Here is a 144,179-nt window from a genome sequence, read left to right as displayed (position 1 = left end):
TGCTCTGCTTATGTCTGTCTAACTGCCTATAACAGTAGTAGTAGGGTGGAGTAATTTTACACACACATTCTGAAGTCAGTGTTCCTGGGTTCCCTTCCCAGCACCCTAATCTGCTAGTTGTGCATCCTGGACAAGTTACTTAATTTTTCTCTCAGTTTTCTCATTGGCCAGAAAAAATGGGGAAAGTAAGTATAATCTAGTCCCACAAAGTTGTTGAGATAATTAAATGAGTTAATCATGTAAAGTGATTAGAACAAGCCAGCATAGAGTAAGCATTCAAAAAGTAATTATTTTCTGGTCTTAATTTAATTGGCTTTAACAACATTTATTAAGCTTCTTGAACTTCAGATTTTGTGGTAAAGTAAGGCAATTACACTCAGTTTTATTTCTAAGGTACCTTCCAACTAACATTCTTTTCTCCTGTATGATTGTATGTTTCTATTTATTATAATGTCAGTATTTTATGCTCTGATGCCATTATGCTTTAGTTATTGCTGCTTTATTTATTACCTATTTATTTATTATGTTTTTATTGATCTTAGAGAAAGAGAGAAATATTGATGTGAAAAAGAAACAATTGATTCACTGCCTCCTGCAAGCCCCCTATTTGGGATTGAGCTCCAAAACCTGGGCATGTGCCCTGACAGGGAATCAAACCAGCTACCTTTTGGAACATGGACGATGCTCCACCAATTAAGCTACACTAGCCAGGGCTGCTGCTTTATTTAAATTCATTCTCTGGTGAAAAATGGTACTGACCCACCTCACTGTTTCTCCTTATTAGAAGTCTTTCATTTGCCTTTACAATCTTTAAAAAAAAAAAAATGTAAAAGCAACATGTCTGTTTCTATTACTGTACTAGAGGCCCGGTGCATGAATTTGTGCACCGGTGGGGTCCAGCCGGCCCGTCCTGATGGGGTCTATCAGGCCAGGCCAGCTGGGGGGAGGGGCCGTGGGAGGTTGGCCAGCTGGCCCCGCCCTTGATCAAGCCGGACTCAGAGAGTGAAGGAGCTGGATGCACAGGTGGCCAGGCCAAGCCCCCCAGCCTGCTTCTCAGTCTCACTCGTGTGGATTGGGCCAAAGCCTGCTGCCCGAGACGGGGGAGGGTTGCGGCAGGGTGGGGGTTCCCTGACCTGCCAGCCTTGGTGACAATCATCTCTGTGCCCAACTGATTGAATTCGTCCCACAGAGCCTTCATCTCAAGCTGCACACTCACGCTGGTCACCTTCACGTTCTTCTTTACCGGTGCCTTGGCAGCAGCTGTGCAACTGGCCCCGGGGCCCTCGGGCTCGGCAGCAGTGCTGGTGGCGACCCCTGCAGCCAATGCATCATAGCAACGAGTTGTTCTGGTCATTCTGCCATAATGGTCACTGGGCTTTTATTATATAGACTAGAGGCCCGGTGCACAAAAATTTGTGCACTCGGGGGGAGGGTGGTCCGTCATGCCCGGCCTGTGCCCTCTCACAGTCTGGGACCCCTCGGGAGATAACGACCTGCTGGCTTAGGCCTGCTCCCGGGTGGCAGAGGGCAGGCCCAATCCCTAGGTGTAGCCCCTGGTAGGGCTCAGAGCAGGGCTGATTGGGGAGTTGGGGCGCCGCCCCCTGTCATGCACAGAGCAGGGCGAATCGGGAGGTTGTGATGCCACCCTCAGTCATGCTCAGGGTAGGGCCGATTGGAGGGTTGGGGCACCACCCCCTGTCACACTCAAGGCAGGGTCGATGGGGAGATTGTGGCACCACCCCCTGTCACGCACAGAGCAGGGCCCATCAGGGGGTTGGGGCACCGCTACTCTCACACTCAGGGCAGGGCTGATGGGGAGGTTATGGCTCTACCCTGTCACACACAGAGCAGGGCCCGTGGCAGGGAGGTTGGGGCGCCGCACCCTGTCACACACAGAGCCGCAGGGCGATCAGGGGGTTGGGGAGCTCCCCCCTATCAGGCACAGGGCAGGGCTGATCAGGGGGTTGGGGCACCTTTCCCTGTCACGAGCAGAGCAGGCTGGATAAGGAGGTTGTGGCCCCACCTCCTCTCACACACAGAGCCGCAGGGCGATCAGGAGGTTTGGGTGCTGCCCCCTGTCATGCTGATCCCGGTGCCAGGAGGCCTCGCGGCTCCGCTGATCCCGGTTCTGGGAGGCACATTACCCTTTTACTATATAGGATAGAGGCCTGGTGCACGGGTGGGGGCCGGCTGGTTTGCCTGAAGGGTGTCCTGGATCAGGGTGGGGGTCTCCACTGGGGTGCCTGGCCAGCCTGGATGAGGGGATGATGGCTGTTTGCAGCTGGTCAAACACCCTTCAGGGTGGGGGTCCCCACTGGGGTGCCTGGCCAGCCTGGATGAGGGGATGATGGCTGTTTGCAGCTGGTCAAACACCCTTCAGGGTGGGGGTCCCCACTGGGGTGCCTGGCCAGCCTGGATGAGGGGATGATGGCTGTTTGCAGCTGGTCAAACACCCTTCAGGGTGGGTGTCCCCACTGGGGTGCCTGGCCAGTCTGGGTGGGGGGTTGAGGGCTGTTATCAGGCTGGCGGGTGGCTGAAGCTCCCAACTGCTCCTTTTTTTCTTTTTTTTAAAAATCTGGGCCAGCTTTAGCTCTGAGGCTTGGCTCCAGCTCTGAGGCCTCTGCTGCTGAAAGCAGGTATCTGGTTTGTTTGGGTTCTATAATCGAAACACTGTATCAACTCCAGCTCTGAGATCCTGGCTGGCTGAAAGCACGTTTCTGGGTTTAGCTTCTATATTTGTAACAATGCTTCAAACTGCAAGCTCAGAGGCCGGTAAGGCAGGCGGGGAAGGTTGGAGTCCTCCGTCACTGAAGCAAGCAAGCCTCATGTTAGCTTCAAGCTGCCTGGCTGCCGGCTGCCATCTTGGCTGGCAGTTAATTTGCATATCGCCCTGATTAGCCAATGGGAAGGGTAGTGGAGGTACAGCTAATTACCATGTTTCTCTTTTATTAGATAGGACTAGAGGCCCAGTGCATGAAATTCATGCACTGGTGGAGGGGGTCGGTCCCTCAGGAAGGCCTGTGCCCTCTTGCAGTCTGGGACCCCTCGCTCCTTACTGCCCGCCTGCTTGCTGCTCCTTAGCGCTGCCCTGGAGGCAGGAGAGGCTCCTACCACCGCCGCTGCTCTTCCCAGTCATGAGCCCAGCTTCTGGCTGACTGGCCCTCCCCCTGTAGGAGCACACTGACCACCAGGGGGCAGCTCCTTCATTGAGCGTCTGCCCCCTGGTGGTCAGTGCGTGTCATAGTGACCTGTCGTTCCACCAGTCAGTCAATTTGTATATTAGGCTTTTATTATATAGGACTAGAGGTCACTGGGGGGGAGGGGCAGTGTCCGTCAACCCAGCCTGCACCCTCTCCTTGGCTAATTTTCTTTAAAGTATTAATGACATTGTGGTTATGTAGGAGTAGGTAAGAATAATGTCCTTGGGACATCTCTCTCACAATTCAGGACTGCTGGCTCCTAACTGCTCACCTGCCTGTCTGCCTGATTTCCCCTAACCACTTCTGCCTGCCAGTCTGATCACCCCCTAACTACTCCCCTGCTGGCCTGATTGACACCTAACTGCTCCCCTGCCAGTCCAATCACCCCCAACTGCCTTCCCCTGATGGCAGCCATCTTGTGATGATGTTGGGGTGGCCATCTTGTGACGACAAGGGGGTGATCATCTTGTGATGATGCAAGGGCGAGACACCACCTAGGCTTTTATTAATATAGATAGTTTAAAAAATTAGACCTCCAGATTACTTGGTAACTGCAACAGAAGAGACGTGGCTGTCATCACCTTGGTATTTCTAATAGAGGGACAATCTGGCATTAGGTGTTTCCATTACCTGATCTAGGCAGCTCTAACTTCCAGTTCACAAGAAATTCAGGAGATATAGGAGCAAGATAAACAGCACAAGGAAACAATCAGAAAAATCTAGAATGGGAAACATTCTATAGGACAACTGGCTTAGGATCTTTGAAATATCAGTGTTATATAAAAAAAAAAAGTAATAGAGTAAATGAAAGAGAGACCAAATGCATGAGTAAAAAGCTCAATTGGATTCTGGTTCAGCTGGTAAAAATGATAAAAGATATTTGTGGGACATTTGGACAAATTTGAATATGGACTTGTGGTAGACTACATTATAAAATGTTGGCTAATTTTCTTTAAAGTATTAATGAAATTGTGGTTATGTAAGAGTAGGTAAGAATAATGTCCTTATTCTTTTAAAAAATTATTTATTATTTACTTTTAAATATATTTTTTATTGATTTCAGAGAGGAAGGGAGAGAGAGAGAAACATCAATGATGAGAGAGAATCATTGATCAGCTGCCTTTTGCACACTCCACACTGAAGATCACATGCCCCACACTGGAGATCAAGCCGGCAACCCAGGCAGGTGCCCTGACCGGGAATCGAACTGTGACCTTCTGGTTCATAGGTCGATGCTCAACCACTGAGCCATGCAGGCTGGGTGATGTCCATAGTTTTTATTGAATCTCCATTACCTAGGCATGACTGCCTATGTGGCTGATCTCAGTATCCAGCCCCTCCAGACAGCTACTGTTACTGCATGACCGATAGCCCCCATGCTAAATCACATTGCCGGTCTTTCTGGATAGCCACCACCCTAAGACTATTTGATGTGGCCAGCTGCTAACTTAAATCATATTTTTGAGACTATCTGGCCCTGGCCGGTGTGGCTCAGTTGGTTGGATGTCATGCCATGCACAGAAAGGTTGCCAGTTTCATTCCAGGTCAGGGCACATGCCCGAGTTGTTGGGCTTGATCACATAGATGTTTCTTTCTCCCTCTCCTTTTCCCTCTCTCTAAAAAATCAATTTAAAAGTCACTAAAAAAAAAGGGGAAAAAAGACTATCTGCTGACTCGAGGCTCCAAGGCAAAGACCCTCGTATTAGGCATGACATTTCAAGAGCTTAGAGATTACTTCCCAGAAGCTGAGGACAAAGGCCAGATCACTGTTTGGGCAAGGTTAAATTCTTGACTACAGAAACTTTGAAAACATTGAGCTAAGTGAAAGGAGCCAGTCACAAAAGGCCAGCTCAACAGCTACACAATGGAATGTTATGCTGCTGTAAAAAAGAAAGAATTCTTACCATTCGCAACAGCATGGATGGACCTAGAGAGCATTATGCTAAGTGAAATAAGCTAGTCAGAGGAAGATAAATATTACAGGATCTCACTCATTTGTGGAATATAATGAACAACATAAACTGATGAACAAAAATAGATCCAGAGACAGACCGTTAAACCTCAGAGGGAAGGCAGGGGAGGATGGAAGGGGTGGTAAGAGATTAACCAAAGCACTTGTATGCATGCATATAAGCATAACCAATGGACACAGACAGTTGAGGGTGAGGGCATGTGCTGGGGGGTGTGAGCAGCCGGAGAGAGGTCGATGGGGGAAAAAGGAGACATATGTATTATCTTAATAAATAATTAAATTTAAAAAGGCCAGCTATTGCATAATTCCATTTATATAAAATTTACAGAATAGACAAATCCATGGAGACAAGAAGTAGATTAATAGTTACCTGAGGGCGGAGAAACTAAGATGGCGGCATAGATAAACACCGGGAAATTGCTGCTTCCCGCAACAATTGATAAATGCATCAAAAACACAAGTTGGACATCATCCAGAACTACAGGGGGGCTGGCTGAGTGTAAATTCTACAACTAGAAGGAAAGAAAAGCACACTGAGAGCCAGAGGAGCTGCGGAGGTGGAGTGCAGAGGTACAGGGGCTCGCGCGCGCGGAAAGGGTCTGGCACCTGAGGGCGCGACTGTCTTTTTGAATCCGGAGGGAGACACAAGCTCCCGACGGCTCTGAAATCCGGTTCCGGGAAGTCTCTGGGAACCCAGGACTCATACGGGGAGAAACTGGACTGTCTGGCAGCGGGCGAGCTTGAGAGAGGCTTTCCCTCAGAGGTGCTTGCAACCATTGCAGGGACACTGGGACTCGCGACTCCTTAGGGCGGGGCTGAGGCTCTGCCATAGCTGCTCTCTCCGCCCTTTGATTCCTTGAGACCCCGCCCCGCCCAGGCTGCCGCAGAGGCTTTTGCATATGAATGCCCTGGCCATTTGCAACCTGTAATTACCTAATAAACTGCAGCTGGGCAAGACAGACCTAGAACTTCCAAGAGAAGGCCCAAGGCCCCACAGCGGCTTGCATTGCTTCACAGCTGAGCCTCATCAGGGCACCTCCAAACTCCAAAAAAGGAAGGGGAATCTGCAGTTCTCTTCATAGCTCCTGCTGTGTAACCTCAGGCAGAGGCTAAATTAGCACCTCCTTAGATCCAAGAGCCACTGTGCCCAGTGGTCAGAGGGGGGCCATCCAGATCACAACTCCTCAGATCCATAAGGGACACACTCAGGGTGCAGTCTCAGTGAGCACCAAAGCCCCACTGAAGCAAGTCTTGCCCCAGAAGGGTGTCTCCAGCACAGAAGTTCTCCCACTGCAGACACAGCTGATTCTCACTGCCAATTGGCCTGGAGGTCAATTCCTCCCAGTGATCATGCAACAACCAAGGCATAGCTACAACAAGACTGTGCACAAAGCCCACAAGGGGGTGCACCAAGAGTGTCCACCTCAGGTAACTGGGGAGGCTGAGCCACTGGGCCCTACAGGACACCTAGCACACAAAGCCACTCTATCAACACAGGGAAGCAGCCAAAATGCGGAGACAAAGAAACAGGTCACAAATGGCAGAAATGGAGGAAAGCAAACGACTGGATATAGAGTTCAAGGCCACGTTTATAAGGTTTTTCAAGAATTTTATGGAAACCGCTGATAAATTTAATGAGTCCCTCAATAAGTATAGTGAGACCATGGAGGACATGAAAAAGGACCAACTAGAAATTAAGCATACACTGACTGAAATAAAGAATAATCTACAGAGATCCAACAGCAGACAAGAGGATCCCAAGAATCAAGTCAAAGATTTGAAATACAAAGAAACAAAAAATACCCAACTGAAAAAGAAAAAAGAAAAGAGATTCCAAAAATATGAAGATAGTGTAAGGAGCCTCTGGGACAACTTCAAGCGTACCAACATCAGAATTATAGGGGTACCAGAAGGAGAGGGAGGGCAAGATATTGAAAACCTATTTGAAGAAATAATGACAGAAAACTTCCCCTACCTGGTGAAAGAAATAGACTTATAAGTCCAGGAAGCGCAGAGAACGCCAAACAAAAGGAATCCAAAGAGGACCACACCAAGACACATCATAATTAAAATGCCAAGAGCAAAAGACAAAGAGAGAATCTTAAAAGCAGCAAGAGAAAGACAGTCAGTTACCTACAAGGGAGTACCCATACGACTGTCAGCTGATTTCTCAACAGAAACCATGCAGGCCAGAAGAGAGTGGCAAGAAATATTCAAAGTGATGAATAGCAAGAACCTACAACCAAGATTACTTTATCCAGCAAAGCTATCATTCAGAATAGAAGGTCAGATAAAGAGCTTCACAGATAAGGAAAAGCTAAAGGAGTTCATCTCCACCAAACCAGCATTATATGAAATGCTGAAAGGTATTCTTTAAGAAGAGGAAGAAGAAAGGAACTCTTACCATTTGCCACAGCATGGATGGAACTGGAGAGCGGATAAATACCACATGATCTCACTCATTTGTGGAATATAATGAACAACATAAACTGATGAACAAGGACTGATCCAGAGACGGAGAGGCATTGATTGGACTGTCGGGCTTTGGAGGGAGGGTAGGGGAGGGTGGGGGTAAGGGGGAAAGATCAACCAAAGGACTTACATGCAGGCATATAGGCCTAACCAATGGGCACGGACAACGGGGCGGGGGGGGGGGGTTGAGGGCATGAGCGGGGGGGTGGGGTGGGTAGAGGGTAACGTGGGGACAAGGACACATATATAATATCTTAATCAATAAAAATATATTAAAAAAAAATAGTTACCTGAGACTAGGTTGGGTGGGGGAGGGGGATGGGAAAGATAAATGACTGCTAGGTGGGTACCGGGTTTCTTTTAAGAGAGTTGGAAAATAATATAGTGCTGATCATGGCACAACTCTGAGAATATACTAAAAACGACGTTGAAAAGGTGAATTTTATGGAATGTCAAATATATCTTAATAAAGCTACAAAAGGTAAAGTCAAGTAAAATGCAAAATTTATTAAATGGATAAGTGAATAAAAAGTATGATCTAGTATCCCTTCATTAATTTTTTTCTAAATGAGCTTTAGAATTATTTTGAGTTATTTTTAAAAAGTCTGTAAAAATATTGTCATTTGCTTGATCATAAACTAACTTAGAAAGCTGGTATCTTTACAATTTTATGTCTCAGGAGCACTATTTAGGTTTGACTTATTAAAATCTTTCATATTGCACTAGCCAGTTTGGCTCTAACCTTAAGGGGATTTGAAACACAAGGCTCCAGCAGGGATTAGGTTTTAGAACTAAGATAACAATCCCTTTTCCTATGAAGCAGCCTGGCAGGGGAACAATTTGCCCCTTGCCCTGAGCACTGTTGTTTGTTTTGATCATTTTCATTCTTATCAAATGTCCTGCAGGCTCTGAAGGCAGCCATCTGATACCTGAAGTGGCTCCCTTGTCTTTTCTCTAGTAACAAGATATTCCACCAAAATATACCTGTTTGTGGAGCAAGGAGCTACAGTGGGTGTAGATGGCTACGATTTAATAATCCTAAGGGGGAAAATACTGGGATAATAAGAATAAGAATATTTACTGTTTGTTGATGAGGTCCTCTGTGCCTATTTATCTCATTTCACCCTTACAGCAGCCTTATTAACCCCATTTTACAGATTGACATGTGGAGGTTTAGAGATATATTATTTCCCAAGATGACAAATACAAAATGACTAATCTGGAACTTAAATCCAAAGAATATGATCTTAATCACTATTTCCTACTGGCTCCCAAGTGGGAGATTCTATCTTTCTATGAAATCTGAAGTGAGACCTGAGTGTGAAGTCAGACAGACCTACTTCCCTGGCTTCTTAGCTCTGTAATCTTCAGCAAGTCTACCTACCTCATAAAGCTGTGAAGATGACATGAGATAATAAATGTAAAGTGTTTGATTCACAATGAGTACCAAATAAATATCAGCTGTTATTCTTCAAAAATGTATCAAAATTTTATCAAGTGCTTTTTCTATATTAGACCCTGTGCTAATTTAGGGGGACTCAAGAATTAAGTGCTGCTCTAACTGGTTTGGCTCAATGGGTAGAGCGTCGGCCTGTGCACTGAAGAGTCCCTGGTTCGATTCCAGTCAAGGGCACATGCCCTGGTTGTGGGCTCGATCCCCAGTGGGGGATGTGCAGGAGGCGGCCGATCAGTGATTCTCTCTCATCATTGATGTTTCTATCTCTCTCTCCCTCTTCCTTCCTCCCTGAAATCAATAAAAAAAGAAAAGAAAAGAATTAAGTGCTGTACATCCTGAGTCCTAAAGACCAGGGGGTTGGTAGAGCTGGGGTTTGTGGATTGAACCTGGCCTTCAGAAGTGTTCTGTTTCTCTCAGACTGACAAATCTTGGAGTAGGGAGTGGTGAGAAAAGATAAACCAAAGAACGTAAATACTTATATGCATAACCCATGGAGACAGACAATAGTGTGGTGAAGGCCTGGGGTGGGGTAGGGGCTGGGTGAAAGTGATAAAGGGGGGTGGGATGGGGGACATCTGTAATACTGTCAATTGTTAAAAAGAAATAGCCCAGCGCGGCCGGCATGGTTCAGTGGTTGAGCATTGACCTATGAACCAGGAGGTCACAGTTTGAATCCCAGTCAGGTCACATGCCCGGGTTGTGGGCTCCATCCCCAGTGTGGGGCGTGCAGGAGGCAGCCGATCAATGATTCTCTCTTAGTATTGATGTTTCTATATCTCTCTCCCTCTCCCTACCTCTCTGAAATCAATAAATATATATTAAAAAAGAAAAGAACAAAAGAAATAGCCCAGCTGGTGTGGCTCAGTGGTTGAGTGTAGGCCTATGATCCAGGAGGTCACGGTTTGATTCCCAGTCAGGTCACATGCTGGGAATTTCAAGCTGGATCCCCAGTGGTGGCGGTGGTGGTGGTGGGGCGCGTGCAGTAGACAACCGATAAATAATTCTCATCATTGATGTTGCTATCTTTCTCCCTCTCTCTCCCTTCCTCTCTCTGAAACTGAAAGATCAGACAGAGGATGAAAACCAGGACTACAGGCTTAATTAGAGGAGAAGGACCTGCCTGGCTGTCTTGCAAGGGGAGAACAGCAGCACACGCAGGGGTGGGCACCCCTTTTGAGGGGCAGAATGGGAAGGGGTGGGGGGCTTAGTGTACTCAGCACACACTGATTGGTGACTTACTGCATTGTCCATATAGGACAAGGGCTTAGGCAGGGGTGGGCAAACTTTTTGACTCGAGGGCCACAATGGGTTCTTAAACTGGACTGGAGGGCCGGAACAAAAGCATGGATGGAGTGTTTGTGTGAACTAATATAAATTCAAAGTAAACATCATTACATAAAAGGGTACGGTCTTTTATTTCAATAGTTTTGTTCATTTCAAACGGGCCGGATATGGCCCGCGAGCCGTAGTTTGCCCACAGCTGGCTTAGGGTAATTGGCAGGTGTGGATTGGTGGTCCAATGTATAGTCCATATAAGGTACATGGTTAGTCACTCAGGTATTTCCGGGCTGCAGGTTACGTCATACTCTGCCCACCAGTTGGGGGAAGGGAGGATCTATCAGAAACTAATACAAAAAAATATTCAAACAAATATATATAGTCTGGCCAGCATGGCTCAGTGGTGGAGCATTGACCTATGAACCGGGAGGTCTCGGTTCGATTCCCGGTCAGGGCACTTGGCCGGTTGTGGGCTTGATCCCCAGTGGGGCCTGTGGAGGAAGCAGCTGATTGATGATTCTCATCATTGATGTTTTTTTTTTATTTATTAAATCTTGATTGTTCAGATTATTACATTTGTTCCTCTTTTTTTCCCCCCATAACTCCCCTGCACCCAGTTCCCACCCCACCCTCCGCCCTCATTCCCCACCCACTGTCCTCATCCATAGGTGTACGATTTTTGTCCAGTCTCTTCCCGCATCCCCCACACCCCTTTCCCCCCCAAGAATAGTCAAACCATGCCCTTTCTATGCCCCTGATTCTATTATAATCACGAGTTCATTCTGTTCATCAGATTATTTATTCACTTGATTTTTAGATTCACTTTTTGATAGATGCATATTTGTTGTTCATAATTTGTATCTTTACCTTTTTCATCTTCTTCCTCTTCTTAAAGGACACCTTTCAGCATTTCATATAATACTGGTTTGGTGGTGATGAACTTCTTTAGCTTTTTCTTATCTGTGAAGCTGTTTATCTGACCTTCAATTCTGAATGATAGCTTTACTGGATAAAGTAATCTTGGTTGTAGGTTCTTGGCATTCATCACTTTGAATACTTCTTGCCCTTCCTTCTGGCCTGCAAAGTTTCTGTTGAGAAATCAGCTGACAGTCGTATGGGTACTCCCTTGTAGGTAATTGACTGTCTTTCTCTTGCTGCTTTTAAGATTCTCTCTTTGTCTTTTGCTCTTGGCATTTTAATTATGATGTGTCTTGGTGTGGTCTTCTTTGGATTCCTTTTGTTTGGGGTTCTCTGTGCTTCCTGGACTTGTAAGTCTATTTCTTTCACCAGGTAAGGGAAGTTTTCTGTCATTATTTCTTCAAATAGGTTTTCAATATCTTGCTCTCTCTCTTCTTCTGGCACCCCTATAATTCGGATGTTGGTGCGCTTGAAGCTGTCCCAGAGGCTCCTTACACTATCTTCATATTTTTGGAATCTCTTTTCTTTTTGCTTTTCCGGTTGGGTGTTTTTTGCTTCTTCGTATTTCAAATCTTTGACTTGATTCTTGCGATCCTCTAGTCTGCTATTGGAACTCTGCATAATATCCTTTATTTCAGTCAGTGTATGCTTAATTTCTAGTTGGTCCTTTTTCATTACCTCAAGGGTCTCATTAGATTTCTTGAGGGTCTCACTACATTTATCAGTGGTTTCTAGAAAGTTCTTGAAAAACCTTAAAAGTATGGTTTGGAACTCTATATCCAGTAGTTTGCTTTCCTCCATTTCTGTCATTTGTGTCCTGTTTCTTTGTCTCCACCTTTTTTATGCTTCCCTGTGTTGGTAGAGTAGCTTTGTGTGCTAGGTGTCCTATAGGGCCCAGTGGCTCAGCCTCCCCAATTACCTGAGGTGGACACTCTTGGTGCACCCCTTTGTGAGCTTTGTGCACAGTCTTGTTGTAGTTAAGCCTTGATTGTTGTAGGTATCACTGAGAGGAATTGACCTAAAGGCCAGTTGGCTGTGAGAATCAGCTGTGTCTACGCTGGGAGAACTTCTGTGCTGAAGACACCCTTATGGGGCAAAACTTGCTTTAGTGGGGCTTTGGTGCTCACTGAGTCTGCCCCTGAGTGTGTCCCTTATGGATCTGAAGAGTTGTAATCTCGATGGTCCCACTCTGACCACTGGTACACTGGCTCTTGGATGTAAGGAGGTGCTAATTTAGCCTCTTCTTGAGGCTACCCAGCAGGAGCTATGAAGAGATCTGCAGATTCCCCTTCCTTGTTTGGGGTTTGGAGGTGCTCAAATGAGGCCCAGCTGTGAAGCAATGCAAGCTGCTGTGGGGCCTTGGGCCTTCTCTTGGAAGTTCTAGGTCTGTCTGGCCCAGCTGCAGTTTGTTAGGTAATTTTCAGGTTGCAAAGGGCCAGGGCATTCATATGCAAAAGCCTCTGCCTCAGCTTGGGTGGGGCGGGGTCTCAGGGGATCAACAGGGCGGAGCAAGCAGCTATGGCTGATCCTCAGTCCTGCCCTAAGGGGCCCCGAGTCTCAGTGTCCCGGTAATTGCTGCAAGCACCTCTGAGGGAAAGCCGCCCTCAAGTTCCGAGTTCTGCCCGCTGCAGTTTCTCCCCATATGAGTCTAGGTCCCCAGAGACTCACCCGGAACTGGAGTTCAGAGCAGTCGGGGGCTTGTGGCTCCCTCCTGATTCAAAAAGACAGCTGCGTCCTCAGTTGCCAGCCCTTGCCACGTGTGCCTCCAGACCTCTGCACTTTACTTCTGCACCTCCTCTGAGTCTCAGTGTGCTTTTCTCTTTCCTTCTAGTTGTAGAATTTACACTCAACCAGCCTTCCTGTAGTTCTGGATAATGTGCGTTTTGTCTTTTAGTTGTATTTTTGAATTTGTTGTGGGAGGCAGCAATTTCCGGTGTTTACCTATGCTGCCATCTTGGTTTTCCCCCTATATATTAAAATTTATATTTAGCATATAGTAAGTGCTCTATAAGTATTAGATATTATTATTTACTTATTTTTTTTGCAGAGGGTGATGGCTAATTTGTCCAAGACTTGATCTGTTCTGCTGTTGATGAACATTTAAACTTTCCAATTTGGGATTATTCTATTAAATAATACGGTTTTGAATATTTTTGCACTTTCTCTATACATTAGGGGTGGACTACAGGTATGTGGATCTTTCTATAGATAAAAGGCTAATATGCTAAGTGGCCCTCTTGCTGTCTGACTGGTCGCTATGATGTGCACTGACTATCAGGGGGCAGACACTTAGTGCAGGAGCTGCCAAGCTGCAGTGATTTGGCAGTGGTGGTTCTCGGGTGATGTACCCCAAATCCATAGAGGAGGAAGCCTGATTCCTCACAGGGCTGTATGATTCCACCTTCGGCCGTGGGTTATGTTGTTGCTGGGGCACTGTCGGCCCCGAATCTGCTTTACTGCACACTTGTGTTGCGTTCCACACACTGTATGATAGCAACTTTGCACAGTGCCCTGTTGCACATCCGGGCTCTTTGGGGGATGTTGGAGAGCCGGTTTCGGCCCGATCCCCGCAGGCCAGGCCAAGAGACCCCACCTGCCAGAGGGACCCTGCTCACTCCACAGATGAAGGGGAAGGACCACGGGAGGTTGGCTCCAGGGTGTGTCCGGCCTGTCTCACCCAGTCCCACCCTGCCAGCCACCTTCTAATTAATTTCCTTTCAGTGTTCCCGAATCCATGCACCAGGACACTAGTTTCCAGATAAAGCCAAACCATTTTCCAGAGCAGTTGATTCAGTTCATACTCCCACTCCCACACTTGATATGCTCATCTTGTAACATTTAACATCTGGTATGTAATGGTGGCATCAATTTTAATTTGTTTTTCCCTGATTACTAATGAGGGGAGCACTTTTGATTTCATCTTTAAATATACATTATTGATTTCAGAGAGGAAGGCAGGAGAGAGAGATAGGAACATCAATGATGAGAGAGAATCACTGATTGGCTTCCCCACACTGGGGATGGAGCCCGAAACCTGGGCTTGTGCCCTGACTGGGAATTGAACCAGTGACCTCTCAGTTCCTGTGTTGACACTCAACCTCTGAGCCACGCCAGCTGGGCTGATTTTTTATTTTTTGTGAAGTTCCTGTTCAAGTATCTTGTTCATTTCTTTCTCGGTTAGATGTCTTTATGTTGTTTATTTGTGAGAATTCGTGTGGTTTGGAAACCAGTCCTTGATCTACAGCAAGTATCTTTTGATGAACAGAACATTTTAATTCCTAAGTAAGCAGACTTATGAATCATATCTATTATGATTAGTGCTTTTTGTTTCTTGATTAAGAAATTCTTTCTTGTTCCAAGGTTTTGACTATGCTTTCCTGTTAGTATCTGGTAAACATTTTATAGTTTTTCCTTTTATACTTAGGTCAATTTCACCTGGAATTGACTATTGTGTATGATGTGAGATAGGTGTGCAATTTTAATTTTCCAACATAGATGTTTATTTTATCAGTACCATTCATGAACAAGTTTGTTCTCTTCTTACTGATTTGCAGGCCACCTCTGTTGTGTAGCAAGTGTCCATACATGTAGGTCTGTTTGGGGCCTCTTCATTCTGTTCCTCTTACAGCAACTCCTACCTTAACTTTATTCAATAATGTGTTTTGTCTTGGCCCTTTACTTTGAAAATCAGCTTATTAAGTCCTCCCCTCCCCCCAAAAATATAAGTAAATAAATAAATAAAACAGTTTTCAGAATCAGTATACATCTCAGGATCTAATTGAAGGATCTTTCTTTTTCACCTGGAAGTGAAGGAAGAAGAATGTAGATTCAGTTGCTGTTGAAAGTTGCCCTATTCTGGGGACATCATTGTGACTTTGAAAACAAAAGTCAGAGAAGGACAGAGCCCAGGGAATCACTGAGAACAGAGTCAGACCATGTCTTTTGAGTTCCTTTTATCCCTGAGTGCTGCAGCTCTGTCTATTTGACTTGGAGTTTCTGTTTCTTGCAACCAAAAGCATCCTTACGCCATCTTAAATACAGACTCAAATGCAGAAGCAAGTAAAAAGGCCTCTTCAGGAAAAGGAAAACAGCTGTGCCCAAAACTATACATTTCATTTTATAGGAAGGCAATATGTAATAATAATGATGATGGTTATAGCTAACATTTACTAAGCCATGTACTGTGCTATGCAATGTACAGATAATATATCATTATATTTATTATCTTATTCAATGGTTGTGACCTCCCAATATTGTTTTTTTTCCCAGACCCAGAGATGTTAAGTAACTCTTACAATGTCACACAGCTAACAGGATTCAGATATACTAGTAGGTCTGTCTGATTCCACCACACTTATCAATTGTTTATTTTTTTTTACTTAACATTCTTTATTAAATAGAGAAAATTAAATGCTTCCAAAAGAGTAAGAGTAAGGTTTTGGGAAAAGGGGAATTCTACCTCACTACTAGTAGGAACATAAATGAATATAACCTTTCTAGAGAGCAGTTTGACAGTATGTAATAAAATGTTTATATTCTGAAAATATATTATTTTAACGACTAACTCTACTTTTTAAAAATGAATAGTTCCCCAAAATAAAGATTTTCAAGGACATTTATAGCAGCAAAAATTTTAGTAGCAAAAATAGAGTTTTGATGAAATAAATGTTAGGAACTAAAATACTAATGCAACTATAGAATAATATTTTAGAATTTTTAATGACAAGGAAAAATGTACTATTTAAGTGAAAAAAGCAGATACAAAACAATATTCACAGCAGGACTTCTATTACATATTTAAAAGGCTAGACAGACATAGTGTAAAATGATAGTGATTATCTCTGCAGGGTGGGTTTATGGATAATTTACATTTTCTTCTTTTACTTTTCTGAAATCTTCAAGTTTTAACCATAAATTTGCAGAACACTTTATTTAGGAAAATTTCAAACATATTCTAAAGTAGAAAGAATAGAAAAATGAACCTGAATGAATTCATCACCAGCTTTAACAATTTTCAACACTGAGCCAGTCTTGTTCATCTTACCCTCTCCTACTCTCTCCCTCGGATTATTTTGAAACAAATCTCAAACATCATATTTTATATTGCATGTGTCTCTAAAAGATAAAAACTCCTTTTAAAAAACCACAGTACCATTATCACACCTAAATTAAAAAATAATTCCTTAATATCATAATATCATCACATATCCAATCAGTGTTGGCATTTCCATCTCTCAACATCTTTATGTTTTATGTGTTCTTGGTTTTGCTTATTGCGTAAATATAGTTGGCTTATTTGAATTGAGGTCCAAATAAGTTTTATCTATTGTGATTGCTTGATACGTCTCTTATATATCTTTGCTTATAGCTTCCCATTCATCTCTATTTTTTTATGCAATAATTTATTGAAGAAACTAGATCATTTGCCTTGTAGAGTTTTTCATAGCCTTGATTTTATCTTTGTGATGTTGTTCCTTCTCTTTCATTTCTTATAAATTTCTCCATTAGATCTAGAGGCTTGATCAGATTCAGAGTTTTGTTTTGCTCTGTTTTTGAGGTGGGGTATGGGAGGGATAAAGGAACTTCAGAGATGGTGGTATTTCTATGAAAGATTCAAAGTCTGGTGGTCTTTCTTATGAGGTTAGCAGCCATTTATGATCATTGCTACACTCATAGTTATTAGGAATTACAAATTGGTGATATCCTATCATTCCTTTTCCATTTATTAGCTGGAATATTTCTGTAAAAGAGAATTTTCCCTTCATCAACTATTTGATTACTATTTAGGACAGACAACAAAGAGTGAATGAATGCCTGATTTTTTCTCTTTAATGATTATAGTTTTAAAAATAATTAGGTCATTTCCTAGCATTCTTCAGAAGTGACTTAATTTTTTCCCCAGAGTATAATTATAAACTGATGGATTTAAACATACTTGATGTGCTTTAATTCATTGATGTTTTTAGCTGATGGATGAACAAATTGTCCCACTTGCTAAAAGGCTCTGCATGTTGACTTCTGAGTCCTTTTGACCCAACCCCAATAGTCTCTGATAACTTCTATGCCTTCCTTTATAACAAGATATTCTAGGATCATCATATTCATTTCTATCTTCAGATCTGGAATGATTCATTTATCTAAATAGCCCCATTTTCTTTTAGTGGGACAACCTGTGTATTAAGAGGTAGTAAATAAATGATGTTTTATAAAAAGGAATAACAGTAGCGGTTGTTGAGTGGCAGGGGGCGGGGGAGGGGGTGCTCTCTGAGCCCCGTGGAGGGGTGGTGCGGGGGAGAGAGGAGTGCAGAGTGAGAGAGTGTAGGATGCTCCAAGAGGCAGGGGGGCAGGGGGAGCAGCGGGGAAAAAAAGATTAAAATAAAATAAAATAAGGAATAGCAGACACTGCATGATGAATAAAAGTAAAAGATAAACTATAAAAGTGTCATAGCCCAGGATCCTTCTAGAGGACATAGTTCCATATAACTCAATAGGAATGCCCACTCCATATCATGGCTATGACCTCCAGTCACCAAGAAAACACACTGTTCAGCAAACTTACTTGACAAAGGTGTGTAAAAATTTAAAAAAAGGTATATATGTAGATAAGCCCTAGTTACCTAGAAAATTAATGTAAATAGAATGCTCCATTCACCTTAACAGTGGTTCTCAAGCTTTTGGTACAGAAAAGAATCATTTAGGGAACTTGTCAAAATACATATTTCTGCCCCCACCCCCTGCCCTGACTGTCTGAGTCTGGGAGCAGAATTTGTATTTTAATAAGACTTCCAAGTGATTTTGAAGAAGGTGATCTTATAAACTACCCTTTGAGGTACACTGCCAGATATACAGAGAGACAAAGCATGGGGAGGAAGGGATATGCCTCAGAAGAGTGGAACTTGGAGCATAGTTCTGAGAATTACACCACATTAAGATAAGAAAATTTGGTGAGTCTCTTTTTCTGGTTTCAAAAGGATTTTATTCTCTGCAGAAAATTTTTTAAAAATAGAAAAGCAAACAGAAGAAAATAAAACCACTAGCAATCCTATTACCCAGAGACAATGCCCATTATGTTGATGTACATCCTTCCAGACTTCTAAAGGGCATTTCAATTGCTCTCTCTCTCTCTCTTTTTGCCAGCAGACACCATCAGTGACTTGCCTGGGGTCTCTCAGCTAGTGAGTGGGAGAGACCACACTGGAACCCAGCTGCTGGAACCTGAACTTCATTATGGAAATTCCCTACCTCTCCCACCCCCAGTATTACTGTACACACATATCTATACTAGAGGCTTGGTGCACAAAAATTCATGTACTCGGTGGGGTGGGGAGGTCCCTCAGCCCGGCCTGTGCCCTTCACAGTCTGGGACCCCTTGGGGGATGTCCACCTGCCAGCTTAGGCCCGCTCCCTGGGGGATCAGGCCTAAGCTGGCAGTCACACATCCCTCTGGCAGCCCAGGACCCCTTGGGGGATGTCCAACGTAGGCCCACGGGGAGCAGGCCTAAGCAGCAATCAGACATCCTTAGTGCTGCTGAGGAGGCGGGAGAGGCTCCTGCCATGCCACTGAGTTCGCCAGCCATGAACCTGGCTTCTGGCTGAGCAGAGCTCCCACTGTGGGAGAGCACTGACCACCAGGGGGGCAGTTCCTGCATTGAGTGTCTGCTTCTAGTGGTTAGTGTGCGTCATAGCAACCGGTCGTTTCACCATTAGGGTCAATTTGCATATTACCTTTTTATTATATGGGAATAGCACTTTAAAATTAATTGTAAAACTTTTAAAAAATTATCTGTGTCTACCACCAGACTACCACCTGCTGATTTCTCAGCAGGGCAGGAGTATCGTCTTATTTATACTACTATCCTCAAAACAAGGCCTGGTGCTCAATAGTGGCTCAGTACTTGGAACATAGTAGACATGCAATAACTATTCCTTCCGGTCAGGGAGACAACTAGGTCTCCATGGCCTCTCATGGAACTGAATTGCAGGTGTTCTCAATTTTCCAAGACTGACCTGGTTTTCTCCCAAAGAAACAGTTTGTAGCATCCATGTGTTCAAGAAACAGAATATATTCCTGAAAGCATAATGTGGGAATGGGGAGAGTGTAACTGTCCAGACATTTTTTAAAAAATATATTTTATTGATTTTTTACAGAAAGAAAGGGAAAGGATAGAGTTAGAAATATCGATGAGAGAGAAACATTGATCAGCTGCCTCCTGTACACCCTCTACTGGGGATGTGCCCGCAACCAAGATACATGCCCTTGACTGGAATCGAACCTGGGACCCTTGAGTCCGCAGGCCGACGCTCTATCCACTGAGCCAAACCTGTCAGGGCCAGACATTTCTTGATGAGACAGTGAATTTTCTGGAGAATGGGGCAGCTGTGAGCTGTCAGCAGCCACCACTCACAGCAGTTGAGTGGTGGGGTACTGGCCTGCTAAAGGGGACTGGGGCAGGACACTAACTGTGTGTACCTCACCACCTAAAAGCATCCAGTGTACCACCAGGGGCACTTGTACCAAACTCACCATATAGAGAAAGGCATTGTGGATGTGGCGTTTTAGGTGGCTCTTTGTGGGATGTATTTGAGGGGGTGGGTTCTGGAGGAAGGGGGACTGGATGGAAGTCTGTGGAAAAGCCTAGGCATAAATGTATGGGGAGCTTGATAGTGTTTGTGGTGATAGGAATGGGGAGAAAGGGAAAGATGGGAAGGGTATATAGACAGAAGTGTAATAGGCTGAGTTAATTAGCAATGAGGGACTGAGAAGAATGAAAAGGATGGCCCAAAATTGGAACCTGGGGCCCTGGAAGAATAGTGCCTGGGCAGACACAGAGATTCAGGGCCAGGAAGCTAGCTTGGTCCTTCTGGGAAGACCAAGAGAGCAATTCTCTAGCACTAATGTTTGTGGGAATCGTCTCTCCTTTGCTTTTGTCTAGAATATCCATTGTTAAAGATAAGGATTTGCTCCTCAGATTTTAGCAAAAGAGGTATGATAGGTGGATGACAAAACCCATGTGCCTCCACTTGCTAAGGAAATGTCTCCCCTCCCCTACACCTGTCCTATAAGCAGAGTAGGACCCGGGTGTCTGTCAGTAGCTCTCAGGGGAAACCATAAGCCCCTTTCCTCTTTCAGGATCAAATTAGCTGCTAACATGAGTCACACTTCCAATTGCTTTTCTTTTCTGATGAGAGGGTGCTCAGTGCCTCCTCTGCCCTCCTTTCCTGGCAATAGGAGGGTGGTGTGAGATTTAATTTCTCAAGAAAACTAAAAAGACACAAAGATCCCCTCTCTCCATCTCACATGAGCCAAGACCTTTGGGTGTAGAGGGTCAGTGCAGACAAAGGCACTCTGATCACATGCGATGGTTTCTCACTCTAATTATAGAAAGTATTTAGCTATTGTTCCCTAATTGCTTTCTGCAGTTGGGTTTGAGCATTGTTTTTTTGACAAAAAAACCCACACACACAAAAAAACTCCAGTGAGTTGTTCTTTTTTCCTTTTCTCTGCTTTGGTCCATTGCCATTCCAGCCCTCGGCTATCTCATTGGAGAACTGAAGGAGGTGGTATGGTATTTCTGGAGAAAATTTAACTTACCTAATGGTTTTCATGGCTTCCCCTGTCCTCCTCCTAGTTGTCTAATAGAGAGGGAGGGGATGAACACTTACTGAGCATCTACTTAGTATGTGCCAGGCTAGTATGTACTAGCCCTCACTTAGGGTGTCTTATTCAATCCTTGCAGCAAGCCTGAGAAGCACATACTATTATCTTCATTTTACAGATGAGGAATCTAAGCACAAGAAGGTCTCACAGCCAGTGAGTAGCTGACCTAGGATTTAAACCCAGTGAATTGGAGCCAGGATCGAAACCCAGGTCTCTCTGACTCCATGTAGTCTCTCTCAAGAGAGCCTGATAGCTTTTATAGACTTTGATTAATAGAACATGGGTGTTGATGCTCCCACCACTATGGGAGATTTGGGGAATCCTGCTCCCTCACCCAGAAAGTACCTATTTCTAGGTTCTCTGCTGGAGGTCTGGGATTTCCGTGTTGTTTCATGACAGGTGGAGAGATTTTCAATATCATTATAGCAATTACAAGAAGGAATGCCACCTCACCATTAGGGGCTATGGCAGTCAGGGTCCTACAGGAAATAGATAGGGTTGCAATGCAGTGTTGAGTGAATCGAGTGTGTGGAAGAGGTTTGGGCATTTAAGGGAACAACAGGGGGTGGGGGAGCAGGTGGGCACTATCAGGAAGCCATCACCACCCCTAGGTCTAAAGGGGCACCATGTGTGTTCCTGAGCCCAGCAAGAACTGGGGCTAGGGCAGAGGTGCCCTGACAGGAGCTGTGGCAGGAGAGGAACCCAGCTACTGTTGCAATGCAGATAGGAAGGGCAGATTATGCAGGAGTGAGTGTGCATGTGTGTGTGTGTGTGAACAAACATTTAGACTTTTCTCTCCTCCGCCTTCCCTGCCTCCTGGTCATAGACAGAAGGTAGACGAGCCTCAAGCAGTGCCAGTCAGCATCCTGGGGTGTAGGGCAGAGCACTCAGGGAGGATAGAGAGGAGACTCAGCAGAGGGGATTACTCCATGTTAGTCCATCGGAGGTAGACTGCTTACAGACTCAAAGAATCATGGAATATGAGAGTTGGAAGGGCCCTTTGAGTTCTGTCCACAAAGGCCCTTTACTTTGCAAAAGAGGATTGTGAGGTCTAGGGAGGGAAAATGACTGATAGGTCAAGGGTCCAAGCCTGGCAGCTCATTAGTAGCATAGGCAGGATTGGAACCCAGCTCGCCTAACTCCCAGTCCATTCCACTTCTTAATTTGAGAGGTGGGGCCAATAAATGGTTGATAATAAAAGATTACTGCTGAGCCAGCTTGCCTATTTCCTGTTGAAATTGCTCAAAGACCTCAGGGCATAGTTTACTTTGGTCCCAGATACTTGCCTCAAATGATTCCCTCTCTAAATACATCTATGATCAGAGTGGGCTGCCCAGTCCAGAATCTGGGCTGACCAATCCAGAATGCCTAGGTCAGAATCATGGGGTAGAGGCCCCGCTCTGCCCTTTTGGAGCGATCTTGGACAAGTTACTTAACTCTCTGTGCCTCAGTTTGCTCAATTATAAAATGGGGATAATAAAGGTATCTATGTCATACCTCATGAGGATTATATGAGAAAATATATTTAAGCATTTAAATAATAAGTACTTGATAAATGATAGCATGTATATGTATTTATTTGCATATAAATGTATGTAGAAAAGATATATTGATTTAGAATTCTGGTTATGGATTCATATGCTTTTTATTCCTTATTGAGATATATCAGCTGCTATTTCACAAGGATTTTTTCCCCTCTCCCTTATGGCAGTTAAGAGAACTTAAGGGTATGTCAATAATAGCTCAATAAAGCTGAAAATGACCCTTTGGGATAGCAGAACCCTGACCTTCAGGCCTGAAGTCTGGGGTTGATTGCCTTTATCCTGCTGGGACATTCTCTGACCTGAGCAGGCACTAACACAAGCTTCCTGGTCTCCAGTTCATACTTCCTTCTGCTGCTGCTTCTATGGATGCAAACTTTGCAGGGTTTTTCTCACCTTTGAGACCCTCCTGGAACCAAATTTGGCTTTTCTGCTTCCTTTACCACAGGCCTCAGGCTTCTCTCCCACATAGAATACAGTTCCTTTACTATTTCCTCTGCAGGAGCTTTCCCTCCTTGCCTTAAGGAAGAACCCTGCACTGTGGTTTCTGCTTTTCCTCTGGTTGGCCACTATGCGATGCTTTCTCCCAGATGGGCCCCTTTGGGTACAAAATATACAGCATCCTGCATGAAAGCCTCAGTTTACCAACTGCCGGGAGCCGTTTCAAAGGACCTGGCATATATGGCATACTGTTCTTAAAATGTTTGCTCACCTTCTTGGCACTATGTGTTTTAACCAAGGTCTCCTCTCTGAGAAAGGTTGTTTCCTCAGGTAGGAATTTTCCCCTGAAGTTAGGGAGGGAATAAAACCCCTCAATTAAGTGCCAGGCGGGTAATTAATCACTTTAACTATGAACAATCATGCTTAAGCTACATAATCTTTACTCCCTGGAATGGAGATAAGAAACGCCCTAACCTTTGTAATAGAGATTGATAGGATTGAATCAACTGGTATAAATACAGATGTAACAAGACAGCAAGACACAGAACTTAGGACACAGAAGAGAGAGAGGGAGAGAGAGAGAGAGAGAGAGAGAGAGAGAGAGAGAGAGAGAGACAGAAATTGGCACAGAACCTACACAGAATGTTCTCTAGAGACAGAAGAACTTTGCTGGAGAGAACATGGCAAAAGATCCTGGACAGAAACTGGCCTCAGAACCTAGAGACAGAACCTAGCGAGAGAACATGGCAAAAGATCCTGGACTGAACCTGACTACAGAAATTGGCAAGAGAACCTGACTAGAACCTGGTGACTGAACCTGGCTGGAGAACCTGGACAGAACCTGGCTGGAGAACCTAGCGAGGGAACATGGCTACAGAACCTGGCTGGAGAACCTGTAGAACCTAGCAAGAGAACATGGACACAGAACCTGGCTGGAGATCCTAAGCAGAACCTCTCTGGAGAGAGACCAGAACTTTGCTGGAGATCCTGGCTAGGCTACTGATCAGCTGAACACTGCCTCCGTGTCCTTCCTTCTTCGCCGACTCTGTCTACACCTTTGGGAAACCCTGGACCCGCTGGGGTTGGACCCCGGCAACCAACCCCAGGCCTTGCTGCCCCAGGAACACAACTGGGACTCTGGCAGGTTCTGAAGTAAGTTAGTGCTTCTCTTTATGGATTTGGTTGCTCAGTACATTTTTAAAAAATATATCTTTATTGATTTCAGTGAGGAAGGGAGAGGGAAAGAGAGATAGAAACATCAATGATGAGAGATAATCATTGATTGGCTGCCTCCTGCATGTCCCCTATTGGGGATCAAGCCCGCAACCCAGGCATGTGCCCTTGACCGGGATTCTTCAGTCTGCAGGCTGATGCTGTATCCACTGAGCCAAACCAGCTAGGGCCTCAGTACATTTTCTATTTAGCTTCTCTGGTCATATCCCATCTCAATTTAAAACATGTTTCTCAAACATGCCAAGCTCTTTCCTACCTCTGGGCCTTTGCACTTGCTGTTTCATTTGCTTGGAACATGCTTCCTCATCTTCTCCATGGCTGACTTCCTCATTTATCAGGTTAAGAAGCCTCAAAGAGGCCTTGCCTGACTACTCTTATTTTTAAAAAAATACATTTTTATTGATTTTAGAGAGGAAGGGAGGGAGAGAGAGATAGAAACATCAATGATGAAAGAGACTCATTGATTGGCTGCCTCCTGCATGCCCCCTATTGGGGATTGAGCCACAACCTGGGCATGTGCCCTTGACCGGAATTGAACCTGGGACCCTTCAGTCCACAGACTGATGCTCTAGCTACTGACCCAAATTGGCCAGGGCAGGCTGACTACTCTTTTTTTTTTTTTAATATATTTTTACTAGAGGCCCAGTGCATGAAATTTGTGCATGGGTAGGGTCCCTAGCAGTTGTCAGTTGCAGGCTGGGGCCTCCCTTTCTTGGCTGCCAGCTGTCAGCTGGGGCCTTCCTTTGTTCCGCACTACCTCCTGGTGGTCAGTGCACGTCATAGAGAGCTATCGAACTGCCAGTCGGTTGAACGCCTGAGGGGACACTTTGCATATTAGGCTTTTATATATATAGGTTTATTGCAGAGAGGGAGAGAGAGAGAGAGAGAGAGAGAGAGAGAGAGAGAGAGAGAGAGAGAGAAGCATCAATGATGAGAGGGAATCATTGATCGGCTGCCTCCTGCACACCCTATACTGGGGATTGAGCCAACAACCCAGGCATGTGCCCTGACTGGGAATTGAACCGTGACCTTCTGGTTCATAGGTCGATGCTCAACCACTGAGCCAAGCCAGCCAGGCTGCCTGACTACTCTTTACCACACTCCCCAGCTTCTTTTCTTCACAGGGTTTATGGCAGTTAAGAAAACTTACATCATACAACTATCCTATCATTTCTTTGCTTCTCTATTGTTTCTCTCCTCCTACCCAACCCCAACCAAATGACACTGCCAGGGCCAGGACTTTGATATATATCCTGAATTTAATGCAGTCCAAATTTATTAAAGTTTTTTATAGCGTTTGGTCTTACGTTATCTAATAAAGACTACCCTGAGATTATAGGATGTTTTCCTTAATTCCCCCCCCCCCCCAAATTCTGATCTTGCTTTTTCCTTTTAAAATCTTTAATCTATCTGGAATTAGGTTTTGTGCGTGGATGAGTTAGGGACCTCACAGATACTTAGTTGTTCTAGTTCAGAAACTGAATAGGTTATCTTCTTCCATTGCTCTATAATGCTAGCTCTTTCATATCAAGATTCCATACATGGGTGGACCTGTTTCCAGACTCTTCTAGGCTGTTTCATTCCCCCACTCTGTCTATTCCTATTCTAATACCACCTGTGTTATTTTTATAGTTTTATAATAAACTAGAGGTCCAATGCACAAAATTCACTCAAGAGTAGGTCTTTCTTCCCTAGCTGCCAGCACTACCTTCCCTCTGGCACCTGGGACCCGGGCTTCCCTTCCAGCTGCCAGCAGGCACCGGGACCAGAGCTTCCCTCGCAGCCCCGGCTTCATCTGAAAGGTCGTCTGGAAGGATGTCTGGTCTAATCAGCCTATTATGCTTTTATTATTATAGATGGCTATAGATGGAAGGGCAAGTCCTTGAAACATGTTACTTTTCCTCAAAAGTATTTTCCTATGCTTTGCCCTTTGATTTTGCATATTAGCTTGTAAAGGTCCAGAAAAAGTCTTACTGGAAATTTAATTGGAATTGCATTGAATCGATAGGTGAATCCCACTCCCATCTCTTCCCACAGGAAGTAGCTCAAGAGATGTTTGTAGAACAGAGAAAAAACATCTGTGCGAGAGACACATCAATTGCCCTGGACGGGAATCAGACCTGTGACCCTTCAGTCCACAGGCTGTCGCTCTATCCATTGAGCCAAACCAGCTAGGGCAGGAAAATCATCCTTAAAAGACCTAAGCCTAAAGTCTCTTTTAAAAACTAAAAACCATTTAAACTTTTTTCTCCATGAAACATGAAGGCACTTTTTATTGGTAGCTGATTTAGGGTGCAACTAAAAACACCCATCCGAGAACCAAGATGGCGGCATAGGTTAATGCCGGAGTTTGCTGCCTTAAACAACTACTTCAAAAGTGAAACCAAAAAACGGAAGGGACATCACCCAGAACCACAGGAACGCTGGCTGAGTGGAAGTCCTACAACTAGGAGGAAAGAGAAACGCATACGGACACTCAGAGGAGGCGCAGTGCTGAAGTCAAATTCTGAGGTGCGGAGTGCGCAGAGCGGGCTGGCGGCGGAGGGCGCGGTTGGCGTTTTCAATCGGGAGGGAGTCGCAGACTCTGAGCTCCAGATCCGGGCGAGTCTTTAGGGACCCAGACTCAAAAGGGAGAAGCGGGACTGTCTGGCTTCGGTCAGAGCGAGTGCAGCTTTCTCTCCGAGGTTTGCAGCCATTGCTGGGACTCAGAGAGGCAGAGCCCCTGGGGACAGGACTGAGAGCCGCCATCACTGCTCTCTCCGGCCCACCCTATTGATACTGTGCGACCCGCCCCGCCCAAGCCCTGCACACAGGCATTTGCCGGATAGCCTCAGGCAAAGGCTAGATTAGCACCTCCCTAGAGGACAGAAGTTCTCTCACTGCAGACACAGCTGATTCTCATAGCCACTTGGCCTGGAGGTCAAACCCTCCCTGGAATTAGCTACAACAATCAAGGTTTATAAGACTGCGCACAAAGACCACTAGGGGGTGCACCAAGGAAGCATAACAAAATGCGGAGACAAAGAAACAGGACAAAATTGTCAATGGAAGATATAGAGTTCAGAACCACACTTTTAAGGTCTCTCAAGAACTGTTTAGAAGCTGCCGATAAACTTAATGAGATCTACAAGAAAACTAATGAGACCCTCGATCGTATATTGGGGAACCACCTAGAAATTAAGCATACACGGACTGAAATAACGAATATTATACAGACTCCCGACAGCAGACCAGAGGAGCGCAAGAATCAAGTCAATGATTTGAAATGCGAGGAAGCAAAAAACACCCAACCGGAAAAGCAAAATGAAAAAAGAATCCAAAAATGCGAGGATAGTGTAAGGAGCCTCTGGGACAGCTTCAAGCGTACCAACATCAGAATTATAGGGGTGCCAGAAGATGAGAGAGAGCAAGATATTGAAAACCTATTTGAAGAAATAATGACAGAAAACTTCCCCCACCTGGTGAAAGAAATGGACTTACAGGTCCAAGAAGCGCGGAGAACCCCAAACAAAAGGAATCCAAAGAGGACCACACCAAGACACATCATAATTAAAATGCCAAGAGCAAAAGACAAAGAGAGAATCTTAAAAACAGCAAGAGAAAGAAACTCAGTTACCTACAAGGGAATACCCATACGACTGTCAGCTGATTTCTCAACAGAAACTTTGCAGGCCAGAAGGGAGTGGCAAGAAATATTCAAAGTGATGAATACCAAGAACCTACAACCAAGATTACTTTATCCAGCAAAGCTATCATTCAGAATTGAAGGTCAGATAAAGTGCTTCACAGATAAGGAAAAGCTAAAGAAGTTCATCACCACCAAACCAGGATTATATGAAATGCTGAAAGGTATCCTTTAAGAAGAGTAAGAGGAAGAAAAAGGTAAAGATACAAATTATGAACAACAAATATGCATCTATCAACAAGTGAATCTAAGAATCAAGTGAATAAATAATCTGATGAACAGAATGAACTGTTGATTATAATAGAATCAGGGACATAGAAAGGGAATGGACTGACTATTCTTGGGGGGGAAAGGGGTGTGGGAGATGCGGGAAGAGACTGGACAAAAATCGTGCACCTATGGATGAGGACAGTGGGTGGGGAGTGAGGGCGGAGGGTGGGGTGGGAACTGGGAGGAGGGGAGTTATGGGGGGGGGGGAAAAAGAGGAACAAATGTAATAATCTGAACAATAAAGATTTAATTAAAAGAAAAAAAAATAAAAAAATAAAAACACCCATCCGAAGGGAGGATCCCATATTAAGACAGCAGTTGGGCTTCCATATTGTATGTAGCTCACCATTCTCTCCTCCCCATCCCCCTTTTTTGCCCTATGTTTCTGCCCCAGATTCTAAGATCTCCAGAATAAGATAAAGGATAAGAGATTTAAACTCTGTGAACTTGTTGAAAGTAGGGTCTTCGTACCTGTTACCTAATAGAAGTTAGAAACTTCTTAAATTTTTGCTGAGTGAAGAAGGTAAGAGGCTCTACGACTGTAGGTTTTCATTGAGCATGCAAAATTCCGTATTTAAAACAATGTCAAGTGTGTGAAAATAAAATGTATATCGCCTTATAAAAAAAAAAAAAAGAGATGTTTGTAGAATGCATGAAAGTCTGATGTCTCCAAAATACATCTTATCGCCCTAGCTGGTTTGGCTCAGTGGATAGAGTGTCAGCCTATGGACTGAGGGGTCCCAGCTTCGATTCTGTTAAGGGCATATGCCTGGCTGTGGGCTCAGTGCCTAATAGGAGGCGTGCAGGAGGCAGCCAATCAATTCTCTCTCATCATTGATGTTTTTTTTATATGCGTCTGTTGCTTTTTTTTGTTTTTATATTTTTTTTATTGATTTCAGAGAGGAAGGAAGAGGGAGGGAGAGCTAGAAACATCAATGATGAGAGAGAATCATTGATCGGCAGCCTCCTGCAGGCCACTACTAAGGATTGAGCCTGCAACCCAGGCATATGCCCTTGACTGGAATAGGACCCGGGACCCTTTAGTCCACAGGCCAAGGCTCTATCCACTGAGCCAAACTGGCTAGGGCATCGTTGATGTTTCTCTCCCTCTCTCCCTCTCCATTCCTCTTTGAAATCAATAAAAATATATTTACAAAACACACACAAAAAACCAAAATACATCTTATGAACAAACATTCAATAGCTGTCAGAACGAACAAATGGGGGCCAAAGATAATTAAGATTAATGAGCATATCCGTAATACTTAACAACTGCCAGTACATTTCTTCCTTAACTACTGGTTCTAATTCCTCATTAAAAACACACAGCCCACAACTCCATCCTCCACTGAACACTTTCCTATTTGGAAAGCCTCTTGGAAAACAAGTTTTCAGGGAGATTCCATGTCCGCAGCCCAGGCAAAGAAACAATGCCATCTGACAGGTACAGTGTCGGTGACCCCTTTGCCTCCTCTAGTTCAGCGGTCCAGCGGGACCTCGGCGGTTCTGTGTCCGGGGTCCCTGCGGCTTAGGGAACCCAGAACTACAATTCCCGGCAGGCCGCGCGGCGCCCGGCTCAACCAAACGCAGCCAGGGGGTGGAGGAGAGCGACGTTTCCTGACACCTCGGGTTCCCGGCTGCGGCGGGAGGCCGGGCGCCGCGGCTCTGCTTCCTTCTGGGTGAGTAGGGCGGTCCCTCTGAAGCGGGCGCAGAGCCGGGGCCGCCAGGGTCTCAAGGCGCGTGGAGCGCGGGGAAGCCAGCGTGGACACGCCGGGCGCTCTCCCCTGCTCGGGCCACTGCAGCCACCTGGGGAGCCTGGAGGAAACCCCAGCCGTGACCTTGTCACGCCTGGCGCGGGCACGTGGCTCAGGTGGCTGGCAGTGCCCCGCCCCCTCGGCGGTGACTCTCCTGCCTGGCTTACTTCTATATTTATCAATATATTGAAGCGTGGCCTGGCTTCTTCGGTGGCGCAGTCTTGCCTGTAGGTAGAGCTGGAGCTGGAGGGCAGCAGGGTGCTCACCCAGACGTCCTCAGCCCCCGGTGACCTGTGAGCTGCAAGGCGCAGGCAGCTGGGACTGCGGCGTGTGCTGAACCAAAGCAGGGGCCACGCAGAAGCCGGCCCTCGCGCCTGGCGGTGCGTGCGGCGGGCCCAGAGCGCACCTCGTTTCCAGCACCTTGCCGGGCCTTGCATTTTCGGGTCGCACAATAAATGAGTGCCCGTGACAGCCCCGTGTGTGGAGAGCAGCCTTTAGAAGACACCCGGTGCAGCTCTCTCCCCAGTTTAAGTGGCATTTACTTTTGACTGACTAGGAAGTCATTCAATTCAACAAGTATTGATTGATTACCTCCACGATGCCTGGCACTTCGTGGGTGCTCAAGCTATATTTGCCCAGTTGAAAGTGAATTAGAGTTTATCTGTGCCTTCCCACAATTTCTTGAAGCAAGTTCCTATTGCAGTGATTTTCAAACGGCAGCTGGAATCAGAGCACCTGGAGGGCTGTTACAACACCATGCTGGACCCCACCCCCCAAAGTTTCTGATTCAGTAGGTCTGAGTGGGGAGCAAGAATTTGCATGCGCTTAGGGCATGGGGATGTTGCTGTCTGGAGACTTATTTTTGAGTTCTACTGTTATATAAGGGGAAAAAAAATCCTACGTGCGCTTACCCTCTACACCTCGTTATAGGCCTTTCCGTTCTTGTTTGCTGGTTTAATTTTGTAGTTATTACATCATATTCTATCTTATGTCATTACTGGCTTGGCTATTTTTCAACAGCCTTCATGGATGCCAGATTTGATCTCTGCTGGGAGAGTTTGCATTTCATTTCTTTCTGATATACACTTTTTCTTGTCAGACAAGGGACCTGTAAAATAAGAATAGTGCTTGATTCAGACATCCATTCCTTCCCCTTCCCCTCTGCCCCAACTCACTGACGGACTCCAGTGACCCACCTCAGGGCCCAGCCAACCACTTGTTGGTCTATACCCTGTGCTCTTCTGGTTGGAAAGACACACCTGCATTCAAGTTCAGGCTCCATCACTTATTAGCTTCCCTGCCGAGTTTCTTACCTTTTCTAAAACTCAACTTCCTTATCTGTAGAATGAGGCCCTAGTAGTGTGCACCTCAGAATACATTGTGCAAGTTACATGAGATGTTTAAGCACTTGGCATTCTACCTCTTGCTTAGCCTGCTGCTGGCTCTTGACACTTGGTTTTCCACTGTTCTCCCTGAGGCCCTCATTCCCAGGAGAATGAAGAACCTCTATTCCTTGCTTGGATGAGATTTATTTTCCCTGTCTACTCTGGGACCTTGGCATCAGTCAGGGATTCCTTTATTTAATCAATATTGATTCAGCCACCTTCTGGGCATCAAACACTAGGAAGGGGAGTGTGGTTACGCTGGGACTGCATCACTCTCTATAGGGCAGAACAGATTACAAACCGGCCCAGGCCAAAACCTGGGCATAGACTCAACATCTTTCCAGACACAAGACATGATGGAACCATCTGCCTTGTTTGCTTTTTATCCATGCCAGTAACCAGGAAAAATAAGGCTCATTTGTCTAATAGTCTGTCTAGGAAATGGGAAGAGGCTGTGATCATTTTACAGGCGTAATGGAAGTTGGGCCCTATTTGCTTTTCCTCTGTGACCATTCTCACCTGGGCACCAAGCAGGGCGAGATGATTCCAGGCTTATTGTCACAGAATGTAACGTGGGGAGGGATGGTAACTGAAAAGGTCCAGCCACTTATAGGCCCGTGAACAGTAAGTGTGAGGTTCCCCATTTAGTTCTGTCCAGGGAATGGATATTTCATTTGCCCATCAACTTCCAGACTTCCCTGTTGCCTCATTTCATCACCCACCGCGGTGTTCCCCGGGGTCCAATGAAATGGGCTCTAATCATAGTTTTGGCAATAACACAGCTCTCCTAAATGTCTCATAGGCTAGAATCGGTTGTTTCTAGTGAGGTCTTTGGTTGCTTTTGTGACATGTTGATTTCCAGGGCTCCAAGCAGCATCTTCCATATGCCTGGCATTGCTTGGGTGTGGTAGAGGGTCAGAAATCATAGTCCCTGCCCAGAGTGGCTGATTTAGTTAACGTGTGAACAGTGGTAAGAATGTTGGTGAGGAGAGGTCTGGGAGGGCCTTTCAAAGGGGTCACCTGTCATAAAGAGTAGGGCCCAAGCTCTTACTCCACCATTTACTACCTGAGCCACCTGGGCCAAATCACTCGCCCTCTGTGCTCATTGGTTTCCTCACTTATACCTGGGGCTGGTAGTAATATTTCTCACCTCACTGGGCTGTGTGGAATATCAAATGCGATAATGAGTGCAAAGGGCTTTGTAAAGGTTAGTAATTGCTAATGTTATTTATCTAATGGTTAGGTGTAGGGTCTTGGTGACCTCCACCACCCCTCCCCCTTCAAATGTATGTTGTTATGAGAGGTAACTCAGGTGAAAGTAAAAAGGCAAGTAAACAGAAGAGAGTAGGTGATCCATTAGCAAAGGGTTTAATAATGAGAGGTGTTTTTCATGGACTGACATATTTCACGGCTGACAGGGTCTTTTAAAATACCCTGAGGGAAGCAACTCATTTGCATGTTAAAGACTCCCTGACACCTTCTGGAAAACTCCAGCTTCAGTCTATTTAGACACAGTTTGGCTCCTATATCATCTATTTTATGTTTTTCAATTTCCACCTCTTTTATTTCTGCGGACATTTGTATGAAAACCAGGTCTTGGGAGTTATGTCTATTTCGCAGCTGCTTCCCCACCCAGAGATTGTCTCAAGGCTAAGGGTGGCCTCATCGCCTACAAGGACAGATGTGGAGGATGGTGCACTAGGAGATGGGGTTCAGAGGAGGCGAGGGCTGGGAGCTGGTGCTGGGGGTGCCCAGAGGGGGATGGCTATCCAACTGGCAGCCCTGGGTATGTGATTCTCACCTGGGGACGTATGTTGTTACTGGCTCTGTGCAGGCTCATGGGGTATAGTTTATCCATTCATTGATTGATTCACTTAGTAAATACTTTTGGAATACCTACTATGAGCTAAGCCAAGGTTTGGCCAACGATAGCTTGAGAACCAAATCTGGTCACATCCATTACTTTACGTGTCATCTAGGCTGCTTTTTGCCTTGAGCTACAATGCAGGGTTGAATAGTTCTGATATTGTAGCCTGTAAATAAAAAAACATTTACTGTTTGGACCTTTAGAGAAATAGTTTGTTGACTCCTGTTCCAGGTAGGACAACAGCATGTGCAAAGGCCCTGAGGCCAGAATGTGCCTGGCATGTTTGAGCAACAGCCAGTGCCCTTGGAGTGAGGTGGCAAGGGGGAAGGTGGGAAGGGCTGAGACCCTGGACGGAATTGGGCAGTCAGGTCAAGTAGGATCTTGTAAGTCATGCCAGGGCCTTCACTCTTCATCCGAGTGAGGTGAGACCCCACGGGAGAGTGGTTTGCTGGTGCATCTCTCCTGGGTTCACCTCTCCCTTGGGAGCTGCAGCTGTGGCTGAAGACTAGTCTGATTAGAATTCCCAGGAGAAGCAGCCCACTGAGTGCAGTAGCCCCAAAGAGTGACTGTGTAGCCATGGTGGACTGGGCAGGTACAAGTAGGGTGGGAGAAGGTATCATGGGGTCAGAAGCCTACTTGGTCCCACTGACTGTGAGTGTGGGTTTGGTTAAACCTATCAGGTCAGCAGGTGGACATTGAAACCCTGACCGTAAAGCGCCCTACAGCTCTGTGAGTGTCAGTTATGGTGTTTGCACTGAAAGAGCTCACAGTCTAGACAAGGGGCAGTCTGTTCTAACGAAAATCAGCCAAATGTGGAAGGCTTACCTGGCTGCTTCTGACCTGGGCATAGAAGCCTAATGACGCCTGTGTGTGCATGGTGGTTTAATAATAGTTACAAGTAACGACTGTTGACATGCTCTGCCACTTTTCCTATAGAAAAAGGCACGTCTCGTCACATATTCATCATCTTTCCTCTTGCCCTCTTTTTCTTCTCAGCACTTCATACCAGCTGGCATTCTAATATATTATGTCTGTGTGCTTATGACCTGTCATCCCACTTAGCGTGTAAGCACCACATGGGCAAGGGCTGTGTTGAGAGTTGGCTTGTGTGCTGGGTACTGTGCTGAGTTTATTATATACATGATCTTATTTTATCCCAACAGCTTTTGAGTTCGGTATGATACTGTCTTACAAACAAAACTGAGGCGCAATGAGATTAAGAAAATGACCCAAGATCATACAATCTATTAAGAGCCTAGATTTGAATCCTGGTCTGTTTATGAAACTCAACTGTTCCTCTTTCTCTACTTGCCTTCTGCAGTTTGGGAACATGGCCAGAAGGGCTCTCAAGCTCGCTTCCTGGACCAGCATGGCTTTTGCTGCCTCTGGCTTCTACCTCTACAGTAACAAGTACTTGGACCCTAATGACTTTGGTGCTGTCAGGGTGGGCAGAGCAGTTGCTACGGTAGGTGTTTTTTTTTCCAATTGGGGGCGGAAAGGAACTGTCATATTACGTGCAGGTGTTCATAGATGTAGCAGATGGACATGCTGGTCACACATTTGTGGAGCTACACATGTACCTATCCTTACATGTGCAAAGCTCCCTCTACACTGTTGCGCAGGCATGGATATATACTTTCTCATTCCGACATCCCTGTATACACAACCTCTGCCGTCCTGAAGTTAAGGAGAGTAGGATTGTACAGGATCTTTGTGTGAAAGCCTACGTTTTAAGTTCCATATCTGATTTTAGTGACAGACTCAGAGGACAGCGCTCCTCGGTGAATACCTGAAAAGAAGGGTTTGCCATTTTGATTAAATTGTATCAGAAAACTTGGTCTCTCTCTCCCTCCTTCTCCCTCCCTCTCTCCCTCTCCCTCCCTCTCCCTCCCTTTCTCTCTCTCTCTCTTTTTCTCTCCTCCCCTCTCTCTCCAATAAGCTAGTGTGAATGGTTCTTGATGCAGGGCTCATAGTCAGCATCTAGGCCTCAGAGAACTTTGGGGATTCCCTCCAGTCCCCTAACTGACTGAGAATCTGAGTTGACGATGTGACCATTGATGGTTTTGCCCACTGGCTCAGGAGCATCATTCTGTTGTGTGTCCTCTGTGGAAGGTAGCCTATATCATTGTCCCATTTGCTTGTGGGTAGATTCCTACATGCTTCATGCTTTCTTTCCTCCTCTGTGTCCTGCAGGATGAGCTCATCCTTTCTCCCCCTGGGATAGCTGTATTCTGATGCACAGTCTGTTTGGGTTGTTGTCCAACCATTTCTTTAATACTTGGTGTTATCAAGTCTTCTCCCTGGCCTAGCTCAGAGGGGAGGCTGCTGTAGTGCCTACCTTCTAGGGAAAGCCAAGTCAGAGAATCACGACAGACAATAGATAAGCAGAGCATGGACTATGTAACGATTTCTGTGTTTTTTGAGTGCCTTTTTGGGGTCTAGCATTGTCTCATATGCTTTGAGGAGTAGAAGCAAACTGTCCCACTTAGACAAAGCTTTGAAGGAGCTTCTGGCTGAGAAGTGCTCATGTGAATGGGTCAGAAAACAATCTACAGCCATGCACTGGCTCAACATGAGTGACTCGGATGACCACTGCTGTGGGGCCTCAGACACAGGAGTGAGCCCTTGGGCTGGGAGTCAGGATGAGTGCCATAGGGGAAGCAGGGTTTGATAGAGCTTTAGGGATTTGAACAGTTGGACAGAAGGGAGGAAGGTCTTTACCAGTGCTTTATAAATCAGCCACTAGGTCAGGGGTGGGCAAACTTTTTGACTCGAGGGCCACAATGGGTTCTTAAACTGGACTGGAGGGCCGGAATAAAAGCATGGATGGAGTGTTTGTGTGAACTAATATAAATTCAAAGTAAACATCATTACATAAAAGGGTACAGTCTTTTTTTATTTTAGTTTTATTCATTTCAAACGGGCCGTAGTTTGCCTACGGCTGCACTAGGCTGTGCATTCTTTAAAGCAGTGATTCTTTTGAGCTCGGCGTGTCAGCATTTTGAAAAACCCTAACTTAACTGGTGCCGTGTCACATATAGAAATTTTTTGATATTTGCAACCATAGTAAAACAAAGATTTATATTTTTGATATTTATTTTATATATTTAAATGCCATTTAACAAAGAAAAATCAACCAAAAAAATGAGTTGGCGTGTCACCTCTGACGCGCGTGTCATAGGTTCGCCATCACTGCTTTAAAGGAGAGGGCTCTGGTCTTGACTGTTCTTCTGCGCTGCTTAGTGACCAGGTCTGGGTTGTGGTTGCCATTCAACAAGTATATGTCAGATGGAATAAAGTTTTGGGGTGTAGATGAAGGAACAAACTCCTCTCAGTATCAGCTTTGTAAGCCCCTTTGTTGTGGCAGAATGCACGAGAGAATGATCAGCTAGCACTCTGAGGGAGGAAAGTTTAACCTTTATTTCGCAGATCTGCTAAGTAAAGGGGAATTCCAGATCCAAACCTTGAACTGAACTCGTGGGGAGGCTCTGACCTATATATCTCCTGTGGCAGGTGGGCCCCTGAGGGTCCCTGCAGCTCTGCCCGTCAGTCTTGGCGGGGCCTTGGGGGCATGCTCCACAACTCTGCCCAAATCAGCTGTGGCGGGGCCCTGGGGTTAGGCTCTGCAGCGCCACCCAAGTCTGTCAGAGTGGGGAAGTAAGACTACAGTTTTAACCAGATACTGAACTATGTTGCAAGCCCTTCCCCTGCCCCCCCTTATTTTCCTTTTCACCTTAACCTCTAGGGCAGTGATGGCGAACCTATGACACACGTGTCAGAGGTGACACGCCAACTCATTTTTTTGGTTGATTTTTCTTTGTTCAATGGCATTTAAATGTATAAAATAAATATCAAAAATATAAATCTTTGTGTTACTATGGTTGCTAATATCAAAAAATTTCTATATGTGACACGGCACCAGAGTTAAGTTAGGGTTTTTCAAAATGCTGACACGCCGAGCTCAAAAGGTTCATCATCACTGCTCTAGGGTGTGAGTATGTCCTCACTTTAACCTCAGTTGCTCAATTCTAAAAGGGCATATTTGGGCGAGGCAATCTCCACAGTTCCTCCATGCCTGAGATATCTGGGAGACTGTAGTCTTCTGATTCACCCGGGGTTAAGGGGTCTTCTCTTGGAGTTTTGGCCAAGGGACCAAGAATCAAAACTTATGCTGCTAGAGCCAACATAAATATAAAATTATGTTTATTAGTGATACAGACAGTGGGATAAGCTTACCCAACAGCCCTCATTCAATTAGTATTTACTGAGCATTTACCTATATGCCTGACACGGTAAGGACAAGCCCCTGCGCCCATAGAGCTGAAATTCTAGCACAGGGGAGACAGTCCATATACAAGGAAACAAGTGAGCAAGGTAATTTTGGATGGTGGTTTGTTATGACAGACAATTGAGAGTTCCTGGTGGGTGAGGCAACTTTAGATTGGAACTCTGCAGAAGTGGCCTTTGTGCAGAGCTCTGATTAGCAGGAAAAAGCCAGCCAGGTTAAGACCTGGGGGCAGAATCAGGGAAAAAGGAGACGTATGTAATACTTTAAACAATAAAAAAAAAAATCTGGGGGCATAGTGTCTGAGGGGTGGGACTACCGGTTCCCCAATGTTAGGGGCCTGCAGCTTCAGTTCTTTGGCAGAGGGGTCCTATTTGATGCCGGGGCACTAAGCTTTCCCCTTCCTTGCTTCACAGACAGCTGTCATCAGTTACGACTATCTCACTTCCTTGAGGAGTGTCCCCTATGGCTCAGAGGAGTATGCACAGCTTCGCTCTGAGGTAAGGACTCATGGGACCCGTCTGAGCCAGACCAGGACTGAGTAAGTCCCGAAGTGGCTGCAAAGGCAGCACACTTCCTGTGTGCAGGGGCCAGTGTGGGGATCGAGGATGGGGTCTGGGGAGGAAGGAGGGAAGGACCACCTCCTCATTGGAGGTGCTGTGGCATCCAGAAGGGGCTGGGCTGCCAGGCTGACATCAAGCTGGATCCTGTAGTGCCAAGACCATGGATCTACAAGGCACTGTCAGGGAGGCTGGGGTGTGTTTCTGGGATGACTCAGGAGGAAGGAAGGCTCTGTCTCTGAGATAACTCAGCTGGCTTCCAAACTGCTTTGTCAGGCAAAACCAAGTTGAAAGAGGTTAATTGTTTTTCTGTCCTCTGAGGGCGACACTGGGGCCTCTTGTAGGCCTCTGGGTGGAGCTGTCGACTCCACACAACTCTGTTCTCACTTGGAATAGGGTGGTTGATTTTGATGCTGTGACTAGATATGCCAGAGAGTTGGGGCATCAAATAAGAGGGCATCTTTGTTGAATGTAAGTTGAGTTTGGGGTCAAATGTAGATACTTATGGTTCCTCCAGAAAGATATGTCTTTGCTCAGCTCTTTGCCCCTTAGAAAATTCCAAGTCATCCTTCCAGACTCAGCTCAAACACCTCCCCTTATCAATCATCTTTGGTGGATGGAATAATTAATTTTTAAAAATTTATTTAACATTTTCATTATGGAAATTTCAGCCATCCATAGGGGTAGAGAGAATAGTGTTATGAAGTCCTGTGGGACTGTCATTCAGCTTCATCAATGATCAATATTTTGTTAATCTTGTCTTATTATTTCCCCCTTTATTCCTTTGTTTATTTTTTATGCATTTATTTATTATTATTATTATTTGTTGAAGTACTTAAAAGCAAGTCTCAGGCTTCGTATTATTTCATGTGTAAGTACTTCAGTATGTATTTCTAATAGATAAGGACCTTTAAAGAAACCATGATCATACCTAACAAAAATAATTCCTTAATAACTTCTAATGGTCCACATTTAAATCTTCCTTGTTGTCCCCCAAAAATATTTTTAAAGTTGGTTTGTTCAAATCTGGATCCAAATAAGGTACAAATGTTGCATTTGGTTGATGTTTCCTGAATCCTTTCAAATCTATATTTCCCCTGCCTCTTTTCTTTCATTATTTTTTTTTGAGCTTTTTTGCTTATTGAAGAACCAGATCATTTATCCCCTAGAATTTTCCACATTCAGGATTTGGCTGATTGCATCCTCAAAGTGTCATTTAATAGGAAATAGTTTTGCATGGCACACAATTCAAAATATATAATATTTGAACATACAAAATGATTCTCAGATCTCTGTTCCTCAGGTTCCCAATTTTCCTGCCTGAAGGAGGTCATTATTTCCTGTGTATTATTTTAGAGATAGATTCCTCTTTGAATTTAATCACCCTACCTTTATTCCTGCCACAAATGATAGTTGGTCTTTTTCTCTCTTAAGACTATAGATTCTGTTCAATCAGGGATTGGGTCTTTTTTATAACTTCTACCTCTAGTGATGATGCCCGGGATTGAGTTGATTGAATGCCTGTGTCAATGCCAAGCTGCACCTGCTAGCTACTTGCCTTGCGAGAGGCCCCAGAAAGAGAGTAAGGTTTGGAATCAGAAGACCTGAGTTTGTGCCTCAGCTTTGGCGAAGTCCTTTTGGGAGCTGCCATTTTCCTTGTCTGTAGGCTGGAGATGGTTATACCCATCATTAAGGAATATTTTGTGAAATGTAAATGTAAATGTAAATTAGTCAGATGGCTTCTAGAAGGTGCGCTCCATGGGCACAGGGACTTGTCTGTGTTGTGTTTCTCTGCGTCTGAAGCACCTACAACAGGATCCCGGGCACAGTAGGTTCAGAATAAAGGTTTGTTGAATGAATGCATGAGTGAAAGTTTGTATTGGAAGGTCTCAAAGTCTGTAGCACTTAATGCCCCCCCCCGCCCTCCCCCCCTTTTCTCTGCCCTCCTTTGTCCATCTAACTAATGCTATGGGCCTTGGAACTCACCAGAGTAACATTCTGCAGAGAGGGCCAAGGGCAGAGCAGGCAGGGGCAGGGGTGCCATGGAGACAGTCGCCTTCCATGTGTAAGTTATCTGAAAGGCCGGGGTGCCGCAGGGCCTGGGGAAATTGAATAAGAAAGTGCAGCCTGGCATTTGACAAGAGGGCAGCACATGGTAGTTGGCACCATATAACGGGCATGGGCTGGCCCTAGAGTTGTGCCTTGGAAGGAGGAGCTGGCTGGCACTAAAGAGAACAGGTAAATACTGCAGGAGTGTGTTCTTCCATCAGAACACTTATCTGTTCTCAACCGAGTGACTGATAAAGGAGTGAGCGAAGGGTAAAACATAATTATCTCACCTGTCAAGGCAGCGTCCCCAGGTCCTGGAGTACGCCAGAGCCAGGGGATGAGCTTGGCAGGCACTTTCAAGGTTGGTGCTCAGCTGATTTGGATCTCAGTGACTCAGCCCTGAATCAGGAGGGGGTGGGACCCGATGTAGAGTGTTTCCTAGGGGCCCAGTGGCACTTTGCTAAGCAGCTGAGGGTGTGGGGTGGGGCCCAGGGGCTTTGAGAATGAGATCCCTGGTGCTCAGGATGCTTGACTTTCAGACAATGGGCTGGAGGATGTAGGACAGTTTATTCTGACCGAGGGGTTGGGGTAAAGTGGACATATCTTAATTCTACAGCTCAGGAACCATTCTTATCAAGAACCATTCTAAAAAAAAAACAAACCATTCTCATCTAAACTTTCCTTTGGGGAATTAGTCATGTCTCAGGTACTCACCATCAGGTTTGAATGGGGCTCATTCTATCCTCAGCTACAAGAGTGGGCATGTGACTTAGGCCCATTCCTCTGGCCCTAGAGATTGATTCAGGGAGGGCACCTGTGCCAGGCTGGGCAGTGAGCGTAAGCTCCAGGACTTTTGGGGGTGTCTCCCATAGGACAGTGTCTTTTCTGCTGGATGAGCAGAGAGTATAGGATGTTGGCTTAGGGCTACTGGTAGCCGTCTTGCCCCCTTGACTGGAAAGCCCATTTGTGAATGCAGCCAGTATTGTGGAGAGATGTGTCATTTGAGTCCCTGGATCTAACGGAGACTAAAGCCAGACTACCGCTAGACTTTTTAGTTATGTGTGCCAGGAAATTATCTTTTTGCTTAGCATGGTTTGAGTTCAGTTTTCTATTACTTGCAAATAAATGAGTCCTGATACACTGGGAAATCTCAGAGGAGCAAGCTGGATCTTAAAGCACAATCAGGGTTTTGATAGGTCACAGCAGGACTTATCTCTCAGGAAGAAATGAAATTCAGAAATTCCAAAATAGTATGAGGAGAGGTTTGGATGGTGTGGGTAGAATTTGAGCCATTTTGGCTTCTGGCTCACCACAAAGCACCTCTATCTGTAAAGCAGTAGCAGTGGCTTTGCCCCAACTGAGTTTGTAAGAACAGAGATGAGAGGCTTTACTTAATTAAACATGGGGATTATTTAATCCAGCCAGAGCGGCGACTCAGAAGCACAGAGTTTGCCTTGTTGGCTCCTTATCATTTTAACGAACAAGTTAATGATTCCTGTTGTTCTTATTTCTACGTTTATTAATTGGAATTCTTCTATAAGGAAGAAGTGTCCCTTCTCCTTCAGTTCTTTACTGAAATTTTTTTTTATCACTATGAACTCATGGACACTTGTTTTTTTTTTTTTTTTACAAATATTTATTTTAAGTATTTTATTGATTTTTTTAAAACATATTTTATTGATTTTTTACAGAGAGGAAGGGAGAGGGATAGAGAGTTAGAAACATCAATGAGAGAGAAACATCGATCAGCTGCCTCCTGCACACTCCCCACTGGGGATGTGCCCGCAACCAAGGTATATGCCCTTGACTGGGATTGAACCTGGGACCCTTGAGTCTGCAGGCCGATGCTCTATCCACTGAGCCAAACCTGTTAGAGCATGGACACTTGTTTTATTCTATGAGTTATAATCCAAAAACAATTATTATTAATTTTATTACCCAAATTGTTCAAACGGTGGCCATTGGGAACTCATCAGATTTCTCCTGTCTTTTTATTTTTTTAAATATGTTTTTATTGATTTTTTAGAGAGAGAGAGGAAGGGAAAGGGAGAGATAGAAATGTTGATCGGCTGTCTCCTGCATACCCCCTACTGGGGGTTGAGCCTCAAACCTGGACATGTGCCCTGACTGGGAATCTAGCCAGTGACCTCTTGGTGCATGGGACGATGCTCAATCCACTAAGTCACCCTGGCCGGGCTCCTGTGTCTTTTTGATACGCTTTATCATTTTTGGACACCATCTCAGTTTTTGGTACCACAAGATGCCCCAGGCTCTCCTTATATTTTCCTTGCTCTAGCCTTGTAATCAATCACTTCTCCTTTTACTGGAGAATGATATTTAGAAACCAAGGTGTGGATGCATATGCTTTTGGGGTGTTATTGTTTCTAGACTCTCCAAAGAGACAGAGCCAGGAAATATATGTACGTTTACTTATTCATGAATACACTCATCTATCTTTATATCTATCTGTTCACCCATCCACTCACCCATCCATTAAAAATCATGAGTTCATACTGTTATCTTCAATTTTAGTCTAACATCACAGAGTTCAGTTAGCCTTCTCCCTTTCCTTACATTTACTTTATTTTTCTGACAGTGAGAAACCTGCCTCTAATTATCTACAATATATTAACTGATTTGTTCACCCCCAGTGTAGTTAAAACTCCCAAGGAATACAGAAGTAGGGACAGTGGCCTCAGATGGGTGAGACTGAATTAATTAGGGGGTATTTGAGCTGGGTTTGGAAAGGTGGTTAAGACTGAAACCCATGGCACTGAGGACAAGATGATTTTGGTTGATGGGTAAAATTTTAGAGATCGTCTGTAGGAAACAGACATTAGTTCTGTGTCTGGAGACTAGGGTAAGGGTGAGAGAATGGACACACTGGCAAATACAATTAGAGGTAGGTCATAGAGAGACCAGATGCCAAGTTTTATGCCATGGAAACTTCTAGAGCGAAGTTTTACTAAACCTTAAATGAATGCGAATGCTTAAAGTTACCAGTTTCTGAATATTTTTTGAGCTTTTACTCTGTCAGATGTCAGACAGTGAGTAGAAGAGTGAGCGTGTGTGTGTGTGTGTGTGTGTGAAAGAAAGAGAGAGAGAGAGAGAGAGAGAGAGAGAGAGAGAGAGAGGTTGCATGTGCCTTTTCCTTTCTTAATCAGAGTCCTACTAATGAGAGGGGACCTTGATTGCTGCTGTGACTGGGAAGTTTGCTAATTTATTTATTTATTTTTTGTTAATCCTCACCTGAGGTTATTTTTTTTCTGTTGATTTTGAGAGAGAGTTGAAGGGAAGGGGGGGTGGGGGAGAGAAACATTGATGGGAGAGAGACACATCGATTAGTTGTCTCCTTACCTGCCCTGACCAAGGGTGAGAATGGAACCTGCAATCCAGGAATGTGCCCTTGACTTGTGAATTGAACCTGGGACCCTTTGATGCTGGGGCCAATGCTCTAACCATTTAGAAACACTGGCCAGGGCATGACTAGGAAGCTTTTTAGCAGAATTCAATTTTGTGTCACTAACTGGGTCACTGGGCTCCCATGGTATCAGATGCTTTAGGACAGCAGTGGGTGTCCTATTAGTTACTATAATACTTAATATTTGGGCATGGGGAGGGAATGATTAGTGCTCTTTTCCTCCTTGCCCAAGAAGCAGAACCCAGGAGTTGTAGGACTCTGGCAGGTAGGGAGCAAACTGTCAGCCTGTTACTGATAAATGCTGGGCTGGAGCATGTGTCCTGGGTCTGTGAGTGAGTGGGCTTTGTTGGACTTCTCCCCTGAACTTGTTAGACTTATCTACCAGGCAGACTTGGCAGGGCAAGCCTCTCAGGGGCCTGCGTCCTAGGTCAGGGAGGCGCTGAGTAACAGTGCTCTGCAGGTATGAAGGTCCCAAAGGGGAGGAGAGAGGAAGGGGTGAGCCCACCATGCTGTGCTTCTCCCAACTCACCAGCTGCAGTTCCTCCTGCCACAAGGCGTGAGGGAGAGGGAGAGGAGAAGTCAGAAGCATTACACCCCTGATGGCGCTCCCTCCACGTGCTTGTGTGAAACAGAGATAGGAGGTTCACCTGCAAGATTTACCCTCAGAATGGGAGATAGTTTTAAATGTGCTGCAAGGACCTTTTGTGCCTACTAAATTCAGCTAGCCTTTACACCTGACCTTGTTGAAGGACACAGGTGCTTGAGTAGGGTATAGCAATTTTGGCATTACTGAAATCCGAATTAAGAGGGAGGGTCATATGCTGGCACTCTTAAGAACCATGGCATATGGTAGGGTGTTTGCAGGGGAAAGGGACTCAGTATGACCAGTGGATATTGGCCAGAGGAGTAGAGTAAGGGGCTACGGTGGGGTGATGCCTCTGTTTATAATTATTCCATTGAACTTGAGGAAGCCATCTTTGGCATCAGCTAGCTCAAGCCTTTGATATTCAGAGGTGGAACCGGAGGTCAGGAGGCGTGATGTCACTTCTTCAGGCCTCCGCAAGTTTGTGGCAGATCATGGGCTTGGGCTTGGATATCCAGGTCTTGTCCAATCTCTTATTTTTTGCATTTGATACTTGATTGTCTCCATTTATCAATTTTCAACTTGGGGGAAAGCCAAGTTGGGTAGAAAGTGGAACCAAAGAAGCTTGGGCAGCTGTTTTTTTTGTTTTTTTTTTTGTTTTTTTTTCATTATGGGGACCGGGACCACACGCCCGGACCCTGCCAAGAAGAGGAGGGTTGGGCAGTTGTTCTTGCCAACTAGCTGCAGTGGCTGCAGTTGCTTTTCCTTGGGGTCCGTCCCCCCTGGTGCGGGCCCTGAGGCTGATGTGCTGCTTGGGGTCAGTTTGGGAAACACAGGGCAAGAGGAAGAAGGGCAATAGAGCCTCCTCCCTCGTATTCCTTTACCCATTCACTCAATCAACCAAACAGTAATTCAACGAATAATTGGAATTTGCACTCCTCGGTAGAGGGGAGTGTAGATCCTAAGCAGTGGTCAGCACACTGCGGCTCACGAGCCACATGCGGCTCTTTGGCCCCTTGAGTGTGGCTCTTCCACAAAATACCGCCTTCTGCGCACGGGCCACGAAGTTTCCATCGCACTGTACGTGCGCGCCCGCACGTGGTATTTTGTGGAAGAGCCACACTCAAGGGGCCACAGAGCCGCATGTGGCTCGTGAACCTCAGTTTGCCGACCACTGCCCTAAAGGAATTGGTAGATGCTAGCTCTGTGCTTTGGGAAAACGCTTCAACTCTTAAGCTATGGAAAAGCTGCCAGTTTGCAGGATAACCATCCTACCAGCTTAGTGAAGGCAATGCAGTTGGCAGTTTAAAGAGCTTGTTGTTCTGCAAGGGGAACTGTAGCAGTGTCTGGCTCTTCAGGAATATTCTCTGAAAGCTGGGACCATCCTGGCCAAGTCAGGACATGTCTCCACCACTTTCCATCTATTTTTTAAACATATTTTTATTGATTTCAGAGAAGAAGGGAGAGGGAGAGAGAGAAACATCAATGATGAGAATCACTGATCGGCTGCCTCCTGCACGCCCCCTACTGGGGATCGCACTCCAGCCCAGGCATGTGCCCTAACCAGGAATCGAACCATGACCTCCTGGTTCATAGGCCAACACTCAACCACTGAGCAACACTAGCTGGGCCAATTCTTCCATCCATTTTAACCCATATTAATGGAGCTTGCTGTGTGCCAGATTCTGTGTGAGGCCCAGGCTCAGAAGATGTAAAGGAAAATAAGATGTGTCCTCTGCCTTCCAGTTGCTCACAGTCTAGTGAGGAGGTGGGTGTGAAATCACAGTTGCAGGAGGATTGATTTGCCTTCATTCCAGCTCCGGTTCCTGATGGCAACTAGCTCCTGGGCCATGAAGAGCGGGGATAGGAGCCCTACAGGAGAGGGTCTCCTCACCCAGCCGGGCGTGGGGTGCATGCCCAGGAAGGCCTCCTCCGGAGCAGTGGTGTCTAATTGTGCCACAGCTCTTTTGCATGCACGGTGTCTGTCAACCTGGGGTGGAAGCTTTTCAGTGAGCTTCCGTGCCCTCTGTGCCTCTTTTGCTGGTCATCAGGGAACATTTGCCTGAGAGTGTTCTGCCTAGAGGAGGAGAAAAATTGAATCCTTGCTCTCTTGGTGACCGGCTTTTTCAGTTTGTGATAATTTCTGCAGGAACATGAGCTGCATTTAATTTGCTCTAGTTGGGTCATCTCAGGACCAGGCCTCTGGAATAGGATGAGAGTCTGTGATGGAATCTAGCACGTCCTTTTTTAGTTTTCTGTGTACCCAAAGCTCTCTGAGTACTGCATTGCAAAGCTGCACAACTTTCTGCAGTGGCCCTGACCCCACAGCCTTCTGAACTTGGGGAACATTCCATAGGAGTGGGCTCTTGGGCCTTGGTGTGGTCTGGGGAGAGATCTGAGGGGGTTCACTCCCACCAGTGGGGATGCTGGAGGAAAATCTGGCATGACCCCAGCTTCCCTTGGAGGGGCTCACAGCACAGTGGCTTCTCTGTAGTTCCTAGCAGACCACTCAAAGCCCTTGATTGCTGTAGACCACAGCCAATAACAATGTCCCATCTTGCCAGGTTTGCGTATTTCTTGTCTTTTTAAAAATGTGAAATATATAAGACCTAAGAAAAGCCTGCTGTGTGCCAGGCTAATGTATAAAAATAATGTAGTGATTACCCCTGTATTCACTATTTTAGAAATAACACCTTACCCTTACAATTGCAGCCCCCAGGTACTTCTTCCCTGACTTCAGCCTTCCTCCTAGTTAACCAGGCATGAGCTCAATCATGATTTGGTTGTTTATCACTGCCATGGACTTCCTTACGACCAGCCATTTTTTGTTTGTATGATATTTTTCATTCTGTTGACTCTTTTTCAATTACTTGGTTTTGTTCTAGGGAAAAATGTCTGTGAAATTGCAGATTTGATAGGCTAGCTCTCTCTTTTTAGGGGGTCTAATGCATATGCAAATAAGCATTCTGGGTACCACCCCCATTTGCCTCTTTACCACATTTTTGCACACTGTCACTGGTGCCGGTCACACTTTGAGAAGCACAGGCTGCACTGTCTATAGTAGACGCTGGCCCAAACTCTGGCTTGCACCCACCATTGCCTTGGTCTTTCTCCTGCTGGGTTTGGCCCCTCTCTTTCCAGCTCTTCTCTTCTCCGAGCTCACCCTTTTATCTCCTGGTGCTGCTCCAGGCTGGAAGCTGTCTGTTGTGGTGGTGTTTGCTGCTGCTGTTCAGAGGCAGTGATCACTTTCCAAAGGCCACAGCTGAAATGAAACAAAATAAGCCTCTGGGTTTCAGGTGATGGGAGGCTGTTGTTGTATGCAGCGTTTCTCCATCCTGATCAGCACGAGTATCACATTAGCTGATTCCTCGTTTGCATGTGTCTGCAGTCCCCTTGCCAACACCGTCTGCCTGGACACACAGGGTTGCTTCCTCCTGCCGCAGAGCAGCAGCTTTCCAACTGCCGGGCCACCTGGTTCTTGTACGGTGGGTGGAGGAGGGCAGAGCGCCCTGCTCCCCAGAGACAGTGCTGTGTTGAGGTACTGCATTGACCTGCACCTAATGGGGCAAGAGCTGGAGAAACCACAGCTGCTGCCTATTCTTACCTGTCTCACACCCTGTCCCAGACTAACCACAGCTGGGCTTCCCTTTGCTGATTACATTTCCCGCTGGAAAGCTCCCAAGTGGCCTCTACCTCTGCCGTGGGTAGTGCAGGGCAATGGGTTGAAGCTATGTGATGAAGGATTCAGGGTGGGCATAAGCTGGGACTTCCTTACCACCAAGGTAGGTAGTGGCTTACCAAGGGTGACATCTGTATCTGGAAGGGCAGCTTTCCCAAACCGGGAGAGATACTGTCTGCCTGTCTGTCATGGAGGGGAGTGTGACAGCTCGCTGTTGGTAATTAGAGTCACCACCTGGACTGGCTGGGTGGGCCCTAACTCCCACCCAATTAGAGTCACCAGGGAAGCCTTACAAAGTGCAGACTTCTAGACCATACACTCTAAAGATTTATTTTCCATGATCCTGGGTTGAGGCCTGGAAAACTATATTTTTAATGGCTTCCGTTGCTAAGAACAAGTGTTTACATGGACTGAACATGAAGGGACAGGTGCTATGCTAGGAGCTCTCTATTATCTTCTTGAACTTCATTGCAACCCTGTGAGGTAGATATGATTGTCATCAGCCCTGTTTTACAGATGAAGAAACTGAGGCAGATTGATTAACTTGTCTGAGGGCCCACAGCTAGTAATTAGGTTTCAGTTTCCTGTGATTGCCATAACAAATGACCACGAATCGGTGGCCACTGACAACAGAAATGTATTCTCTCATAGTTTTGGAGCCTGGAAGTCCAAAATCAAGGTGCCAGCAGGGCCACACTCCTTCCGGAAGCTCACAGGAAGGATCCTTCATTGCCGTGTCTGGCTTCCGGTGGCTCCCGGCACTCCTTGTGGCTGCACCACTCCACTCTCTGCCTCCATCTTCTCTTCTCTTTCTTAAAAGGACACTTGTCCTTGGAGTTAGGGCCCACCCAGCCAGTCCAGGGTGATCTCTTCAAGATTCTAAACAAGGCCCTGCCAGTGTGTCTCAGTGGTTGAGCATCGACCTATGAACCAGGAGGTTCACGGTTCAATTCCCGGTCAGGGCACATGTCTGGTTTGTAGGCTCGATCCCCAGTAAGGGGTGTACAGGAGGCAACCGATCAATGATTCTCTTTCATCATTGATGTTTTTATCTCTCTCTTCCTATCCCTTCCTTTCTGAAATCAATCAATTCTAAATAATGTCACAATCACAGGTTAGGATATGGTGCCAGCATTCAACCCAACCGGGTCTTGGATTTATCCGCAATAGTGTGGCTCCTGAGCAGGTGCCTGTGACCACTTGACTTACTGGCTGTCTCTTCTGGACTGGCTGACCCCTAGATTCCTCCAGGCGAGCTGAGGTGTGGATTTCTTTGCTGTATCAGGGAGTTTGAACCCTTTGTCAAGCTTTGAGAAACCAGTGTTTTCTGCTACCTCTCTCCCATCCCCTCAGCCCTCTGCCATTTCTCCCTCGAAGCCCTTTGGTCTCCCAAATTCTCACAGCTTCCTGTGCTCAGGAGGGTGGGCCACAGGGGCCATGAGGCCATACTCATCCTGGCCTGGCCAAGCTGCATTTCTCTTGCCTCACCAGCCATGCCTCCAGGATAGGAATTGCTGGAGTAGCAGGTATAGTGAGAAGGCCATGGTATACCTAATAAAGTTGATGGAAGGCACTCTGCAGCCATAAGGGTGAGCGAGGCGCTTGTTAATAGCAGTAATAATCAAATAGCCTGTTCTTGATTTCCTGCTTCTTTACTGTCTTGGCCCCAAGCAGCTATTTTCTAACAAATTAAAATCTACTCAGCTTCCTTTCTGTCCCTGAGTAAAACTTCCCTCAAAGCTCTTGCTGGCGACAGCAAGCCTTTTTAATAGACTTTTCCTTGTAGAACCATGAGACATATGTCCAATTAGCAGAATAACTTCCCTTAAATATACAAATAAACTGTTGACTGATAATGGCGGGACATATGTGAGGCTAATTTAAGGCAGAGTGGTTCAGGATCTGGGGTACCGCCCCCTTCCCCAGTCTGTTTCCAGGCCTCTCCTTCCCTGCAGTTTTTTGCTAATGGAACAGAGCTTCACGCCCCACATGCTAGAGGAGGAAGAGGGACATCTCTGTGCTATACACGGTCACAGCGCCAAGTACCTAAGCCACTCATTCATGTAGTGAAATTGTGCAGTTAATATTTAGTGAGCACCCACCACACCACGTGCCAGGCACTGTGCGAGGTGCAGGATATGCAATGGCCTATTCTTGAGGGGACCAGAGATAACTATCAGTTGATGGAACTCAGAGTGTCCACTCTAGGAGGCCAAGGATTCGATCTGATCGCTTGCTGCTTTATCCACAGCACTTGGAATAGCACTGGGCACGTGCCAGGCTCACTAAGTACTTTGTAGAGGATTCGGGAGGTTAGTAAACAAGATAATGTCAGCTCTTGCTGAGTGCCCTAAAATAGATAAAATGTGCTCATGGGATAAAAAGTGACTGAAGATGGGCTAGGGAAGGGCTCTCTGATGGGGACTTTTCAGTTGAAATTAGAAAGTGATGAAAGAACCAGTAAGAAAAGAGCTGAGGGAAGACTGTTAGACGAAGAGGCAGGGTGGGCTACATAATTTTTGGGGCCCACTGCAAAAGCAAACTGGGGGCCACTGGGCGTGGGTAAGTCAGTATCGCCTTCCTGTGGCCCTGCATCCTAACCTACAGAGACAACAGGTTAGGATGCAGGGCCACAGGAAGGCGATACTGACTTACCCACCCCCAGTGGTCCCCAGTTATCTCTGGTCCTCCTGTCTTTCAGGAGGTGGCAACCTCTGTGCTGGGACATGCTCAGAACCAGGATTGGGAGCGGGTGAGAGGTCCCTGCCAAGATGCCTGTTGAACTTGCGGTGGTGATGCGAGTCTGGGATATGGGGGGGGATTGAATAATGTGTATGACTCCGACCCTTCCTATTGTTAATGTAAAAAAAACCGATTGAAACCTGTACAGAATTTTTGTGAGTTTATTTGAGCCAAACTGTCGGCGTAGCCGGGAAGCAGAACCTCAACGAATTGAGATAATGCTTCAGAGAATGGCGGATTACATTTGTATTTATATATTGCAATCAAAGGAAAGGGATGTAGGTGGGTTACCTGAAAGCCATTGGTGATAGACTAGAGAGGCGGGAGAAGGCAAAGGGGGCGGGAAGGCCCTATGATTGGATAAAAAATAAAATGATGGACACATATTTAGGTGGGTGCAGGAACTTTTCATGATAATGAAGGAATTTGTGGTAGCTCCCTGGTGCCCAGCACATTAAGTTGTGCCCCAAGGGGTCCAGAAAAAGGGAAGTTACAAGTTACCTAGACATTTCAAAGGGTATGTTATCATAGATGCAAAAAGACAGATAGGCTCAGTTAAGGTAAAGGCTGACTTGTTAGTGAGGATATTGGCCTAGGATATAACTACCCACCATAACTGCTTTTAGTTAAAGTTTAATTTCAGACCATTCTTTGTGGTTACTTTCGGTCTTTGAGTTTGCAAGACTGCCATGCAGGCCTTCCCTGAGCCTGTCAGGTTAGCATGTGGTCCCTTTGTCCACACTATGTCTGCACCCTGGCACCCAGTGGAGATGAAGGGCAATGGCAGAGTGTAGGCCTCCCTCACCTGGGCAACCTGGTTGCCACCCTGGGTGGAAAGCAGCTGTGACTGTGGGGTGGAGGCGGGGGGCCCAGGAGCCAGGGTCCTGGGGGTGAGGAGTGGGCAGCCCGCTAGGGATTGGGACTTTGTGTGAGCTGAATCCCTCAGTGTGTGCTCCATTGTCCCATCAGGCTTCACTTGTAAAACACGAATTCGAAGTTAAAATTAAAAATTTCAAGACAGCTATTAGTTTCCCATTGCTGCTGTAATAAACTATCACAAACTTAGTGACTTAAAACAATGCAGATTTAAAAACACAACAACAAAAAAATACAGATTTATTCTCTTTCAGTTATGGAGATCAGAAGTCTGAAATGATTCTCACTGGGCTAAATTGAACACGTCAGAAGAGCTGTGTTCCTCCCGGGGGCTGCCGGTCTTTTGTAGCTTCTGAAGGCCACCTGCATTCCTTGGCTGGTGGCACCTTTTCCCCATCTTTAAAGCCAGCAATGTCTGGGCAAGTCCTCACTCTGACACCTCTCTGGTTCTCTTCTTGTGCGCCCCCTGTTCCACTTAACAGGACCATCGTGACCACACTGGGTGCGGGAAGCCACCGCTTGCAGATACATACTGTCACGAGTGTGCACCAAGAAACACGGAAGGCTGAAGGACCTTGGGTGTTAGCAGGGCTGAGGCTAAGCACGATTGTTCATGTTGAGATAGTGGTGGCTCAAGGCAATTCCCTAGCCTGATAATCCTTTTACTGTTTACCAAACATCACCTTTGATATGTCTGTATGCATTGTTAAAGGGCAAATGTGTATTCAAGTAAATAAAAGGCGGACCAGGCCAGAGGTTGGTGTGTCTCTTCAAGAAAGAGGCTCCATCTGGCCCCTCATGCCTTCTAAATTCATATTTCTTGTATAGCATTTTCATTTGTGCATCGGTCCCTCCTTTAGATCCTGAACCCCACCGTGAAGGTAGCGTTAACTGGGCCCACCTGTGTAATCTGAGATAACCTCTCTGTCTCAAGGTCAGCTGATTAGCAACCTTAATTACACCTGTAACCTTAATTCCCTTTTGCCATGTAAGGAACACACTCACAGGTTCTGTGTCATGGCCATCTTTGTTGGAGGGGGGAGTTGGCATTATTTGGCCTTCCATATTAAATCACAACTTAATCCTGTTACGATGAGCTGCCCCAATCACGAGTTTATCAAGAGAAATAAAGGTGAAAGCACTTGTGAAAAAAAAAAAATCACAAGTGTAGGGCTCAGTGTGGCCTCACTGGTCACATGCCCATGAAGCTGGCCCTGGGAAGAGGAAATTGCAAGCCTAAAATCCCTGAGATGGGAATCCGTGGCTCGGTTACAGAGCTGAAAGGAGGCCAGCGTGACGGAGTAGAGTGAATGACAGGCCATGTGGTACAAAATGAGACGGGAGAGGCTGGCTCAGGTTGAGAACACAGGAACAATGAAGAGTTAGGGACAACAGGTTGGGAGCTGCCTTTGAGTTTTCAAAACAAAATATATGAAAAGTTTCAGATTAAAAAGTAGAGAGAATAATATGAAGAACCATATACCGGGCACCTAGATCTAAAAGATGTTGCTGTAATCAATGCTGAAGAATTTTAAATGATAGAAATCATGGCTTTTCTCCTGTCATTTCCATGTGCATCTCTAACACGACTAAGTATTAATATACGCCTTACATTGGACACACATTATTTATGTGTTTTCCTAAGTATTCATGTCATTATCACCATGAACAAGAAAGTGGAGCTGACCACATGTCACATAATGAAATTAACAGGAGTTTTTTTTTGTTTTTTTTTTGTCATCTAATTCCTATGCATGTTCAGTTGCTCCCCAAATGCCCTGCCTGTTGATCTTCACATTGCACCTGAGCTTTGTACCTATTCCCTCTTAGCATCAGGCCTCTTTCTCTGAATCTTGCTGAGTTTTGTTTTGTGTTCCTTCCCACCAGCCCCCAACATCGCCAGGCTGTGAGGAAGTGAAAGAGACTCCTGTTCCACACCCAGGCCCATGGCCTGGACAGAGGTGATGGAGAAGGGAAGGGAAGGGAAGGGACACGAAAGGAAGGGAAGAGGGCTGACTGCATATGTTATTCTGCTTGTGGACTGACATTGGTTTTTCCTGCCTGTAATTGTCATTCTAGAAGTGCCATCACTCTTCCAGCGGCAAAGTAACTGTTGAGAACAAATTAATTATGTATCTTCTCAGTGTGTATGATTAAGGGACACATGGAGGGAAGGGTTCTCTTTAGTTTTTCTGGCAGCTAGGCTCCCAAATGGATGCTTTCCAGACTGAAGAGTGCGTGTCCTGGGCTCCTGTAGACATCTGGGTTTGTCTGTGTGGTGGCAGGCTTGCCCACTGGCAGGCAGAGTCACAAGTTGCCAGTAATATTATTAATCTTTTACATTTGCAGCATGTGCACTGTTTGCTGAGGGCTTGCACACTCACATCAGCTTATTCGTTGGGATTTCAGGGATGCTGGAACAACTTTCTTTCCTTAATACCTCCCTAAATCATTGCTGATGCTTGTAATTCCACCATTAGAGATTAATTTCTTTGGCTAAAACGTGTTCCCTATTAAAATACAAATATTCTTGGCAGCTGTGTAGCATGTTTTATTCATTAAGCTTTCTCAGCCATTAGCAGCTGCCCTCCCCAGTTGCCCCCTCCTGCAACTTTCTTTTTGGATGGCCTTCTCTGAAACAGAACCTATATTTTTGGAAACTATCCCATTCCATAGAATTCTCCTCTCAGTTGGGGAAGCTGGAAAACAGGCAGGTTAAAGAAACTCCTGCCAAAGTGACAACAACAGAAAACAATTTCCTGCATTACTACCTCTAGGGAGTATTTGCATTTGAACTGAAATTTTCTGGAGACACAGTGCTTAATGCACAGGAACCTGTACCCCTTCATTCTGTCCTGTCAGTGGCCTTACCCTTAGATCTCTCCTTTATTGGGCTCCCTGATTGAGGCAGAGGTGAGGGAGGGTCCTGGCTGGACCACCTTGATAGTAGATCCAGTTTTTGTAACTCAAATTGGGCATTGGCTTGGAGTGGTGTTCATTGTGGGTAGCAAAGAAAGTGGAGCGGACCACATGTAACATAATGCCCATTCTGCAGAAGGAAGATTGAGGTGTCAGGACAACTACAGTTGGAGTGGGGCTGGAATGAAATGTTGTCTTTAGAAGCTCAGTAAACACAGTTGTAGATTGTTAGGGTCAGAAGACACCTTAGAACAGCGGTTCTCAACCTGTCGGTCGCGACCCCTTTGGGGGTCAAATGACCCTTTCACAGGGGTTGCCTAAGACCATCGGAAAACACATATATAATTACATATTGTTTTTGTGATTAATCACTATGCTTTAATTATGTTCAGTTTGTAACAATGAAAATACATCCTGCATATCAGATATTTACATTACCATTCATAACAGTAGCAACATTACAGTTATGAAGTAGCAACGAAAATAATTTTATGGTTGGGGGTCACCACAAAATGAGGAACTGTATTAAAGGGTCGCGGCATTAGGAAGGTTGAGAACCACTGCCTTAGAAACAATCTAACTCTGGGAAAGCAAACATATTTCATTTGCTAACTCCGATTGATAAGTAGTTGTTGTCTTAGAGCAGAGTGGAGAATAAGTGAGTCTCCACCTGGGCTCAGTAACTGCTTGTTGTGGTGGATTAATGATGTCTGATGTGTGGTCACAGAGGAGAGACACGATGTTACCCACTTGCTATTCCTGATTCTGCTCCATCTCTCATTCACAAATGAGCCCGCTAAGGTTCAGAGAGATGGGATGATTTGATCAGGATTACATAAGTAGGGGCAGAATTGGCCCACAATCCAGATCTCTTGTGTCCTGGTTCAAAACCCTTTTTTGTCCTGAAGTATCAAGGTATTCTAAGAAATATTTCACTGTGGTTAAAGAGCACTGTGGTCTGGGAGTCAGTTTCTGGGTTCAGGTCCCAGCTTTGGCACTAGTTAGCTGGGTGCCTTTACCAAGTAATTAAACCTTTCTGAACCATAGCTTCTTCATCTGTAAAATAGGGGATAATAATTGTGTCTATCTTTTTGGGTGGTTGTGGAATTAAATGAGATAATACACATATTATCTCATTTAACACATAGTAAGTACTTAATAAGTGTTAGTAACTTAGTTAAAGTGTTTTTTTTTTTAATCCTTACTGAGGACATGCTTTCATTGATTTTAAAGAGGGAGAATAGGAGGTGGAGAGGGAGGGAGGGAGGGAGGGAGGGAGAGAGAGATTGATGTGAGGTTGAAACATCGCTTGGTTGCCCCCTAGGGGATCAAACCCACAACCTAGGTATATGCCCTGACTGGAATCTAACCTGTGAACTTTCGTTGTATAGCACCACACTCAACCAAACTGAGCCACACCGGTCAGGCTAAAATGTTACATTTTTATTGCATTGTCCTTCTAGATTCTTGCTGGATATGGACACATAACCTTCCCATGGTCATCCCTCTCAGTGTCCTTCAGAGTTACCACTCAACACCCCCTTCTCTGCGTTCCCTATGGAATGCTATGGGACTCCTGGGTTTGAAGTGCTCCTGGAATTGTAGTTTGGTCATGATGACGACTCTCACAGTATAATAGCCAAGTGTGAGATGGTGCTGGGGCAGTAAATGCCTGCACTTCTGGGGCAGCTTTTGTTGATACACTTCATGCTCCACAGAAATTTGTCTTGGTTTGGAGCGTGCGATGCAGCCCTGGAGGCCTGCTGTGACTCCCCAAGGACCAGCTGCCGAAAGGGGCCTTGGGGGCCATTTTGCCTGGTCTCCCCTCTGACGGGAACATCATTGTAGCATCTTCCCTGATACTGTCGCTGAACTGCTAAGCCATTGTGTACTTCCCACCGCTGACCTAGGTTGGAGACTGGGTACCAATGTCCAGCTGGTGCCAGCCCCATCCTCTTATGCCCGCCTCTCCTGTGGACCAGGGGGAAAGGGACTTTGAGCTGACTCCTGCAGGATGAGTGGCCATCCCTTGCATTGTTTGACTTGCTCACACTTTGGGTCACAGTTCGGTTGCACCATGGCCATGTCTGGGATTGCTTCCCTGCTTTCCATTGGCTGAGCCAGAGCAGAGCAGATGAACATAGCCCCAGAGCTGTGGCATGGGCCGGAGCCCCGTTATTTCCAAGGGAGGCTCAGATAAAGGGAGGATTGAGAGCTACACAGGGTGGAACTCCTGGCTCTGCTGTTAGTTCTGGGATGGGGGGAGGCAGTAGCATCGCCTGTGAGAGGGAGATGGTGGCGGGGGGTGGGGGGTGGGGGCGGGAGGAGAGGAGAGTGGGCCATCTGGGGCTAGGAAGAGGGGAGGGCTGGGAGGGAGGCCTGGGTCCTGGATGAAGAGGGTTTTGACAGGTGAGAAGGGAAGAGAGTGGTAAGATTGTGGATCTTCCCGTGCAAAGTAGTTGGGGGGCAGAGGATGGCACAGGAGGTGACTGATCACTAGGGGGGTTGGGGAGGGGCGGGTGGATAGTGAGTGAGTGGGGAGGTAATATACGAGGTGGGAGGGTGCCTGGGTTGCATCAGGGGGGGCCTGGTAGGAGTTGAATGTCATACCGAAGGCAGTGGGGACTTTTGGGGGGTTGTCACTGAAAGCTGTTTTCTGTTTTCCACCGTGACCAGTGCTCTGTCCCTTCCTGACCCGCCTCCTTGGGCCTCATGGTCTGTGGTCTTGTCCAGTGTTTGCAGTGGGAGGCCTTATGCCTCCTGGGCCTCCCTCACTTCCAGTGGTTCTCTGATCTTTGTTTGTGCAAGTGGTGCTTTCCAGGCCTCTGTATGTTCATGAATTTGTTCCTAATCTCCATGCTGTTAGCTGGTTTATTGGAACAGCTCCTGGGAGGCCAGACATGGCCCGGCGCCATGGCGGCCGTGTGGCCCAGCTATTGGATATAGCTGAGGCTCAGCTGGGGCAGGAGTGGGGGGAGGGCAACACGGTGGGCCCATAGCAAGCACTGGCTGCCTGGATTTTTTTTCTTTGAGTTCATGAGGAATGCTTAACAGTGTGTTTGGAGGGGCAGCAGATTTTAGTAGAAAGGGACAGGTTTTGGAAACAGAAGATAATGACTCAAACCCTGTATCTACTACTTATTGGCGGAATAACCCTGGCAAGGCCCCTAACTTTTTGGAGCCTCAATTCCTGCATCTGTGCAGTGGGGAGAATGATAGTACCCACTTCAAGGCTCTTGCCTGGATCAGTGAGATAATGTGTGTCCAAAGTTTCATGCGCTGTAAGTGACTGTGAATTCACTACTGAGGACCATTATCACAGTGTCTGATGAGCAAGATTTGTTCCCAGCAGCTTATATCATATGCTGGTACAGTGAGCCAACAATTCAAATAGAAACTAGTGATTATGGAGAAGAGTATGTGAAAATTACAAATCAGGGGCCTATTTATACTTGTATTATGCTGACAAGTCATTTGGCAACTTAAGTTTGATTCTCATTTTAATATGAAATTATTAACTGAACTTGGGTGTTAGTAAAATGTAAGATGATAGGAAACATACGTACATGGGCATTCACAGCCTTTATCATCTATTAATGAACACATAGAAATTGGATGAAGACAGGAATCTTTTGTTTAAAAGACTCAAGATGGATATTTATATAAAATGTGTCTAAAATACTATAATTGATTTAAAATTAGCAGTTTATATATTCTTGTAAATATTTCTCTATTTTCCGAGTCCAGCACGGCTAGAGAGTGGTCCGGTTCCTAAGTAGGGGCTAGGGGGGATTGAGAAAATGAAAAGAGACACAAATACAGTAGGGAAAGCTGGGACTGGGTGGGAACACTGTCCTCTGATGGAGAGACAGGGTCCCAGAGCCAATACAGCATGTTTATTTTATACAGCAAAAACCAGGAAGTTTTACTAAAGGTCAAGACAAAGGAGATTATGTGCCTTCTTGGGTGGGCCTGAGTCGTATTCATTCCTGGTGCTTGGCTGGATTTAGATAACGAAACCTACCCCCTGGCACGTGGGCTGAAGGTCAAGCTGACAACATTCCTACCTCTGGCAAGGTGTGTTTCCAGGATGTGGCTCTGCCAAGGCCACTGGATTCAGCTGGCAATAATTAGAGAAATGCTCATGTGCCTTCCCAGGCGCTCTCTACGTATTCTGGAATTAGATGGTGGTGTAGTTGCACAACTTAGTGAGTATAGTAACCACTATTGAATTGTACACTTAAAAATGGTAAGTTTTATGGTATGTGAATTATATCTCAATTTTAAAAATAAAAATAACTAAAGCAATAACTTTATTATAAAAAAATTAGAGTCAAGAAAAATTACCTAGCCCTAACCGGTGTGGCTCAGTGGGTACAGCATCAGCCTGTGGACTGAAGGGTCCCAGGTTCGATTCCGGTCAAGGGCATGTACCTTGGTTGCGGGCACATCCCCAGTGGGAGATGTGCAGGAGGCAGCTGATTGGTGTTTCTCTCTCATCAATGTTTCTAACTCTCTATCCCTCTCCCTTCCTCTCTGTAAAAAATCAATAAAATATGTTTAAAAAAAAAAGAAAAAAATTACCTAGCCTTTTACCAGTTTAAACAGTATGATTTCAATATACTCTCTTCTAACCCTTTTCTATTATATCCATAATGTTTTATTAATATCATGAACTGTTTTTCTCATTTAACGTGTTATTAGCATTTTTACATGTTGCTACATAGTGTTCATTTAAAATGGCTACCTAATATGCCATTGTGTAACTGTTACACAATTTACTTAACTATTCTCTTTTTCATGTCTTGGACTATTTTCTTAGGAGAAATTTCCAAATGATAGATTTTATTTATATATATATATATATGAAGAAAGACAAACTGCAGACTGGGAGAAAATATTTTCAAATCATATATTAAATAAAGTACTCGTATATGGAAATTTAAAGAATTCCTACAACTTAATAATAAGAAACCAAACAAGCCATTAAAAAATGGACAAAAAAAAATGGACAAAAGATTTGGATGGACATTTCACCAAAGAAAATATACAGATGGCAAATAAGCACATGAAAATATGCTTAACATCATTACTCTTAGGGAAACATAAATTTAAACCAAAATGAAGTAACATTACACATGTGTTAGAATGACTAAAATGAAAAAGACTTACTCTATAAGCATTGGGAGGATGTGGAGGAACTCTCATACTCTGTTGATGGGAATTTAAAATGGTACAGCCACTTCACAACATTGTTTAATTTCTTAAAAAGTTAAACATATTCCCATCAAACAGTTTGATCATTACATTCCTAAATACTTACTCATGAGAAATGAAAGCATATGTTTATGTACCTGAATGTTTATAACAGCTTTATTTATACCTAACAGATAAATGAATACATGAATTGTGATATAGTTATACAACGGAATACTACTCAGTAAGGAAAAATGATCCCATTTCATCTCTTTGTTTTGGCTTATGAGCTATAATTCTTTTTGTTATTTTAGTGATTGTATTAGTTTATAGCACACAGTTTTTACTTGTCACTGTCTACATTCAAATGATATTATACTACTTCACAGAATATAAGAATCTTACAATAGTATACTTTCTTTCTTCCCAGCCTTTATGATGCAATACATTTTGCTTTTACATGTATTATAAACTCTACATTACATTGTTTTATTTTTGTTTAAGTGATTACCTTTGAAGAGACAGAATATTAAAAAAAAACTCTTGTATAGTTACCCATGTGTGATGTTAGTGGGTAGATGGTATTTACAACCGTTATCCTGAATGAGATCCCTGAGGGAGTATACCTAGAATATTGTATTTATCATGTTGTTTCCCCCCCTGTATTTTTTTGGTCCTTTGACATCGGGGTTTTGTTGACACTGGAGGAACTAATTCATAGAGAGAGCAAGCTCCTCACCAGAAAGCATGCCTTTCATAGGCACACCAACCAGTTCAGAGCCCATGCCACCAACCATCTCCTTTACTGAGTAGTTATTCTCTGGCATACAGTCCACTTGCCCCACCTACACCAGGGCCAGGTACCAAACAATTAGGGACATGCCCTGTGCTCCCAAGCCTACAGCAGTTATTCAATCTAGTCAATCCTAAGCTTGCTTACTCTCCCTCACCGATTCTTTTCCACGGAATCTACAGTGAAAGCTCTTGCCCACATTTTCTCCTCCTTCCCCGTACTCTTGGCCAACTGTGGACTGAAGGGTCCCAGGTTTGATTCCGGTCAAGGGCATGTACCTTGGTTGTGGGCACATCCCCAGTGGGAGGTGTGCAGGAGGCAGCTGATCGGTGTTTCTCTCTCATCAATGTTTCTAACTCTCTATCCCTCTCCCTTCCTCTCTGTAAAAAATCAATAAAATATGTTTAAAAAAAAAAGAAAAGAAAAATTACCTAGCCTTTTACCAGTTTAAACAGTATGATTAGTGCTTCCTCATGTGGCCCTGCATGGCCTGCCAAGCCTCCTGCTGCTGGGAACTGTGAGTGAAACTTCTTCCTTTGTGAGAGCCGTTTCTGTGCCTGTCTTGCCGTATCTCATTAAAACAAGTCCTCAGTACCCTTACAACAGCACAGCAATGCTGGCTCTGGCTGCCTAGAGTACCTCACTTAACCTTCCCAGGAACCCTATGGATATAGCTGAGAAGACGCTCAGAGGACGCTCCATGGAGTGGGATTAAATTTGTCCTCGGTCTCCTTCAAAACATTTAGAAACTGCAACCTATTCCTCCCCTCCCCGTAAGACATGATGAATTTTACTTTGTTGCCTAAATGACAATTTAAAGCAAAGGGTGACATCAGAAAAGAGACCTTCCAGGCAGTCCTGGACTGATTTCTTGGGATGAGGGGGGAGTTATAATTTCACGTTCATGATGAAAACACACATGTGGATCATAGTGTCCTATAAAATTAGGGAGGAGGTGCTGGAGTCCTCCCTCTGCACCAAAGTCTGCGTGGCAGAATTTTGTACATTTAAAGCTGAAAAAAAAAAAGAATTAGCTGGACTTTTCTGTTTCCAGAAGATGTTGAAGAAGGGATGATTAAAAAAAAAATGTCTCCCCCATTATTGATATAATATACATTAAAGAAATTTGGAAAATACTGAAAAACCTATAAAGAAGGAAAAATAAATACTCATGTAATCTCACAGCCCAGAGATGCCACTGTTAATATTTCAGTGTATTTCCTTTGGGACTTGAGTTTTTGACTAGAAGAATTAATCAAAGGTCCTTCTCTGTTTTGGGATCTGTCTGTCACCTTCTCCTTTACTCACTCTTCCTGTGTGTGTGGGGTATGTATATATGTGTGTCTGACTGTCTCTTTCCTCTCTGTTCATACTCACCCCTAAATCCCATTGGGGATATTGCCCCATTCTTATGGGGAGCCCCGTTGATTCAGTCTGACTTTGGTAACTTTCTGCCAAGGTTGGGGGCCGAGACCCTTGCTCTTGGGATTTAGACACAAGTCAAGAATTGCCCTCCTTAGGCCTTTGCTCCATCCCTCTCAATCAATAACTAATCAACAGTAAGTTGATCTTATTAGCTATTCACTGCCCCCTCCCAAACCCCAAACCAAGTTGACTAATGAGAGTGTTTTTAATTAATGTAACGCAGATTAAAACTCATTACAGCAAGGTTATTGGTAATGAGATAATCATAAGGCAAGTTATTGAGCTGGGAGTAAAAATGAAGTTGGAGGAGGGGCAGGGAGACCATGCCAGCTGTTTCTGCTATTTTTTGGGCAGGGATGGATGGGGGAGTAGAGGCTTGCCATGAGGGTACGCTGCAGTGACACACCCAAACCAGTCAGGGAAGCCAGGTGCTGGGTAAGGGCAGGACTCAGGTCTAAGGGGGAAATGGGTGATCAGTATTGGGGTAGTAGCAGAAGTAGGGAGATCTTTGGGGAAGAGAACCTGAAATTGGTGTATTTAGAATAGGCCTCTATAGCTCTTCTTATGCAGGGATGCTTTGCAATTTAAATGACACAGCTTGAAATTATTATTTCTGTCTATTAGGTCGTGGTCCAGACTTGTTCGACTGAACGAAGTACAGGGAGTAGATGGGCCTCAAGTTCTTATTTTTTTTTTTTTTTTAATTTCAGCTTTCAAGAAAGATTGATTCCCTCACACCTCTGTCTCTATTCATTCATTGAGCACCGATTATACATATGCTGGGGCCTGTGCTAAGCTTTTTTATGCATTGCTTCATTTGGTCAACACAGTTATCACTTTTCTCTTCCTTTTACTGATGAGGAAACTGAGGCTCCAAGGTTTAGCAACTTGGCCCTGGTTATATGGCAAGTCAGTAGGAAATCAGGATTTGAACCCAGGTCTTTTTGATTCCATAGCCAGAGCTATTAGTCATTATGTTTTATGATCCCCTCTTATTGTATTCAAGACCAACACCAGCTTGCATTGGACTTTTATACCGGCTGCACTTGACTCAAGTTCCATGGCCACCCTGGTGCCCTCCCCAGCACCTGGCAGGCCTGGGAGAGCTCAGCAGTACCTTTCCTGCCTGCCATTGGTGATTCTAGTTCCATGGCTGCATGTGCACCTCTCGGTCTACATGGTAAGCCCTTGGCCCGTGAGGGTCCTGGTTATACTTCCTTGCCTCCCCACAATGCTTGTACACAGAGAAATTCAGCTGATGCCTCTTCCTGGCGCCTGGGTGAGCACACCAATAATTCACCAAATACTGGCTCTGGGCCCTTGGGAATACCACTGAACCTCTCTGGGGTTATTTCTTCATCCTTAAAGATACATATTAAGGTCATTTTACAGAGATATTGTACAGATTTAAAAATGATAACAACCACTGCAACCTACATTTGAATGTTTACTGTAAGCCAGAAATAGTACTTAGAATGGGGCACTAAATAAATGATGATCCAAGTGTTGGTGAGGATGTGGAGAAAAGAGACATCTTGTTCACTGTTGGTATAAAGGTAAATTGGTGCAACTACTATGGAAAACAGCATGGAGTTCCTAAAAAAATTTAAAATAGAACTACCTATGACCCAGCAATTTTATTTCTTGGTATTTATCTGAAGAAAATTAAAACACTAATTTGAAAAGATGTATGAATATCCCCATGTTCATTGCAGAATTATTTATAATAGCCAAGATATGGAAACAACCTAAGTGTCCATGAATGGATAAATGGTTAAAGAAAATGTGGTACATAAACACAGTGGAATATTACTCAGCCATAAAAAAGAATGAACTCTTGCCATTTGCACTAACATGGATGGTGAGGGCATTATGCTAAGTGAAATAAGTCAGACACAGAGAGACAAATACGGTATGATCTCTTTTATGTGTAGAATCAAATCAAATCAAAACAAAACAAAACCAAGCTTACAGATACAGAGAACAATGTGGAGGTTGCAAGGTGGGAGAAATGGGTAACTTTTTAAAAATTTAAATGAATAATAATTTAAAAAATGACTATTTATTTATGATAGTTGTTATTAATTTATAAACCTGAGCTGTCCAATATGGTAGCCACTAGCCACATGTGTCAATTTTAATGTAAATGATTTAAATTTGAATAAAATGAAAAATTCAGTTCCTCAGTCGTACTAGCCACATTTTAAGTGCTCAGTGGCCACTGTGGCCATGTAGGTAGTGGCTGCATATTGGACAGTGCAGGTACCAAACACCTGCATCATTGCAGAAAGTTCTGTTGAATGGAACTGTTATAAACTGACTTTCATTTACCTGCATGTCCCTCCTGGTATGTATGCCTGTGTAAGTGCTCAGAGAGATGCATAGTATGAAGGCCCAGATTCAAGGGGATGCAGAGATTGGGAGATCCTGGAAGCTCAGTGCCTCTCACTGAGCACACTCGCATGGGCAGGGACTGGGTCCTGGGTAGGAGAGAATGCCTGTATGTTTCCTGCTCCCAGCAGGCTTAGCCCTTTAAAGTATCAAATTAAATGATGCGGAAAAGGGGAGGGGGTTGCACTGAATCAGTAGTTTCTTAAAATTCCGAGTGTTACCTGCCTTCTGATCCCAAAGGACAGTGAAGCTGCAGGAGCCGGAGCTGGAAAGGACCCTGGAGAGCAGAGGGCCTGCTCTGGTACTCAGAATGGTATCTTTTGGCCTTAAAAGAGATTTTAATTTTTTGGTGAGTGGCAGTGTCCCTCACCCTCATGTAACTGTGTGTGTTTATTTAGAAGCTGGCTGAAGGTGATTTTGGAACCTCTTTAGTTGAAATATGAGCAGCAAGTAGAGCTGACTCATTTCCATGGATGATGGCTTTGTGAGTGTAAGACCTGTAGTCACCATCAACCTACACTATGACACATGACTTGCCCTGAGGTACACAGAGCGAACAGGGGACACACATGATTTACCCTAATGGCGGATGTGCTAAGTATCTGGTGAGTCAGTAGACTGGGCTTGTCAGGAAGCTGGGCTTGTGTCACCAGAGGTGGCCCACGCAGAGCATTACCTAGACACGGTCCTGAAGGTGACCATCACTTTGTGCCAAGAGACACCCTACCTGAGACTGTCTTATGCCATAGATGAGGGGCAGCAGAACGCTGGCTCTGTTCCCTGGTGGGAAGGCTTGGCAGGGTGACACTGATGTTTTCTGAGGGCTGCCAAAGGCAGACAAATGCAGTTGTGCATCGTCAAAAGAACATGGTAGAAGTATTTAATACACACGCGCACACGTACACAAACACACATACATGCATGCACAATGCACACAAACACATGCACACACATACGCATGCATGCACTCACATCCTTACATACAAACCCACACACATACACACAAACGCACACACCATACACATGAATACACACACACAGACGCACTTGGTGGATATTCTCTCATTCTGAAATGCCCTCCTTTTTTACCCTAATCTATTCAAATTCAGTTTCAGGGGCTAACCTTTTATATAAGCCAGAGTCTATTCATGCCAATAATTTGAATGGGGAAAATTTAATAAAAAGGATCATTAACTAGTAAAAGGTGATTTACTCCTAAAAGGAGTAAAAGAAGATTCTAAGGGTACAGAAGTAGCCAACGCACAGAGCAGCTGCTCCCTCTAGGGCCGAGGGGTAGTGAACCAGGACAAAACTGAAGACTCAGCCAGGGCTTCCCACCTGCAAAGCTGAGCTGCCTGGGTGGTGAGGAGATGTGGTGGAAGGCGTGGCCCATGGGGGCAGCCTGCCTGGTGGCGGAGAAATTGGCTGGAGCTGATGTGCCGGAGAGGCCTGCTGGGTAGTCAGAACACTCGCTGGAGGGTGTGGGTCTGAGCTGCTCCATGGGAGGGGCCCACGAGGTGGAGGAGAAATTTATTGGGGATGGCTGGTCTGTGAGGGCCACTGAAGTGGGCACTCCCAAGCCACTGGCCTGCTGGCTGTTGTGCTGAAGGCAGCGCATTGGGACCAGCAAGGGAGAATCCTTGCTCTGTTGTGGCCTCCACTGTCCCTCCAGAGCCCTGTTGACAAAGCCCAAAAGCCACCATCTGACAGGAGAAATGACACAGGGTCCTGCTCCAATGTCACAGTTCAAGGCAAAGAGTGTGGGCTTGGAGCTGAGAGGCATCTGTTCATGAGTGGCACATACTCCACTTCTCCTGCTGGTAGCCAAGCCTTTCCTCAGATTCCAGCCTTTTTGGGCCTTCCATCCATGAGCTCCCACGGTGGATCCCACTGCCACATGTCTGTCTGGTCTCCCCTGTGGTAGAGGGCACAGCACTCAGCCTGCTGAAGTCCCAGTGAGTGCACAATGGTTGATGTCTTTACTGCAAGGGGAGGCAACAAGGGTGTGTATCCTTACCCTATTTTCCAATCCTCTGTTCCATTTGGTATTGACCCTGGAACAGCTTTGAGTAGGGGCTGAGTGGGTCTCCTTAGGGTGGGGGGTGGCTGCTGGGTGCCAGGGCAGCCTCACCAGCATCTGGCTGGACCTGGGCTCTGGTCACACCTTCCTTTAGAATTAATGGGTTGTGGATGCCTTTCTGGCCACCTCATATTCTGCTGTTGAATAATGTGACCTCTCCTCCGCTGGCTTGGAATTGGGGGACAATTACTTGAGCTGCAAAAAATCATCCTATATAATAAAAGCCTAATATGCGAAGTGTCCGGTCAACCAGTCAGCTGTTCAATCAAAGCATAACATGCTAATGATGTGCTAAGGCCGCTCAACCGCTCACTATGACGTGCACTGACCACCAGGGGGCAGACAGTCAACCAGTCGACCAGTCACTATGACGTGTACTGACCACCAGGGGGCAGATACTCCAACTGGTAAGTTAGCTTGCTGTTGGGGTCTGGCCTATTGGGACTGAGTGAGATGGGCTGGACACGCCTTGGAGTCCTCCCGCGGTCCCTCCCCAGCTGGCCAACCTCCTGCATCCCTTCCCGGCCCCAGTTGTGCACTGGTGGGGTCCCTCACCTGGCCTGCGCTCTCTCACAATCCGGGACCCCTTGGGGGATGTTGGAGAGCTGTTTTCAGCCCAATCCCGCAGGCCTCTGGTTTGTTTATAACAGCCTGGACCCTTGTATTGTGAGGATGTGCCCAGTTCCATGTTTGACTGTATTAACTTTCTTTGTTGCTTCCTTAGAACAAGGGTTTGAGTGTGGCCTTGGCCAGCCATCGCACTACTGACCTTATGTTCCAAATTCTTTTAATATGTTTTTATTGATTCCAGAGTGAGAAAGGGAGAGGGAGAGGGAGATTGAAACATCAGTGATGAGGGAATCATCCATTGGTTGCCTCCTGTATGCCCTCTACTGGGGATCAACCGCAACCCGGTCAGGGAAGATGCTCAAATTCTTAAAAAAGAGCCCTGGCCAGTGTGGCTCAGTTGGTTGGGCATTGTCCCATGCACCAAAAGGTTGCCGTTTTGGTTCCTGGTCAGGGCACATGCCCGGTTTGCCAGCTCGATCCCCAGGTGGGGGTGTGCAGGAGGCAGTCTATCGATGTTTTACTCTCACATCCATCCTTCTTTCTCTCTCCTCTCTCTTCCTCTGTGTCTAAGAAGTCAATAATATATATATATATATATATATATATATATATATATATATATATATAAATAAAAGAGAGAATCTATCCCATCCCTCACAGTCCTTTAATTCATGTAGAGTGTGCTGTCAATCCTTAATTCTCTTTTCCCTATAATCTCCTATCTGGGAAAGAAGCTCCTCCATGGCCCAGCTTGGATTAGTATCCACATCAAGGCTGGAGGATTCTGCCCAGGGGAATGGAGTCATGTGCACAGGCTTCCCTGGGGGTACCTTGGGCTGGGAGGCAGAGGTGTCCAGCAGAACCAGCAGTGGGGGTCCCTCAGGGCTTAAGGACGTCCTCCCTCTGCCTGGAGTCTGTGGCATCTGCTCTGCTGTAGTGGGAGAGGGCAGATAGGCTTCATGGCTGCTGGGATGAGGATGTTCAGGGCTACACTATGCTCTTCTTAATTTCTAAAGTAATAGTTTTCTGTGTGGTTCACTTGGCAACTAATTATATGGGAGTTTTCAACATTTCTTCCATGTTTGTTGCCCACTGTTATTTAACTCTTCATGTGGTTCATTGCCTCCAATATGTACTTAATTATGTCAGCATCTTTCATAGTACTTGAGAGAGGGTGAGTCCATCATAGATGGTCACCCTCTCTTCGTTGACTTCATGGGCAGAAGAGGTACAGGATTCCCACAGGGCACTGGACTCCCTTGCCTTCTCTGTGTGCTCATGGGCCCACCCTACCTCAGAAGCTGTAGCTCCAGGAAGGCAGGGCCCTCAGAGCTCCCAGACCCTCAGCTGAGCTGGGTGATGACTGGGGATGCACACCCTGGGGGCTGATACCCGCCTCCCAGCACTGGAAGGACAGGTGGGCATCAGGCCGCAAGTTAAGGCTGTCTTGTCCTATTTTAGTATATGTGCTGCCGAAGCGAGCACATGGCTGTCTTGTCCTAGACAGCCTGCCCGGTGGCCTGCTCCATGTGCCAGGAAACTTTTTGCTCCAGTTAATTCGAGATCACTGCAAAAGTTTGCTGAGTTGAAAGAGCTCTAGGTTTGGAGTATTTTCTAGACTTAAAAAAAAATTATTAGCTACTTCTTGATAAGCAAACCATCTGAGTTTTTTATCTTTAAAGATACCAATACCTGCCTCCCTGAGCTGCTATAGGAATGAAGAGAAATAATGTATATGACCATGTTTTAGAAATCGTAGGTCTCCATACAGATAGTATTATTAATATGTCTGAGGGTTGGGTGGCAAATGCATTAACTTGATGTTCCCTTGAATGAATCATTAGTAGATGAGATTTGGTTAGAAGCCTTGAATGAACACCCATTTCTGAGGGAGTGGGGTCCAGACCAGGTAAGTTTGATGGAAAGGAGATTGGAAGCATCTGGCCATATGAGAAGGCCAGCCTTGGTATGAGGTTGCAATTGACTGCTCTGGGTACCATGATTGAAGGAGAACACTGAGAGAAGAGGTGAATGAAGGTGTGTGTGTGTGTGTGTGTGTGTGTGTGTGTGTGTGTGTGTGTTCTGAGGGTAAATCAGGTTTTCCAAGCAGAGGGGCAGAGGGTCGATGCCCACTGGACAGGGTGCACTCACACCTCTCTGGTCTTGGCCTGTCTCCCTGCAGGTGCACCTCCGTTCTGCCCGGCGTCTCTGTGAGCTCTGCTGTGCCAACCGGGGCACCTTCATCAAGGTGGGCCAGCACCTGGCAGCCTTGGACTACCTGCTGCCTCAGGAGTACACCAGCACACTGAAGGTGCTGCACAGCCAGGCCCCGAAGAGCAGCATGCAAGAGGTCAGCCAGGTCATCCGCGAGGACCTGGGCAAGGAGGTACCTGCCTCTGCCAGGAGGGCTGGGCCCTGGGACGGTATGCTTTTGAAAAGGCCCTGGCAGATTCTCACTGCCAGGTGCTGAGGACCCACTACTAGTGCAGAACCACACTTCACACAGCTTTCAGTGCTCAGATCAAAAAGGTTAGAAGGAACCAGTGTTTCTCAGTAAAAAATATTAGTTGGACCATATGAAAGGAGTGATATTCTACTGCAACCTAATATGATTGGTTCAACCTAGTAATATCTATCAAGTATTGAGGGTTTCTCATGTGCCAACACCTGTGTTGTGTTCATTCCATGTACTATCTCACTTAATTCTCACCCAATGGCAGGTACTGCCACTAACCTCATTTTGCAGAAGAGGGATGGAAGCTTAGGTGCTAAGGTAAAATGTCCAAGGACACTTTAATATGTGATTCCAGCATACTGCTCTCTAATCCTGTCAGCGGGCTGTCCAAATCATTCGGTGCATTGGCTTTCCCGGAACATCTGTGGCAGGCAGCCATCAGCCTCTGCTTGATTACCTCTAGTGATGGGAAGCTCATTCTCTCATCTGCTGCCCTCAGTGGTCTCTTCTTTTGTTAGTCATCTCTAATTATAAAATTCTTCCTCCTAAGGCCTAAAACCTGCCTCCTCAAACCTCACTTTTATTCTGACACTTAGAGCAACAGAGAAAGGGGCACAGGGTCCCTCTGTCCACAGCCCAGATCACATTCCTTTGGACTTATGCTAGTGATCTTCAGGATGTGTGGACCCTGAACTGGGCACAGTGACATGGGCCCTCGCTGGCCTGTTCTGGTTGTCTTGCTTCTGGGGACAGGGAGGGGCTTGAGTAGCTGTCTGCAGGTTGCTGAGCTGTGGGTCAGGCCCAGCCCTACAAATTGTGTGCTGTAATCTGAGGATACCTCAGCTCTCTCTACTAAAAAAACTTCCTCTCCGCTCTCACCTATTACTCTATTTGCAATTCTCCTCTTTGATAGAGAATCCTTTGGGTCTTCTAGAATTTTTTTCTGAGCAAAATAATCTTAAAGTCAAGCCCTGAGCAGCTAATACCTTTCCTGAGATGAGTTGATAGCCTTTGATGCCCCCCATTTGCCAGGTCCACCCCATCCACTTTCAACTTGCCCATCCGTTTCATGACTAAGTCTGGGTTAGGCACAGTGGCTTTAGAGTTTGGGCTCTAGAGCCAGGAGTGTGGACCATGCACAAATTATTATTATTATTATTATTATTTTTTAAATATATTTTATTGATTTTTCAGAGAGAGGAAGAGAGAGGGATAGAGAGCTAGAAACATCGATGAGAGAGAAACATCCATCAGCTGCCTCCTGCACACTCCCCACTGGGAATGTGCCCGCAACCAAGGTACATGCCCTTGGCCGGAATCAAACCCAGGACCCTTCAGTCCGCAGGCTGACGCTCTATCCACTGAGCCAAACCAGTCAGGGCCATGCACAAATTATTTATGTGGCTCCTCACTTTCCTCATCTGCAGGATGGGAGAGTGTGTTCTCCTCATAGGGTTGTTGTGAGGATTAGACGTGATAATGACTATAAAGTGCGTTTGTGCCATCCCTGACCTGGAGCAAGTGCTCGACAAATGCTAGTTACTCCTCAGACCCACCGTGTACCCTTAGCCCTCAGTGCCTATGCATGGTCTTCTGTCTGCCTGCAATGTCTTACCCCATCCTCTCCCTGTCAAGGGAGTCCTTGTGTTTCTAGACCATTCATCCATCTATGCACCCATCTGCCAAATGCCAGGCACAGTGCTGAGTATCCTGACCAAAGCCCAGCTCTCCTGTGAAATTGTCTGTGATCTCTGCACAACTTCGCTTCCTCTACTCGTGCACCTTGTGGCTTGGTTATATCTAGGAGGTTCCACTGCAGGCACTAAAGTCTTTGGGAAGAAGATTCTTATGGTCCTTTTACTCTGTATCTACAGAACAGTATCTGGTGTACAGTGGGTGCCAGTGTTTGTTGAATGAACCATTGGACGAACGAGGGACAGCTTCCTCAGGTTACTCAGGATGGAGAGTCGGGGCAGAGGCTTCATAAAGACCAACTGTTCCATTTCTTTGGTCTGCATGGAGCTGGCCTGGCTATTTGTCCCTGAATGTAGAGCTGGTATCGGATGCCCAGCATCCAGCCAAAGAGGTCCCACTGGCCTAGAGGGGGCCTGGATCACACAGGAGGGGGAGCATAGAAACCTTTTGGATTTCTTTCCCACTGAGGAACGTGGGGGAGATTGAGCGAAGGTGAACCCCAATTTAGGGCTGGGGCCAGGAGCACACTGCAGGCTGGGAGGAGCAGGGTTAGGATGGAGGGACCCCTGGCAGAGGGGACAGGATTGGCACCGTGGAGGCTCATGCATGGCTTTGCTTCTTGCCAAGACACTTGGCTTCCTGCTTCCTGTAGCATGAGATTCACCCCCAAATTAAAACTAAATAAATCACTGTAATAACAGTGTGAAGAGCATCATTGCTGGCATGTGGCAGCTCAGTGCGGGTGGCTGCGAGGGAGGAGAGCTAGCAGATTAACCCTTGGAGGTCGACTTGTCTGTGGATAAAGACCCTGATGGTCCTTTTACCCTGTACCTACAGCCCCAGAACAGTATCTGATGTATAGTAGGTGCTAGCGTTTGTTTAATAAACCAGTGGACGAATGAGGGACAGGAGGGAGGCTAGAGCAGGTCAGTGGCTCTCTCTAAGCCATGATGAAGCGAGATGAGAAGTTTGGGGTGTCAGCAGTCATGGTGGACCCACCCAGCCAGCCAAAGGATGTTTGGGGTTGGAAGATTTCACCTGCATCTTCAGGGCCTCTTCTCCAGGCCACCTGGCCAAGTAGTCCTGAGTGTGGTGGCCTGTGGCTCTGCCCCATGGGTTGTCTTGAGCCCTCTGAGAGAGGGCAGCTGATGACAAGGTCACGGTTCTGTGGGGGCGTCCCTCACAGCTGGGAAGCTCAGAAACCTCTGGTTTCTTACCCCGGCCCCCACAGGCACACAATCAAAGCCTTCCCTCCCTTTCCTCCTCCTCCTCCCACCCGGGAAGATGGCATTTGTTCCCTGTGACACACTTTCTCAGTCTGTGGGTGGAGGGAGGGGAAAGGGGCTGTGCAGGGAGCAGGGTAGGTGGGTGTAGGGGTGGAGGGCGGGGAAAGTCACTCACTTTGCCCTTCCCTCCTCCTCAGTCCCTCCTGTGACACTTCTCAGGGAGCAGCTCTCCCCCCAGGAAGATGTTTGAGCAGCCCCTCTGACCCTGGGCTCCATGACTGCCCTGGGACCCTCAGTGGGAAGGTCCATTTCCTCCCTGGTTTCAGGAGTGTTTAACGGAAGCTGATCTGGAGTCCTTGGATGAGCTCTGAGGTTACCTGGAACTCAAAGACAGCGTAGCATCTCTAGATCTCAGACTGGAAAGAGGGACGGGCGGCTCTAGGCTGGTATATTCCAGCCTCGGCTGGTTGGTCACAGCTATGCCTCTCGGGACCCTCCCGTTAGCAGCGACCTTAAAGGGTCACTAGTGCTCTCAGACCAATCCCTGTCCCAGGTGGATAGGGCTGGCCCTGAGAGGTGTCCACACATGGGAGTCGGGGTGAGAGTGAGGTTGCATGATTTACAGTTGGTTCTGGATCAGTCCAAGTCCCTGGGCTTCAGCCAGTGTGAGCAGTGTAGAGGTGAGGGCAAGTGAGGGGATACCATCCTGGCACAAGGATTGGCGTGGGCAGGAAGTGTGCGGCTGGGGGGCAGGAACCACAGAGCTAAGGGAGGGGCCTGTGAGCCATAGCAAGACCTCAGATCTTCTGATACCCAGGCCAATGCTTTTTCTTCTGTGTAACAAAACTGTCTGGCAGAAATCCTTTTGGAAATCAGTTTTCTATGTGTTTGTGTGTGTGTGTCTTAGAAGTTTCTCAGCTAGTGTTACCAGAAAGGATCTTACTTTTTACTTTTTCTTTTGAATGGCTTACATTTGGAAGGACAGGTCCTGGGAAGCAATCAGGAGCCTGACCTCTAGGAGGTGGGGTCGTTTCTGCAGCCTCTTAAGTGACCTGGGTCTGGAGTGGGTTGGGGATGGCCTCAGGCTTGGTCTCCTGACTGCCCTTGGGGCTGCGGGTCCAGGTGCGGTGCTGACCTTGGCCAGCAGATGGCGCCTGAGCCTGAGAATCAGGGAGGGGTGTTCAGGATCTGGGCCTTCCCTGCTGTGGGGAGCCCTGACGGGTAGATGAGGCTCAGGTTCTTTCTACTCCTGGGCATGGTCCATGCTGTGGAAGGAGCCCAGGCCGACACCTCTGCACCCTGAGTGGGACAGACACAGGCCTAAGCCATGAGGCCGTTGGCCATTTGGCTCTGAGCTGGAAGGCCTGGTAGAGTTCTACCCATCCTTACACCTTCCCCATCTGGGTTAGGCATCTTCTGAGGTTCCCATCCAGACTCAGCCTGTAGTTCTGTGGTTCAACACCTTTCCCTTCATTCTTCCATTTCTTGTCTCTCTTTGTTATACAAACAACTGGCATTTAGTGAAAAGGGCACAGTGCTGAAAGCTGTGGGTACAGCCAGGACCTACTTCTGTCCCCTGTAGTCTGGGGTCATTGAGAAGTACATTCATCACTGTAATACCTGGCCATGTAAGTACCCATGGAGTTTGCAAGAGAGAGAGGGAGGATGTGTGTGTGGAGGGGGAGTAGGAATGGGACAAGGAGAGGGAGAGGTTACATTTGGGTGGATGGAGGCTTTTTGGAGCAGGTGGCATTTGACCCAGGCTCCCAAGGATGGGTGAGACTAGAGGAGATGGAGGTTGGAGGAGAGGATTACTGAGTAATGATTAATGAGATGGGTTAAGCAAAGGTGCAGGCACAGGAAAGCATAAAGCACAGAGAGTGCATGGTGAATGGTCTTGTTGACTAGAATTTGTGGAACTGAGGTTGCAAAGTTGACACTGAAGTCACATTATGAAGGGTCTTTGAATGTTCTTTTCATAACGTGAGCCTGAGGAAGAGGAAGACTTGGAGAAGGATCAGAGCTAAGTAGGACGGAGTGGGACAGATTTAGTAATATGGGAGATGAGCTCATCCTTTATAGGTGGGGAAGGTGGAGGTAGGAGGTTTGTGGTTTGGTGGAGAGCTTGGGGATAGGAGTTACAGGGGGGATTTAGGAAGAGATGATAGAATTGTCGACTGCACTGGTACAGTTATCTTTGGCCATGGACACAACATATCCCTCCTTTCCTTCTTCCCCAACACATACGGAAAGTCCAATACCACTACAATACATTTTAGTAAATGATTCAGTTTTGTTTATTGTTCTGGAATATAGTTGTATCAGATAAGGTTCTTTCTAGCTTTGAAATTCTATGAAAAACCGAAGGAAATGAGGTCAGCTACTGGAGTGGAACATAAAAATATCTTTTTAGGGGCACTGCTTGTACTAGTGGTGGGATATCAGGATTTGACTTGCGTACTCTGAAACATGTTTCCTTAGTCTTTTACCCCTGAGCTCCCATGGGGTGGGGATCTAGACTTGACCTTGTTTTGTAACTTCCAATACTACCCAAGGGCAGTGCTGAGTGTTGTAGGGGCTCAGAATTCTTGATGCACCATTTGACCGGAGTGGCTATGAAAATGCAGAAGAGAACTATCATGCATCAGACTGCACACCCTGTTGTTTCATATGAATGTGTAGGTACAGGTGAAGGCTGACATTTTTGTCTTGTTTCAGTCAAGGTATAAGCAAAAGTTTAGAAAAGACAAAAAGAAGCCCTTCCTCCAAGAACACCAATTATTTATCAAACTTGGTGGGGTGGCACAGAAAAGACACTAGCAGGAGCAAAGGTGGATGGTGGGAGGTGTGGCAGGAGGCCACCTGGCCTGTGCAAGGGGCTCCTGGTGGTGGGAGCACTGGGTGGGGGGCAGTGCAGAGACTGGAGCAGGGGCTGTTTTGGAGGCTTCGGTGCCGGGGAACAGGGTGGCGGGCATAGATCAGGGGTGGGGAACCTTTTTCTGCCAAGGGCCATTTGGATATTTATAACATCATTTGTAGGTCATACAAAATTATCAACTTAAAAATTAGCCTGCTATATTTGGTCAGCCATTTAATTAACTCACTCTTGATGCCTTGGCAGGGCCTGACCAAATGGTTTCGAGGGCCAGACATTCCTCACCCCTGGCACAGATAGTGATGGAAAACTCTGGGGTGACCCTTATCATCTCTGCAGGTCTGCACACAGGGCCTCTGCTGGAGAACTTTGTGAGAACTAGGAGAAGGTGGCCTTCTGGGCATCCCTTCCTCCAGGCTGTGGCAGCTCTACCAGAGCTGTATTTCATTCTTCTCTTAGAGAAACAAGAACCAACAGGATGTGTGTATGTGTGTGTGTGTGTGTGTGTGTGTATGTGTGTGTGTGTGACAAATAAACAAAGAGAGACTGATTGATTTTAAGGAATTCACTTATGAAGGCTGGCAAGTCAAGGTTTCAGAGTGGGCCATCCGACTGGAGACTCAGGAAGAGCTGATGTTACCCTTTAAGTCCGAAGGCTGTCTGCTGGCAGAATTCCCTCTTGCTCCAGGAGGTCAGTTTTGGGTTCTATTCAGGCCTTCAACTGATTGGATGAGGCCCACCCACATTATGAAGGGCAATCTGCTTTTTTCAAAGTCCACAGATTTACATGTAAATCACATCCAAAATCATCTTATAGAAACATCAGAATAATGTTTGACCAAATATCTGGGCACTGTGACCCAGCCAAGTCCGTACATAACATTAACCCTCATGGTTCCCCACACAGCCCTTGGTCAGGACTACACATTTGTGTCCTTGGTCCTGCGTCCACGTGACATCCAGGCTTCATTCATATTGACCCTCTGAGGTGGGCCGGAGCCAAACTGTTTGTTGCTTTATTAGCTTTGTGACCTTGGGGATGTTTCTTATCTTCTGTCTCAGTTTCCTTATCTGTAAGACTGGGATCATAACTGCACCTGCTGCAGGGGTTAAATAAATTAACGGATGTGGAGCACATGGAGCATGCCTGGCACAGATCAGATCAAATGGTGAGCAAACATTAGCCATTGTTTCTGTGTTATGTTGGATGCTTTTTCTGTGGGAGGAACTAAGGTTCTGAGAGACTATGAACGGTAGAGTTGGGTCTTTAACCAGGTTTTCTGATACCTGGTTCAGTTCTCTGTTCCAAATACTACTATTTTGTCAGAACCATCCTCCTTTTTCTTCCCCTCCCTGATGGGTCCCCAGCATTCCATCCAGTGGCAGCTCCTTCCCTTCCATGGTTAGAAACCTCCATGGGCTGCCCGGGCTTCTGGACATCCCCTGCTTCCTTCCCATGATCCTCATCTTGGGGGGCTGCTGGCAGCTCCTCCAAGCAGTTTTGACATCTGTGGTTTCCAGAGGCCCATCAGCAGCACCTGCTTTGTGTTCTTGGTTCCTAGGGCTGACTCCATGGAGGAGGGGGTGGAGGAAGAGCCCTGGGTACCAAGGTTCATGGTGGCTGTGTTATGTCAGGACCCACCCAGCTGTTCTCACTTGCAGGATGGCAGCTGCTCTCAGCTTCCCTTGTCCTGGAGGAGCTGGGGGTGGGGCATAAGCAGGGATGAACATGCCCTGGGTTGGACTGGGGCTAGGGAAGTGCTTAGGACAGGGGGGCCAATTCCACCCATGGGGCCTGTGGCTAGCAGAATGCTTTCCCTGCCCTGGCGACATGTGCCTCCAAGCTCTCACAGTCCTTTCTGCCTTCTTATTCACTCACAAATATCTATTGAGCCCTCCTCTGTGCCAGGCACTCTGCCAGTCCCCGGGGGTCCCTATTCTCCCACACTGGAAAGGGCCTGGTCCAGGCTGGCTCACCACACCCCCACCCCAAGGCTGCCCCACTGGCCTGGGCTGAGGACCTCCTCAAGGGCTTCAGCTGTCTGTGGATTTGCTTCCTTTCATCCTCAGCATCTTTGCTTGTTCTGGCACCTGGTTTCTATGTCTCCCTAGAGCAGTGATGGCGAACCTATGACACGCGTGTCAGAGGTGACATGCGAACTCATTTTTTTGGTTGATTTTTCTTTGTTAATGGCATTTAAATATATAAAATAAATATCAAAAATATAAGTCTTTGTTTTACTATGGTTGCAAATATCAAAAAATGTTTATATGTGACACGGCACCAGAGTTAAGTTAGGGTTTTCAAAATGCTAACACGCCGAGCTCAAAAGGTTCGCCATGACTGCCCTAGAGAGTCCCCGAAAAGGCTACCTTGGGAGTGTTTTGGGAACAGGAGGAGCCTGTGGCCACAAAGCTGTGTGGGAGGCCTGGGAATGAGGGAGAGAGATGACCTTCCCTCCTGACTTGGCCTCATCCGGCCTTCCCAGCAGTTCTCAATAAAAAATACATTTATATTAAAAACATAATGAAGAATAAAAAAACAACTTCTCCCCAGTAATGCCAAACATCAAAAGGAGATTTTAATCAATTACGAGAGAGCGATTTTGGTCATAAATGGTAATTTAAGGAGTGGAGATGGATGGCAGAAAGCATTAGTCACTGGGGGAGACTGAGGCCCGTGGCCACTGGTTCTTCCCCAGGCCCCCCTGGCCCAGCCCCACCCTGAGCGCTGCCCTCCCTCAGGCTCTGCACCCCCTGCCCTGCGAGGCTCCTGCTCCAGTCTCTGAGTGCCCTTCTGTCAGGTGCTCTGTGGCTTCTGGATGAATCTGCACAGCTCCAGGTGCATCTCCATCTGCCTGCGGAATAGGCACCCAGAGAGTGACCTGGAGCTGCTCGCGCTTTCTTTGCAGCCTCGTGCCTTTTCCACTCGTCACTCAGCGCCACCCTGGCCGCACAGGACTTCACTCCATGAGCCTGCTTCCCTTCTTTGCTCATCAGACGCCTTCTCATCTTTAAAAAATATATATATTTATATTGATTTAGAAGAGGAAGGGAAAGGGAGAGAGAGATAGAAACAATGATGAGAGAGAATCATTGGTCAGCTGTCTTCTGCATGCCCCCTACTGGCTACACGCCCTCACCAGGAATTGAACTGTGACCTCCTGGTTCATAGGTCATTGATCAACCACTGAGCCACATTGGCTGGATTCTTTCTCATCTTTTAAACTCCAGGTCTAACAACAACAACACATGCACACTCTGAATGCTTGCCAGGTGTCGGGCCCTGTTTACAAGTTTCACATGAATCAGCTTCTCACTAAAACCCTCTGCAATAGGCACTGTTCTCTTACAAATGGGAAACTGAGAAACTGTTTTTGGTAACTTTGTCTCTCCTGGCCCCTCATGACCCCAGGCAGGATTAATGGCTCTTCCGTGTCCAGGGCACTTCTGTCCCCTCCTGCAGCTCTCATGCACTGAGGTTGGTTGCTTCCTCATCTTGAATCTCTGGTGGGTCCTAGTGTGGGCTCTGCACGTGGTAGATGTTAATAAATGTGGATGAGTTGAATTGATGAGCTCCTTTGAGCTCCTGTCCCCGGCCAGCCTTCCCTGACCTCCTGGGCAAGCACTGGGCTTGACCCACGGGTGGTCCTCTTGCTTCAGCCTGGCTTTCTGATTCTCTCAATGCTCAATTTATGTTCTCAGGATGGCAGGTCTCTGCCCACTCATCCCGGGGTTCCCTCAGAGCACCGCACAGGGCCCGGCACGCAAGTTGCTCAGGAATAGATTGTTACTGATGCAGGACATTGTGGTTTTATGAGCCTAAAGTCCTCAGGAGTCAGCTCTGCCCAGGTCTTGGTTGCATCGTTCCTTGGGTCATTCTCATAGGAAACTGTTGAGGGCCATGTGAGGGCATGACTGGGACTCTCTAAACTATGGGCTAAGGGCAAAGGCAGGGTCTGGCTTCCAGAAGGAGCGAAACGATCATTTCTGAGGCAGTCTGGCATGAAGGGTATAAAATGGGCTTGGAGTCAGAGAGCCTTACACCAAACCAAATACTACCACATTCTAACTGTTCTTTCTGAGCCATAGTTCCCTCCTGTCTAAACAGGCATGCTAATAGAACCTTCGCATTGATAGGACTGTGATGAGGATAGAAAGGTGTAACTTGTTGAAAGGGCAGTGCCTGGCGGAAAGCAAATCCCAGACCTTCAGAGGACATAGGCCTGCCAACACCTCGATTCCAGACTTCCAGCCCCCAGAACCACGAGACAATACATTTCTGTTGTTTGAAGCCACCCAGTGAGTGGCAATTTGTTATGGCCGCCCTGGGAAACACGTACAGATGTCCATTCTCAGACCAGCGTGAGGAGATGGGACCCCTCTCATGTAGTCCCCATAGTTAGCACTGGGATGCGGTGGGAAGCAGCAAGGCAGAAAAAGGCAAAAAGATGGGTAAGGCGGAAAAACCATCCGTGTTCATGTCAGTGGATAATAATGTTACAGTTTCTGTTTATTTGGTGCTTGCTTGTAATACACATTGCTGGATGTTTTACAGATATTGTTTCTAACTCTTACAATCATCCTGCAGGGTTGGTAGATTTTACCATCCCAGTTTTCCAAGTGAGGGAGTAGAGGCCTGAGAGGTTAAGTAACAGCCAATGTCACACAGCTAAAAGAAACAGAACCGGTTTTGAGCTCTTTTGCCTAAGTCCCCACCCCGCCTGCCAGGCAGCTGCTAGCTGGGGCTGGTCTCTGGGGGGCGATAGCCTGGCTATAGGCAGTGGGTCTTGATGAGCAGGCTTTAGGGAGTCACCACAGGCTCCGGGTCTAAGAAGTAGTCTTAAGTCAGATCAGCTAATCCTCTGAGCGTGTGTGTATAAGCCCCCAAGACGGAAGAATAGACATTTTAGGCATAGTCAGCCAACAATGCAGGATGGATGGAGGGGCCCAAGGCAGGAGCCATGCGAGGAGCCTCTTGTTATCATCCATACCTGGCAGATGGAGCCTTTTTTAGCTGTCTCCTGGAGCTGGGCAGGGCCAATCTCCAAACCCCCCACCCCCGACACCCATCCCCCTGGAGCTCAGAGCAAGTGTCTCAGGCTGGACACAAACCAAAGGACAGATGGCACAGCACTGCTCTTGAAGGAGCTGCCCTGACCCCATGCCCTCGGGGACTGTGAGAGTGGCAGCAGGTCCTCATCTTCTCCTTGAATGGACTCATGGCCTTCCTTCCCTGGCGCAGGGAGAGGGGAGTGGGTCTCCTGCAGGCTGCTCGGGGCTGGGTTGGTGTGGGCAGGTGGATGTGACGGCAGTGGTTTCTGATGCTTCTCCATGTGAGCCAGCGGGTTGTCTTTACTGGGGAGGGCTGGAGTAGGAGCGATGATGGAAGGAGTCCCAGGCCTGCCCTGTTTCACAGTGAATGCGATTCCCAACCTTGACTGAGTGCTCACGGCGGGAGAAGTGCTCATCCTAGTTGGGCTCTCCCAGAAGATGGCTCCCGACAAGGATTCCAGTGAAAGTGGTTTTGTGGGATGCTCAGGTGCTGCCAGGGGGGGAACTGGGAACGTGGTCCAGAGACAGAAGGCTGCCGGTGGCTATGCTCTTAAACTAGCTGCCACACTAGGTGGACAACGGGGAAATGGTGCCAAACAGTCACCTTAGAATGATGCCCCACCCAAGGGCCAAGGGAGAAGGTGGGGTGTTTATACACTAACCTCCTAACTCCTCGAGTAGCGTGTTCCTAAGGGCTGTTAATTCTGCAGCTGCGGGTGCAGATACTGGGAATTGCGAGTCAGGCTGATGGAGCAGGAGGAAGGGCTAAGGGTTGCGCTCACTGGTGTTACATTGCAGGCATCATCTCCCATGAACCTCACAGCTGCCCTGTGAGGGGAAGTCCTGTTGTTCCCATTTTACAGAGGAGCAACCCAAGGCCAGAGAGGCTGAGTCCCATGCCTGAGGTCGCACAGATAGGACAAGGCAGAGTCAGGAGCCAAAGCCAGGCCGAGCCCAGAGCCTGCGCTCCTGACCCCTGCGTCCCACTGCTCTCTGTAAGGGGCCCAGTGCTTTTCACTCTTGCAGCTTAGGGCCTCGCCTCGCATTCCTGGTGGGAGGCAGAACAGGCAGATGGAGAGCCCCAGCAGGTCAAGGCGCTGAACATTTACTAAGTGTCCCTAGAACAAGTTAGATGTTTTCAAACACAAGGTCTCACTGAGGCCTCATAATAGCTCAGTGAGGTAGGTATTCCTTTCCCCATTTTTTTTCCAGATGTAGAAACAGACTCAGAGACGCGGAGTAACTTATTCAGGATCACACAGCAAGACAGTGCCTCAGCTGGGAACTGGACCTGAGTATTGTCTGACTACAGAGAAAAAACATGCTTCAATTACAGAGGCCACTTTACGGAGGGGAGGGGCTGGGTTCAGGGCCATGGTGATGGCCCTGTGAGACCCAGCCTGCCTCTGAGGGCCATGTTCTTTCCTCTGACATCATACCAGTCTGCCACCCCCCTCATGCCTGGGCCTGGCCCTGGCCCTATGTTGCCTAAGAGCCAATGAGAGGATGGTCAAGGAGGTGCTCTTAGAAGTGTGGGTTGCTGGGCTCTCCTCCTCCGTCTCACCTCTGGGGAAGGTGCTGCCCCTGTTTGCGCAGGCTGGGCTGGTGAAGAGAGAGAGGGTGGTCCGTTCTCCTGCGTAGCTTCTTAGCGCTGCGCACTTCTCTAGGGAGGGGCCCCTCTATTCCGCTGCCCCCACTCGCTATCTCCCTGACGCAGCAGGGGGAGGCAGGCCCTCCACGTCGGCCTGATTTATGTTCATCGTTGAAACAATAATGTTTAATCTGGAAAGGGCTAATCAATTTTTTATGCTGATTATGAATAGGCCAGCTGTGCCTGCTTCTTTATTCATGGAGCTTCGGGAATAAGACGGCATCCCAGGCCAGGCTTCCCTGGTGATTTCTGCTACGGGAGGCCCTGTATCCAGGAGAGCCCCTCAGTGGCCTGGCCTGTGCCACTCTGGAGGTGACTCTGGTGTGTGTGCATGTGTGTGAGCATGTGTTTGTCACTAGGGAGGGTAAGCTGATGCCAGGTGAGTGTGCATGTGTGGGTGCACACATGTATAGAGGAAAGTTGGGCTGGGCTGGGGCGCAATTGGGGAGTGTGGTATGGAAGGTAAGCGTTATAGGGTCATAGAGTTAGGAGGGCTGTCAGGGGTCATGTACCCCAACACCCTTCTGTTACATGTGAGGAATTAAGACCCAAAGAGGCTGGTTGGTGGCAGAGGTGGGACCAGCACCCCGTCCCCTTACTCAGAGTAGTATGAATGGGGTGAGAGAGTCTGAGGAAGGTACTGGTGGGCTGCCGTTCTCATGACACCCTCTGACATCTCCGAGGAGCTTGCATCTTAGGTACAGAATGGGCTGTAGACAACAAGAGGTCAACATCAGGTGAGAGAAAGTCATCTGAGGTTTGGGCTATAGCTTTTGGAAATCCACAAGTAGGTTTGCAAGAGGGGGAGTTAGGGCTTCCTGGAGGAGGGGAGACCCAAGCATGGTGTGAGGGCTGTGGACAGGGGAAGCAGCAGAAGGGCATAGAGAAGGCATTCTGGGCAGGTGTAGTGCCTGGCTGAGAGGTGGAGGCAGGCTGAGGATGTCATCGCTGGCAGGCGGCACCTCAGGGAGGTGTCTGAACTTGAGGGGGACCAGAGGGGCCTGTGCCTCCTGGGCCTGGAGCTGGAAGCATGGAGCCTTATGCCCAGGTGGGGGCAGGTGCTCGACTGGGAGCACAGCTTGGCTGTCCTGCAGGCAGGGGCTCCTGTGTGTCTGGGCCTCCGCAGCCTTTCTCCCTTTGGGACCTCACCAATCACTTGTTGATTCATGTGTTGACTCAGCAGATGTTTACTGAGCTTCTGTTGTGTGGCCCTGGGTGTTTCGGGGGTGGCCAGGCTGCCCTCATGGTGCTTATGATCTAGTTGTAGGGATGGCAGATGTTGCACAAGCCATCAGAACAAGGAAAATTTAATGACACTTGTGATAAATGCCATGGGGAAAAGTATAGGCTGCTCTGAGTTTGGGGCAGCCTGAGTGGCCCTTCTGAGAAAGTGGTGGTTAAGCTGAGAGCATGGGATAGTTAGGGGAGGGGAGGGCGGGGTGGAGAGAAGAGAGTCTATGGAGGCCTCGGAGTGGGACAGAAAGGGGGTGGTGGTGGCAGGACAGAGAGACACTGAAAGCTGAGGCTGGAGAGGGTACCGGGCATGTTCAGGAGATCCAGGATGCAGCCACTGATAGGTTCCACGCAGAGAACGGCATGTCCAGGCTGCAATGGCTTATACGAGGAATGGGTGGAACCAGGAGACCAACGACCAGGCTTTGTGGTCCTCCAGGCAAGAGGTGATGGTGGCTCAGGTGAGGAGTGGACATACATATTTTGGAGACTAAGGTCAAAGACGAATTAAATGTGGAGGGGCTGAGGGAGAAGGAGGTGCCATGATCGACTCCCAGGCTTCTGGCATGAACAGTGGGGGACAGCCTCAGAAATGATCACAGCACTAAGGGGAAGTGGAGGCAAGTGTGCTAACAGGTTATCCTGCTAGCAGTTTGGGGAAGGATTTTTTTTATAGGGCTGGGGTTTGCACAGTAGGATGGGTGGGTTGGTGCTCACAGAAGGTTGGAAAGTCCACGTGGGACAGAGCAATTTGGGGTTCAACAGTGGTAGGCTGGAGCCCCATTGGGTTCCTGGTTTCCGGTTATTTAAAAAAGTCATCAGGAATGAGTGTGTGTGTGTGTGTGTGTATGTGTGTGTGTGTGTGTCCATGTCCCTGTAACTGCCTTTGGAGAAGGAGAGACTGTTGCTTTAACAGCTGGGGCAGCTCCTTCGAGTCACCTGTGTCACCATCTCTGTGATAAGAAATCCCTCGTGGGCCCCCGGCTCTTCTTTGGTGTGTGAACTGACTGGTGGTTCTGTGTGAAGTTTAAGGGGACACTGGGCTCCTGGGGAAGAGACACTGGGGAAAGGTCATTACAGCCAAGCAGGTGTTCGGATTTGACCTGGGGGCTGGGCAGGAACGCTGTGCAGAGGCAGCCAGGGGAGCAACGGGCCTCTTACCCTGGGAGGGGAAACGGGGGCCTGGCACAGCAGAATGGAAGCCTGGATATACTTTCCTGGTGCCACATCTTGGGGTTCACACTTGTCCTGTGTTCCCCACGCGGCTTGTGCGTCCCTTGTCTTGTTCCTCAGCTTTGTCGTCTCACCACTGCCCTGGGAAGTACAGCAAAAGCATAAAAACAGACATATACTAAGAGTGTTACACTAATGCTCTACAGGGGTCAGCCACTGTTTCCTGGAAAGGGCCTATAATAGGTTCCTATTGCTGCTGTTACAAATTGCCACAAATTTAGTGCGTTAAAAAATACACATTTGTTATCTTCCCATTTTGTGGGTCAGAAGTTCAGAAATTCAGGTGTTGGCTGGGCGGCACTCCTTCCAGAGCGGTGGTTCTCAACCTTGGGTGCACATTAGAATCACCTGGGAATCTGTAAAATCCTGATTCCTGGGCCTCATCCTCCGGAAATTCTGTTTCTTTGTTACTAATGTTGTGGCCCCACCCCATAACAAAGAAACAGAATTTCCGGAGGGTGAGGCCCAGAAATCAGGATTTTAAAAAGATTCCCAGGTGATTCTAATGTGCACCCAAGGTTGAGAACCACTGGTATAGAGGCTCTAGGGGAGAATCTCTGTCCTGGTCTTTTCTAGCTTCTAGAGCAGCGGTTCTCAACCTGTGGGTCGCGACCCCTTTGGCCGTTGAACGACCCTTTCACGGGGGTCGCCTAAGACCATCCTGCATATCAGATATTTACATTACGATTCATAACAGTAGCAACATTACAGTGATGAAGTAGCAACAAAAATAATTTTATGGTTGGGTCACAACATGAGGAACTGTATTTAAAGGGCCAGAAGGTTGAGAACCACTGTTCTAGAGGTTGCCTCTGTTCCTTAGTTGTGACCCCTCCTTCATCATCAAAGCCAGCAGTGTAATCTTTAAAGCTCTCTTTCTCTGTCCCACACTCTCTCTCTTTCTTGCTTCCTCCCTCCCTCCCTCTTCCTCTCTTTCTCTGTCTCTCTTTCCCCCTCTACCCCCTTTTCGTCCCTCCCTCTCACCCTTTCACCTCTGCTTCCTTTCTCATATCTCTGCTCTGACCTTCCTGCCTCCGTTTGATAAGATCCCTGTGATTATGTTGGGCCCACATGCTAATCCAAGGTTCTTTCTCCATTTCCAGAGCCTTCCCTTAATCACACCTTTGGGGTTAAGGACATGGACATCGTTGAGGGGGGCATTTTTCTGCCTCCCACAGGGCCAGATAGTCAGTATTTTAGGTTTTGCAGACCACACACTCTGTCACAACTGCTGAACCCTGCCACTGCAGGATGAGAGCAGGCATAGACCACGGGTGATGAATGAGCATGCTGTATCCCAATAAAACTTGCTTCATGGACAGGGAAACTGCATTTCATATAATTTCACATGTCACAAAATGCTATTCTTTTGATTGTTTTAAACACTTAAAAATGTGAAAAGCATTCTTAGCTCTTGGGGTGTACAAAAATAGGTGGTGGTCTGGATTTGGTCCCCAGTCTATGGGGGGCTGCCCTCTGCTCTAGATGCTTAATGTCCTTTAACATTTGCAAGGCCCCTACCAGGGGGGTGTAGTTATTAGAGAAGTAGTTTGCCACATGCTGGATGTTGGCAGGTGGGGCCGCTGGTGCTGGAGTTGGTGTTCTTAACCACTGCTCCTCTTTTTTGGTCAAGCCAGGAGTGTGGCTGCTTTCCCCCATATGTGGGCGTTATCTTCCCAATAGAGCCAGGAAGTCTGGGCTTACCTCCCTTTAAAATCCCTAGACCCTTGCCAGGTCAGTGTGGCTCAGGGGTTGAGTGTTGACCTATGAACCAGGAGGTCATGGGTTGATTCCTGGTCAGGGCACATGCCCCGGGTAGCAGGCTGGATCTCCAGTGGGGGGCCTGTAGAAGGCAGCCGATCAATGATTCTCATCATTGATGTTTCTCTCTCCTCTCTGAAATCAATAAAAAAATATATAAAAAAAAATCTTTGGGCCCTGCTGTTATCACTTGCAAAGCGCACCTGGAAAACTTCTTACTGTGAGAAACATGTACAGGTGTTCCAGAAAGACTGTGGGCTTTGGTACCTGAACTCTCTCGTGTGCGGTTCTGAAGCACAGGAACATAGCCTAGGCTCATTTGCTGTGTGGTATCTTGCCACCTCCCAGGACATACGGAAGTTTGTCCGGATGGCAAAGGATGCTTCTGCTTTATTGCCTCTCTTCCTATGTTTTTGCGTGTAGGGACATCTGCAGGTTGTTGCAAAAAGGCCTTTGGGGTTTTGTGACTGGGTAAGCTTATCAGCTTTGAGAATTCCTGGGCCTCACCAGAAATGGCTGTGAGCCTCTGTGGCTGGGCTCTCTCCCATGGGCAGAGCTATGGGTGAGGAGCCCTCCCCTGGGGGAGACCTGGAGAGCCATCCTGAAATCTGTGTTGGGAGTTGCTGGACATCTTCTTTCTGACTCTCTCCTGTTGCCCTATCTTATTCCTTTCATTTATACTTCAGGTGAGCTGTTCCCTCTGCCTGGACGGCATGTCCTTGATTTCTGCAGCGAGGTAACTGACTCCTCGCCCTTCAGATCTCAGCTCTTTGACACCTCCTCAGGGAAGTCCTCCCTGCCCAGGTTTAATCCTCTGAACACAGGTTCTTCAGAGTACCAGCTACCTCTCTGTTCATCGCATTTATCAGAGTTGGCCATTTTACATTTGTCTGTGGTTACTTGATTAATTCCTGTTTCCTCACTGGACTTCATGTCCCCTTAGTGACCCCAGAGGGTGGTGGCTGTACTCAGTTTGGACTTGTTCCCATTGAGCCCCAGGAGACTAGCACAGTGCTTGGCACATATTAGCAACTCAATACACACTTGACAGATGAATAAACAAATGACCTTTAGCAAATATGTTCCTCTCTCTAAAATGGGGGCAGTTATATCTCCTCTACCTAACTTCAAAAGAAAGTTGAGAATCACATAAGAGCCCTCTAAGGTCAACAAACATGCATCTGTAAGGAATTACCCATGGTTGACCATTCAGGCTCTGCAGAGCAAAGGTATCCTGACATCCTTCATATCAACCCAAACTCAAGTTCAAGGAGAGGTGGTAGGTCCTCACGGGAGCATGCTTACAGGGAGGGTATAGGGCCAGCTTGCCCCATTCTGCCCTAGATTTTGCACCAACTGTCTCTCAACCCTGGCATGGTCTGTGAACTTGACCTCTAGGCCTTCATGACTCCAAGTACTGCTCATGACCTCTGTACTCTGATCTGCCTGGGCTGCCTGGCTGTGGGGTTACCCAGCTTCACACTGCACTGTCTGGGGTCTTTGGTTGCTTCTACCCCAGAGATCTCTGTCACAGGCAGAGACATAGTCAACGTCACCCTGTGAGATTGCACAAGTTATTAAGATGAGGAACGTTGAAAGATTAGATTTATGACAGCCAACGGTGGATTATGAAGAATAATTTATCAAATGTCAGTGCCCGCAGCCTACAATTTACAGAAGGTTTGCTTAAGCTGAGCACTGCCCCCACCCCCATCTCTAATGAATGACAGATCTAATGGATGGCTTCCCAGGCTGGCCAGCCACACAGGGTGTTTATCTGCTTTTTATTAATCATTATTATCACAACATTTCCATAGAGTCCCTCCAACCACAGCTGTCGACATGCCCAGCACCAGGGAGGCTCCTTCGGCCACCTTGAAGGAACGGCAGCCACGTCTGGGATCAGCTGGAAGGTCCAAGTTCCCTCGCCAAGAATAGGTTAGGGAAAGTAGAACCTCACCTCCATTTGTTAATTATGTGTTAGGATGCAATGCTGAGCAAAAATGGAAGCCTGCAGTCTAGAAGGGAAGAGGGAGATTAAGCAAATACAAACTGAGGCAAAAGTGCAGCTCTTGAGGACACGTGAACTCTGGGAATGTACACAGGGCGGCTTCCTTGAGGAGGTGACAGTTGAGCTGTGATTTGAAAGATGAGTAGGAGTTACCTGAATGAGGAGGAGGGAGGGGAACCTTCTGGGCAGAGGGGACAGCATGTGCAAAGGTCCTGCAGCAGGTAGGGAGGGAGTGTGCCGGTGGTAGGAAGAGGCAGAGAGAGCTGGGGTCAAAGGGGAGAGATGGGGCAGGAGAGGTGGGCAGGGTCAGATCTTGTAAAGGATTTTGGCCCCTGGGAAGCTGGTGAAGTGGTTTAAGCAGAGAGAAGTGACATAATCAGCTTATATTTGGAAAACTCACCTTAGCTGTATGTGGAGGCTGGGTCAGAGGGGGAAGGAATGCAGGTGGGTGGGTCAGTCAGGAGGCCAGTACAGCCTCTGGCTCAATGAGGGTGGTCACTGACAGGGCAGAACCAGGGGCCTAGAATTGCTGGCTGTGCAGAGCTCTTGTCATTGTACTGCTCTGCTCTCTTCCTGGGGCGTCAGATGGGGCACCACTACTCCCGCTAGTTATTGGGGTCTTCTATAGGCTATACTCCAGACACTTTATGTATGTTGTTTCATACAACAACTCAGTGAGGTTAGTATTAAAACTCCCATTTTATAGAAGAGAAAGCTGAGGTCCAGAGAGGTTATATAACTGCTGGAGCTGGTACACATTGAAGCCAGAATTTCAGCTTGAACATTTTACGAAGAGCTTGCATTGGAGTCATTGTGCCTTCCTGCCTCTCAGGCCCCTTCTCTTGGCCAGCTGGTGGGTCCACAGCCAACTGAGGGTATGGCTGGTCCCGGCTTCTTGTTTCTTCTTTTGTCAGCTTCTCGTGGAAAGAGAGAAGCTCGTCTGTCCTGTGATACCCTGGGCAGAGCCAGGTGGCCAATTAGGTCCTGTACCTGGAGGCTCTTTAGCCAATTGGTAAGAGTTGAGCATTACACCACTCTCCGTGTTAAATAGGAACACTGGTGATTTCTGGGGTTCACCCTTGTCAAAAAGGCCTCAGGTTCTGCCATTGTCACTTCATTCTTTCTTCCCAGCTTGGCAGTAGCAATACCTCTTAGCTCTGCAGAACCGACAGTTTGATTTTTCTGAACCTCAGAAAGAAAGATTCCATGGAAGATAGGGTCTACATGTTCTTGAGCTGTTTCTGTTGTTATTTTTATTGTGGGCAGCTGGGGATAGGAGTACTCCCACCCTGAGACAGGGCAGCTGTGGAGTGAGGTGGCGGGGGGGGAGGGGGGGCGAGGGAGAGACACTTGGGTGCCTGTCCTCTTCCGGGAACCCCCAGGGCCTATGTGGAGGTCCCCTCTTACCTGACCAGAGAGCCCCTTTGGAGTTGGGTGAAGCAGCCTGGGCAGAGGCACTGTCTCTAGCAGGCCCTGCTGAAATGCAGGTGTGTTTTTCAGAGGCTTTTGCCTTCTGTTGGACTGAGGTCTCCTCATGGCCAGAGACTGTGTCTGTTTTGTTGGCCTACGTACCAGCATGGTTTCTGGCATGTGATATTTTCTAGCCTGCAGTAAATATAGGGTGGGCCAAAGTGGGTTAACAGTTGTTTGTATGGAAAAGATACAATAATTAATAAATAACAATACAAGAATAAACCCTGTTTCACATATTCACAACTGTAAAGCTACTTTTGTCCCACCCTGTGTTTGTTGACTGGCTGAAGCTAAGGAATGGCACATTGGTTTCATTTTATACATTCACTCTAGTTATTCGATGGTGGCTGCTGGAGCATTATGTTGAGAGAGATTCTGAGGCAACTCTGGGCGCAGCAGAAAGGAATGCTGCGATTGTGAGGTCTGGTGTGGGTATGTTTGAGCAATTGGTGTATTAATGAGCTATTGCTGCATAACAAATGACCCCAAAACTTAGCATCTTAAACAACAAACTTTTGACGTCTTAGTTTGTGTGGGTCAGGAATTTGGGAGTGGCTCCCTGGAAGGTTCTGGCTCAGAGTCTCTCATGAGGGTACAGTGAAGATGTCGGCTGAGGCGGTGTCATCTGAAGGCCTGGGTGGGGAAGGAGGAGCTGCTACCAAGGTGGCTCACTGTTGGCAGGCGGCCTTGATTCCTGACCACCTGGACTCTCCACAGGCTGCCTCAGTGTCCTGACAGGGCAGCTGGCTTCCCCGGGAGCAGGCGATCTGAGAGAGAGAGCAAGGAGGACGCCATGATGACCGTCTCAGAAGTCAGACACTATCACTTCCTCCAGATGCTGTTGGTTAGGAGTGTGCCATGAAGTCTAGCTCACTCTCAAGACATGGGAAACAGGCTCCACCGCTCAAAAATAGGAGTATTTAAAAATGTATGAACGTATTTTAAAACCACTAGAGGGGGAATGAGGGTGCATGTGCCATCCATTTGCTGTTACGGTCAGGTGTTATCTTGGAAAGTACAGGAATGACCCTGAACAGGTGGGATATAAGCTAGGCATGTTTAAGGGATAGAAGAAGGAATTGCAGCAAAATGGATTATCAGCCGCTAGGGTGACTGAGAGGTAGGGGTGCCTGGGGCAGGTCTCTGGGAAAAGATGCTGAGAGGAGGTGATGTGTTTCAAGCAGAGGCACGTCAGAGGTGGTTTTCCGCCTAAGGCAGTGCTTTACAGAATCCTAGCTGGCTGGAGCTATCTTGTCTGCCTCAGTTGGGGGAGGGGCATTGGGTGGGGAAGGTTCACTCCAGCCACTCTTTTAGCTCAGGGACTGAAGCCCCATCAGTCTGTGGTAGATGGCTGCAGCCATGTGTGAGGTGGGCCATTTCAGGACCTGGAGAGCCAGATGTTCTTTACTGCTGATGCCATGGTACCTACTTCAGGTGCCCTGGGCAGTCTCCCCAGCACCTGAGTGGGAGTGGCCTGGCCTTGGCATCTAGGCCTGGACCTGCCTGCTTTGAGTAGGCCCCTGTCTTCATCTGCAGCCAGCCAGCTCAGGGTTTGTTAGACATGCTAGCATTACCTTACAGCGATGTGGTTTCTGAACCCAGAGTAGGTGTGATGTGAATGAGTATGAGGACAACAGGATGGAATAGGTGAAATTGGGCCATCTTGGAAAAATCCAGGACATCTCCCATTTTGTAACTGGTGAGTCAGTCCCCACAGGGACCCAAGTGAGGTTGCCTGGGCTCACGTGGAACTCCCAGGAGTCACACTGTGGCTTCTCCAGAAGATTCTGACTTCCTGTCACCTTATGTTGGGCAGAATGTAGCCCCTGACCAGTGTTTGGCTGCTCAGTGTGAACATTGCCTGGTCACCTGGCTCCGTGGGAATTTGCACACTGGCTTTTCTGGAGTCTCTCTCTGCCCTGCTCTGGCGCAGCATGTCACGTGGTCTTCAATTCCCGGACCCCAGCTGAAGAGCCCGCTGAAGTCTGCGCTTGAGCCCCAGCCTTAGGCCCCAGGGGATGACACATTGTTTCCTGCCCCTCTCATATTTTTTGCTCTTAAAAAAAAACACCCTAAGTCTCCCCACACACCCCTAAAAAAACAGACCATACAAAGCTAGAGAAACTTTTTTCCGTTTTTAGACAAGGACATCGATATATTTGAATCATGGGCCGACAGTAATTAAAAAGCACATAACTAGTCATTTTAAAATGCAGTTGTTTTACTTAATTGATTTTGCCGCCAGACCCAGAGGAAAAGAAAAGGTGGTGTGTGTGTGTGGCCGGTGGTGCGGGGGGCGGGAGGTGGGGGGGGGGGGCGCGGCGAGAAAGCCCTAGAAGGGGAGAGAGGTTTCTGCACTGACTGGAGGCAGCTAAGGCCCATCTTGAATCTAATTGCTGTCCATGCCGCAGTTTGTTTCTGCTAATGGGTTTCTGCTGAAAGGGCTGGGGGACCAGGCCTGATTGGAGGGGGGTTGTATTTGTTTCAGCTGCGTGGGGGTGTAATTCTGCTTTCAGGACAGGGTCTGTTTTTCCTTCCTATCTATCAGCTTAAAGTACTTCCACTGAACACTTTGAATCAAGGTTCCATTTAGAGATACTTTATTCATATTTAATTATAGGCTGTAGCACCAATCTTTAATTACCTTTATTATAAGCCAGCTAGGAACATCCACTAGCAATCAGTTATTGTGTGTGTGTGAGTGTGTGTGTGTGTGTGTGTGTGTGTGTGTGTGTGTGTAAGCATAGGAGGGTATGGGTGTGTGGCTTGCTCTCTGATAGAGGGAATAGATGGCTGCAGGGGCGGTGGGCAGGCTGGGTGGGTGGGGTACCTGCTTGACAGGCTCCCTGTGCCAAGTGAGTGGTGCATCCTCACTTCCCATGCCTGTCTTTGCTTCCACTGGTCAGGTTGGGAATTTGGACAAGTCCTCAGAGCTGGGCCTTGTTCAGGGTGCTGAGTTGACAGTTGGGTTTGGGTGGTATCTCAGGACCCCTTCCATCCCCTGGTGGGAGCAGGGAATTATGGGAGGCCCCCTTCCCATCCCCTCTGGATAGGGTGGACCAGGCTTCCTCTTACCCTGGAGATTGGGATGCTTGCTTCAGCCCTTTCCTTTCTCCACCTCCCCTTGGAGTGCTCTTGGCAGCTGTTTTTGCACACAGCCCTAGCGATGCAATGACTCTGCAATGTCCCTGCAATGACACTGATTTGAAGACTGGTTGTCCGTCTCAGCGAATGAGCCAGTGTTCCCAGGGAGTGAGGTCAGGTCACTCCCAAGTCTCTTTGCAGTGGGGAGATTGGGCTGTTCCATCTGCCTGGGAGGTGAGGGTCCTCGTTCACAGCTCTGCTCCTGAAAGTGTTCTTGTTGCTCCTTCAGGAACTCCAGAGGGTTCCCAAAGGAACTAATGGTGATCTCATTATGTATCAGCTGGGAATGTTGCTGAAGTTCTCCTCTTCTATTCCTGGATCCCTGTCCCAGCAAGAGAATGGAGAGAGGAGGGAACTCACACGTACTGAGCCTCTTGGGGATGCCTGGCACCATGCCTGTGTTTCTTCAATTCATCCCAGTTGAGGCTGAGAACACACTGTGTCAGTCAGAGCCCATTCTGCTGTGTGTGACAGAAAACAACTCAAACTGAATTAAGCCAAAAAAAACAACAACGGTATTATAGGGTGGACATTCAGGCCTGGCTAGATCAAGGGGCTCAACCATTGTGATTAGGATTTACTCTTTCTGTCTCTTGGCTTTGCTTTCCTCTTTGTTGCTACTATATGACCCAGGCATCTCTAGGCTTCAAGTTTAATTTTAGCAGAAAGAAAATCCCTTCTCCTGCAGTTCAAACAAAAGTAAAACGGTTGAGTCTGATTGGACCAGTTGGGTCATGTGTCTATCTCAGAACCAATCATAGTGGTCCAGAGTATTCAGGGTTCTGATTGGCCAGGCTCACCGTTGAGTAACAGGTGGAGTCCACCTAGGTAAACCTTACACTTGACCTGTGCTTTTCCATTTGAGGCCTTAGGAGTGTGGGATCTGGAAGACCCAGCCATTTCAAAGGGAGGAAAGAGTTCATCCAGTTCTTCTCTAATGGAGAGAATAGTGGATTCAGTCCTTCAACAAATCTTTGTCACTGATTAGTTCCAGCCCCATTCTAGGTGCACGGAATTCAACATTGAACAAAATAGACAAAAGTCTCTGCTCACTGGGAGCTGATATTCTAATGAGGTATATATGGATGGTGGTCCTTGCATTGTCTTAATCCAAGGTCCAGGACAAAGGGTCTTGTGCAGAGAGATTCAAGGTGATTCTGGGGGTGGATGATGTGGGAAGAATATGGCCCTCAGGGAGCCTAGAACTCACAAAGGAGGGAAAAAGATGGGTGCATGGTTGGGGCAGAAGAGGGAAGTGGGCACTGGGAGGCTTACAGATCAAAACCCAATGAGGAAGGAGGGGGCAGGGAAGCTAATCCGTACCATCTCGTGACAGTGAAGTGTAGGCCCCTCCCAAGTTGCCTGGACCTTTGGCCTCCACAGGATGTTGATAAATGGGATGGAGTTTAGTGAAAGCTAAAAGATGATGACAGGGCTGGAGGGAGTGATTTATGAGACAAGATTAGCAAAGTGATGGTGCAGCCTAGCAAATGGGATGGGATGGTGGCTGTGGGTCATCTAACTTCTGAAGTCCAAGGAGGGGAGAGGTGCTGAGGGTCTGGGTGTTTGCTGCAGAAGGGGACAGAGGGAGGTGGGGGCACAGCCTGCCAACCTGGATGTGTGAGAAGGAGGGGAGGCATGTGACTATCCACATACACATTTGGGTAGCTGTGTGTGTGAATGTCTTGACTTTCCGGCATTGTGAGGCTACCTAGGGACTTCAAGAAACAGAGGGGATGAGTATTTCAGCCTTGGCCGATCTTGCAAAAGGTTTTTGGGGACCTCCTTCCCATCTGGTAGCATATTTATATCTGGATCATGTAGGTGTGACCACTCAAGTCAGAAAGACTTTTTCCTTCAGGAAAATTGGTATGGCATTTTCTTTTCTTTTTAAAAAAATGTGTTTATTGATTTCAGGGAGAGGAAGGGAGAGGAAGAGAGAGATAGAAACATCAGTGAGAGAGAATCATTGATTGGCTGCCTCCTGTAAGCCCCCTACTGGGGATCAAGCCCATAACCCAGGCATGAGCCCTGACTGGGAATAGAACCGTGACCTCCAAGTTCATGAGTTGATGCTCAACCACTGATCACGCCAGCTGGGCGGTATGACATTTCTAATCAGAAAAGAGGGAAGGCAGATGGGAAGAGAAGATGGAAGAATAAGGGTATATATTCCATTTCATAGAGAAAGTGAGGCACAGAAAGGGCAGGGGATCTGCCCAAGGCTATCTTTGGGTGACACTGCAGGTGAGGACCAAGTGCAAGGCTCGGGTCTGCAACCCTGGGATCTCTGCCAGGTGTCTGGGCTGAGAATGGGCTTGGGGACCCATGTTGAGGCTGCTGCTCAGTAGGAATATGAGGTGGTTGTGGGTGTGCAGTCTCTAGCCAGGGTTCCTGGAACTCTCCAGGTTGGGGTGGTGGGAAATCTTCTATCTGACCCCTGTCTTAGGCTGCCCTGGGCCCAGGTTCTGTTAACTTTTGATTATATCCATATGTGAGAGCCTTGGAGGCACCGTGGTAGGTAATTAAATGGGCGGATTATGCACATTTCTGAACATTCTAGATCAGCAGTTGCCAACCTTCCGGACCTCATGGACCACCAGTGGTCCGTGGACCACTGGTTGCGACCGCTGTTCTAGATAGCACTTCTTTGGCCTTAAATGGAAGTGCTCAGGGAACCTTTGCATACGTGTGAGAACGTACTCTCCAATGTGTTTTCTGTCTCACTCCCTCCATAGGCCTGGTGTGAATCTCTGTGGCAGCAGGAGCTGGGCTGGCATACAGCTGACAGAGCAGAAAATCTGTGGTGGGGGCATCAGGCAGCACAGCTCTGGCCTGTCCTCTGGCCCCTCTCACTGAATTCGGTCATCTTAATGGTTCCATCCTCTCTCTACTCTTGACAGATCCATGATTTGTTTGTGAGCTTTGATGACACCCCTATGGGGGCTGCCTCCCTGGCCCAGGTCCACAAGGCAGTGCTGCATGACGGGCGGACGGTGGCTGTGAAGGTCCAGCACCCTAAGGTGCAGGTGCAGAGCTCAAAGGACATTCTCCTGATGGAGGTGAGAACCTTCCCTTTCACCTGCCTTCTTCCTCATTCTGCAATCCAGGCAGTACCAGGGAAACTGGCTCCAGGCTGGTGGGTAGGAATGGCCCTTTGAGCAGCAGTGGCAGAGAGGAGGTAGCATGACAGTGCTGTGACCATGTGACCCAGGGCTGGGTTGGTCAGTTCATTCTGATTTGTTCCTGGGAATGGCATGTGAGTGGTCTCAGAACACTGAACAGCCACTGGGGCCAATGGGACTTCAGGAGGATGGCATAGAAATGAGATGAACTAGAGGTGATTTCCTTGGGGGTGGAAACATTACATCTTAATTTGTTAAATTATAATGAAAGAGAGCATGTGGCCAGCCAAGGGATATAAAAATGACAGGAGAGCATGTGGTGCCAGCTGGGTGGCTTGACGGGAACTGGAGGACCCACTTCAAGGTGGCCCACTCATGTGGTTGGCAAATGGGTGCTGGTTGTCAGCAGGGAGCTCAGCCAGGGCTATGGGCTACGGCCACAGGTCCTCTCCAGGTCCTCTCCACAGTGGCTTGGGCTTCCCCACAGCATGGCCGCCGGGTTCTCGGAGTGAGTGAAGTTCTGCCTGAGAGAATAAGGCTGAAAGTCCATCCTAGTTTTATGACCTCACGCTGGCTGTCATGCAGGCTGCTTCCTCCTCACTCTATTGGTAACAGCAGGAGGCCCCCTTTGAGAAAGGGGTGGGAAATAGACTTACTTCTGGATGGGGCTTGGCGTGGCTCTAGAGCAGCGGTTCTCAACCTGTGGGTCGCGACCCCTTTGGTGGTCGAATGACCCTTTCACAGGGGTCGCCTAAGACCTTCCTGCATATCAGATATTTACATTACGATTCATAACAGTAGCAACATTACAGTTATGAAGTAGCAACGAAAGTAATTTTATGGTTGGGTCACAACATGAGGAACTGTATTTAAAGAGCCAGAAGGTTGAGAACCACTGAGCTAGAGCATTAGAGTGGGAGATATCGTTGCAGCCATTTTGGAAAATACTGCCTGCCAGAATTACCCACTGTCATCAAAGGGGAGATGAATGAGTGGCGCTCTAAGAAGGGCATAGTAGATTTGGTGTTTTGGAGTTCTTGGGAAGAGCAAGGAGAGTGGGGTGAGTGGGTGAAGGAGGATTGAGGCCCAGGGAATGGGGCAAGTTAACGTAGATTACTCTTCTCGTGTTGCACCATCGGTGTTGGGGAAGTGAGAGTGGAGGTCAGTGCAGAGCCAGGATTAGAGGTCGGCCAGGCAGCCGTGGAGCTGGCAGCAGCAGAGAGAGGAATTGAAGGTTCAGGAGAGCAGGTCACTCATAGGTCTGGTCCAGGAGGAGACTCGGGGGACGGGCTGCAAGGGTACAGGTGAAACCAGCAGCCTTTGTTTGGAGGCTGGAGAAAAGTGGTCGGGCTGGGTAAAGACAGGTGTGTGGGGCAGAGGGGAAGATGGGGGAAAGGTGGGCAGCTGAGTTGTACCAGCCTGATAGCCTCTATTTTTTCTCTGAGGTAGGAGGCAAGACCATCTGCTGAGAAAGGGGGTAGGAGGTGGCTTTGGAGGCTCCAGTAGGGGCGAAGGTTTGAAATAGTTGCTGTGTACATTGGAAGAGAGCAGGATTGTCGAGTGGCCCTGGGAATCGCCCTGGAAACCTAGGTTTTCTGGAACACCTGTCAGTGGCTATGGAATGGCCATTGCTGGGAGGGACCGGGATTCTTGGAGGATCCCCGGCCATCCTGAGACCCAGCAGCTGCTCCTGCGTCAGGTGGGAACCAGCCTCTGGCCAGCCGTGTTGTCAGGAGGACAGCTGACACTGTTTTTTCTGCTCAGAGCCTCACTGGCTCCCTAAGTAATGGTGGCCGTAGGGTCAATCGCAATAACAGCAGTGATAAAGATTTGGCATCTTTTGGAGACAAGCATTAGATGCTTTTCTCGGGAAGTGCAGCCTAATGGCCATGTGCAGAATACAAAGTGGCTCCCTCACACGGCTGAGGCCATGCTGGGGCTGGGATCACAGGCAGATCAGAGTCCAGTACTCACAGCCTTCAGCAGAGAGTCTGGAACCGAGACCTGAGGTCACCTCCTCCGAGGGCCATCAGCATTACCAACAGTACCAGGTGGCACTGCCTTCTCACTGGACACATTTCTCGTGGAAATACTCTACCTGGGTCACCCTTCTCTGCTGTAAAGCTAAGAAGAGCCTGACTAGAAAGCTCATTTCATTTTATATTTGAAATTCGTGTATTTTTTCTGAGTCTAGACCTAAAATGGGGCCTTGGTTTTAGGAATGACAAGCCCAGAATGGTGCTCAGGGATGCTTGGTAGGAGAAGAACGATTTCTAAGGGATATTAGGGCCACCTTAGCCACACTGTTCTGCATAGCCTTCTGGTGCTTCCTCTCACGACAGGTCCAGATGTTGTGAGCCCTTTCCTTCCCTCCCACTGCCCACTATTGTTCATCTCTCTTCTCTGACCCAGTGATGGATCACAGCATGGCCTTGAAAGGAAGACTATCTAACCAAAGTTATTCATACTAAGGAGAGAGTGACTAATAGGGTTAACCTCTGGATATTTGCAGTTTAAGAAATCCTATATAATAAAAGGCTAATATGCAAATCGACTGAATGGCATAATGACTGGTCACTATGACGCGCACTGACCACCAGGGGGTAGACGTGCAATGCAGGATCTGCCCCCTGGTGGTCAGTGTGCTCCCATAGGGGGAGCGCAGCTCAGCTGGAAGCTGGGCTCATGGCTGGCGAGTACAGTGGTGGTGGCAGGAACCTCTCCCGCCTCTGATGCAGGTGGACGGTAAGGAGCAAGGGGTCCTGGACTGTGAGAGCCCCAGACTGAGAGAGGGATTTCTGATTGCCGGCTTGCAGACATCCCCCGAGGGGTCCCAGACTGTGAGAGGGCGCAGGCCGGGCTGAGGGACACCCCTGCACCCTCCAGTGCACAAATATTGTGCACTGGGCCTCCAGTGAGTTTATAAGTCCAAATGCAAATCTTCTGTAAGGTCTACAGGAGTTAGGCTTTTGAGAGTGAGGAGTGGGACTACTGGTTGTATCATTAGGATGTTTTGGCCAAGGTATCAGAAATTTCGACTAAAAGTGGGGTAAATAATAGTAACCCATATTATCTCACATTTCAGGACTTCTGGTGGTCATGTCAACTTTTCCAGTGTTGACTAATCTAGCACTTTGTGTGTTTTTTTTAATACTCACCTGAGGATATTTTTCCATTGTTTTTTAGAGAGAGTGGAAGAGAGAGGGAAACACAGAGAGAAATACTGATGTGAGAGAAACATATTGATTGGTTGCCTTCTGTATGCACCCTGACCAGGACCCATAATGAGGAGGAGCCTGCAACCGAGGTACATGTTCTTGACCGGAATGGAACCTGGGACCCTTTGGTCCACAGGCCGATGCTCTATCCACTGAGCCAAACCGATTCGGCTTTGTGGTTTTTAAGGACCTAGGTTCCTTTGGTCTTCCACGCTTCCATTCTGGCTTGTCCTTCTAAGGTAATCCCCCTCATGGTCCCCAAACAGCAGCAGTAGTTTTTGCTATTACAAGTGGATGACATCTGGATGCCAAAGAGCTCCTATTTCTTTTCTCATATTCCTTATCAAATAGCCCGTCAGTAGAATCCCCTTCATTTCTCACTGGCCAGAAGTCGGCCATGTGCCCCAGCCTCAGTCGGTCCTGGTGAGAGAAAGACCAGTGCTTACTGACCAATCATGACTCACCTTGTCAGGTAAAGGACTGCCTTCCTTGAAGGACATGAGAGATGCACATATTTGAGGTTCTGTTAGCCAGGACGGTGGGGGGCATGGCTTTTGTGTTGGCACTCAATAGTATGTGCCACCCTTGTGTTTTGTGTCTCTTGTGAACCTGCCACTCCTCTTGGGAGAAGGGGACAGCCTCTGGGGTAGACTGTTGAATGGTGACAGAGAAGTGAAGGCCGGCTCTCAGTAAATGGTGTTTGATGAACCGGATGATGTGGGTGACTTTGCACAAAAGAGAGAGGCACAGCCAAGGGTGTTTTTCGGCTTTGTCATTATCACCTGATATTGTCCCTTTAGTAGCTGGGGCAACTCTACTTCTAGATGCACGGCCAGTGACTCTTATTGATTTGAGTGGCTGTCCAGAGCCAGACTAATTGGGCCCAGAGATTGGAACAATGATTCAGCAGGAAGGGGGAACTGACAAGGCAGAGTCCACCCTTGGCGGGCTGGCTTTGCAGCGGCTCCTCTCTGTCCACAATAACAGGGAGCTCAGTTGCCGGGAGCACTGTGTTTGAGAGCAGAGTAGGATTTGGATGACCTGGGAACCGGGGGTGAGATCTGATCCCCACATCCCGATGGTGACACCACCCTGTATGTCTCAAGATTCCCAGTTTGATGCTGAGCTCCCCCTTGCACTGTCACCCCCTAAAGCAGCGGTTCTCAACCTGTGGGTCGCGACCCCTTTGGCAGTCGAACGACCCTTTCACAGGGGTCACCTAAGACCATCCTGCATATCAGATATTTACATTACGATTCATAACAGTAGCAACGTTACAGTTATGAAGTAGCAACGAAAATAATTTTATGGTTGGGTCACAACATGAGGAACTGTATTTAAAGGGCCAGAGGGTTGAAAACCACTGCACTAAAGACTCTATAACTCATGGCTGGGCACCCTGCCCTCTGTGTACCACCTGTCCCCAACATGCTCTTTAGTCTTTGGATGGGACTCTGGTCTGAGCACTAGAATCTCACCCCCCATTTGATGCCACCCAGCCCATCCAAAGGGTCTCTAAAAAGAAAGGCCTGTGATAGTCATGTTTTTGACTTCTTTGGAACCACATTTTCAGGAAATGCTGCTGTTGTCTCATTTCTTTTCTGAATGTGTTGATTGAACAGTGGGTGGCCAGGTAATGTTTGTGTGTGGCACAGAATCCAATGGTTGATTTTATTTTTAAAGATAGATCTCTTTAAAAACCCAGAGATGTAGACAACCCCACGGAAACTTTTCTTCACCCTATATTTTCTGTTTTCTAAAAAGTGTGCACTTTTAACAACTTATCAGAAAAAAGATAAGGCCATGAGTGCCGAGTTATTTACGTAGCTTCGAATTGATTTTCGATCCTTGTCAAATACCCATTTGTACCAGTTTGGGTTTGCATAGGTGTTCTATTTTGTGTGCTGTTTCCCATAGAATGTTATTTCTTTTATAATATATAATAACTTGATAACAGGAACTTGCATTTCAGCTGCATGTTACAGTTTACAAAGCTCTTTTTATGCCTTATCACAAGCTTCCTATTGTATAATTTTGTATTGTACTGCATGAGACAGGGCTGCATAAAGAAAGAAGGAAAAAAACCCCCCAACAAAACCCCAAAACACCTGGGTCTAAGTCCTGCATTTGAAATTATAAGTTATGTGACCTTGAGAAATACTTTAACCTCCTGGAACCGGTTTCCTTCTTTGTGAAATGGACACGCAGAGGACGAAATGAGGACCTACATATAAAGTGTCTTGCAACACAGTGCCTGGCATGTAGTGGGTGCTAAATCGTAATCCTCCCCCCCCTTTTTTTACTATTATCAATAACAGTCAAGTTTTCAAGCTTTTATGTGACTCTTAATTTTTCCATTATATTTCTGTGTGGCCCACAATTGATTTTCCCTCCTGTGAGCCATTGACCCTATAGCAGTGGTTCTCAACCTTCTGGCCCTTTAAATACAATTCCTCATGTTGTGACCCCCAACCATAAAATTATTTTCATTGCTACTTCATAACTGTAACGTTGCTACTGTTATGAATCGTAATGTAAATATCTGATATGCAGGATGGTCTTAGGCAACCCCCGTGGAAGGGTCGTTTGACCGCCAAAGTGGTTGCGACCCACAGGTTGAGAACCGCTGCCCTATAGGAAAATAATTTCATTATTCTATCTTGAAGGAGGTATTAATTGTTGTATATACCTTGATTGATTCCTAAGGTTCCAAATCAAGTAGAAAATTCTCAGGCATTCCAAAACTGTGGTTGCCCAAATTTGGAGATAATCCCCTTTCCCACCAAAATCTCAGAAATAGAATAATTTAATCCATTTGAATAACACACATGTGAACATATAATTATTTCTCGGGAGAGGACAAATCCTTTGCAATGTTCATTTGTTCATTCATTTATTCATTCACTCACTTACTCACGTGAATATTCAATAAACATCTGCCGTGTATTGAGTACATGCTAGACACTGGTGAAAATATTGGCTGTTGGAAGAATTTTATGGAGAAAATACATTTTGGAAGAAAAATAAAAAAGTCAAATTGATAACAATACCTGTTTTATTTTAGTTGATTGCATCTGTTGTCAAAAAAGAAAAACTTAAATGAATCTACTTAGAGCAGGCTCTTAAGAAGGGAATTGAATGAAAACGAAAGGTGAAACTGAGTTTTATTTATTTTCCTCAGCCAAGAAAAGTTTTAGACTTGGATCAGACAGTGACTTGGACCAGACAATGCTTAATCTGACCCTTCTCCTCATCCCCTGAATTATGTGCAAAATTATGCAAGCATGTACATTTTCTGGGCTTCATAGCTAGCACCAAAATTTTAAATTGGTGACTTCCTTTAATGGGGATGGCGTCCTCCTAGAAAACTAAGAACCATTGATTTCCATCAAAACTGACCTTTGTTTTAAAATAACCAAGGGTGCTCTGGCTGGTGTGGCTCAGTTGGTTGAGCACTGCGCCAAGCACCAAAATGTCACTGGTTCGATTGCAGGTAGGGGCACTGCACAGGTTGTGGGCTCGATCCCCAGTAGGGAGTGGCAGGAAGCAGCCAATCGATGTTTCTCTTTTACATCCATGTTTCTCACTCCCCCCCCCCCCCCAAACCTCCTACTCTCTCTCTCAAATCAATAAAAACATATTAAAATAAAATAGGATAACCAGGGGAGTAACTCACCCACCACCCAGAGAATGCTTTAGAAACCAGTTTAATGAGTACTGTATAATTTTTTAGGTTATGAATTATTTTACTAAGTAGTTATTAGCAATTAATATCAGTCAATAAAATCTTTGATTGCTTTTATGATTAATGACATTAGGTATTAATAATAACCAATAGTGCTAGTAATAACTAATTATATAATTGATTAGTAACAGAAAAATCTTTAAAGTGCCTATCAGTGCTGTTTGGATGTTAATGATAATGAAAAATTTCACAAATAACAGTGACCATAGAGTAAATGATGAGGATTTATTGTTTGGCCAGAAGACTCATTCCCAGGTATAGACCCAACTTGGTTGCATGTAACTCCCTGTGTACACTCACATCTGGCCCAGGGTCATTACCTAGGAGTTAATCAGTAAATATTGAATGAACAATTGACCAAGCCTCATTGCGGCTCCTTCCCTCATCCCTACTGGGTGAGAACCTCTGGAATTTAGGTCAGAACCAAAATCCGAAGAGGTTTCTTGCCTGAACTTAGAGCCCAGAGTTGAATTCAGGTGCCTCTGGTGATGTGTGTGCCCCTGGCCCAGGCCTGGGAAGGTGCGTCTGCTTCCTGTGCGCCAGCTCTTCCTCCCTTTGGCGGTTGCTAAGGGCCATCTGAGGGCATGGTGATGAGATGCAGTGCCTGGAGGCTGCTGGGCTATGTGTTGCCACCTCTCTCTGCCTTCCAGTTTCATGTGACACCAACAGAAACACAACATAAACTAAATTGATTATCATAAGGTCACAGGTCTGGCCCGTGAAAGACTAGACAAGACTTAAAAGAAATTAGACTGCAACCAAATGCAATTAAAAAGAGTTTTGAGAGAAATTGAATATAATACCCTTGTGTGATGATTCTTTTAGACCTGCGTCTGGTACACAGCCTAGGACTTGTGCTTAAAAGCAAAACTGTTAATGCTTTGTAGTTTATGGCCCTGCTTTAGCTTTATTTCTTTCGTACCACCTGTGACGAACACATGTTGGGCATAATATTATAGACCAGGACAAAGGGAAGCACAAGCCAAGGCTCATAGGTGGGGCTCACTAAATCCTCCTGGATAGACTGGCTGGTGTCTTAGGCTGCTGGGGCTGCCATAACAAAATACCACTGACCAGGTGGCTTAAACTGTGACATTTATTTCTCGCAGTTGTGGAAGCTGGTAGTCCAAGGTCAAGGTGCCAGACGATTCTTCCTGGCTTGTAGACAGCTGCCTTCTCTCTGTGTCCTTGCATGGCAGAGAAAAAGTGAGCTTTGATCTCTCTCTGCTTACAAGAACACTAATCCCATCATAGGGGCCCACCTCCATGACCTCATCTAAACCTAATTAGCCCCCAGAGGCCCCACATCCAGACACCATCACACTGGGCTTAGGGCTTCAACATAAGAATTTGGGGGGTGGGGGAAAGGGGACACAGGCACTTAGTCCTTAACAGTTGGGGAAGGTACCAGCAGGCCCATGGTTCCTTGGTTCCTGCTTAGTGTCCTCCTGCTCTAGCCAGGGGTGGAGAGGGGTATCTCAAACTTGGACTGTAATCTCTACCAAGAATTACTGGGAGGGTTGGTCGGTGGTCTCCCCAGGCCCGACTTTGAACACTAACAGGAGGGTTTATCAGCGAGCAGGAGGGTTGCGCGCTGTGCTTCCCTCCTAGACTGCTGGACCATCTCCCACGTTCCTGGCATCAACCTTGCTCACCCACTGCAGAGCCACGTCTGTGAACTTGTGAGACTGTCTCAGCTCCAGAGCTCGGTGGTGAGGTAGCCTCAGAACTGAGTCCCTGCCCATGGAGGGGCTGGGCGTGCTCCGCAGATGCCACTGGACTCTGGTTCTTTGCCAGTGACATTTAATTTCACGTCATTAAACTGACAACGAAATGCCAGATGAGTCTTCTAACCCCACTCCCATTTTCATCCTGTCTTCACTCAAGAATCCACAGTGGGGCCAAAGGGCCCAAAATCTGAGCTTTTCATCCAAGTGGTCAAATTCCTTAACTCTTACTCATCTTATCTAACCCTGTTTTCTTTTTCAATTTCATTTTTTTTTTTATCATGGTGTTTAGATGTACAAAAAGTATAGAAAGTAACATGATGCTCAGGTGCCAACCACTCAGTTTAAGAAATAAATGAAAGCACGGTGACAGTGGCACATACTCCAGCCCTTCGTAAACAGGACCATGAAGATCCAAGAGCAACAAAGGCAGCATTTAAGCGACATGCTTCAGAGCAACGGTTTTGGGGGCTGGGTGGACCCAAGCAGAATTCTATTTCTATGCTACCTTACTGGGCAAGTTCAGAAAAAAAAAATCATATAACCTCTCAGAACCTTAACGGGGAGATGATAAGAGTGTGCACTGTGTACTTCCCAGATTGTGCACATGAAGTGGAGTAACTCAGTCAAGTGCTGAGCCAGTGCAGGGCACGTGGGGAGCACTCAGCAAATGGTAGTTGTTATTACTGCTGGTGGTTGGTGGCTGGTGGCTTTTCATCATCTTGGATTTGGACTACAGCGGTGGGCGTCAGGGGAGCTGTTTTCCCACTCACCCTTACTCCAGGGGAGACCTGGTGGGTTGTCAACATTTAGACCAGGCAGAAGGGCAGGGTGCCTTGGTGGGGTGTCGAGCTGACTGATGGGGTGCCTGGTGGATTTCAGGTGCTCGTCTTGGCTGTCAAACAGCTGTTTCCTGAGTTTGAATTCATGTGGCTGGTGGATGAAGCCAAGAAGAACCTGCCTTTGGAGCTGGATTTCCTCAATGAAGGGAGGAACGCGGAGAAAGTGGCCCAAATGCTCAAGCACTTTGACTTCTTAAAGGTAGGAGGGAAAGGCAATGGGGGCATGGTGGGAGAGTGCAGGGGAGGACTGGTCCTGGCCCTGAGTATCCCCCCTTGCAGGACATGAGTGGGGACAACTTCCTGAGTGATGTACATTAAAGCCCTTGGAGGCAACATTATAGTGAAATACCAGCTGTTATTGTTGACCTGTCTGTCAATCACACAGATGTTTATTGAATGATCTGCGATTTCAAGACACTGAGTGCTACCCAAAGGCCTGTGAATTGTGGTCTCTGCCTCCATGAAATATGGGGCTATGGCGATGATGATGATGATGGTGATAGTGATGATGATGATATTGGTGATGGTCATGATGATAGCTAATGTTATTGCACTCTGAAGTGTTCCTAACACTTCATGTATATTATATTAGCTTATTTACTACTAGGGGCCTGGTGCACGAAATTCGTGCACTGTGTGTGTGTGTGTGTGTGTGTGTGTGTGTGTGTGTGTGGAGAGTGTCCCTCAGCCCAGCCTGCCCCCTCTCACATACTGGGAGCCCTCAGGCGTTGACCCCCATCACCTTCCGATCACCTGATCGGCCCCTTGCCCAGGCCTGACGCCTCCGCCAGAGGTGTCAGGCTTGGACAGGGGACCCCCATCTCCCCCCGATCACTGGCTCTGGCCCCCGCCCAGGCCTGAGGCCTCTGGCCCAGGAATCATGCCTGGGCAGGGGACTCCCATCTCCCTCTGATCGCTTGCTCCACCCCCCGCCCAAGCCTGACGCCTCTGACCCAGGCTTCAGGCCTGGGCAAGGGGACCATCATATCCCCCCAATCCCCGGTTCCGCCCCCGACCCAGGCCTGATGCCTCAGCCAGAGGAGTTGACCCTCATCACCCTCTGATCACCAATCACCGGATTGGCCCCTTGACCAGGCCTGAGGCCTCCGGCAGAGGTGTCAGGCCTGGGCAGGGGACCCTCAGCTCCCCGCGGTTGCAGGCTCCACCCCTGCCCAGGCCTAACGCCTCTGGCCTAGGCATCCAGCCCGGGCAGCGGGGACCTGCAGTGGCAGTGGGGGGCGCCGCGATCGTGGGCTCCGCTTTAGGCCCAGGCAAGGGACCCCTAGCTCCTGGGACTGCCAGCTTCGACCGTGCCCAGCTCCCATCGCTGGCTCCACCCCTACTTCCTGCTATCACTGGCCAGGGAGGCAAAGGCGCCTGATTCTCCGATCATGGCTGGGGGGCAGGGCAAAGGCTCTTAGCTCCCCCCTGGGTTTCAGATCACTGTCAGTGGCAGGGGGCTTCTTCCTGCTTTCCCTTTCGCCTCCCTGCATTGTGCCTACATATGCAAATTAGCTGCCATCTTGTTGGCAGTTAACTGCCAATCTTAGTTGGCAGTTAATTTGCATATAGCCCTGATTAGCCAATGAAAAAGGTATCGCCGTACGCCAATTACCATTTTTCTCTTTTATTAGTGTAGATATGGTCCATTCTGCTATAACACAACATATGTGTTCTTAGAAATATCCACAGTATGTAGAATCACACAACAGACACCACAGGGCTTATAGGGAGAATAGATTATGCTTAAAACACTCAAAAACATTACCAGTGACATGAAAAATAAAAGAAGATAGGAACCTGCTCAGCTGGCGTGACTCAGTGATTGAGTGTCGACCTTTATTTTTTTTATTTTATTTTATTTATTTATTTATTTATTTATTTTTAATATATTTTATTGATTTTTTACAGAGAGGAAGGGAGAGAGATAGAGAACTAGAAACATCGATGAGAGAGAAACATCCATCAGCTGCCTCCTGCACATCTCCCACTGGGGATATGCCCGCAACCCAGGTACATGCCCTTGACCGGAATCGAACCTGGGACCTTTCAGTCTGCAGGCCGACGCTCTATCCACTGAGCCAAACCGGTTTCAGCGAGTGTCGACCTTTAAACCAGGAGGTCACAATTCCATTCCAGGTGAGGCCACATGCCCCGGTTGTGGGCTTGATTACCAATAGGGGGCGTGCAGGAGGCAGCTGGTTAATGATTCTCTCTCATTGATGTTTCCCTCTCTCTCCCTCTCTGACATCAATTAAAAATATATTAAAAAATGAAGAAGATGGGAACCTAATAAAGAGGGTAGCATAGTTTTACACCTGTTAAATGGCTATGAGATACCGAAGACCACAGGACACATGGCACTTCACCTTGACACCTGTTTGCGAAGTGGGCATCAGAAGAGTTGCCACTTGTGAGTTATTGTGAGCTGGTGGAAGGAGGGCTGCCTAAAATTGGACGGGAAGTTGTGACACCAGGTGTGGGTGGTGGTGTTTGAGATATATGTGTCTTGGGTTATATATGTGGTGTGGTTCTGTGTTCATGTGGTATTTCTCGTGGATGATAGCACACATAAGCAAATGCAAAATTTGCAGCATGCTCCAACTGTTCCCTAATATGTCACTAGATTTGGAACAGATTGGTGCTTTCAAGTATTTCTATACAGTAGAGCTGCCTGTATAGTAGGAAACACTTATTGTGGGAAACAATAGAGTTGCGACTTTGTGAGAGGCCCTGCTGGGGAGTTCTCTAAAGAAGAAGGGATTCAGAAGAAGGGACTCCTGCAGCCAATCACAGTCAAAGGCTCTGCTGTGGGCTTGGCACTGGAGCTGGTCCTTGAGGACTGTCCTGGTGTTTCCACAGGGCACACATGGATTGGAATGAGATGTACATCAACACTGCTCTTCTAATGCATTTAATCCTTAGTGGGTTTGGATCCATTTACCCAGGGGTACCTCTTCATGGTGCAGGGGTTGGGACCCTGTGGTAGTCTTTACAAAGAGGTTGGCTTTTTAAAAAAATGTCTTTATTGATTAAGTTATTACATATGTGCCCTTAATCCCCACATTATCCCCCCCCCCCCCTCATGCCCTCACCCCCCTGTTGTCTGTGTCCATTGGTTAGGCCTATATTCCTGCATATAAGTCCTTTGGTTGATCTCTTCCCCTTACCCCCACCCTCCCCTACCTTCCCTCTGAGGTTTGACGGTCTGATAGATGTTTCTCTGTCTCTGGATCTGTTTTTGTTCATCAGTTTATGTGGTTCATTATATTCCATAAATGAGTGAGATCATGTGCTATTTATCTTTCTCTGACTGGCTTTTTCACTTAGCATAATGCTCTCCAGTTCCATCCACGCTGTTGCAAATGGTAAGAACTCCTTCTTTTTTACCGCCACGTAGTATTCCATTGTATAGATGTACCACAGTTTTTTAATCCACTCATCTACTAATGGGCACTTAGGCTGTTTCCAAATCTTAGCTGTGGTGAATTGTGCTGCTGTGAACATAGGGGTGCATATATCCTTTCTAATTGGTGTTTCTAGTTTCTTGGGATATATTCCTAGAAGTGGGATCACTGGGTCAAATGGGAGTTTCATTTGTAGTTTTTTGAAGAAACTCCATACTGTTCTTCACAGTGGCTGCACCAGTCTGCATTCCCACCAAAAAAATGAAACTAGACCACCAACTTACACCATACACAAAAATAAACTCAAAATGGATAAAGAACTTAAACATAAGACGGGAAACCATAAAAATACTAGAGGAATCCACAGGCAGCAAAATCTCAGACATATGCCAAAGCAATTTCTTCTCTGATATTGCTCCTAGGGCAATGGAAACTAAAGAGAAAATAAATGGGACTACATCAAAATAAAAAGCTTTTGCACAGCAAAGGAACCCATCAACAAAACAACAAGAAAGCCCACTGTATGGGAGAATATATTTGCAAATGTTATCACCGATAAGGGTTTAATCTCCAACATTTACAGGGAACTCATACAACTTAACAAAAGGAAGATAAACAACCCAATCAAAAAATGGGCAGCAGACCTAAATAGATACTTTTTGAGAGAACACAGAAGAAAGGCCAAGAGACATATGAAAACATGCTCAAAGTCACTAATCATCCGATAGATGCAAATCAAAACGACAGTGCGGTACCATCTCACACCTGTCAGACCGGCTACCATCAACGAATCGACAAAAGACAAGTGCTGGCGAGGATGTGGAGAAAAAGAGGTTGGCTTTTAACTCTCAGAAGAGATTAGCCCTTCTCTCTTAACCCCGGAGCCCTGGAGAATGTGGGAGGGGGCGTCCCAAGGCCCTTAGGAGCTTTCCCAGAGCTGTCAGGCAGCACCCACTTGGGGAGGGTATCTCAGGACATTGAATGGGCAGGTCTCTTGCTCTGGTCTAAGATGCTCATGTGGCTTGGGGACATTGTGAGAAACAGAGGTAGTGTTTATACTTGGCTATCCAGATCAATTAACAGAGGCGGGGAGACTGAGGGTGTGTCTGCACTGGCCACCTAAGAACCGTAGAGTTTGGCTGAAGGGAGGAAAAGCCACAGCTGTGGTGATCAGTGTAGCATCTTGACACATTTTTTAAAAAATGTTTTTATTGATTTTAGAGAGAGAGGAAGGGAGAGGGAGTGAGGGATAGAAACATTGATGAGAGAAACATTGATTGGCTGCCTCCTACTGGGGATCAATCCTGCTTCCCCAGGCATGTGCCCTGACAGTGAGTTGAACCGGTGACCTCTTGGTGCACAGGTCGACACTGAACCAACTGAGCCACACTGGCCAGGCTTGGCATATTGGTTTTGGTGGAAGGTGTAGTCACTGGCAAAGTTGAGCTCTTTGAGGAAGTTGGGAGTCAGGTCTGTCTGGATGCCCTGAGTATGCTTGACTGGCTTCTTCTCAGCTGCCACCAGGGATGTGGATGCACAGACCCTCTTGTGCCTGTAAATAAAGATGTGCAGACTAGATCTGGTGACACTGCCCCAGCCTTGACATTCAAACCACCAGTTCAGTGAAAACTTGGCTCTCTCAGACAGGTAATAATATTACGTAATTAGCATTATTCTCTGGAGTCTAAAATAAGCCTCCACTTGCATATCCTATTTCTTTCATTCCTTTTTTCCTCAGGGATTGAGCATTTCCGGAGCCTGTTGCTATTGCTAGGAGCTGGGCATGTATAGATGAGTAAGAGATGGTTGGCTCCCGCCTGGGAAAACAACCTATCTAGTGAGGGACAGACACACAGATGTGTTGCTGTGTACAGGTTGGTGATGCTATGTCAGAGACTAACTTATCCATGTTTCTGTGGATGCCCAAGAGGAAGGACTTAATTCCACTCTGGATATGGAGCTCAGAGGGGGCTTCCAAGAAGTGCTGGTTATACAAGGGAATAGGCAGTATTTACTGAACGTTCTTTTCGCTGCACTGAGCACTGTGCAGATAGGATGACAGTGAATTCTTCCAGCAACCGGCATCCCATTTTGCAGACGGCAGTCAGAGTGGAGATGCTCGGGCTGCAACCCAGCTTTTCTGACTTCGACTCTGCTACTCGGCTGAGGACATTCTGTTGCCTCTTACCCAGCAGGGGTACTCTTCAGAGCTAGAACTATGAGCCAGACAAACAGAACCGTCTCCTCCACGGTTCCCATGGAAACAGCAAAATTGTCCCCTGGCTGGGACCAACTGGCATCTGCCAGACCAAGACATGTAATAATAATAATAACACAAATTTTTGAGACGAGGATGCCAAATGGGTAAATAATTAATGTAACTATTTGACCTGCTGCTTCTAAAACCCGAACGCCATTCCTAAGACGGTGGTAGCGTTAAGGTTCCTGAGTCATTAATTTTGCCTAAATAAATAACAAGTGGGAAGCAAATTTTGTGTGCTGAACACCCAGTCCAGCTCTTAAAACTGGAGATAGATTGCTTTCGCACACTGGCACCCCATCACAACATCTGTGGGTAATTAAGCCTCAGCAAAGAGTTTACCTCTCAGTGTGCACAGCACCTTCCAGTGGGGCGTAATAGCCTCAGCCCTATGCTGTAAATCTCCGGGCTTTAGACAAGGACTGAATGCAGATGCGATGGTGGGGAGACGGGAACAGGGTGAGGAGGCAGCCAGGCTGAACGGTCAAGACCAGGGCATTTGTGGATTTGGCTTCAGAGTGTGTGTGCTGGGGGTCAGGGACAGGGCAGGCAGTGAGGCCTGTGACTGACCTGGGAGACAGCTAGGACAGGTAGGAGGGAGGAGCCTGGTAACCGCAGGGTTTGGGACAGGAAGAGATGGGAGTGTATCTCTACTCACGGAGGTGGAGATGGGCATGGGCGCCATCTTTTGAGTAGGGCCACTCCACAGCTTCCTTTCTTTTTAAAAAATTTTATTGAATTTATTGGGCTGACACTGGTTAACAAAATTATAGAAGTTTCAGGGGTCCAATTCTAGAATATACCCTCTGTATGATGCACTGTGTTCACCACCCCAAGGTCACGGTTCCTCAGTGGGAGGCCAGGAGCTGGGCCTCCCCAGACACCAGACAAGCCTTGCTGGGCATCAGTGATTCTCTCTCACAGCTTTCTCAGAATCTCAAAGACGCAGAACTGCTGATGGATAACAATCAATATTAGTTAAGCTTTTTACATGCTCATGCTGTTAGACATTTTTAAAGTGCATTATATGTGTTTATGTTTTAATCCTTATAAAAGCCCCACAAGGGAGATGCTGGTATTAGTTCCATGTCATCAGTGAGAAAGCTGGGCCTCCGAGAGATGAAACCTTTGCCCAAGGCCACACCGCTTCCTGGTAAGGGGCAGAGGCAGGCTCTGCACGAGGCAGTCAGCTCCAGAGCCGACACACTCAACGTCTGTGCTCTTCTGCCTGTGTGACAGCTTGAGGGGGAAGGTCTGAATTATGCTGCTCTGTCTGTGCCATGAACCCTGAGCTCTGGTTGTGTATCAGAACCACAGGTGAAACTGCGAGGCTGTCACATGGCAGCTGCTGGTTGTCCAGCTGCTGCAAGGTGAGTGCTTTTGTGTCGGGCACCAGGACTCCACATGTGCTACTTGGAAGTAGGGAGTGTTGCTTCCATTGTGATGGTCATCATGCTCTTACAGGTGGGGAAACTGGCCCTCAGAGAGGTTATAAAACTTGGCCACATTCACGCAGCTTGGAGGAGACACAGCCGGGGCTCTGGCCCGATAGACTGTCTCAGACTGTGCTCTGCTCCGCTGGGCACTGGTGACGAGGGCTGTGGCCCTGGGTGATGGGCACTGCTCCAGATGATCCAGGCCTTGCTTCATAGGTGCATTGACCAAAGCACAGGAACAAAGCGGAAGCCAGACTGTGAGACAGGCCCAGGGTCTGGAGCTGGAACTTTCCAGAATCTGGGCTCTCTTTCTTTAGGGCAGGTGGATTCCACAGCAGCGGGGCCTCCAAGGAGACCCAGGATGCAGAGGTCCTCATGGCTGGTGTGACCCTGCCTGTGGGGTCAGCAGATGCCCTGGTCATGAGCCTCCCAGGGTTTAGTTTTGATGGGGTGGGTTGCGGGGCGGGGAGCAAGTGGACAGTAGTTCTTATTGCCACTTAAAAATTTTCCTCTTTCATCTTTCCTGTCCTTGATAGAAAAAGCAGGAGAAAGGGTCAGTGGTGCAACATGGGTGTCTGGGTGAAGTGAGTTTCCCCTTACATCCCAAACCCTTCTGCCCACATGCTGATTCAGGGGCAAGTCCCTGTGTCAAGCCAAGCTTCTCATCACAGAGCAGGAAGCAGGTTTGCATTTTGCAGTCATTTCCATGTGACATCAAGGAGGGTCAGTGTCTTCCCTGAGCTCCCAGGACAAATGCCTAGATCTCCCAGGCTTGATATATCTGTCACTTCATATCTAAACATCTGAAGCAAGGGATGTATTCTGCTGTGAGGCTGGGATGTTTGCATTTTGGGGGTGGTGGGGGAAGGTGGTAGAGGGGGAACCCAGCACACCCATGACCCTGGTTGACAAGCCCGGAAAGTTTCCAGCCTTTAGATTCTTTTTCCATCGGTGGCTCCTTCATGGCTGACACGTTGCCCAGGTGGCTCAGATGGGGGTGTAACCGCTTGTTGGCAGAGCTCCAGGTGCCCACTGCCACACTTCTGTTCCAGACACACCGAGGGAAGAACTTAACCCCAAATACGTCCCTTGCGCTCGGAAGCCATGAACAACAGCAGCAGACTTGCACTTACATTTTTTAAAAAAATATATATTTTATTGATTTTTTTACAGAGAGGAAGGGAGAGGGATAGAGAGTTATAAACATCAATGAGAGAGAAACATCGATCAGCTGCCTCCTGCACACTCCCCAACGGGGATGTGCCTGCAACCAAGGTGTATGCCCTTGACCGGAATCAAACCTGGTACTCTTGAGTCCGCAGGCTGACGCTCTATCCACTGAGCCAAACTGGTTAGGGCTGTACTTACATTTTTAAAGATACCTTTTGAAAAATGCCAAGCAAAACTGAATTTCAAGTTCAGAGTAACAGAGAGTCACAGATTTTCAAATGGCAAAAGCTGCAGGAAAGTAGCAAACCAGAATGACACCTTGATTGCAGTGAACCCTTTGTTCCAGGGAGCCCGGAGCCTTAGGCTTGTGCGCAGGCCCTAATTATGCTCAGAGCTCCTTATCGAGAGGGGCAGGAACAGGCTCCTAGCTAATGAGAATCGGGATGTAGAGGAGCAAAGGGCTGACTAAGTCACACAGTTGTTAGCAGAACTAGGAACAGGGAACAGGTGTTTTGATGTCAGAGCTGCTCTCTTACTGCTAGATGAGTTTTCGGGGTTTGGGATGAGGGAAGTACTTATTCCCCAGACGCTTGAATTAGCTTCCCTTGTTTCTTTTTCTTTTTTTAAAATATATTTTATTGATTTTTTACAGAGAGGAAGGGAGAGAGACAGTCAGAAACATCGATGAGAGAAAAACATTGATCAGCTGCCTCCTGCACACCCCCACCGGGGATGGGCCTGCAACCAAGGTACACGCCCCCGACCAGAATCAAACCTGGGACCCTTCAGTTTGCAGGCCGCCGCTCCATCCACTGAGCCAAACCAGTTAGGGCAGCTTGCCTTGTTTCTTTTCTTTTCCCTTCCTCCCTTCCTTCTTTCCTTCCTTCCGTCCTCCCTCCCTCCCTCCCTCCCTCCCTCCCTCCCTCCCTCCCTCCCTCCCTCCCTCCCTTCTTTCTTTCTTTCTTTCTTTCTTTCTTTCTTTCTTTCTTTCTTTCTTTCTTTCTTTCTTTCTTCTTTCTTTCTTTCTTTCTTTCTTTCTTTCTTTCTTTCTTTCTTCCTTTCTTTCTTTTTTAAACTCACCTTAGGATATTTTTTTCAATGATTTCTAGAAAGAATGTGAAAGGGTGGAGAGAGAGAGAGTGAGAAAGAGAAAGAAACATGGATGTGAGAGACATGGATTGGATGGATTGGTTGCCTCCCACATATGCCCTTAGTAGGGCTGGGGAACCTGCAACCAAGGTATGTGTCCTTGACCGGGAATGGAACCTGCAAACCTTTGGTCCATGGGCTGACGCTCTAACCCCTGAGAAAACCAGCCAGGGCCCTTGTTTCTTTATTTGTAAGTAGAAATAAACCCATCAACTTGTTGGGGAGACGTGGTGTACTGATAGCCGGTAATTCCTCCTTCCCAGCCGTCATGGGACTGATGGGAGTCATTCACTCACATGGAAGCCCAGCAGCCCTTAGTGCAGTCTAGTCTCTTGCCTCTTCTTAGGGAAATCTCTTCTCTTTTTGGCTGTTAGGTGTTTTCAGAGTCAGAGAGGATGGAAAAGCGTATCGGTTGAGAATGCATTTGTCTACAGGTAATTGATAGCTGGATTTAGAGCAGTGGTTTCTCAACTTTAGCTGCACATTAGAATCACCTGGGAATCTTTTGAAAATTCTGATTTCTGGGCCTCATCCTCTGGAATTTCTGTTTCTTTGTTACTAATGTTGTGGCCCCACCCCATAACAAAGAAACAGAATTTACAGAGGATGAGGTCCAGAAATCAGGAGTTTAAAAAGATTCCCAGGTGATTCTAATGTGCAGCCAAGGTTGAGAACCACTGATTTAGAGGATCTTAGACAGAAAGGGTTTCTTTTCCTCAAGAAGTTGCCTGCTGATGGTCTTAGTGGTTTAACAATATTAGGGCTGACACCTCTGATTTCCTCGAATTTTTACTCATGTTGCAAGGGGGCTGCTGCAGCTCCCAGTACTGCACTCACTTTAAGGTAGGAAGAGAAGTATAAGAATCGTTGCAACATCTGCAAACATCCCTTATCTAGAAAATAAAAACCTTTCCAGACCCCCTAGCTGACCTCTGCTATGTTTCATAGCCAGAGCTGTGTCACATGGCCATACCTATTGCGAGGCTGGCCAGGAAGTATTTAGTATTTCCTGTCTCTGGGAAAGAGGAGGATTGGGAATAGGTGTTGGGTTAGGATCCAGCATTGTCTGCCACAGGGTCTTGTAGGAAAGGGCAAGAGAAAACTTGTAACTTCCTGACCGAAAAATGGATCATCCAGTAAACATGCATTTGTTCATACATTTATACATTCATGCATAGGTACAATACACCAATTGCACAGGTGTGGAAACTGAGGCAGAGGGTTGAGATTTGTGTCAGGAGCCTGAAATGAGCCTGGTGAGAGAGGGAAACAGCTTTTAATGCCAACTCTTGCTCAGGTGTGAGAGGTTCCACACATTTCCCCCTGAGTCCCAATTTTAGTTTTGGCTGTTAATTGTGCCTGGAAGGCATTAAGGAGGGCAGGGAAGCCTTCTCTGGTCCCCAAGCAGGAGGGGTCTCTAGAGGAGGGGGCTGGGGCTTGGCTGGTGGAGGAAAGCAGGCTGGCCTTCTCTTGTCCTGCCTCCCGCTTTCTCACCTGCCACTGCTGAGGCCCCTCTCAGGCCTTCTCTCCTGTTCCTGAGAGGAGTGTCTGCTGTTGTCTGGCTCTCTGGGCCTCTTGGTGGTCCTCGCCCTTCCCCACCCCCCCCAGATTTTTCTGATCCACCCTTTCTTATTCCAGGTCCCCCAAATCTACTGGGAGCTGTCCACCAAGCGGGTCCTTCTGATGGAGTTTTTAGATGGCGGGCAGGTCAACGACAGAGACTACATGGAGAGGAACAAGATTGATGTCAACGAGGTGAGGCTGAGCGCTCATGGCTTCTGCTCACACAGCTAGCAGAAGCAGAGTCGGGATTAGAACCCAGGTCTGCATGACTTCAGATCCTTCTTTGTCTGCCTTCCCGTCTACCTCCTAGGGATTTGCCTTGGACTGCAGTGGAATCTGGGCCACTTCGGTAACTCCCCGAGGCAGGAGTTGGAGCACTGACGAGAACTTTTCCTGCCCACGCACTATCTGATTGCAGCCCTTCTCTCTCTAGCTTACATCCAGGGTCATTTCACCCATTCCATATGGACATTGTTCCATCTGATAGAGATGTGAGGGCTGAGTTAGTGCACAAGCCATGCTTAGCACAGCGCCTGGCCTGTGGTTAGTGTTCCAGATTGGGAGCTAGTTGATTATTGTTGTTTTCATTCTTAGTATCCTTCTTTACCATGAATGTTTACTGATGGCCTGGCCCCCTGTGCCAGGCCCTTTCTGCCCTGGAACCTTAGGAGGGAAGTCTTACTGTCTCTATTTTACAGATGAAAAATCAGAGACTTAGATCTAACTTAATGTAAGGTTCCAGATCTTAATGGTACCATATAATCACTAGCCAGATAAAGATTCAAGTCATTTCTAACACCCCGGCAGGCTCCCTCATGCCCCTCCCAGTCCATACTGCCACCCTGACTTCTGACACCAAAGACCAGTTTTGCTCACTACTGAACTTCATGTAAAATGAAATCATACAGTTTAGGCTTGTGGGTCTGGCAAAAACTGTTCTCTTCCATTGCTCTATGGGTCTACCCTTACAATAATACCACTTAAAAAATATTTGTATTGATTTCAGAGAGGAAGGGAAAGGGTGAGAGAGATAGAAACATGGACGATGAGAGAGAATTGTCCATTGGCTGCCTCCTACAAGCCCCCTACTGGGGATTGAGCCTGCAGCCTGGGCCTGTGCCCCAACTGGGATTGAACCATGACCTCCTAATTCATAGGTCAGTGCTCAACCACTGAGCCACACTGGTGGGTTACCATACTGTCTTAATTGCTTAGGCATTCCTAAGGAATCAATTACTTAATTCCTTAATCTCTTGCCCCAGAGATTTCTAGTGTTTCTAGTGTTTGTATGACCCAGAAAGCTCTTTGGTATTCTGAAATGATGTCATTAAATACAGTGGGGCCTTTACTTATGAGTGTCCCGACTAACGAGTTTTATGAGATACCAGCTGTCTCTCGGCCACTTTTTTGCATTGAGTTGATAGAGTAATTTGAGTTAATGAGCTACTTAAGGAGCTCTGTCTCGGAACAAATTAAACTCGTAAGTCAAGGCCCCACTGTACTTTCGCAGAAACCATAGACTGGACAGGGGGCTCTGGGCCATGGGCTCCACTGTGTTGTGGCAGACCAGTGGTGATGTTGGGAGTAGACCAGCAATAGGTCCTACTTTGTAGAAATCTATTATGTCTCTTATCAGCTAATATCAAAGCCACAGGTCTCATGGAAGACTGGTGGTATGTATGTGTGTGTATATGTGTGTGTATGTATGTATGTATATATATATGCAAGTGCACACACACACACAGAGTATGAAACACCCCGCATTATTGAAAGTTTCTCACAGGTTTCTGAGGTTCTAGGATTGTGAGACTCAGGAAGCCCATCCCTGGAGTGACTCTTGCTCCTGAGGACGGCCTGGCTGTGTGTATTCCTTGGGGAGGGAAGTATAAGGGACAGATAGGGGTGATGAGGGCCAAATCCTGGGGTGTAGGTGGTTATTGGCATCTTGGCTGCTATAAACTGGTGACTCAGCCAGAAGGTGGGGCTCAGTAGGGGTTGGATTTAGAAGGAATCTCGAGTTGGGTGGGGGTGGCTCCAGACCCCTCCAACCACTTGTGGAGTCATCCCACTGCACTTTGAAGAGGCCCTCTCACCCTGCAACATCCCAGTCCCACTGGGCCTAGCATGTGAGGACCTCAAGACCAGCCCAAGTAACCATTCACAATAGACTCGGGTAGGGGAAACACCAGGTTAGGAAGCAAGAGACTTGGGTTCAAGCTCCAGTTTTGCCAGTGGCTCACTGTGTGACCTTGGACAAATCACTCTCCTTCTCTGGACCTCAATTTTCTTATTGAAGGTTTTGGATTGCCTGGACTTTAAGGGTGTGTCCTGCTTGGATATTTGAGAGAGCAATGATTCTCAGCTTGCTGGGAGCTAGGACTTGAGCCAGCTATTTCAGAATCACTGGGGAGCTTATTTAACAATGCAGATTCCTGGGGCCCATCCCAAATTTACTAATCAGAATCCGGGGGGTAGGGGTGGGGGGTGGGGGGGAGGATTAAAGAATATGCATTTTTAACAAACTCTCTAGGTGGGTCCTGATACTCATTGAAGTTCAAAAACCACCTTCCCTGAGTCTGGACAAAAATTGTACACCTATGGATGAGGACAGTGGGGGGTGGGGGTAAGGGCAGAGGGTGAGGTGGGAACCGGGTGGAGGGGAGCTATTGGGGGAAAAAAGAGAAACTGTAATAATCTGAACAATAAAGATTTAATTAAAAAAAAAGAAATAAAAACAAAACAAAACAAAAAAGACACCCCCCCAAAAAAAACCCCCCACAAACCACCTTGCCCAGGCCCAGAAGACCTGGGCACCTAGGTTTATTTGCACCTCTGGGAACAAGGCAGCCCTGCACAGCTGTTCTCATCTGCCAGGGAACGTGGGGCTGTGAGGAACCAGCAGCCTGCAGGAGCCCTTGTTTGCTTGTATCTCTGAACCTAGCAGCAGATATTACCGAGGGCCTGACCCATGATCATATTTGCCAGTCACTTTAAGAGCTGGTGACAGTGACTGCCACTGATTTCATTAAAAGTAAAGGTCGTGTAGGAGCGCCTTCCCAGGCTGGATGGAGCCTCCTCAAGCCACAGGATGACTATTGATTGCAGGACCTTTATCGAGGGTTAATTGGATTTCAGTGAGTATGTATTTAAGACCCAGCTTGGGCTGAGGCCCAATTGAATTTGCGTGAAATCAGCCGAGAGAAAGGTGACAGAGTCTCGAGTGTGGGGTTGGCAGAAGTGGGACTGGAGGCCCAGTGGGCAGACATCTGCAGTCTGGGGAGAAAAAGGGTGGGTGTAGGGATGGGGGGGCTCACAGAGAGAGACTCCAGCATCTCTGTTCTGGAGGCCTGGGGGCCAGCAGAGGGAAGAGGGCTGGGACAGCCCGTGGTCATCATGTGGACTTGGATTCAGTCCTCTGTCCCCGGATGGCTCTCCTGGTGTGCGGTGTGGCCTCCAGGTCTTTTCCCTCTTGTCAGGGTCAGGAGAAGAGCTGGGGTTTAGCTCTTACTTTGAAAGTCTTCCCACTAACTCTCCTTTTTTTAAGCCCTCAACTCCTGTTTTTAGAGGTTCCAGGTGCCCTCAGTTGCAGCCTGTCTGGTCAGAGTTCCTCATCTATATAGTTGGAGTGGCGACAATATGTACTTCACATGCCATTGTGCAGACTTTGCAAGCTGTGAAATTCTATAAAAAATCATTTATAATTCATGGGGTTATTCTTCACAGGGGCATATCTCTCTCCATAGAATCGTTGAGAATCTTCTTTGTTTCCCTCCTGTCCACCTACTGCTGTTGTCTGTGAGTGATGGTCATTGATTGAGTATGGTTACCCCTCCTAGGAGACCAGGGAGGAGAAGCTGCAGAGACATGCAGACCCTAGTGACCAAAATCACTAGAGAGAAGACACATCCCATCATCCTCCCCTCCGAAACTTCTTGGACCAAATCTTGAGAGGCCCAGGGATGTTGGAGGGTTCCAGGGCAGAGATGAGTTCCTGGAGATCCATTTCCCCAGTGGCAGGGGTGTCAGGAGTGGGGACAGTGCCACTCTGGACTTGACCTTCCTGGATTTGGTGCTGCCTCTCCCACTTGCCAGCCATGCCTCCTTGGTGGAACTGGTCACCCTTTGGAAGCCCCAGCTTCTTGTCAAGTGGGGTACACGAGCAACCTGGGGGACTGTTTGATGATCGACACACCAAGCAATGGCAGAATGCCAACAGTCCCTGCTTGCCAGGTCATTATCCTGGAATTCCGGCCCTCTGCCCACTCTGTGGGAAGCAGGTAGGGGAGGAACCTTTCTCTGTGTTTCATATTGGCCCAGGGAAGGTGGAAGAGGTGGAAATATTTCTTTGGAGTGAATTGTTGCCCAATCTAGAGAGACTTTCACTGAGCTTCCAGAAGCTCCAAAATTAGAACAATCCTTCCAGTTTCCTGTAATTAGCTCAGCACCTCTCCTTCCTTCCAATACCATGTGTGGTTGAAGAGGTTCCCAGTGCCTTCACTTTCAGGGATTTCACTCCGAGTTTGCTAGCCCAAGATTGACCCACTCCGTGAATAGATGTGGCCTTGTGCTGGGCAGCGGTGAGTAATTGGAGGTTTAAATGTCTCAGGGGTGGTTCTTGGGGGAAAGGTGGGTGTGGAGGGAGGAAAATGCTTTAGGCTGTGGTCTGGTCTTTCAGGCTATTCTGCCTGAAGAAGCCTCGGCAGAAGCTGGGGGATAGGCAAAGAGAGTCTGAATTATTAACCTCCTTGTACTTGATATCGGGCGACTTGTGTGATTATTAATATCTTGCAACACCAACCTCCTGTTTCTTTCAGAGAGCTTGGCCTTGCTTCCATGACACCCCCCAAAACATAAATAGACTTTCCCTTGGGGGTGGGAATAAATTAATCCATGCAATTATAGAATAATTAAAGTACTTTCAGCCAATTCAAGTTTTAAGCAAAATCTAAAAATAACTCCTTAATTTACATATTATTTACTAAATTAATTCTTTACTCATACTTTTTACAGATTCCTGGCTCCCCCCTCCCCACTTACTGTTATAGAATAAAGGCATTGTGTAATTACCGAAATCACTTAACGTGAGTGGCACATCCTTTTTACATGGAGCAATTAAAGGACTCGTCACTGACTTTTCCTCTAAAGATTGCTATACTATGGCTTTAATTAGCCATGTGTTTTTGGTAAGACAAACAGCCTGGATTTCCCTGAGGCTCTTGTCTACATGAAATGATTTCTTGGATGCTGTGGGGACCTTTGGAGGTTTTTGGTGCAGCCCCAGACTCCAGGCAGGAGCTTCCTGTGAGTGGAAAGGCAGGTGGCCTGGTGATGGAGAGCTTGTTTCCTGGAGTCAGGCCTTCTGGGTTTGGATCCTGATTTTTCTAACTGCTGGCCAGGGGACCAGGCTCCTCCCTCTTTGGAATCTTGCTTCCTTTACATATCTACTGTAGAAGGTGGCTGGAGTCTATGCAAAGTGCCTGGCACAGAATGTTAGCTGTTACCTAAAGAGGTGTCACTTCTTGTCTTTATGCAGCTACCACCATTAACAGGGCCAGGGGAAGCCTTAGAGCAGCCGTGGGCAAACTATGGCCCGTGGGCCATCTGGCCCTTTTGAAATGAATAAAACTATTGAAAAAAAAAGGCCGTACCCTTTTATGTAATGATGCTTACTTTGAATTTATATTAGTTCACACAAACACTCCATCCATGCTTTTGTTCCGGCCCTCAGGTCCAGTTTAAGAACCCATTGTGGCCCTCAAGTCAAAAAGTTTGCCCACCCCTGCCTTAGAGGAACTGAGTAGACATTTGTCCAAGGAAGACATACTAATGGCCAACAGGTGTCTGAGAAGGTTCTCAACATTACAAATCAAGGAAATGAAAATCAAAACTACAATGAGAGATTATCACAGACCTGTGGGAATGGCTGTTATAAAAAAGACAGGAGATAACAAGTGTTGGTGAGGATGTGGACAAAAGGGAATCCTTGTACACTGTTTTGTGGGAATATAAATTGGTGTAGCCAGTATGGAAAACAGTATGGAAGTTCCTCAAAAAACTAAAAATAGAATTACCATATGACCCAGCAATTCCTACTTCTGGGTGTATGTATCCAAAGGAAATGAAATCAACATCTCAAAGAGATATCTGCACCCCCGTGTTCATTACAGCATTATTTTCAATGGTTTGTTCTTAATCATAAGGCTGAGGCATGGCTAAAATATTACGGAAGGGGTAGAAGAGAGGGTTGTGTGCCCAGTGATGGCCTTAGGTGTCTTCTAGGGCCTTGATGTCTTTCTGGGTTGGAGAGGGCTGGCTGCCCTTTTCTGGGCAAATTGGTTTCCAGAGACTATGTAGTACAACTCTGACAGATGTAAAGAAAAATTACCCCAAATTTAGAAATAAGGCCATGAGTGCGCAGTATGATTTTTAAGTCATTTTGAGCATTATTCAACCAAGCCATCAGAGGATTCTTTAATATTTAGGGGAATGCACTTTTGTTAGACTTTGCTATTGAAAAATTAACTACTCAGGCTGAAGTTATATGTCAACCTGTAGATCTTATCCGGTAGAAGTGCAAATCATTTCTGCCCAGTAGAAAAGATAACCCAAAGGTTGTGATTTCCTTGTTGCCCTATAGGACAATAACCAGTTTTGCCTCTAACTCAGGAATCGTGTTTAAATGCCCATAAACACCCAGTCCTTCAAAATTCTCCTTTAACCACTCTGCCTTCATATTTGGTTCTTTATTGATGAGTTAAATAATTGTCAACATGTGTTCGTTCTATATTTGTACGAGGGTCATGTTTTTATTTTTTTGAAAATTATACTTTGATGGTGATAATGGGGTATATCTTTTAACAAGTTAAAATCATAAGCTACCCCATTACAAATGAACATGTTTGTGTGTCTTATAGTGAAGTGCAGCAATTTTTAAGTGGTGTGCCTCGAGAATTTTTAAAGCATGTAATACCTGACTGACCTCTTTTCCCTTAGATCAGTGGTCGGCAAACTGTGGCTCGTGAGCCACATGCGGCTCTTTGGCCACTTCAGTGTGGCTCTTCCACAAAATACCACGTGCAGGCGCGCACGTACAGTGCGATTGAAATTTCGTGGCTCATGTGCAGAAGTCGGTATTTTGTGGAAGAGCCACACTCAAGGGGCTAAAGAGCCGCATGTGGTTTGCGAGCCACAGTTTGCCAAGCCACAGTTTGCCGACCACTGCCTTAGATTGTCAAATAAAAAAATGACAACAGCTAACACAACAATAGCCATCTGGTATGAATGTCCAATCTTGAACCATAAATATATAAGTTATATAATAGAGTTGCATCTTATATCACATCACATAATAAGTCTGATTATTTAATTCCTGATATCAGAAATCCTTATATACAAGTATAAATACCTGATTTTTGAAAAAGTTGCTTTGAAACAAAAAGGGGAGGTAATTACTACTATTTTTTAAAGGGTAAGTAAGTACTCTTATTTTTTTTGTAAATCAATCAAAATTATACCTATTTTTTTTATCAGGTCGGTCAAAAATATAATATATTTTTTGGTGTGCTACAGAATTTTAATAATTAGTTTTTGTGTGCCCTGAGATGAAAAGAATTGAAAATCATTGGTGTATAAAGCACTTGTCCATATATGTGATCATGTTTTGATCTTGAATCTTGCGGTTTCCCAGTGAGGAAGACTATCAGATAGGGTTAGTCCCACTTGCCAGCTAAGGGAACTTTAGACTCAGATTGGGAAGGGAGGCGACTTGTCCCCCAGGTCACCCATACCCTAAATGGCAATACCAAGATGACTCTAGAGTGGAGCTGGGTACAGAGGATGGTTCTCCCTCCTGTCTCTGCCTACTATGCCTGCCTGTCCTGGTGAAATCTGGTTAAAATGAACACCAAGAGCAGCCCCTAAATGGAGACACCCAGGCAGGGCAGATGGATGGGGTGTTGAGATGGGGAGGACCGCCCTGGGGCTTTGCTCTTGTGTATATGAGCTGCAAGGGGCAAAACCTCCCCCTCCTCCTCCAGAAGCTCACTCTCTTGGGCAAGGACTCCCCCATCCTGAGTTCCTAGACCCTGGGGGGCCATCTTTCAATGTAGTAATAGGGGCCCCAGAGCGATTAGCAATATTTCAGAAAGCTTAAGGGAGATCATACATCTCCCCGTGACAGGCCTGCCCAGACTAAATGAAATGTCATTTCTCTGCTTTGGCTGGAATTCCGTCAGCTCAGTCTGGCTGCACTGCTTATCTTGAGCTGATCAGGAGCCCTGATTGGACCTTATATGCGTCTGTGACAAATAAAAATGAATTATTAGTTAATAAATGCAATTGATTTGGCAAACGCAGCCTTTCAGAGTGTGGTTCCATGGAGCTCCAGAGCACCTAACAGGAGGTTGTTCTCGGGGCACAGAGGTGGGGACTTGCTGGTTCTCCCAGGACCAGCTCAGGCCAGGCCCCTTTCCCAGGTAATGGAAAATGGTAGCTCTGGGATACCTGACATACCAGCCTGAGTCTGAGAACTTGACACGGGGCAAAGTCCTGCCCCAGATGCCAACAGACACTGAGTACTGCGCATTCATTTCACCTAAGGGAAACGTTGGGAGCTGGAGAGCTGGCATGGTGGCAGGACATAGTGTGACATAGGATAAGTGTCAGGGCTCCAGACAGCCTCTTTATTTATATATTTTTTAAAAAATATTTTATTGATTTTTTACAGAGATGAAGGGAGAGGGATAGAGTGTTATAAACATCAGTGAGAGAGAAACATCGATCAGCTGCCTCCTGCACACCTCCTACTGGGGATGTGCTAACAATCAAGGTACATGCCCTTAACCGGGATCGAACCTGGGACCCTTCAGTCCACAGGCTGACGCTCTATCCACTGAGCCATACTGGTCAGGGCCAGACAGCCTCTTTAACCCTGGTGTCTCCATCTCTTAAAAAGGTGCAGTGATGCCCAGTCTGCTGCCCTCCCGGGAGTGTTACGAGGAATCAGTAACAACAGGGACACTGATGAGAGGTCACTAGGTTCCAAGCACTGTGAAGTTCTCACTAACCCCTTCAGAGTGGCACTGGTATCGTTTCCATTTAGTGAAGCTGAGAGTATAAAGTCACGGAGCTCAGTTGAGGAGTGCGGAAGTCAGAGGGAGCCAGTATCCTATATAATAAAACCTTAATATGCAAATCGACTGAACGGCGGAATGACTGGTTGCTTTGATGTGCACTGACCACCAGGGGGCAGACACTCAATGCAGGAGCTGCCCCTTGGTGGTCAGTGCACTCTCACAGGGGGAGTGCCGCTCAGCCAGAAGCTGGACTCACGGCTGGCGAGTGTAGCAGTGGTGTTAAGGAGCTAGGGGTCCTGAACTGCGAGAGAGATGTCTGACTGCTGGCTTAGGCCCTATCCCCTTGGGGGGGGGGCGGGGCTCGGGCTTAAATTTGCAGGTGGACATCCCCTGAGCGGTCCTGGACTGCGAGAGGGCGCAGGCTGGGCTGAGGGACTCCCTGTGCCCCTAGTACATGAATGTCGTGCCCGGGAGGAGGGCAAGAGAGCTACATCCCAGCTGGCCCATGTAGAGGCTGACAGCACAGGGTAGAAATAATAGTTATAAGAAGGCTGTGGGCTCACACCTGGTTTGAATCCTGGCTCTATTCCTTTCTAGCCATGTAGCTCTGGGGAAGTTAAACCTGGATGTGTCTCTGTTTCTCATCTGCAAAATGGGCATAATTGTACTTTCTTTTGGGGATTTTTAATAAGGATGGTAGCTATGGTTACTAAAGTAGCGTTATTCTTGATTTATTTTGGGACCAATTGTGATCGAATGGGATTCTGAGGAGATCAATGGGGTCAGGGTGAGCATCAGAAGCAGGAACCACGGCATCTCAAAAAACCCAGAAAAACAAAGGTCTCATTTATGTTGAAGACAGAGTCCTATATTCACATGTTTGGCCTGTTACAGGCAAGTAGATGCATAATAGAACCAGTGTATCATATGTAAATTACACCGCAATAAACCTGTTTAACAAAATAGAGCCAGTCCCTGCCACCTTTGGAGCTTATGATAGAGCGCTAGGTGGTCAGTAATCAAATAGTGACATAAATAGTGCTGTGAAAGTAAAGTACACCATTCTGTGAGAGTTTATGGTAGGAGAACCTCATCGAGTCTGGGAGATCAGGGAAGTTTTCCCCAGGGAGGTGATGCTGAGCTTGGATGGGAAGAAAGAGAGGAGTGAACCAGGTGAAGGGGAGAGGGGAAGGATGCTTCTGGCTGAGGGACTATCACGTGCAAAGGCCCTGAGGTAGGAAGGCATGGGGACCTTTGGAGAGGAGCAAGAAAGCAAATATGGCTAGAGTGTCAATGTGCAAGATGAAACCAGGGAGGGAGGCTGGACTTGATCATGCAAGACTTTGTAGGTCAAGGAAAGCAGTTGAGTCTTTATCTTAAAACCCTAATCCTGTGTTCCCCACCCGATGAGCCCAGCTCCTCTCCTCTGGCTGGGATGTGCTTGTTCGTGACCATGGAGTCCAGCTGAGGCTGAGAGAAATGCCAAGGGCAGTGTGTCCTGGGACGTCAGGTGTCTGGGTGGAGCATCTCTTTGTCCATGGAAACCCATCAGCACACCATCCATGGGCCCAGGTCTGGCTCTATTCAGCAGCTGTTTTCTAGCTGGGAAGAGGCTTTTAGCTTTAATAAAAAGAGAGTAGAGATAAGAAGACTGCCTCGGCAGGGAAAGCAGCAGTGACAGGATGATTTAAACGGCCTCTCCAGTGTCATTTCTTCTGTGCAGACATCATAAATCAGATCAGCATTGGGCTCTGACAGGGAGGGGTGTGATGAAAGGGGCCTGCAGAGAGAGGGGAGAAGGGTGTGTGATTCTGGGTCCTCCTGGGACTGGCTAGGAGCGGGTGGGGTCACCTATTCCTGGTCCTCAGTCCCTTAGCCTGACTCTTTGTGGGGGGGGGGGCAGATGGACTGACTCCTCCAACCCAGCTTTCCAGCCCATATTCAACTTTGGGGAAAAAGTGAAGAGGGACTAATAAGAGAAACAGGGAAGAGAAAAATCAGGGAAGAGTCGAGGGGCGGGTGTAGGAGGTGGGTGTTACAGCCATCAGAAAAACTAGACACAGTGGTTCTTCTACTTTGCCATGTATTGAAATCACCAGGGGAACTTAAAATAAAATACTGATGCCTGGGTACCACTCCCAACATTTCTGGGTTCCAGGTGACTCTGGTATGCAGCTAATGTTAAAAAGAACTGGATGAGAATTTAGCTTCTAGCTTACACTCAAGAACTTGGCAATGTCGAGCCATCACTTTCACCAGGACTGATCAGACCCACTTGGTCCCCTTGGCCTTCCTTTTGAAAGTGGCCAGACTGAGGGGCCAGAGTAGATGTCTCTGAGACAGGTGTTAATGCCCACCAATGCCCACCCAACACCCTTTTCTTCCAGATCTCGCGCCACTTGGGCAAGATATACAGTGAAATGATCTTTGTCAACGGCTTCGTGCACTGCGACCCCCACCCGGGCAACGTGCTGGTGCGCAAGGGCCCGGACACGGGAAAGGTGGAGATTGTCCTGTTGGATCACGGGCTCTACCAGGTAGGACAGGCCTTTCCCAGCCAGCCAGCCTCAGAGTCTAGTCCTACCTGGGCTGAGAGTCCACTGAACTCCCCAATGGGCCACAGAAACAGGAGGCAGATGGCTAAGGTAACGGAGAGGCCCCGCCCTAGCCCTAGAGCTGTCATTTGTGCAAGTCCCAGTCATATACTCTGCGCCTCAGCTTTTTCCTTGGTGAGGTGAGGCTGGGAATGCCTCCTTAACGGGACTCTGTAAGGAGTACATGGGAATGTGCCCAGATAGGTGAAATTGCTTTGTCTGCTGTACAGGCCAGCCCAGACCCTGGGATGGGAGCTGGGACTTGCTAGGGAGGGGTAATTCAGCCCTAGTGACTAGGTGCCGTGTAGCATGAAAGGGGCCTGGGAACCGATAGAAGCTCTATCCTCTGGACTTGGGATGCAGAGCTGGCTCTGATGAGCCACGAGTCCCGCCTGGAAGTTGGGAAGTTCACTGCCAATCAAGTTTTTTGTTTGTTTTTTTTTTGGAGGGAAGGGTCAGGTTTTAATGTCCTGGTCCTTGGACCCTGGCCAGTCTGAAGCGGCCTCAGGCCTCAGGTCCTTGGTCCTTCCCCGGGGCCCTGCTGCTCACTGCGGCGGTGGTCGCCCCGCTTCGTCCGGGCCTTCTGCAGTGGCCGTGCCATCGTCCTCAGGCACCAGTTCCACGTCCAGCTCCAGCTGGCCCATGTAGCCGACAGCACAGGCCCAGAGCAGGCCCGCAGCCAGCACGGCACCCACGCCTGCAGCCGCACCCCCCAGCGAGAGCTGCATAGGTCCCCACAGCGATGCCAGGCCCACCACGCACAGGCCACCCAGCAGGAAGAAGCCAGTGTCGGGGGGCCATCCACATTCCCTGGTGGGAGCAAGAGGGGTGGTCTGCACTCACCATAGGCAGCTTCCCGACCCATGTCACTCTGCATGAAGGAGATGACCCTGATGCTGGATGCCAGGAGGCCATTTCGAAACCAGGAGAGGAAGGCTGTCTCGTGAGCCTTCCGGAGGAGCCAGGCATCCGCGCGGTCCAGCTTGGACATGGGGTGGGGGGGGCGGCAGCGAAGCCCCAGTGCGGGGGGCGAAGGACTCCCGGGCGCCCCCGTTCCGGGGCCGCGGAGGTGGCAGCGGCCAGGACCAGGTTTTATTCTAGGAGACAGATGGTCGTTGGGGAGGCTGTCTCTATAGTCTCCTGGTCCTCAGCCCCTTCCCTCAGAGTTCTAATTCCACATCCCCAAATCTTGGCCCCCTTTGAAAGGCTCAGTGACGTTGGGTATGTTAGTTTAAGGTAGGCCAGCTGCTGTCACAAGCAGCCCCCGAACAAATGGTGGCCCAGACACAGCAGGTGTGTAATACTTGCTCATGTGTCAGTCTTGGGTGGGTGGAGGAGGCCGAAGGCAGAGGCTGACTGAGGCTCTGACCCCAGCCTCCCTCGGGTGGTTTCATCATCTGTACCCAGAGGGGTAAGGGTTCAGAGGAGAACGCATGGGCCAAGCTGGGGGTGGAGCTTCTGCCACATTCTGTAGGTCAGAGCCCAGGCCCAGGGCCACATCTAACTAGGCGGGAGGCGGGGAATTTAATTTCTGCCACTTAGGATGAAGGCTGGCCAAATAGTAGCTTTGGACTTGGACTGACTTTTGGGGGAAAGCAGATGTTGTGCAGGAGCCACTGTCTTCATCCATCTTCCCTCACGGTGGCCACTCCAGCCAGGGACTAGGTCTGGATGGTGAGAGGAGGCTCAAGTCTGGCCATGGTCGCCCCCACCGTAGGTGCTCACGGAAGAGTTCCGCCTGGACTACTGCCACCTCTGGCAGTCGCTGATCTGGACTGACATGGAGAAGGTGAAGAAGTATTGCCTCCGTCTGGGAGCTGGCGACTTCTACCCTTTGCTTGCTTGCATGCTGACAGCCCGCTCGTGGAACTCCGTCAACAGGGGCATCAGCCAAGCTCCAATCACCGCCTCTGAGGTAGGTGCCCCCTCCTGGCCCTGCCCTCTCCTGCATACAAGGGGTTGGACCAGGACGGCCTTTGGACCTCTTCCTATCCAAGATCTGAGGTTCTGTCTAATGGGCTGTGGGGGTTGGGAGGGTGAGCAGAATTGGAGATACATTGGATAAGAAGGAGGAAGGGGTGGAGAAATAGCATCCCTGGATGGAGGAGGGCAAGAGAGCTACATCCCACTCTTGGCCTTAACCCCCTGGAGTACGAAACAGGGCACGTTAACCATGTGACTAGACTTCTGAGGCTTTTTCTCCGACCTACTCACACAAGATTTCAGGCTTCCACAAAGTTCTCCCCAGGACTTCTGGGAATCCCCAGGGACTATCAGATAAATAAGCCTGCTGTCTCCTCCTGGGTACTGTCTCCCATTGTGTGTTCCCTCTGGAGCAGCCTATGGGGAGAGCGCTTTAGTTCTCATGTGGTGCTACTTGTCCCATTGCTCATGTGTCAGTCTTTTTTTTTTTTTAATTAAATCTTTATTGTTTAGATTATTACAGTTGTTCCTCTTTTTTCCCCCCCATAGCTCCCCTCCACGCGGTTCCCACCCCACCCTCCACCCTCACACCTCCACCCCCACTGTCCTCATCCATAGGTGCACGATTATTGTCCAGCCTCTTCCCGCATCCCCCACACCCCTTTCCCCCCAATAATAGTCCACTCCCTTTCTATGCCCCTGATTCTATTATAATCACCAGTTTATTCTGTTCATCAGATTATTTATTCACTTGATTTTTAGATTCACTTGTTGATAGATGTGTATTTGTTGTTCATAATTTGTATCTTTACCTTTGTCTTCTTCTTCTTCCTCTTCTTAAAGGATACCTTTCAGCATTTCATATAATACTGGTTTGGTGGTGATGAACTCTTTTAGCTTTTCCTTATCTGTGAAGCTCTTTATCTGACCTTCAATTCTGAATGATAGCTTTGCTGGATAAAGTAATCTTGGTTGTAGGTTCTTGGTATTCATCACTTTGGATATTTCTTGCCACTCCCTTCTGGCCTGCAAAGTTTCTGTTGAGAAATCAGCTGACAGTCCTATGGGGCAAGACGTGCTTCAGTGGGGCTTTGGTGTTCACTGAGTCTGCCCCCTCAGTGTGTCCCTTATGGATCTGAGGAGTTGTAATCTGGATGGTCCCACTCTGACCACTGGGTACACTGGCTCTTGGATCTAAGGAGGTGCTAATTTAGCCTCTGCCTGAGGCTACCCAGCAGGAGCTACGAAGAGATCTGCAGAGTCCCCTTCTTTGTTTGGGGTTTGGAGGTGCCCAGATGAGGCCCAGCTGTGAAGCAATGCAAGCTGCTATGGGACCTTGGGCCTTCTCTTGGAAGTTCTGGGTCTGTCTGGCCCAGCTGCAGTTTGTTAGGTGATTTTCAGATTGCAAAGGGCCAGGGCATTCATATGCAAAAGCCTCTGCTGCAGCTTGGATGGGGCGGGGTCTCAGGGGATCAACAGGGCGGAGCAAACAGCTATGGCTGATCCTCAGCCCTGCCCTACGGGGCCCCCACGTCTCAGTGTCCCAGTAATTGCTGGAAGCACTTCCAAGAGAAAGCCGCCCTCGAGTTCCGAGTTCTGCCCACTGCCAGACCGTCCAGTCTCTCCCCGCACGATTCTGGGTCCCCAGAGACTCACTGGAACCGGAGTTCAGAGCAGTTGGGGGCTTGTGACTCCCTCCCGATTCAAAAGGACAGCTGCGTCCTCAGTCGCCAGCCCTTGCTGTGTGCGCCTCCATACCTCTGCACTCCACCTCCGCATCTGCTCTGAGTCTCAGTGTGCTTTTCTCTTTCCTTCTAGTTGTAGAATTTCCACGCAGCCAGCCTTCCTGTGGTTCTGGATGATGTCCATTTTGTCTTTTAGTTGTATTTTTGAATTTGTTGTGGGAGGCAGCAATTTCCGGTGTTTACCTATGCCGCCATCTTGGTTTCTCATCCTATGTCAGTCTTAGGTGGGTGGAGGAGGCTGGAGGCAGGGCTGACTGAGGCCCTGCCCCGCCAGACCTCCCTCGTGGTGGTTTCACTGTCTGAACACAGAGAGTAAGGACTTGGAGGAACACAGAGTTTTTAATGAAATACCTTTTTTGTTTTTCTTTGTAGTTCATTTCTTCATTGGATCCAGACAATAGTTCCATGGTGTCTGGGCTGAGATCAATCCATTTTCACTTCTGCCCCTATCACAGGGACTTACTAGTATGTGGCCACACCTTCTTCCTGGTTCAGAGCTCCCTCTATTCCTAGTTTCTCAATCTATTATGGAGTGGACTTCTGTATTCCCAGTCTGTCAGTTTGTTAGATTTGTGCAGTTTTGTGGGGATGTGCTCGGGCTCACCACAAGGGGCGGGATCCTGTTTGTGCAGTTAGAAAGACCTGGGTTCTAGTTCCAGCACTGCTCTTCCTGGTGGCATCACCCTGGATAGTTTTTGTCACCTCTTGGAGCCTCGGGCAGGGGTGGTGGGGGGTCCCCTTTAAGCTGCCTTGTAGTAGGTGGTTTTAGGAATGGCTGGATCCAATGTGTCAAATGATGTCACCAAAGAGGCCCCCCATTGCCATCTCTTGGTTCTGTTTTCTTCTAAGTTGACATCACTCCCCAGCAAGTGTGGTGGCAAAGATGACCACCAGCTGCCCTAGGCCTATACAGCTTTAAAGCTGGTCACCTCAGAAGAAGAGCGATAGTCTCCCTTCTTGGTTGAATAGGGAGGATAATTTCTGCTTTACTGATAATGCCTGGAGAGTGCCTCTCCGTAGCTCCTAAGTGCCTTCATTGAGCAAACATAGGTTTTTGCTGGGTACTGGGCTTGGAGCTGCACATCCAGTGATGAGCAGTCTGTCTTTGTAATTTGTACTGTGGTTGAGGGAGACAGACAGTAAACAAGTGAACAAGCAGGTAAATGGAATAATTGCAGGTTGGAGGTATCAGGGAGGAAACAAGCTTGTGATGGGGAGCTGTCAGTTGGGTGCTCAGAGAAGAGATCTTTGAGGATTTGACTTTTAAGCTGAGCCCGAAGGACAAGGAAGGCACTTGCCACAGGAAGAGCTTGGAGAAAGCATCCCAGGCAGAGGGCACATACTGCACTACGATGGCCTGGGGAAAGGAGAGTTTGGTGTAGTCTGGAGTGTGGTGAGTGGATGATGGAATGAGGAGAATTTGGAGCACTGGGCAGAGGGAGCATTGTTCAGGGCCTATAAGCCATAGAAAAAAGTTCAGATTAATTCTCAGTACAGAGCAAAGCAGGTTTTAAGCAGGAAAAGGATATACTCAGATTTGCTATTTTAAGTATCTCTCTGGAGTGGGGCAAGATGAGCAATGGGGTGATTAATTAGGAGGCTGGGGCAGAACTTCACATTGGAGTGGTACTGGGGGCTCAGACTACACTCATGGCAATGGAGGTGGAGAGAAGCAGGTGGAACCAGATTGCATTTTGGACTTAAGACTGAGCGGCTTTTCTGTTTGCTTGGATGTAGAGAGGATGAAAAGTGGTCTCATAGCTTCTTGGGGTAAATTACAGGATGTGGAGAGTGGTATCACCTCTTGACATAGGGAAGATGTTGGGAAGGACATATTTGGGGTGAGGGTACCAGTAGTCTATCAGTAATTCTCTTGAGCATTCAGATAGAGGCGGGCAGTTAAGCCTGGAGCTCAAAGAAGAGGTCGAAGCTCGAGATAATACATTTGTGAGTCCTTAGCACATAGATGGTATTTAATGTCACAGAATGGACAAGATCACATGGCACAAGTAGGCGCTCAGTAAATGATATCTGTTTTTATTAACTAAGTTTGAATTTTATTTTTGCATTTGTTATTCATTCATAAAGGCCCAGCATAAATGCTAGTGTACTAGCCTGCTTGGGTTGCCATAATAGAATACCACCAACCAGATGTCTTAACAGTAGAGATTTATTTTCTCACAGTTCTGGAGCTCAAAGTCCAATATCAGAGTATCATCAGGATTAGTTTCTGGTGAGGGCTCTCTTCCTGGCTTGCAGATGGCTGCCTTCTCATTGTATCCTCACATGGCCTTTCTTTTGTGTGTACACACTCCTGATCTCTCTTCCTCTTTTGGAAAGGACATCAGTCCTATCGAATTAGGGTCCCCTTTATGAATTCACTTAACTTTAATTACCTCTTTAAAGGCCCTGTCTCTGACTAGTCACACTGGCGTTAGAACTTCATCTTAGGGATTTGGTGGGAGGCACAATTCAGTCCATAGCACCAGCCCTGGAGGCCTCTCCTCATGCTTTTGCCAAAAGTGATCCCTTAATACTTGGATTGCTCATGTGCCAGCAGCTTATACTGTGTCTCAGAGTTAGCTATTTGTATACTTATATGGACTCTGACTAGTTGGTAAGTACCTGAAAGGCAGGCATCCTGTCTGGGCCACTCTCTTAAAAATATTTTTATTGATTTCAGAGAGGAAGAGAGGGGGGGAGAGATAGAAACATCAATGATGAGAGAGAATCATTGATTGGCTGCCTTTTGCACGCTGCCCCACAATGGGGATCGAGCCCGTAACCCGGGCATGTGCCCTGTCTGGGAATCGAACCTTGACCTCCTGGTTCGTAGGTCGATTCTCAACCACTGAGCCATGTCCAACTGGTGCATCTCTTTATAAGGTCTCTGAGGTTCAGGGACCAGGTCCAGTAGAGAGGCATTTGTGTAGATTGTGGAGACGTGTACTCCATTTGCTTACTTTGTTTTTTTTTTTTAATATATTTTATTGATTTTTTACAGAGAGGAAGGGAGAGGGATAGAGAGTCAGAAACATCGATGAGAGAGAAACATCGATCAGCTGCCTCCCGCACACCTCCCACTGGGGACGTGTCCGCAACCCAGGCACATGCCCTTGACCGGAATCAAACCTGGGACCCTTCAGTCCGCAGGCCGACGCTCTATCCACTGAGCCAAACCGGTTTCGGCATTTTTTTTTTTTTAAAGAAATATTATTTTTTAATATATTTTATTGATTTTTTATAGAGAGGAAGGGAGAGGGATAGAGCGTTAGAAACATCAATGAAAGAGAAACATCGACCAGCTGCCTCCAGCACACCTCCTACTGGGGATGTGCCCGCAACCAAGGTACATGCCCTTGACCGGAATCGAACCCGGGACCCTTGAGTCCGAAGGCCGACGCTCTATCCACTGAGCCAAACCGGTTAGGGCCATTTGCTTACTTTGAACAAAAACCCAGGTAGAGGATAAATATAGCCACTCCAGGCCAGCCCAGACTCTGAGATATGAGGGCTCAGTTTTCTGAGTCCTAGTCTTATTTAGAGTTAGGGAACCTCCATCATTGTGTCAAGGAAGATGTTTTTTTCAACCACAAGTAGCTTAAACAATTAGGCATTTGCTCTCTCCATGACAAGCAGCCTGGAGGTGGGTGGGTCCAGGTTGGTTGAGTAGGTCACAGTCTCAGGGCTCTGGGCTGACTCCTCTGTGATTCTCTTGGTTTTCCTCTCATCATTCCGAGATGACTGTGGCAGGTCCAAGCTGTGCATCTTAATTCCTTGGTGTCCAGAAGTGAGAATGAGGGCTATTTCTTCTCACATATTGCTACTTAAGAGCAAGGAAACCTTCCCCAGAAGTCCTTCAAAAGACTCCCCCTTGTGTCTTATTGGCCAAAATCATGTCACATATCACATTGAGCTCAGAGCCAGTATTGGCTGAGATCAGCCAATGATCAGGAGCTAGGGAGGAGCTCTGTCTTCCTGAGGAGCAATGACCCAAGGGGTCAAATGAACAAAAATGGGGTCCTTTTTAACAAAGGGGAATGTGAGATGGGTGGCTGTCAGATAGGCACCCATTGGGGCCTTCTGCAGACACCCGCCATCAGGATGTGTCCAGGTTGAAGGCTGTGACCCCTGCTGCGGGGTAGTCTGGATGGGCGCAGGTGCCTTCATTTGGCTGCAGGGGCTCTCGTGGGGCCAGTCCCTCCCTTGGTGAGAGGGGGATCCCTGTGGTGAGCAGGCTTAGATGAGGCCTTAGCCCTCCTGGGTGACCCGCAGCTGTGATGGGAGGTGGCGGCAGGCAGACAGCCTCTTGGTGTCTGGCTGCGCGGTGCGATGTTCCAGTCTGATAGCTCCTGCCTGAGGGACATTTAGAGTTTCACAGCAGCTTGGTTATCAGCAGTGCACACGTGTTCCTGAAAGGGCAGAGAGTTCCGCTTCTGCTGCAGAGAGCGGCCAGGCGGGGAGGTTTTTGGCAGCACTGCCGGGCCCCTCGTGACTGCGGTTGGCACTGAGCACCTCTCCGTGCCTTATCTCTGATGCCCTCTTGGTATTGCTGAGAGGCAGGCACAGAGGATATGAGCACTCCAGTGTTTAGGTGGGGACACTGCTTGGAAGAGGTGAAAGGACTTGCCCAGGCTCACAGAGTCCACAGTGAGTGAGAGGCAGTATAGACTGGTGATGAGGGCATAGGCTCGGGAGCTGGACTGCCTGAGTTTGAATTCCCACTCACCACTTATTAGCTGTGGATCTTGGACAAGTTACTTAATTTCTCAGTGTCTCAGTTTCCCTCTCAGAGGGGGTAATCCCCTTGCCTGATAGGGGTGTTGTGAGGATTCAATGAGTTAATACATGTAAGCATTTTCAAAGTGCCCAGCTTACTGGGTGAATGCACTGTATGTGTTGGCTCTTGTCATTGTCACCATCATTATTGTCATTGTCGTTTCTCTGGAAACTGAGGAGGGGTCAGAGCCTCACTGTCATACTCAGGACTCTGGTTGGGGGCACTTATCTGCCAAGAGCCATGTGAAGCTTGGGACAGGGAAGGGTGGGAAGTCAGACCCCAAATTACACACCAGAATGGGGTAAGGGCTAGCGAGCCCTGGATCCTGTTCTGGGGCATCAGGACGTTGGGCACTGGATGGGCTGAGACTGGCTCCCGAGTGGAGGACAGTGATAGGCATGACTGTGTGGGTGGCAGGGACTCTGGCTGGGGTGCAGAGTCATGCAGGGCATGGGCACGACTTTGGAGCTGGGTTTGAGTCAGGAGCTCAGACTGATGAAATGCACCATCCTGGGCTGGGCTGAGGGATGGGGGACATGACTCAGCAGTACCAGCTTCTAGAGCTCCTTCCAGGCCTGGCCTGAAGTTGGTGGCCAGTGAAGAAGCCTTGGAGAGTAACTCCAGAATGGACCCCTGGACTTAGAGGTTGGCACACTCTACCCTCATCAAATGGTTGGTGGGAGGTAGATTTCCAGTTGGTACTGGTTTGGAGGCTTGGGGGATGGGTACGGTGACCTTGGCTGTGGGGAGCTAGGGCAGCAGAGGCAGCAGAAGTGCCTGTGGTCTCCATTGATGTGCTCTGGTACTGGGTCCAGTGCTTGGCCAGAAGTTGGGGTAAGATGTCCCATCATGGTTTGTCAAAGCTCCTTGTGCTAAGCTTCCCTTTGGGGAGGGTTTCTAGTGGTACCAAGGCAGCTGTGCTTGAAGCTCCCTCCTGGAGCTTCCTTGCAGGCCCTCAGGTCATGGGCTTGGATACCCGCCATCCTGGGCTCCACTTCCCACACCAACCACTGCTGTCTCCCTATTGCTGCTTTAGAACACCGAGATCCGCAACAACGCAGCCACCTACCTCCCCCAGATCAGCCAGCTCCTCAACCGTGTGCCACGCCAGATGCTGCTCATCTTCAAGACCAATGACCTACTGCGAGGCATCGAGGCCACCCTGGGCACCCGTGCCAGTGCCAGCTCCTTCCTCAACATGTCACGTTGCTGTGTCAGAGCACTGGCCACGTGAGTGCGGGCTCCGGCCTATCCTCCTCTCCAGTTCCTTGGCCTACCCCAGGAGTCCTGCTCACCTCCACTTTCTCCTAGAAGCTCCCAGGGCCTTGCCCCAGTGTCTCAATCTCCAGGTCTCCCTGCAGGGAGTTAGGGGCTGAGAACAGCCCCAGTGAACTGGCTGATGCTTCAGGGCAGTGTTTTGGGTAGTCCAGAGAGCCGCCTGCATTTGCTAAAATGGTGGTTTCTGGGACCTCACCCTCTTGGTCAAGCTTTTCAGGCGATTCTTACCCTCAGTAAAGTTTGAAATATTTTCTGAAAGTCTTAGTCCCATCCAGGTGTCCCCTGGGCTTGGGATCAGGTGCACATCCCATCTCAGCCTGGTTCCAGGACCTGCCTCCCCAGGATTGGCCGGGCAGTGAGGCCAGTGTTCTTTCCCCTGCAGGTGTGCTGTGACTCAGGAAAGTGTTGCCAGCAGGCTCTAGGTCCTCTCAGGATCTCAGATTCATTCATTCATTCATTTAATCCTCATCAGAGGATATTTTTTCCATTGATTTTTAGAGAGAGTGGAAGGGTGGGGGAGACCCAGAGAGAAAGAAAAATAGATAAGAGAGAGACACATCGATTGGTTGCCTCCCACATGTACCCTGATCTGGACCAGGGATGGAACCTTCAACCTGGGTATGTGCCCTTGACCAGGAATTGAACCACGATCCTTCACTGAGAAACACCGGCCAGGGTGATCTCAGACCTTTTTAGATGCCTCATAATCCTTGGGGTGTTGATGAGGAAGGGAAGGGTACTTTCTCAGGGAGGTAGCAGCAGAGGAGCGAGAGTTCTAGGCCCCTCTACCTGAGGGTGGCAAATACATGGGGAGGCTCGTGTGTGTAATGTTCTCACCTGAGAGGGGAGGCCTCGACTATGGTCCACTCCCAGCCCATCCATCTCAGGCAGGGGAAGGGTCATTTTAGCCAACTATTTGGTGAAGGGAGAGTTGACCACATATATCATGTACCCACTATCAAATATCACATTAGATTATAGCAACATAGGCTGTACACGGAAAGGGCTGAACATGATTCATTCTTCCTTCGAGGGCCCCAAAAACGAAGTTGTGAATAGGTCATCATCAGAAACACCAGTTTTCATCGTGCCCTTTTGCTGGTGCAGAGGGATTGAGCTGGGCTGCATCCATAATGGCTTCAGCCTCCTAGGACCACCTGACCAGGTTTTCAGGTGACTCTGACCTTCAGAAGTGTGGGAAAGCTTTTATATTTGAGTTTGGGGGATTCTTGGTTTGATAAATATTAACTCTGCTTTTGGAAAAATGGAAGCATTGAAACATTGTACTTAGTGGGTCCACTATGCTTTCGATGCCCCGTGAGACAGCTGCCCCTGCTTATCCTTCTTATCTGGAAAACTCCTAGGAATAGTTGAGTTCCTCTGGTCTCTGCTTGGGCAGTGGTCTGATCTGCGACCAGGATTCGTCCATTGGGGCAGGGAGCTGGTGACGTGGCAAAGCCACTCTCTTATTTTTTCTAAATGATCCTGAGTGTCTCTTTCCTCTTTAACTCTCTTCTCTCCTTTCTTCTTGCTCCTCCTGCAGGCACAACAAGAAGAACACCTGTTCATTCTTCAGAAGGACCCAGATCTCCTTCAGTGAGACCATCAGCCTGTGGCAGATCAGCCTCCATGAACTCATTCTGCGTGCGAAGGGGCTGAGGCTGGCCAGCTGGGTCTTGGCCCTGCTTTGCTGGCTGTTGCCTGCTCCATACTGAGTGGACTTTCTATCCCCTTCCCTTTTCCAGTGTGACTCTATGGCGGGCACGGGGTCTTTCCACTCAGCCGTTACTCTACCAGTTGCCCTGTTTCTGCCACACGGTGGTCTGGAGTCCTGAGGTCACTGTGGCACCACCTTACTCCACCTCTGGGATTCCTGTCCCACCACAGCCCTGTCTGAACCACAAGCTGACCATGCAGTAGTTTATCTCCTTATCCAGGGAGATGGCACACAATCTGCTTTCTGAGTCCTGGAGTGTGCTGTTGGGTGGGATGTCCCTCCACTTCCATTAGCCCTTCCTGTGTCAGGGTGGCCCATGAATCCCACATAGGGCACATTAACTTGTAGGAAGTTTGATTCTGCTGGAGGGGAGCAGGGTCTCTGAACTTGCTTCAGACAGGTTCCCTCTCCTTGGCCTCACACTCCCCACAGGTGTCGCCCCTTAGCGTGTGGCTTGGTCTCCAAGGCAGGCTGTGCCACAGCCATGGATTCACTGCTGTACTGGGGACCTCCTTGGGTAAAGAAACCCCTCAGGTCTTGCTCGGTGGGATTTTTAGTCTAGGTGGGAGTGAATCCACTTTGGCCATTAGGCAGGAGCAGACCTAGACACCACATGCCATTGTGTTCTGCCTGGCTTCTTGCCTCTGCATCGCCAGTTTGCCACTGTGGGGCCACTTCCTGCTTCTTGTACGTTCCTCTCATCCTCCAAGACTTAGACCTCATTGGAGCTGGTAAGAAGCTCAAGGCCAGGAATTCAGAGGCTCAGCTGAAACCCCTGGGTTCTCACTGGGCACCTGCCTTGTTCTAATAATTGCTTCCTGACTTAGCCCTTTGGTTCATCGTGTGATGCCCCCAGTCCTGGAGACTGTAATCTGAACCTCACTTACTGGGGCTAGGGTTCCACTCTGAAACCCACTTGTCACCTGTCTGGACCCTGTGCTTTACCTTATTGCCTGTGGCCAGTCTGCCCCTCTCCCAGAACGAACATCTGCTCCTGTTTCCAGGACACCTGCTTTAACTGCTGTCCCTGTGTGTTTTCCAGGTGCTGTTGGGTCGGATGTCTCCCCACTTTCGTTAATTCCTCCTTTTTCAGGGTGGACCATGAGTCCCACCCACACTGGCACATTTAACTTGCAGGAAGTTTGAATTTGCTGGCGGGGAACATGGTCTCTGAGCTGGCTGGAGACAGGTTTCCTCTCTTTGCCCTGTCACTGTCCACAGGGGTCACACCCAGATTCATTAGGCCCTAGCTCTTACTGAGCACCCTTGTTCAAGGACAGGAACTGTATTTAATTCACCCCATCCAAGGGGCAGAAAACCCCCAAATTCGCGTCTTATTTTCTGTTTGCATTATTCATAATACAACAAGCAGATTTCCCACTGACCACAGATGAGTCGCAATCACTTCATTTCCTGAAAGAATTAATTGTTCTTAGTGACTAGTTGGATGTGCCCAGGGGCCTGAGAGAATAATTTGCAAAATCTGTTGCTCATCATGAGGATACATACTGGATATTATATTTTATGGTGTCTTTTATAGCCACTGAAGTAAATATGTTTTTTTATTCAAGTTAATGGTTACTTGCTTTTTACTTTTGGTTTAATGATTGGCTTCCTACTGGCCTGGGATATAAAACATAAGCATGTTGCCAGTGGACCCAGCACCCAGAACAGATATCCAGGGAGAGTAGAGAGGCTAGGAGAGTTTGAAAATAGGAAAGGAGCAGGTTGGTGATTACTGAGTGTCTTCCATGTGTAAATAAGTTCCATCATTGAATTGTTGCATCTGGAAGAGGGGTCATTGGCCTCATCTTCCAGAGATGGGAACTGAGCGCAGAGAGGTTTAGTAATTTGCCTGAAGTCACACAGCTGCTGAGGGGTGGTCCATTCTCTGTTTCTATCCCACAGTGCTGTAGATATGGTCACACTTGCTCCTTGGGTCTCAAATACCCTGATTTTGGAGGACATGGGGTTTTCAGTGGAAGTGGGGGAGTGGATGGGTAAAGGAGACAAAAAATCCTGGAAAATGAGTTCAGCATGTCCCCTGGGACCTAAGACAGGATGGATTTGGACTACTACACTTCACAGTGCAAATCTGGCACTGACCACTCAGTTACTGCAGATCCCGCAGGCTTAAGGTCATGGTTCCCCATGAGACTCAAGCTGCAGGTTTGGAAGTCCCCAGGCCACCTGTGGTTCCGACCAAATGACTACAAATTTAGAGGCTTCCCCAGCCCTTCAGATTGAACAATTTGCTAGAGTGACTCACTGAACTCAGGAAGTCACTACATTTGTGATTATAGTTTTATTATAAAGGATACAAGTCAGCACCAGCCAAATGAAGAGCTGCATAAGGGGGTGTCAGGGAGGGTCCTGGTGCAGAGCTTCCCTGTCCCCTCCCATGGACTCAGCACCCAGCACCCTTTCGGAACAGCAGTGTGTGCACGGGCTTCAATGTTCAGAGTTTCTGTCAGGGGTCATTACACTGGCAGAATTGACTGAATCACCGACCACATGATTGAACTTAACCTCCAGCCCCCCTCCGCTCCCCAGACAGATGGGGTGGGTATTCCCCCCATCCTGAGTCACTCAGTACAAACTCCGGTGTGATCCAAGGGGCACAGCATGAAGATCTAAGGTACTCCTATCACTGGGAAATTCCAAGGAGTTAGAGGTTCTCTCACAGCAACCAGGGACAAAGACCAGACAAATTCTTTTTTAAAAAAATATCTTTTTATTGATTTTAGAGAGAGTGGAAGGGAGAGGGAGAGATAGAAACATTGATGAGAGAGAAACGTCAACATGCATCAGCTGCCTCCTGCATGCCCTCTACTGGGGATCGAGCCCACAACCTGGACATGTACCCTGACTGGGAATTGAACCAATGACCTCTTGGTAGATGGGTTGATGCTCAACCACTGAGCGACACGGGCCAGGCCAGACAAATTCTTTAGTGGATACAATCACTCTGGTGTCTTTTCACCATGTTTGGAGGACATAGAGAGCCTAGAGGAAGCCTGAAGGAGAGTAGTAGAGATATCTACAGGGATGGAAAATAAAGAGTCAATTATAGACTGGACACTCTCCAGAGAGCTGCATGAGAAAACAAGGTTAAATTACAGTAAGTTCTTACTGTTATTGCTGTTGTTATTGTTATTGCTACTTTATATGCCGTTCTTTGGTCAAAACCATCACAGAGGCCCATGCCATCCAGTTGTATGGATATGCTTTTTAAAATAAGTCATGCCCCGTTGGGTTCTTAGAAACTGGCTATTTGGCTGAAATAGGCTTAATTTCTCTTCTTGATTTTGCTGTTGCTGTCCACACAGGCCGCCCCAGAGAGCTGACAGGAGCTCTTCCTTTAATCACAGTTTTAGTTTGATAGAGACATCCCTGGGAGCATTTAGGATAAACACCGTCTCACATAGGTGTTCCCTATTGGCCTGAGGCTGGCTGGCCAGTTCACAGAGCCCATGTTTAACCAGGGACGAGTTGGGGAGCTGGAGTGTGTGGGGAAGCTTCTCTGATTTCACATGACTGGTTGAGTGACATAGAGCTCATGTGAGGGTCATCGCCCTTTTCCCTTTCTGGGTTGTGAGATTCCTAAACAGGCTGACCTTGATGTGTTACAGATGCCAGGCTTACCCATCTCCATGACCTGCTTTTATTGTTCACTCTGCTCTCTGCTTTTCCTTATATCCATGCCTTCTGCTTTCTACATCTGTGACATCACTCAAGTCCTTCCCAAGACTACTCTGCCCTTGTCCATCTGCCTCCTCCCAGTTCCCCTGATACTTCTCTCCACTTCCACTGCCCACACTCAGCTGTCCACCTGCCCTGTGCAGTCCTCAGAGGACCAGGGACACTTCTTTGTCTCTTGGGTGCTCTGACACCAGGACAGTGAAGGCCATAGTAGGCCTTTCATTGGTCATTGTGTGGTCACTTCTACATGCTTGAATTCATGCATGTATTCCTTCAACGCCCATTCGTTGGGGGAGGAGTGGAGAGACAAGATGAATTGGACATGATGCCTGCCTGTAAGGAACTGTGGTCTCTCTGACAAAAGGAACTGGTTTTGGGTAAAGAGGGAGGCTACTGCTAGTGGAGGCAGTGGTGAGCTGGGAGTCTGTGGTCTGGGAGGAAAGAAAGGGATTTAAACAACTCTTGGAGACCAGTGATGCAGGTTGGCAACTCCACTTGGAAGCAAGATTTGATGAGGCCATCTCTATGCTTCTCTGCTAGGCCAGTATTTCCCCAAGTTTTATTTTGACCAAGGAGCCTGCATTCACTGTCTCAGTGGATGATGCTGCCAGCAGTCACCCAGGTCCAAAAGCTGGGAATCAGCCTTTGCCCCTCCTTCAGAGCAGCCGTGATAGACTCTGCTTCCTCGTATGTCTTGTATTCACCATCTCTGCCTCTCAAACATCCTGGTTCAAATCTTGTCCCCTCCCTGTTTCCCTTGCCTCCCATCTTGTTTAAAACCAGTTCAAAAGCCAACTGGCCTGCAGTCACATTGCCAAAAAACTCTTTTGCCTAAGGATCAATTCTCCTAAAGACCAGCTTATCTCAAATTAAGTTTTCTTTTTTAAAAAAAATATATTTTATTGACTTTTTACAGAGAGGAAGGGAGAGGGATAGAGAGTTAGAAACATCCATGAGAGAGTAACATCAATCAGTTGCCTCCTGCACACCCACTTCTGGGGATGTGCCCACAACCAAGGTACATGCCCTTGACCGGAATCGAACCCGGGACCCTTGAGTCCGTAGGCCGACGCTCTATCCACTGAGCCAAACTAGTTACGGCTCAAATTAAGTATTCTTGATCTATTTGATCTTTCTATTATTTCTTGCCATTTTTTTCATTTTAAGGTTTTTTTGAAACTAATTCATGCAAGTGCATTTGACTTAAATTTGT

General features: G+C 47.4%; 1 protein-coding gene across 7 annotated transcripts; it reads left to right on the top strand.

The window, feature by feature from the left end:
* Positions 1-34,460: 34,460 nt before the first annotated feature.
* On the top strand, positions 34,461-140,833 carry ADCK1 (aarF domain containing kinase 1; the record flags this gene model as incomplete). 7 transcript variants are annotated; one of them, XM_081083847.1, is made up of 10 exons in its annotated part: positions 34,461-34,595; positions 37,832-37,915; positions 68,882-69,085; positions 95,415-95,573; positions 105,209-105,367; positions 116,229-116,345; positions 127,615-127,764; positions 129,539-129,736; positions 137,306-137,499; positions 139,091-140,833. In XM_081083847.1, 10 exons carry the CDS (start codon positions 34,461-34,463, stop codon positions 139,260-139,262), a joined length of 1,572 nt encoding a protein of 523 aa, XP_080939973.1. In that variant the 3' UTR covers positions 139,263-140,833. The 7 variants fall into 7 exon arrangements, with proteins under 7 accessions (XP_080939973.1, XP_080939976.1, XP_080939975.1 ...); XM_081083850.1 differs by lacking the exon at positions 68,882-69,085; XM_081083849.1 differs by lacking the exon at positions 95,415-95,573.
* Positions 140,834-144,179: the final 3,346 nt, after the last annotated feature.

This window comes from Myotis nattereri, assembly GCF_964212035.1.
Source record: "Myotis nattereri genome assembly, chromosome: 1".
Taxonomy (NCBI): domain Eukaryota; kingdom Metazoa; phylum Chordata; class Mammalia; order Chiroptera; family Vespertilionidae; genus Myotis; species Myotis nattereri.
The sequence above is the reverse complement of the archived record's forward strand: the minus strand, read 5'-3'. Positions and strand labels throughout refer to the sequence as shown.